Raw genomic sequence first — 127320 nt, forward strand, 5'->3', positions numbered from 1 at the left:
GATAATTTACAGTATTTCTATACACAACAGTTCCCAACAATGTACACTATGTGCAAATTGAAGTATAATTTATTTCTGCTCTTTTTTTTGAAACATGGCTAATATGGAAATATTTTACATGATTTTAGATATACAATTGATATATTGTTCTCTTTCTCAATGAATGGTTGAAGGACTGGAGGGAGTGAGAGAGTTTGGAATTAAAAAAAAAGTTTAAATGAATGTTAAAAGTAAATAAAAATTTTGAAAACTGATAGAATAATTTGAATACTCTAAACATGGTGACATCACAAATGACACCACAAAGATAAAATTGATTACCTTTTAATAGAAAATGATATTACTTTTATGGGAGTCGTTCTGGAATTAGCTATGTGCTGTCAAAAAACTGGTTTATTAAAGCAAAGGTCAGAATTAGTACAAAAGTAAAACAAAGAATAAAAATGAGAAAAGGATGACAAGCAATTAAAACACTCTTGGGGGCAGCTAGGTGGTGCAAGGGGCAGCTAGGTGGCGCAGTGGACAAAGCACTGGCCCTGGAGTCAGGAGTACCTGAGTTCAAATCTGACCTCAGATACTTACTAATTACCTAGCTGTGTGGCCTTGGACAAGCCACTTAACCCCATTTGCCTTGCAAAAAAAAAACCCACTCTTAACATTGAAATAAGTTACTGATGATAAAAATGAGATATGAAGGAAGATATAGTATAAATAATAATTTTACTAAATAGTCCAAAAAGTAAGTTAATCAGCAAATGGTAAACTTGCTGAAATGAGGATGGTAGTCTAGAATAAAACATATTTATATTATAATTTTGTTCACAATATTTTAATGAGGAAGATGATGGAAGTTTAAGAGCAATATTACCTCTTTTTTTTAGGTTTTTGCAAGGTAAATGGGGTTAAGTGGCTTGCCCAAGGTCACACAGCTAGGTAATTAGTAAGTTTCTGAGACCGGATTTGAACCCAGGTACTCCTGACTCCAGGGCCAGTGCTTTGTCCACTGTGCCACCTAGCCACCCCAGCAATATTACCTCTTAAGATGGAGAGAAGTAGGAGAAGATAAAACCAGTTTAAATGGATTTACTAAAAGATCAAATAAGTAAAAGTCATCCCAGATTAAAGAGACAATTCAAGATTTCATGGCCGAACTTAGGTTTCAGTAGTTATTTGAATATTGGAACAAGAATAACTGAACAAATTGGAATATTCTTGGCACAGGACATAACATTTAAAAGTCTCCATAAAGTTTAAGAGGGAAAAAAGAATATATTTAATAAATTTGCCTGAGGGAAGCAGGAGACTAAGAACAGATCAAGAAAGGAAATGAAGTAATTTGGGAAAAACTGAAAATTTTTAACCTGACTCATTGTTATAATGAATAATATTTCTGTGTTTGTGTGTCTGTGTGTGTGTGTGTGTAAAGAAAGAAAGAAAGGACAAGGGAAGAGAGAGAGAGAGAGAGAAGGAGGAGGAGGAGAGAGAGGGGGGAGGAGATAGGAGGGAAGGAAAGGGGAGGGCAGAAGGGAAGAGAAATTGAAGAGAAGGAAAGATAGGGAAGGAGAAGGAAAACAGAAGATGAGAGGGAAGAAGAGAAGAGAAAAGAGAAAAAGAGAAGGGAAGAAAGAGAAGAAAAGAGAAGGCAGTCCAATGACCTTGGAGTCAGGAAGACTTCAGTTCAAGTCCCATCTTTGACAACTACAGGCAATTCATTTAACTTCTGAATGGTTCAGATATTTACATTTCTATAACCTGCAGAGCAAGTATTGATCTATAGAATACTACGGATCACACCTGTATTTTGTAGTTTTAGAGAGATATGTGGAACCCTGAGGAGTTAAGTTAAAACCATGTTCTGATTATTTTCCTAATAGATTAATACACCAACAAGTGGCATTGGTATACACATAGAAGGAAAGACTGTCTTAAAACTGGGACAATGGGAGGTAGAGAGTGACTCTAGGAATGTTTAGCATAGTGATACTGGAATTAGCCTATAGAGACTTTGCCATTATCATCCCTTCATTCTACTGGTGAGTGGATTCTCATTGGTGAATTTTTCCTGGAACCTCTACACTGAGGAAAGCCCCAGACCCACCATCCTTTATTCTCTGAACTTCACTCTCATGATGTCAAATGAATTCATTCCCTTCCTCCCCATTCACCTCCTTTCAACTTTTTTTTAATGTGTTGTTTTCCCTCTTTAGAATATGATACTTGAAGGCAGAAACTGCCTTTCCTTTTAGTTGTATTTGTATCCCCAACATATCATAAAATTCCTGGCCCATATAATGATTATATTAACTCTCATGTTTAAGTACACCATTGCATGTAGCCTTGGAAGAGTATGGCAACACTATTGCATTCTCTTGGTACGATGGCTATACCTTCCCAACCCCATCATTTATCTATCTTACTTACTATAGTGATGACATATAAGGTCCTAATGTGAGCAAGAGAAAAAAAAATTTTTTTAATTCATTTTTAAATTTTTTTTTAGGTTTTTGGTTTTTTTTTACAAGGCAAATGGGGTTAAGTGGCTTGTCCAAGGTCACACAGCTAGGTAATTATTAAGTATCTGAGACCAGATTTGAACTCAGGTACTCCTGACTCCAGGGTTGGTGCTTTATCCACTGCACCACCTAGCTGCCCCCATTTTTAAAAATTTATAGACTTGTGGAAGTCTTCAAATTCTACAAGATAAGATTGTGCTGCCATAGTCTTAGAGATTAGAAATGAGTAAGTTGCTGTAGGCCAGTCTGGAGATGACCATGACTTTAAGTAACTGTAGAGATAAAGACAAAGAGATAAATTCAGGAGATACTATGAATCAACCAATCAATTAGCAAACTTTTATTATATAAATATTTTGTTTTCCAATTATATACAATAGTAGTTTCTACCTATCTTTTTTTGGTAAGGTTTTGAATTTTACACTTTTCCCCCCATCCTCCCTTCCCTCCCCTTCCCCCCCCACAAAAGGCAATCTGATAATCTTTACATTGTTTCCATGGCATGCATTGATCAAAATTGAATGTGTTGAGAGGAAAAAACATATCCTTTTGGAAAAAAATTAGAGATAGCAAAATTATGTAGTACATAAGACAACTTTTTTTTAATTGAAGGAAATAGTCTTTGTTTAAACCCCACAGTTCTGTATCCAGAGAATATTTTCCATAATATTTTCCAGAGAATTATTTTCCATTGCAGATACCTAAAATTGTCCATGATTATTGCACTGATGGAATGAGTAAGTCCATTAAGGCTGATCAACACCTTCATATTGCTATTAGGGTGTACAGTGTTCTTCTGGTTCTACTCATCTTGCTCAGCATCAATTCATGCAAGTGTTTCCAGGCTTCTTTGAAATCCCGTCCCTCCTGGTTTCTAATAGAACAGTAGTGTTCCATAATACATACATACATATATATATATATATATATATATATATATATATATATATATATCAATTTGTTCAGCCATTCCCCAATTGATAGACATCCTCTAGATTTCCAATTCTTTGCCACAACAAACAGAGCTAATTAGCAAACTTTTAAAACCATTTTCTATATTCCTGCACTGTGCTAGATACTGGACAATATAAATATAAAGAATGAAACAATCCCTACTCACAAGAGACTAATGGAGAAAAGGTGTCAGAATTTTATAACAAATAGTGTTAATCATTACTTTAAAGTATACTTAAATTAATATAATTAATGACATGAGGAACCTGAAGATTTTCTTTAGAAGACATATTTAGTCTTTGTTTAATCATTCATTCATTTAGGCTGCTGGTCCAAGAATAATATCCTTTTATATTTGTGATCAAACAAGATGGACTTATTTTGTATAATTAGAATCTTAGAAAAACATAGAAAGACTTGCAGGAAATAATGAATAAGTGAAATGAAGAGATCCAAGAATTATAGACAGTAATGACATTCATTTTAGGAATAACTTTGAGAGAATAAGTAATTTTGACTATTACAAATACCCAAATTAACTACAAAGGAGATATGAAGGACAATACCCAAAGAGAGAAGTGATAAATAGAAATATGGATAGAATGATTTTACATATATACATATTTGTGTGTAATAGTAGCCATTAGGAAAAAATAGAAATTTTTATGATAACTTTAGTATATATATTTAAATGGAATAATAAGTTGTACATATAGACTGGTAGTTTAATACATAATCCTTTTTATTATATTATTATGGAAATGCCTGTTTTATTCCATTAATTAAAAATAAAAAATACAAATTTAAAAATAACATTATCTATTAATATTATTTGGTACTTAAGGTTATTTAGAGAATTTAGCATAACTTAAGGCCCAATTCTCTATTTCCATCTGCCTTCAGAAGAATTCCACTTGAACTCTCTCAATTTACATTCTAAAACTCAATTTCAAATTCTCATCCTAACTAGATCTTTCTAAACTAAATCTAAACTAATCATAGATCTTTGGTTCTTCCTTTGCTGTTTTCTTGGGGTTATTCTCTTTCTCTCCGTTGGCATTGCTATCACCCTATTCAAGACTGAATATTACAGCAGCCTTTTAACTGGTCTCCTTACTTCCACTATCTCCTCCCTCCAACCTTATCTAGAACATTGCTTCCAGATGAGCAATCAGATGATTTAACTATCTCCAGTTTCTTCTTATAATCCATTCTTCCTAGGCTTCCAAAATTATCTTTCTAATGATTACTTAATGACAGGCTTGATGGAGTCACTTCTCCAAAAATCTTCAATATTTTCTCATTGACTGAAAAATAAAATACAAATTCATTAGCATGGTACTCAGGGTTCCAGTGGATTTTCCAGTCTTGGTCCCTTCTGTTCTTCACATCTTCCAAGCTTCAGTCTGAATAGACTATTTACTCTTTCTTGCTTTCTTGTGCCTTTTTTATCATAACACATTATCAACCATACCTCTATCAGCTTCTTCCCTTCTCCCAATCTCTAATTGTTAATGTCTTTCCTCTCCCTTAAAGACTGAGTTATCCATTAATCTTTCTTGATCTTTTCCCCTAGCCAGAAATCCTTCCCTTCTTGAATTGAGCCATTACAATGCACCAAATGCTATGTTAATTGCAAGAGATACCAAAAAAAAGCAAAAAAACCCCCCAAAAAACAAAACACCAGTTACTGATGTCAAAGAGCATTCAATAGAATGTCTGGAGATATGTAAACAACTAGCTACATATGAGATATATAGAGAATAAATGAATGATAAGGAGAAGGGTTTAGTAGCCGGGACAACTGGGAAAGACCTTCAGAAGGTGAGTTTTGAACTGCCAAAAAATCAAGAGTCAGAGATGAGGGGAAAGAATATTTCATGCAGAGGGGAGATGGGGAGATGAAAGACTGTTTTCTTGGAGCTGGAAATAGGCTAGTTCATCTAGATCAGAGAGAATTTGATGGGGAATAAAATCTAAGACTGGAATGGGAGAAAAGGGGCTGAAAAACATTAAATACCAAAGAATTTTGTATTTTATTCTCAAAGTAACAGAGAGTCACTGTAACTCATTTAGCATTACAGTGATATAAACAGAACACTCCCCCCCCCTTCCCTTTTCTTTCTAGGCAAAGGGTCATCCAGCTACTAAGTTTCTGAGATCAGACTTGAACTCAGGTCCAGCTCTCTATCCACTTGGCTATACATCTGCCCCTATAACCTACATTCTAGAAAAATCATCTTGCCAGCTGAGTGGAGAATAGATTGGAATAATGAGAGTATTAAGGCAGGAGGAGAAACAGGTTAGAAAGTTATAGCAGTAGTACAAGCAAGAAATGATGAACCATGTATGAGGTCCGAGAAATATGAAGATGGAAATGACAAGATGGGAAATGCGAGATTAAAGTGAGGGCCTAAGGATGACTCTGATTTTGTAAGCCTGGGTGACTAGGAGGATGGTTGTGCTTGCATTAATAAAAGAGAATCGCAGAATTTCATACAGTAAGATGGGGTTGGACAGGGAAGGAGAGATAATTAATGAGTTTTATTTTGGACATGTTAAGTTCAAGTTATCTATATTATATTCAGTTTGTACTTTGTAAGAGGCAGTAGGAAGTGGGTAACTAGCTTAGGAGAGAGAGAGAGGAGGGCAGAATATGAAAATCTGGGCATCATTTCCATAGAAGTGGGAGCTGAGGAGGTCATCAAGTTAGGTGTGAGGTGGTATAGAAGGAAAAGGGAAGAGGTCCTTGCAATAATGTCAATACTGAACACAGGACTGACCAATGGTAGTCTATAGAGATACCCATACTATGGTATAAAGAAGCCTGGATTTTGTATCAGAGCACCTCTGCTACCTTCAATCTCTGAGAATCTGGGAAAGTCATGGAACCACATGGAGAATTCTCTTTAAACTGAGGGGTCTAGACTAGAAAATCTCGACTGCCTCTTCCAGCTGTAGATTGAATAGAATAACTACAACAACAGATATTTAGTTTATAAAAAGGACTTAGACCTGACACATTTTTCTCTCTCTGGAGATATTTATGACCTCTGAACTAGCAGCTATAGCCCAGTGGAAAGATACGGTCTACAGCTCCGGAGGCAATGGACTCCATCAGCTCCATTAGATGGAGCCTATTTGCAAACCAGAGATTTTTTTTTCTTCTTAAATGACATTCAACAGCCAGGCCAATGTAAAACTTTCAACGAAGTCTAGAGATTAACCCCTTTCCTCTCCAGAGGGGCCATTCATTTGCCTTCCAAAATGATTAACTCCCAATACTGAGGTGGAGAATGATGGAATTCAATGAGAACTCCGGAAAAAATACGGGGAGAAAAAAAAAGTAGAAAATGCACACTAGGAAGGGTCCCCAATTTTTTTTCCTTTAGAACAGCTGCTGGACATGGGGAGGGGTCGGAGGAGTGACCCTTCCTTCCTCCTTCCTATTGGTTCTGCTTCTCTGAGGTTGATTGGATAGATGTCCCTTTCCCCTCCTCTCTCCATGCCCCCTTTGGCTCTCCTCCCTTCCCCCGTTTGGAAGTTTCTAAAGTGGAGGCGCCTAGGGCTTGTTGAGGGGCTTCTGATCCCAGCTCGGCCGCGGGCGTCACCCTTCCTCTCGGCTGCTGGGGACCCTGCTCGGCTTCTAGGGCTCTGAAAAGTGTGGATTTCAAGGGCACTTTCACCGGGACATGTTGTCCCCCAGGGGTTTTGAGGGGAAGGGGGGAGAGATGACTGCATGGACGCGGGTTGCGCTACTGCTGCCCTTGGCGCTCCTTCTGCCCGCTGTGCCCGTGGACTGCCTGAGCCGGCAGGAACTCTTCCCTTTCGGACCCGAGCAGGGGGACCAGGAGCTGGAATCTGGGGACGACTCCATCTCCCCAGCCCTAGAGCTCCGCATGCGGATCCGCTTCTATGACAAATCCGACGTCTCCTCCATCTATGTGAGTACAGTCCTCGTGTGTGTGTGTGTGTGTGTGTGTGTGTGTGTGTGTGTGTGTGTGTGTGTGTGTGTGTGTGTGTGTGTGTGTGTGTGTGTGTGTTTTGGGGTCGGACGGTAAGGGAAGATGGGGAACGAAAGAGGGGGAATAGTCTGGGCAGGGGAGAAGCTCCTTGAAGCGGAGGTGAGACCCGACGTGGGCTCCTGGGGCAGCTTCGGGGCCTCCCGGGAGGGGGGCCCTCTGGGTCCCCTTCCCTGCCCCCGAGCTTGTGTGTTGCGCCGCTCCCATTCACCCCGGCTTTGCCTGCCTCCTCACTTCTTGGGAGCTGCCTTTCAACCGGTTTGCGCCGTCCAGGGAAGAAAGAGACCCGGGGGTCCCACTTTTCTCCCCTTAGTCACCCCTGTCTTCTGCTGCCCTCGAATTCCGGGCTGGAGTTTGCATCTCCTCCCAAAGAAAGGGCCTAATGTGGGGGGAACGTTGCTTGTGATTTTTCCATTGTCTGGAGAAGGGAGCACACGACATTCACTGTACGGTTTGTCCGTTGTTCGAGCCCAGGATTAAATCACCATCACCAGACTTAAACTCTGCCTAGCCAAGAGCTTGAGAACCCAGGGCCATGGTCAAATGCCACATGGTGGCCAGAGCATGGGAGGGCAGGGGCGCCGACACGAAGGGGTTAAGGCTGATTCTCTGCCCCTGGCTAATTAACTTGCAGAAATCTCTGTGGACTTCCTAGGACTGATTTTGGAGGTATTTTGTGCGGCTTTCAAGGTATCTCCTGGCAATGATTCACCTCCCTAAGTAGGTTTATTTTAAGAGCCCAGACAGCAGTATAATGGACTGAGAGAACCCTTGTGATCTAATTTCCTGTTGTATTGTATTGTCACCGTTGTAGGCCCTTAAAGAAGAGTGAAAGCAGGCGACCTTTAGAGTTCTAATGAACTTCAGGTCTGATGATGGAAAATCTGTTCAGGCTTCTATGAAACTCATATATTAGTTGGGTTTCCCCCTGTGAAGTGTTACGGATCCCACTCAGTCTCATCCCTTTCCTCTCCCTCTCCGGTGGATTTTGTATTCACTGCATGTGTTCCAGAAGGGGAGAAAATAAAACAAAACACACATACCATTGTATCCTGCCTGTTAAATGGAAGTGTTTTGTAAGAGGTCTGGTAGAACTCTGCCTTTGACAACGCCCACGTGTAGTTGATCTTTACATAAGAATGCTTAAGTCAAAACTCCCAGAGAGCTGACTCTAAGCAGGCATTTTTAGAGAACCCTCCAAGAGTTCTCTCTATCTATTGTTCTGTTGTCTGATCTCTAAAGGAAGCCTACTCAGGGAGATGAATCATTGCCAAGAGATAACTTGGAACTAGAGCTAGGAAGAGACCTTAGAGGTTGCTACATGGCCCAGGAGATCTAGCGAGATGGGTTTGGAGTCAGGAAAACCTGAGTTCAAATGTGACCTTAGCAGATGAGTAAGTTGCTTTTATCTCTGTTTGCTTCAATTTCCTCAACTTCAAAATGAAGATAATAATAGCACCTTCCTGCTGGGTTGTTGTGAGGATAAAATGAAATAATATTTATAAAATACTTGGCCCTTAATAGATGATTAATGAATACTTATTTCCTTCTATCATAAGAAACACAGTTTTAAATCTATAAGGTTATCCAATACAACTCTTTCATTATATAAATGACAAAAACTAAAGACCAGAGAGGTTATGTGACTTGCCCAAAGGTTACCAGGTTCTCTGGTTCAGTTTTGTCTCACTCTTTCATTTATAGATGAGAAAACTGAGGTTTAGATAGTCTCATAGAGGATCTGATAAAACTTTGTTTGCAAAACACATTGAATACATGATCTCCTTTGATTCTCATCACAACCTTGACCTGCAAGGTCAATAGACATTAGCATCTCCATTTTACAGAAGAGGAAATTTTCAATCAGAGCTTAAGCAGCTTGCCTGTTGTCACAGCTGTCAGAATTTGAACCCAGGCCTTTTTTTATTCCAGGACATTTTTTTTGTATGCCTCTTTCCTGTGGAATTAACCTAAAAAAATCTGAGAATGTTTTGGAAATAAGCCTGAGATTTGATTGTCTCCAAACTAAATTCCTAACATTCAGTTGCCTGAATGATGGTGGTGATGGTGGGAGGGTTTTTTTTTTATTTTTTCTATATATATGTGAGAGAATTCCAAACTCTTTTTTGAATATTGATAGTATATATATACTTATATGAACTAAATCTTTTATGAGCAGTGCTGAAAGTTTTTTGGTAACCTGAGAGGGAAGAGGATGAGGTTGATCACTCATTCTTCTCCAATTTGTTCCTAGGTCTCTTCTGAGTGGTCTACACAAATCTAAGGTATAATGAGGTGTAAGAGAAAGAAAATCTTATTCTCAATAAGTTAACAGTTTGGTTGAGGAGATACAACTAATACACTACTAATTTATAATGGTTCCAAGTACAGGAAAAATTCACTGTGAGTGTTGGTATGGACTGGAGTAGTTAGGGAAGATGTTATCTAGGAAGAAAGACTTAAGAGGGATCTTGAATAAGGCTAGATTCGAAGTAACATGGAAGAAGGAGGAGATTCTGGGCAGGAAGATCAGCATAAGTCTGGAAGCAGAAATAATTAGGTCATGTTATAGGAGACAGTGAAGACTGATTGTGCCTTTGAGGGATGCCAGAGATCATCTAATAGAATCCTTCACCCTGAAATTAAAGAAACTAACACAATCTGTCTAAAATCACACACTTAATAAGTAGCAGAGCCAGATTTGAACCTAGACCTGATTTCTGATCTAAAGTATTTTCTACATGTTGGGGGAATATCAGGATGTAAGATTATCTAGTTAAGATGAAGTCATTTGATAAACCAGTTTGAAAGTTAGGCAGAGGAATTTGGACTTCTGTAAGGGAAGATCTTGGGTCCTTAAAGACAGAATGAAAGCAGTGTTTTTGGAAGTTTAATTTGGAAGGAGTGTCTGAGATGGACTGCAGTAGGAAGAGACAGATGGTAGGGAAGCACTTTGGAGGGTGTTGGAGTAATCCAGGGCTAGAACAGGGGAGTGTTAATGAAGAAGAAAAGGAATGTGTGAATCCTATATACACTTCAAAGAAAGAATGACACAACACAATGACAAGCTAAATTTGAGAAAAGAATCAAAGATGGTCTCATTTTGGGTATGTGAGAAAAGATGGTGGTAACTTCAGAAAGGGAGGAATTGGAAAGGAGCCATGGTTTCAGACAAAAGGTGAATTCTTTTTTAGACTTGAGATTAAGGTCTTGCATGATTGGGCTTTCAAGTGGCGAGGTCAATTAAAAATTGAATTAGCAATTAGAAATATGAACCTACAAGTGAGATCTGTAAAAAAAAATGTGAGTTGAAACACCTGTATATTTAATGTTATTTATAAAATTACATAGTACATGCCACATGTAATGTCTTAAATTTAATATAGTGAAAATTAAAAGCAAGGAATATTTAATTTTTAATGAATTTAGGATTTAGAAAATTTAGATTTGAAGTCATCATTATGGTCTTGTTTTGTTACTTAGAATCTGTGTGACTTTAATAACATTGTTTAACTTTGGGTCTCATTTACTTCTCTTTAAAAATGAGTAGGTTGAAGTAGAAGGCTCCTAAAGTCTCTTTCATCTCCAAATCTATGATCTTCTGAAATAAATTGGAGGGATAAGCCATTCTGACAGAATTTATTCACTAGGCTTCTGCATTTTATTATTCTATATTCTTCACAGTATCCCAATATATGAAAATGGAAGGTCTAAGTTCAATCCCCTTAGACTGTGCTCAGCAGATGTGACTAACTTTTCTTTGGACACAAACCTATGTACTAAGGAAAAGAGGTCATGCATGGATACTGAATCACTGAAAATTCAGATGGGTTCTACCACCTTGATCAATGGCCAGTGATAATAGGTCAGCGAACTTGATTTTGTTTCCTGGGGAAAATTCTAGAATGGATCATTAATCATCAAAGAGATGATTAGTGAACATCTAGAAAATGAAGTGTTGATTACAAAGAGCCAAGATAGCTTTATCCAGAACAGGTCATGACAGACTAACCTTCTTTCCTTTTTTCCCCACAGGGGTATGAAACTGTCAGATGAGGAAATGCTATGAATATAATTTATCTAGATTACAACAGTGTTTTTATACAGTATCTTTTACTACTCTGGTGAAAAAGATGGGGACCAGATGATAGTATACTCTGATAAATTTGGTACTAGTTGAAGTGTCAAATTCAAAGAGTACATATGAATAACCTGAATGATTTAACATTTTTATTGGTGACTTGGTTAAGTCACCTATATTTTGGGTGTGTGTGTGTGTGTGTATATATATATATATATATATATATATATATATATATATATATATATATATATATATATCTTTGTGTTGTTAATCATCTTTCAGTTGCATCTAACTTTGGGACCCCCGTTTGAATTTTCTTGACAAAGATACTAGAGTGGTTTGCCATTTCCTTCTCCAATTCATTTTATAGATGAGGAAACTGAGGCAAGCAAAGTTAAGTGACTCTCTGTCTACCTGTCCATTTGTTTGTCTATCTATCTCTGTCCATCTGTCCATCTATCTATGTCTGTCTGTCTGACCATCTGTCCATCTGTCTATCTATCCATCTATCTATCTATCTATCTATCTATCTATCTACCTACCTACCTACCTACCTATCTTTCTGCTTTACAGATGACATAAAGGTGGGAGTGAGAGCTGTATGTAAGAGTGGAGAATCAAAAAGATTGGGTTGATTCTTACAAGATGAAATTCAATAGGGACATATGCAAATTGTTTGACTTGAATACCATTCTCTAAGTCAGTGATTCTGTGGGATGAATGCTCACAGAATTCATCTTTAAAAAGCTGGAAATCTATTTGTTACCTATTCCTTACCCTCTTTTTTCTACTATATCTGACTATTGTTTCTTCTATATTTCTGACTACTTTATCTTTGAAAAACAGACATTCTGCTCCTCCTAGGTATCAACAGAAGACAGATTGTCTTTATTACTCTGCAAGTCATATTTCTTCTAACTACAGTTTCTTTAGATTTTTATGGGTGATGTTTTTCAGATTGATTACTTTTAAGTCATCACAGTTACTTCCTAAATCTAGGATCTCATTGTATGTTTCTTACTTTGCACATAGCAGTATAACACAATTTAAGATGAAAAGGAAACAGTCTCATTTTTATATCAAATTTTATAGCAAAGGAAACAGGCTCAATGAAATTAAATACTTTGTCCAAGGGGACACAGATCATAAGCACCAGAGTAGAGATTTGAATCTAGGCATACTGTCACTAATATTTTCATCTACTATCTTTGTTTAGTAGCTAGCTTTGAAGTATTGTTTTAAGGTTTTGCAAAATATTTTATATATCTTATCTCATTTGATCCTTACAATAACATTGAGCAGTTGCTAATATTATCTATTTTATTGTTTTTCCTTAGAGGATCATGGTATCATGGAGGTGATACTTTGACATGAAAGTGAATTGTATTTAAGTGAGGAAGGACTGTGTAAAATCACTTGCCTCACTTTCTGCTTTAGAGCCATCTGGATCTGAATGACTGGAGATGGCTCTGAATACGTTGGGAGACCTTGGCTTTTTTAAGCTATGATCTTTAAAAGCTTGCTATTTGACTGACATAATATCCATTTAGTGATTAAGGCTAGATAAAAAAGAAATGAGGCACATAGGTCTCTTGAACCTAGTCAAAAAAAAAAATCAGTCTGGGAGGAGAAACCCCTCAGAATTTCTGGCCAAAACAGAAACAATTGCAATTTACATTCACTTATATCCAACTGGGACTCAAAACAATCACCCTGCCTTTCCTTCTCCTCCTCACCTCTTCTCTCCTCTTTCCTTCTTTCCTTCTCCCTTCCTCTCTCTTCTTGGGGTAATCTGCCCAAAGGAATGTAAATTCTTATTGCCAAAACCTGGCTAGATAGCTTGGGTTTACAGGCTCCTTTCTGGTTCTCATCAGTTGGTCAATAATGGTGCCAAATTGTCCTACTTGGTCATTTCTATTTTTCAGATAAAGAAACTGAGGCTCTTGGGGAGGATTAGAACTAGGTTAGTCAGTTAATAAACATCTCATATTCTATTCACTGTGCTAAGTGTTGAGGATAGGTAAAAAGGCAAAAGAGTCCCTACCTTTAAGAAGTTTATAATCTAATGGGAGAAGACAACAGAAAGGAAGCAGAATAGGGGAGAAAGGTACTGTTTACAGGGAATAATGAAATCCAGAATTGTGTAGCCCAAAATGATACAATAAATGGCTTGTCCTGAGTACCCTCCTTAAGTGGAGAATCTGGGAGGAACTGCCAAATGTCCATCCTTCACTTAAAGGGAGGGAAGGATCAAGGGGCCCCAAGGGTATGGGTACTGACTACAGTCATTCCAAGTCCAGCACTCTTATCTATGATGTTATCAGTTTGCTTCCTAAATAATTTCTCTTCTGTTTTTCACTGCTTCAACCCATCTTCCTACACGGTTACTGGAAACATCCTTCAACTACTTATTACCTCTCAACTAGACTATTGCAATAGTTACCTAATTGGTCTTTCTCCTAGCCTTTTCCGTCTCTGATCCATCCTGTTAAATGTATATTCTTAAAGCACAAATCTGACCATGACTCTCACCTGGTCAAGATTCAGTGGTTCCTTGTTACCTCCCAAACAAAAAACAAGTTCCTTAAGTTGATATTTAAAAAGCTTTTCAGACTTTGGTACTAACCTATCTTTCCAAACTGATTTCATATTATACTCAAATTCTGTGGTGTTTTTTGTTTTTTGTTTTAGGTTTTTTTGCAAGGCAAATGGGGTTAAGTGGCTTGCCCAAGGCCACACAACTAGGTAATTAAGTGTCTGAGACCGGATTTGAACCCAGGTACTCCTGACTCTAGGGCCAGTGCTTTATCCATTACACCACCTAGCCGCCCCCCAAATTCTGTGTTCTAAAGAGTTGATTGATGAACATATAGAAAGGGAAGTGGTGATTACAAAGAACTATCCAGAAAACATTTTGCCGTACTAATCTCATTTCCTTTTTTTTTTTTTTTTTTTGCACAAGGCAATGGGGTTAAGTGGCTTGCCCAAGGCCACACAGCTAGGTAATTAAGTGTCTGAGACCGGATTTGAACCTAGGTACTCCTGACTCCAGGGCAGGTGCTTTATCCCCTAGGCCACCTAGCCGCCCCTGTCATTTCCTTTTTTGACAGGATTACTAAACTAGTAGATGAGGGGAATGCTTGCATGCAGTTTACTTAGATGTTAACAGAGTTTTTGACAAAATATCTCATATTCTTTTTTTTGTGGGGAATATACAACAGTTGAATTCAGAATTAGCTGGATGACTGGATTCAAAAAGTCATTGTTAATGATTCAGTGAGAGTTACAATAGAGTATACCAAGTAATTTGTCCTTGGTCCTATGCTATTTAGTCTTTCTTAATGGCTTGGAAAAAGGCATAGATTGGGTAATGTATGTGTGTGTGTGTCTGTGTGTGTATCTGTGTCTGTGTTCTGTGTGTCTGTGTAGTGTTGAGTTCTTGCATCCTCTTTCTGTTCTAGGGTTTTCATCAAGCTAAATATATGTTTCATTTACAATTATATTGATTTGAAACTGAAGAATACAAAATCTCATTTTAAGAATTCACATGCTTGTATTTAACTTTTTTAAAAGCTTAATTGAAAGAAAAAACTTCAGAATGGAAGTGACTTTTAAAGGGAAAAGACTAGCCTAGTCCCTCATCTGACTTTTTAGTGTGGTCAGTTGGGTTTAAACAATTGTAAAATAAGTGACTCCAGCTGTTAGTCATTAGACAAATTTTCAACTTTTGAATCCTTGACCTATGAAAACAGGGTAAAGAGTAAAGGTTATTTAAAGGTGTTTAGGGTTGTTTATGCAAGTTTTGGAAAATCTCATTAATTTTGATAATTTAGACTACATAAAGCTTAACTTTGTTAAGGAAATACGATTTTGTGGTATAAATTAATAACATGAGTTAGATTTCAGAGTACTTTAAAATTCTAAGAATTATTTTTAAATATGTTGTAACAATTTATTTTTAGGTGACTATTATTTTACATATTTATTCAGTAAAGTAAATCTAAGACCATAACTAGATTGTATTCAGTTTTTTGAGGTGATACCTTAACAGATGCTTAATGTTGCTTGAGATGAATAGTATAGTAGAAAGAACATTAATTTGAGTCAGAAACTGAATTTGGAGTCAATACTTAATACTTAAAAGATGTATAATCCAAGTAAGACACTTTGTCTCTCTCAGAGAAACATTTTCTATTTTCTATTTTTCCCATTTTCTATTAGTGTATCTCACTGAGAGGCAATGGGCTATAGCAGATAGAGCACCAGTCTTGAAATGAAGAAGACCTAGGCTCAAATCCTGTATTTGACAAATATTGATTGTGTGAACCTGGACAAATACTTAACTTATTAGGACTCTAGGTAACTTTAAAGCTATAAATTGCAGAGAAGGGGCCAACGACATTTGGTAGTGGGAATTTCTCCTTCTCAGCTCCTCATACCAATGAAACTACAAGTCCAGTCCCTTTTGATTACCAAATCTAATAGCTTTTTCTTTGCCTTTATCATTATTAACCTTTGATAAATCTCCCTCTTTTCCTTGATATTCCTCTTCTTTTTAGGTTTTTGTGACATCATGTTGTTTCTCCTCTTACTTATAGCTGAACTCTCCTTTTCTATTTCCTTTGCTAAATTTACATCCTAGTCATGCCTGTTTCGGTGATTCCCAAGATCTGTCTTAGGCCCCCTTTTCTTCTCCCTCTATATTATTTTATTTGATAATCTAATCAGTTCCCATAGATTCAATTATTGTCTCTATACTAATGTTTCTCACATCTACCTATCTAGCTAACCTCTTTGACCTCCCATGTCTCATTTCCAACTGACTATTACAAATCTCAAACTGGAAGTGACATAGGAACCTGAAATTCAAAATGATCCAAACTGAACTCATCTTTCCCCTTTCTCCTTCTGAACTTTTTTTTATTATAACTATAGTATATATAGTATGTATAGAAGTATAGTATGATAGTTTCACCATCCTCCTAGATACCCAGAGGTCTCTCCCCATTCCAATCTATCATCCTCACTTAGCTATCAAATTGATCTTCAAAAAATACAGGTCTGACAATAATATTCTCCTATCTAATAAACTCTAGTGGCTTCTCATCACTTCCAGATCAAATATAAAATCCTCTGTTTATCACTCAAAGCCCTTCATAACCTGGATCCTCTCCTACCTTTCAATCTTCTAAGACTTTATTTGTTCCCATAGACTCTTTGAATTAGTGACTGTGATCTCTTTGCTATTCCTTAATAAAACCCTCCATCCCCGACTTCTGGCATTTTCAATGTCTGTTCTCTCTGCCCCCCCATCCCCACCCCACCACCACCCCCTTTAGTATTTCTTTCCTCATTTTCATATCCTGGGTTTGTTCCTTCAAGTCACAACTAAAATCTCATTTTCTGCAAGAAGCCTTTTCCAGTTTGCCATAATGCTATTGCCTTCTCTCTGTTGATTACCTCCAATTTATTCTGTCGAAATTTATTGTTAGCAGTTGCTAGTAACCTTATTTACATGCCATTTGCATGCTTTTCCCCTTTTATGCTTTTGAGATTCTTTAAGAGTGCATACTTAAAAAAAATCCAAAACTTTCATTTTATCTCTAATGCTTAGTACTTGTCACAAAGAAAGTACTTAATAAAGGCTTATTAAGTAGCTGACTAGGAATCATCAGTAATAAGAGAAATACAAATTAAAATATCTTTGAGGGTCCATTTCACATCTATGTGGTTGGTAAACATTTTTTTTTAATGAAAATGGAAATTGTTGAAGAGACTTGGAGAAGATGGACATTGGTAGGGCTGTGAATTTATCCAAGAAACTAATTTAGAACTAAACCCCAAAAGTCACTATTCTGCACATAGCTATTGACCTACCAGGCATATTACTTCCAAAGAGGTCAGAGACAGAGGGGAAAGTATCCATAAGGACAAAATTATTTATAGTAGTACCTTTTAATATGGGAATGATGATGTTGTGTTATCTTGAAGCTCATGACATCAGGGAGGTGATGCCATGACAAACATATGAATTGAATTTGAGTGAGCTCTCCTCCAGAGCTGTCTGAGTCCATGTGAATAAGGGCCATCTCCAGAACCAGGAGAATGAGTTATACAGTGAGTACTACAATATTAAAAAAAAAAAAACACCTTTGAAAGACTTAAGAACTCTGATCAATGTAAAGACCAGTCATGACTTTAGAAGACTGATGATGAAACATATGGCCTACCTCTTGGTAGAGGATGGATGAATTAGTGGTACAGAATGAGATCTATTTTTTAGATAAAATAAACATACAAATTTTTGTGCTTGACTGTCTTATTTGTTACAAGGGAGAGTTTTTCTTTGGGAGGGCTGAAGTATGTGGTTATTAAGAATTCCATCATACCCCCCCCCCCCAAAGGAGAAGAAAATGTCACAGGACCATGGGATCACAGATTTTGAGATAGAATGAAACTTGGAAATCCATCGTTTTTCAGGTGGGAGAATTGAACCCAAAGAGGGGTTTTTCCAGTGTTACACACTCATAAGTGGCAGCAGAATTTGAACCCAGATCTTCAGATTCTATATCTCACTCTTAGAGACATAGCATGGCATAGTGGAAAAGGCTCAAAGCAACAAACGAGAAAAAAATATTCAAGAAACATTAAAAAAATTGAAGAGTAGAAAAGAAAGTTTAGAATAGGACAATAGATCAGTTTTATTAATATGTTCAATTTAACATAAGAATTGGAACTAAGTAATTATATATTATCTCATTTTATTCTTATAACCACCCCATGAATTAGGTAAAGCAGTTATTTTTAAATCCCAGTTTTTTGGATGAGAGAACTGAGACTCAGAAATTTAATATGCACTTAAAATTATGTTATAAAAGTTCATAGTTTCACAGTTTGTTATTTTCTAATCTTAGTCATTGAAATATTCATGTTTGCTGGGTATTTTTTTTAACCCTGAGAAATCAAAAAACAGGGATGAGGAGAGAGAGAATTCCAGGTATGGAGGAAAGCCAGTAAAACTGAGTGGAGTTGGGAAATTGATAGTCTTGTACAAGGAACAGCAGAGAGGCAAATTTCAATGGATGGCAGAACAGAAGGGAAGAGTAGGGGGAGTAAGATGTAAAAAAAAAAACTGGAAAGGGAGGAAAAAACAATTATACTATTGATAACTAGGGAGAGAACAACAGTTCCAGTTGAACTACAATGTCAGAAATCATACTGCAGACAATTAAGAGAGTGAGAGGAAACAAAGTAGGGGTATTTTTATATAGTTGTTGATAGTTTACATTTTACTACTATTTATATCTTTTGGTCATTTTTCAGTTGACAACTGATTCTTATATTTATATATATCTTTTAATACCCTTGGATGTAAGGCCTTTAAATTTTATCTTATTAGTTATGATTACTGTTCCAGTCTGTTGAGATATTCTGTAATCCAACTTTGTATTTCCATATTCCTATGATCTATTTCATATAGTTACTCCTTCAATCATAATCCCTATCTATGCCATTTCTTCCTGTTCTTAAGCACACCCTCTCTTAAAAGTTCATGCAGGAGGTTTTCCTCTGAGTAAAGGTAGGTAAAGCAGTAGGTAAAACACATTTTGTAAGTCCTTATGCATCATAACACCTTCCTCTTATTCCTGTCTTATTACATGATCAGCTGACCTCTTTCTGGCCATACGTTTCCTGGATAATCCTTTTTTTCCTTGTACAAATCCTTGTAGGTGATTCGCAAACTACTCATACTCTACAAAAATTCTCCTTTGCCCTTTCAGTCATTTACAATTTTGATTCCTTGGATGTTATGGTATTCCATCTAGTGTTTGAAATGTGAGTTTTGTATCCAAGAACATCTTGGGATGGTTGAAAGCACTGTGTTATGCCATTTCCCATAGGCAATCCAAGATCTCTTAGATTCAGTTCTGGTCACAACTCATGAGACTTCTGTAGAGCTTGTCCAAAATATATTTATTAATGTATTATCTTGATGGACTGCTCATTCAAGTGTACATTGTAGTCTGAATAACAGGTATTCTTCATCTATTTGGTTCTTCCTATGTGACTTGAGTGACCACATACTTCATTCACTTATTTATACTTTTCAGTCAATTGTGTGACTTAGAGCCAATATGGTTTGTTGTAGAAAATTATATTCAAGAGTCTACTTCCTTTTCATCAAGAATAAAGTTGGTAAACATGTAGATCATTCTCATAGAGAGTTTATAAACTCTATAAAGAGTTTATAGAGCTGTTACATAAGCCAGTGTTATTATGCTCTATCAATCACTATTTGGGGGTAACATTAAATCTGTCTTTTTTTCCTAATCATTCAATATCTACCCTTCTTTGGTCATTTCCAATACAGTTTTATTCTATATGTACTTGGTCTGGTTCAACCATTCTTCATTACTTCAACTTGTCAAATGCTATCTCCAGTTTCTCCATGATTTAATGTTTGTAAAGTGCTTTGTAATTCCCCAAAGTTGATCAACTATTATTTCCTTGATCACATTTGGTAATGAAATGATTTCATTGTCATCAATGAGGAGAATAGAGACTCTGACCTTAGAGTCTCTGACAACTTTTTTCCATTCTCATTTTGGGGGAAAGGAACAAGGGGAAGGGAATAAGCATTTATGTTGCTTCTACCATGTAAGTACTTTGTAAATATTATTATATTTAATCCTCAAAACAACCTTGGAAAGTAGGTATTGTTGTTATCTCATTTTCTTGTCACTTAACAGAGGTTAAGTGACTTGTCCAAGGGACATACAACTATTAAGCAGTAGGGGTCATATTTGAATTCAGAACTTCTTAACTCCAGACCCAGTTGTCATACCATCTAGATCTTACCTAGAGACATTTGATAATCATTGGTTCATCTATGTCACCATCTAAGCCACTGATTATAAATGTTTATCAGAATACTGACAAGAGAAGAATAAATACCTAGGCAATGAACTCGAGATATTCCACTAAACTCTGAGATTCAGTCTCTTCTGAATCAATGGAACTGTTTTCATCTCTTCATTTTTGACAAATTGTGCAAGATTTTTGCCAAAATGCTTTGCTGAAATCTGGGAACATTATATCTGTGTCATTTCCCTTATCTATTAGGTTACTAAACTTCTTTTTTTTTTAGGTTTTTGCAAGGCAATGGGGTTAAGTGGCTTGCCCAAGGCCACACAGCTAGGTAATTAAGTGTCTGAGGTCAAATTTGAACTCAGGTCCTCCTGACTCCAGGGCTGGTGCTCTATCCACTGCACCACCTAGCTGCCCCATTACTAAACTTTTTAAATAAGAAAATGAAATATAAGCTACATGATTGGTGTCAAACTCAAATAGAAGAAGATTCTGGCATCTTTGTACTGACTTACAAAACCACAACTTAACACAGTCTTTGTTGTATTGTGTTTTTATTTATTTTGTTAAACATTTCTCAATTACATTTTAATATGGTTTGGCTGTGCAATTCTCAGGCCCAGCATTTAATTCCTCTGGGATACATGATACTCCTTTTCACAAATGTTAAATCGAGAAGCCAAAACACTTGTCCAGTGGAACATTAAATGAGAGAATATATGTAAAGCTCTTTTCAAACCTTAAAATACTATATAAATGTTAGCTGCTCTTTCTTCTTTTCCTCTTTCTCCTCCTTCTCTCCCTCTTCAATCTTCTCTTTCCTCCTCATTTCCCCTCTCTCTCTCCCTCTCCCCATTCACAACAATCCTATTAAATAGCTCATTTAGTTTTATTCTAATTGTACAGATGAAGAAACTGAAGCTGTCAGCTTAAATGATTCACTTTAGTTTACACAACTGGTATGTGTCAGAGCTATAACTCTAACCAGGACGTCTGTGATTGCACATCTAGTGCTTTGCCCAATATATCACATGCTTCCATATTCTTCTGTCCCCTTTGTGAATAAATATTTGAAAATCAAATTAAACTTCTCAGCACTGCAGTGAGGAAGGTACATTTCAGGGATAATGATTCATGTCCCGAGAGTGCTGTTCCTGCATCTTTGTTTCCTGGAGACCTTAGAAGTATTTTTCAAAGTTGCTGCATTGATTTAAACTCCATTCAGGAATGGTCATTTAAATGAAAACCCATGTGGTCCCCAGAAGCATATGCTACAGTTGCCTACAAGTAGCCTGTAGCTGCCAAAGTCTTGTGCTTTAAGAAAGTGAGTTCCTTTCCCACACTCCCACATGTAACTTTAACTGTAATGTTTGTGCAATACTATATCTCTGGGAGGAAAGAGAGAGGGGAAAATGGGAGAATATTTGTGTGAAATTCCTCTCTTAACTTCCTTCTTCATAATTTGGCCATTTGTATCTGGAAAGTATTTTCTGGACCAGTTAATTCTGGGAAACTGCCACGCAAAGTTTGGTTAGGAGGAGGTTCACCCCCCCTCCTCTTTTTTATAGGTTGCAAAAAAAAAAAGATTTCTTCTTTGGAACAAATTTTGAGATAGCTCAGACAAATCCAACAACTCCAAAAATCTCAAACTTTTCCCTCAGCTTCTGTCCAACCCACCAAACATTTTGTCATCTTTTTCACGCAAATTACAAACTTGCCTTCTTTTAGCTACCCTTCTTTTTCCCTTTCTTCCTTTAGAAGCACAGAAGCCAACAGAAACTAAAGCAATAAGAGATAAAAAGAAAAGAGGAGTCTCTTAAACCTACAAACTTGCCAATCAATCCAGAAACAGTTAAAAAGTTGACTATTTAGATTTATGGTCTTGGTGTTAATGTTGTTGCCTTTTGAAGGATACATGAAATTCTATATGTTGAGGGAGGTCTAGAAAAAATAATCTTAAAAAATTATGGTCCATAGAGATTAAAAGAAAAAGACTATAATAATGTGAGTTCTGTTGCAATAGTGGAATTTGTCACCATCTGTGAATTTGAAAGAACAGTGAGATGTTCGTTTATAAACATAGCACTGGGGACACAAATACTGTGATGGGGGATTGCCAGAGCCTTTTTAGCTACTTTCTTACAAACTCAGGGAAAGTAGTAGTTAGTAGCATAGAAGAGAATGCTGAAATATGCTAACTTATATGAAGAGTTACAGAACTGTTTATACTCATTGACCACCCACGACTGAAATTATTTCTTAGGGCTGTTACTAAAAGGAGGAAGATCTATGTGTACAAAAATATTCATAGCAGCTTTATTATTTAATAGGAAAAATCTGACATTGGTCTATATGTCTAATGATTTGAGAAAAATAGAATAAATTGTGGCATATTAATGGAATAGAGTATAATTGACAGATTGAAATATTAAAGATTTTCAAAAAATGATGCAGAACAAAGAACTTGAACAACATTCACACTAACAACAATGATATTTTTGGGGCAGGTAGGTGGTGTGGTGGATAGAGCACCAGCCCTGGAGTCAGCAGGACCTGAGTTCAAATTCGGCCTCAGACACTTAATAATTAACTAGCTGTGTGACCAGGGGCAAGTCACTTAACCCCATTGCCTTGCAAAAACAAAGCAAAACAAGACAACAATGATATTTTTTAAGGCAATAAAATCAATCAGCCAATAAGCATTTTTGTTAGGCACTTTCTATGTATCAGACATCTCTAGCTGTTAAGGATTCAGAGAGCTAAGAAAAGATTCATAATTCATAGAGCAGATAGTTGTAGCAAACTGCAAATTCTTTGGAGTTTGTGGTATTATATGAGATTTTATTCCTTTTGTTATTGACCTGTTCATTTTTGTTCAATAGTAAATTTATAACCAAAAAGACATTTAGAGGGGAAAAAAAGAAAAGAACTCCAATTTCATTCATCTTACTGTGGATGCAACAATTGGAGAACAAGCTGCTAAAAATCTTTCTTGTTTGGTAATTGCTAATTTCTTTAGTTCTGAAGTAATCTGGTAATAAATCCTCAGACCTTTTACCTTCATATTTGTTTCTTTCTACTAACCCAGCTCTCTCAGATCAGTGGTCAGGGTATCTTAAATACAGGTTCCCCCTCACCCCTCCTCCTCCCAGATTTATGTGGAAGCGGAGAGAATTTGACTCATTAGTGACAGTACATCAGAGTTTTATAATATAAGAGGACTTATATAAAGTCCTCTTCAGCTTCAATAATTAAATTTCCTTGAATGTTATCTGAGTAGGACTCATCTCATTAATTATATCAAATGAGATACTGTATTTAAAATGCTTTGCAAACTATATGTATATATATATATGTACATATATATATATAACTATGCTATATAAATGTCAACTATTATTAGCAACAATAGAAATAGCAATTCAGTGTTAAGTACAAATGATATAGTGAATCCTCTGGAGTGGTTGTCATGAGAACTCATGAATTTTTTTAAAAAGAAGAATATCCTACTTATTTCAAATTACTTTTGGCTCTTTTGTACAGGTCACTACAAATGGTATCATTGCCATGAGTCGGCCTCCTCTTGAAGAAGCTAGCCCTGGTCGATTTCCACCTTCTTTTGGAGCTGTTGCACCCTTCCTGGCAGACCTTGACACGACAAATGGTGGGAAGGTTTATTATCGGGAAGATTCTTCCCCAGCTGTTCTTCAACTTGCTGCCGATTGTGTCCAAAAAGGTTTTCCTGAATTCCCTTTCCAACCCAAGAGTGTGGTGGTGGTCACCTGGGAATCCATGGCTCCTTACCAAGGGTCAGAAAGGGACCCTACCCAGGAAGGCAAGGTAAATATATATTCCTAATATACCAGTCGATTAGTCAACAAGTTTTTCTTAAGTGTTATGCTCCTGATATTGTACTAAATACAGAGAATACAAAGAAGTGTGAAAACATGGTTTCATTAGAATCTCATGTTCTAGTGGCAGATAATATGCGAAAGTCTAGGTAAATACATGTATAGTGCATATGAAGGTAATCTGAAAGGGGGAAAGCATTAGCTGCAGTTACCATAACTAAAGAGAATTTAGTGAGGGGAAATAGAAAGTTTTAGAGAAATATTCCTTTCTTTAGTGAAAAGTTTCTTTTCTTTGTATCATTAGCCTTAGCATAGTGTCAGATACAGAGCAAGTACTTAACAACTATCTGTTGATTGATTGATATCAGCTTGTACTTTAGTTATCAGTGGAAAGAGTGAATACATAAAATATATTTGAATATGATTGTCCATGGTATAGTATTATTTCATCTGTAAAATCATGTGTATTTCCATAAATTAACCTCCAAGAATGGAACCCAAGAACAGATCAACCAATTCTGAATTCAGTGATATTCTTCTTAAGAACTAGTGTCTCTGTCTATATTCACTGTTACTTAAAAAATATAACTACAAATTAGCACTGCTCCCAAATTTTAATTAAAAGTGATCTCAATGCATTGACAAAATGTTTAAACACATGTTGGATTGACTAGTGATCATATTTACTGGTCTGAGTTGTTTTTTGTTCGTTAGTTTTTATACATTATCTTCAAGGCTATACAAATTATATTACTTTTATGGTGACTGTATAGCTATAAACATAATTTATCTTTGATGAACGTTTTATTCAAATAGATTTGTGATCTCATTAACTCCTTCCATGAATGCAAATCACTATCCTCATTCATGTTGGATGTTGAACAGTAAAGATGTGAATGCATTAAAAGCCATCTCCAATCATCCTGATCTAGGATGGCTCTGGAGGAGAGGAGTGAGTCTGGCCACCTAGCATGGCACTCCCCTCACTCAAAGTCAGTTCCTGTGCTTGTCATGGCATCATCTCCATTGATGTCATGGTCTTCTGAGAGAATGAAGGACAAAAATTACACTGGATAGAGCACTGACCTTGGAGTAAGAAGACCTGAGTTCTAATGTGACCTCAGGCATATGACACTAACTAGCTGTGTGACCTTGAGCAAAGCACCTCACTCTGATTGCCTTGACTCTAGAACCATCTCTGATCATCTAGTTTCATATCTGGTTACTGGATCCAGATGGTTCTTAAGGAGAAAGTGAGGGGTGACTTACCACAGCACCCCCTCACTCAGATCCAATTCAGGTACTTGTTTCTTTCTTTCTTCTTTTTTTAGCTTTTTTTTGGTAAGGCAAATGGGGTTAAGTGCTTGCCCAAGGCCACACAGTTAGGTAATCACTAAATGTCTTAGGTCTGATTTGAACTCAGGTCCTCCTGACTCCAGGACCAATGCTCTGTCCACTGTGCCACCTAGCTGCCCCCTAATTCAGGTACTTGTCATGGCATCACCTCCATGATGTCAGTCTTCTTCGAAAACAAAGGACAATCATCATCATCATCATCATCAAAAGCTTAAGTAGTAAACTACCTGCTGAACTTGTGTGTGTATATATATATATATATATATATATATATATATATATATATATATCATCTTTAGTGGATTTCTATTAGAACATTAGATCAGAAAATAAGGTTTAAAATAATAAAGATTTAAGTAAGGAAAGTCTTCAGTCCCAATCTATCCAATTGCTTACTTATAAAGAGAATAATAATTATTTTTGTTTAATTAGCATTAATAAAGTGCTTTTCTACAAAAAATGTGATTATATATAAATAATAGATCTTCAATTCAATTTAACAAACATTTATTATGTTCTTATTATGTGACAAACACTGTGCTAAGGGCTGGATAGACAAATAAGAAAAAAGAGGCAAACTTTGCCCTCATGCAGCTTGCAATCTAATGGGGAAAGATTATGTACAAAAGGAAGCTAAAAGTAGAGAATGGGAAGAGCTATGGGAAATTCTATGCTATTTCAAAGAGTAAAACCAAGCAGTTCTGCTGAAGGAAAAATGGAGTTTTACCTGGAAAGTTCTGAGCCCTCTATAAAGGAAGACTTCAAGAGTATTTATAACATATTTATATATGCAATAATATACTTATTTAACAGGAATTATTATCCCTGTTTCATAGATAAAGAAACTGATACCCAAGGCAGCTAGGTGGCACAGTGGATAGAGCACTCTCCCTGGGGTCAGGAGTACCTGAGTTCAAATCTGGCCTCAGACACTTAATAATTACCTAACTCTGTGATCTTGGGCAAACCACACCCCCATTGCCTTGAAAAAACAAAAAAGAAAAAGAAAAGAAGAGAAACTGACACCCAAAGAGGCTCATCTCAAATACTTAGTAGGGACCTATAGTATTCAGAGTTTAACAGCCAGGAAGTGTTGGAACCAGAATTTGAACCCAAGTCTCCTGATATCAAGTCCAGTATCCTTTCTGTTTTAGCCTATTAATCAGTCAACAAATATTCATTGATCTTTACTGTGGCCAGCACTGTTAGGTACTGAGGAGATACAAAGATGTATAAGACAAGGACCCAGTTTTCCAGAAGCTTATGGTATAATTATAAAAAACAACACATATACAATTTATATAATACAAAGTAGATAAGTGTTGATTGAAGTAAGTGATGCAGACAAATGCTAACAGTAAGAAGGGAGCAAGAAAAATGGAACTGAAGGGTTAGAGAAAGTTTCTTAGAGTAATTGGGATTTGAATTTTACATTCAAAGATCTGGCTAATGTCAATACTAGGTCTGTATCCCAAAGAGTTGGAGGAAAAAGGAAAAGAACCTCTATGTAAAAAGTATTTATAGAAGCTCTTTTTGCAGTGGCAAAGAATTGAAAATTGAAAGGATGCCCAACAATTGGAGAATAGCTGAGCAAATTGTAGTATATGTTTGTGATATACTATTTTATTATAAGAAATATTGAGGGAGATAGTTTCAGAAAAACCTGGGGAAGACTTACATGAACTGATGCAAAGTGGAGTGAGCAGCACCATGAAAATACTTCATGTAGGGACATTTCTATTGTGACAAAGATCAACTATGAAAGACTTCGATATTCTGATTGATACAATGGTCCAAGAAAATTCCAAAGGATGTATGAAAAATGCTATCCACTTCCAGATAAAGAGAACTGATGAACTCTTAAGTGCAGACTGAAGCATGTTATTTTTTACTTTACTTTTCTTGATTTTCTTGCAACATGACTCATATTGAAATTTATTTTAGAAGCCTTCACATATAGATTAGGTGTCATATTGCTTGTCTTCTCAATGGGGAAGGGAAGGACTAGAGAAGGAAGAGAATTTGGAACTCAAAATTAAGATCTAGGTTTTATTTTGTTAAAGTGAGATCTGTGTTTTTGTTGATTCAAGTTCTTAGTAAAGAATTTCTCCACCAACACAAATTGGCATCTTCTCTACAACTGATGGTTTTAGAGGGTATCCCAGGGAGCTAAATGAAGAGGTTAAATGACTTGTTCAGTAGGTGTCAGGAAGGAGCTTGAACCCGGGTCATCCTGACTCTGAGGTCAGCTCTCTATCCTTTTGTAATATTTTCTTTCATGTTTATTATAAATAATAAAATAATTCTGGAGATACAGCTCAGTTATTATTTGAGGAAAAATAACAAAATACATTTCCTACTTGTTAATTTTGTTAGATCATAGATTTAAAAATAATCTCATGAAGGAATCTAGTCTGTCTAGGACTTCATTTATATTTAGAGTGACTGAACCCTTCATGTAAGATGAACCCAATATAGTCATGTTCAATTTTACAAACTTGTTAGTTTTTTGTTGTTACATTGTTGATTGCTTGCTGCTGGAGAACTTAGAGCCAGACAGTCCTTGATAGTACAGTTTTGTGTCACATTTTAGAGATGCAATTATAGGCTAACTTTGTTATCATCAGCTCTGTGTAACTCTCTCTCTCTCTCCTCTTTGACTCTATCTCTCTCTCTCACACACACATGCACACACTCTCATTTAGTCAGAGGAAGCTTAGTGCTGACAGTATACTCTTAGACAAAACTTCAGTTTAGAATATAATAGAAGACTTGTAAATCACTGTCCCATCATTTGGCAAAGATGCTTATGCTGAAGTGAAGTCTCTAAAAAAAGATCTGTGTGCTGTCCTCTCACTGTCTACATGGGGTGTAGCCTGTTGAAGATTACAAGATTAGAGTTGGTCAGTTTAAATATTTTGGGCTATTTTTCCAGATTTTAAACTGAATTTTGAATTTTCTCCACAGAGAAACACATTCCAGGCTGTCTTAGCTTCCTCTGACTCCAGCTCATATGCCATTTTCCTTTACCCAGAAGATGGTTTGCAGTTCTACACCACATACTCCAAGAAGGATGAAAATCGAGTTTCTGCTGTGGTTGCATTTAGTCAAGGCCTAGTGGGTTTCTTATGGCAAAATGATGGTGCCTACAACATATTTGCTAATGACAGAGAATCCATTGAAAATTTGGTCAAGTATGTTTTATTTGTTTTTGAATAGACTTTCCTCTCCCTACTACCCTCTGTCTTCTAATTAATAAATCACCTTGGCTCTTCTTCCCATTTTTCAAAGTGGCAATGTTATATGCAAAAGTGTACCACCTGGACATGTCTGCGTCTACAAATTACTTTTTTTAATACTATGGTTTTAATTTTTTATTGAATTTGTTTATTTTTATATCAGTTTTGTTTCCAGATATATCCCTTTCCTTCCACTATTCAATGACTCATCCCTTGTAAAAAAAGAATAAAAGAAAGTAAAAAGAAGTAAAAAAGGGACAGTTTTAAAAAAACTGACCAACATATAGGATCTTAGATGTATAGCTGGAAGAAACCACAGAGGCCATCTAATTCATTCCTCTCATTTTACATATAAGAAGCTTAAGTGACTCTAGGATCATACAATTAGAAAGTGTCATAGGCAAGAGTTGAACCTAGTTCCTCTTAACTCAAGGGTGAGTATCGTGCTCTTTGCACTGAACCTAATCAAATCTGCCATATCCCACAATCATAGGCTATGACGTTTTAGATTTTTATAGTATCTTTTGGGGGGAAGAGTTCATTCTGCTCTGAATCAAGTAACCATGTATCTATATTTTGCGGATTGTCCTGGTTACTACCAATTTGTATTTGCATCCCAAAAGGTAGAAGCACCAAAACTGTGCTTCTCTTACTGTGAGCTTAGGCTCTGAGGAAAAAAGTGCTCCAAAACTTTCAACCAGGAATGACTTTCAAGGTAGGAATGAACAGAGGCAGCATATTTCCTTGAAAAGAATACTTTATTTGGCATCAAAGGACCTGGATTCAAATTCTGACTCATAACTTTTGGGATCTGGCAAGTCTCTTAATCTCTTGGGGCCCCAGTTTCCTCATCTTTAAAATAAGGAGATTGGGTTAGATAACTTTATGGTCTCTACTACTCAAAAAAAAAATCTGAGGCGGCTAGGTGGCACAGTGGATAGAGCATCATCCCTGGAGTCAGGAGTACCTGAGTTCAAATCCGACCTCAGACACTTAATAATTACCTAGCTGTGTGGCCTTGGGCAAGCCACTTAACCCCATTGCCTTGCAAAAACCTAAAAAAAAATCTATGGTCTTTTATTTTGTTGTGCAGAATAGGGCAAAAGGGGAAGATATTTAGACTGCAGTTTACTGAAACCCAAATTGTCTACCTTTGATTCCCTTCTTTATAATGGATTAGCAAGGGGAAACCACATCAACTTTCTTTCCTTTTTTGATTTTTGCAAGGCAATGGGGTTAAGCCCAAGGTCATACTATCATCTTTCTTGTAGCAAGTTCTGACTTATTCTTCACCTGTCCCAAGGTTACATTACTTGAGCCTAAGACATTTGGATTGATCATACATCTATTCAAAATTAAATTCAGTATTAGCTTTATTTTTCCAACTTTTCTCTCTGAGGCTCTAAACTTTCCATATGGCATGTCTCCTTTTTGAATCTATCTGCCTTATATAAAAATAAAAATTTGTGTTGAACATTTTAAAATATCTATGGTATACGTAAACTAGTAAATTTTGAGGTTGGAACAGAAGTTAAAAAGAAAAAGAAAGTAATAAAAAAGGTAAGTTTAAATGGGAGGAAAGATGGAGTATTTTTAGTAGCTTTGGCATTAGTCAATAAGAATCACATATGCTAAGGATTTTCACCTATATGATGGAAATCAATAGCATTTTAAGACAAAATGGCTTCTCTTAAATCTACCTTCTTAATATCTCAAAGATTTGTTTAAATGGGGAAAACCTCTAGTATTTGGAAGCAAAGAGTTTTCTGTGCTCATTAGCACATCACAGTGGCCCTGGAGAGTCTTATTCCTGTGGCAGGTCAGATAACCTTCCATTTGAACCTGTTCTTCCACTCCTTGCCACTTTTGATAAGAATGCTATTTTGGTACACTACAGAAGATTTCAGTAGGGTGAAGGAGGATCTGTTTTATATCCTCTGTTTCATATATATATATCCTCTATTTGCAATTTGTTTACTAATTTTGGATAGGAATGCTTTATGAGAAATGCTGTTCCATTTTGTCCCTAGGAGCAGCAATGCAGGACGTCAAGGTGTCTGGATTTTTGAGATTGGAAGCCCTTCCACTGCCAGTGGTGTGGTGCCAGCTGATGGCAGCCTTGGATCTGATGGTGCAGAATATGAAGATGAGGAAGATGATGACTATGACTTGGTGAACATATCTGAGAGGACTCTGGGCTTGGACGATGTGGGCACTACAATTGATCCCTATGATGTCCCTAGGAGGGGAGATGAAGACACATATGACTTGTTAAATCCCATCTCCCCACGTCATGCCAGTACGGAGAGACCACCTTTAGAAGAACCCATTGTGGTGGAACAGTACCCAGACCTTTCTACTAGGGGAACCAAGTCACTCCTATACCCAGCTGAGGGATTTCCCCAGCAGCATCCACAGGTTATAGATGTGGATGAAGTAGAGGAAACAGGGATTGGTAAGGTCATTTAATTTTCTATTGGTGTATTATTTGGGGATGTCAGTTTGAAAAGGGGAGAATTAGTGTCTGAATTGCCCAGTGGTATAATATGTATATAATTTTTCTAGTTTTGCAATATGGAGCCCATAGAATTTAGTATTTGGAGAGATATGAGAGATCAAAAATTTGTAATCTCATGTCCAAGGATTTCCCAAGGGATTTGTGGTTAGATTTCAAGGGGTCTATGAATGGGGATGTTTAAAGAAAAAGCACATCTTTATATTAATTAACCTCTAATTGAAATTTAGCATTTCCTTCAATTATTTAAAAGGCAATCTTTGAAAAGGGATCCACAGGCTTTACCAGAATACAAGAGTGGGATATAATAAAAAAAATTTAGAATCCATGCTCTAGTCCCTTCATTTGATTGAGAAGGAAATAGCGTTGGGTAGAGCATCAGTGTGCTAGTGAATGTTTACTGGCTCTCCAAAACAAACAAACAAAAAAAACTCATGTATATACAACATGCTCTCAAGGTTAATCTGCACCATTAACATTTTCTCCATCACCTTTTTTTAATTTTTAATTAAAGTTTTTATTTATTTTGAGTTTTACAACTGTTCCCCCAATCTCACTTCCTTCCTTCCACCCCCCCACAGAAAGCAATTTGTCAGTCTTTACATTGTTTCCATGTTGTACATTGATCCAAATTGAGTGATGAGAGAGAAATCATATCCTTAAGGAAGAAACAAAAAGCATAAGAGCTAACAAGATCAGACAATAAGATAGCAGTTTTTTTCCCCTAAATTAAAGGGAAATAGTCCTTGAACTTTGTTCAAACTCCATGGTTCTGTATCTGGATACAGATGGTATTCTCTCCTGCAGACAGCCCAAAATTGTCCCTGATTGTTGCACTGATGAAATAAGCGTGTCCATCAAGGTTGAACATCACCCCCATGTTGCTGTTAGGGTGTACAGTGTTTTTCTGGTTCTGCTCATTTCACTCAGCATCAGTTCATGCAAATTCCTCCAGGCTTCCCTGAATTTCTGTCCCTGCTGGTTTCTAATAGAACAATAGTGTTCCATGACATACATATACCACAGTTTGCTAAGCCATTCCCCAATTGAAGGACATTTACTTGATTTCCAATTTTTTGCCACTACAAGCAGGGCTGCTATGAATATTTTTGTACAGGTGATGCTTTTACCCTTTTCCATCATCACTTCAGGGTATAGACCCAGTAGTGGTATTGCTGGATCAAAGGGTATGCATATTTTTGTTGCCCTTTGGGTGTAGTTCCAAATTTCTCTCCAGAAAGATTGGATGAGTTCACAGCTCCACCAACAATGTAATAGTGTCCCAGATTTCCCACAACCTTTCCATCCTTTCTTAGTCTAAAGAATTGATGAAACAATAAATCAAGCCCAAATTTGTAGCAATTTGATAAATAAGGTGTAATTGCTCAGACTAAAAATTTAACAATTGATTCTCTTTCATGAGACTATTTGAGGTGGTTCCAGCACACTTTTGTGATGGGACATGGACTTGGAGGAAATGCTGTGTTCTGACAGTTTGTAAAACCTACAGTTAGAGAGAGAGAGTTGTAATGTAGATATCAGGCTATCAGTCAGATTAGACTTTTGGAGTTGGTACTCCAAATAATGTCAAGGTGTTTTCTCATCTCTCCTAAAATCCCAACATACCCATTTAAAGGGATGCTGAGAAAATATGACCTTGAGAATCATATTTTCTTATTCCACTACGCTACCTAGCCGCCCCTTTATTTGTAACTCTTAATATATGAGATAGAACAAAGTCTTGAAAGGGACCTTTGAGTCAATGAAAAAGTTTCTTCCATCTAAGTATTTCTATAGGGGAATAAAAAAGATTGCACACAAAACAGCAAATGTATTGGGTACAACTTGCTATTTTTTTTTAGTTTTTTTTTTTTTGCAAGGCAAATGGGGTTAAGTGGCTTGCCCAAGGCCACACAGCTAGGTAATTAGTAAGTGTCTAAGACCGGATTTGAACTCAGGTACTCCTGACTCCAGGGCTGGTGCTTTATCCACTGCACCACCTAGCCGCGCCGCAACTTGCAATTTTTTAAAAAACAAAATAAAGTTACGTAACTTTATTTTTTATTTCCCTCCTCCTTACCTTAGAGATGGCTGCCATTAGACACCAATCTGTCTATAAATAAGTAAAATCATTCAACATATACTTTTGCTTATCAGTTCTTTCTCTGGATTCAGATAATATCTTCCTTCATAGGTCCTTCATATCTAATTGGATTATTTATAATATTTAAAATGACTTAGCCATTCAATTGGTCTTCAAAACAATATTGCTGCTACTGTATACAATGTTCTCTTAGATCTGCTCATTTCTCTTTTCATTATTTCCTGCATTTTCAATCACCTCCAATTGTTAGAATTGTCTTCCTTATACTGATATGGACCCTGTCTGCTATTCCTAGTTCTTAAACATAAGTAATTTTTCTCCCATATTATAACCTTTTAAATATTCTAAGGTAGCTTGATTTCCCTTCTAAGACTTTTTCTTGTCTAACCATAGCATCCTCAGGCCTTATATTTGTCTATCTGTTAACCTGAAATCATTTCTTAAATTCTGTGTGAGGAATTTGGTTGTTTTCCTTTTATAAATTTCAACATCTATTGCTGATGTCATCTCTTTTTTTAATTTATTTTTTATTCTCATTTTGTACAAATGTTTTTTTTACATTAATAAAATATTCTTGTTTACAAGTAAACAAAATACCCCTCCCCCATGAATATAGATAGACTTGCTTGGGCAAAAAAAGTAAAGGGCAGAGAAAAAAATTAAAATAAAAAAATAATAGTAATAATTGTAGGTATGGCCAGATGGCGCAATGGATGAAGCACCAGCCCTGGAGCCATGAGCACCCGAGCCCACATCCAGCCCCATAGACCCAACAGTCACCCAGCAGTGTGACATGCAAGCCACCCGATCCCCACTGCCCTGCAAAAACCAAAAAGAAGAAAAAAAAAGACCCAAAATAAAATAAAATAGTAATAATAGTAGGGGTGGCTGGGTGGCAGACAGAGCATTGGCCCTTGAGCCAGGAGCACCTGGGTCCGAATCCGGCCCCAGACACCCAAAGATCACCCTGCTACATGGCCCCAGGCAGGCCACCCAGCCCCACTTGCCCTGCACCCTCCCCCAAATAATAATAACAAAAAATGTGCTTCAATCTTTGTTCCAACACCAACAACTCTGTCATGGGTGGATCACATTCTTTATGATAAGTCCATCACAAAAGTTACTTCCATATTTTTCCAATGTTGCCATTGCTGATCACAACTCCCTCCTTTCTTATTTCTCCCCTACCATGTACTATATTTTCTCTCTCTTTTCACTCTGACTCTGCTGTAGGGTCGCTGAGTGGTGCAGCAGACAGATCCCTGGTCCTGGGGCCAAGAAGCCCTGAGCCCCCATACCACCCCTTAGGCCCAGAATCCACCTGACCCTATGGTCCTGGGCAGGCCTTCCAATCCCAGCCCCTTGCAAAAAGTAAAAAAGAAAATGTGTTATATCTGACCACTCTCCCCCCATGGTCCATCCTCTCCTCCTTTATTCACATCCCCACCCCTTCCCCCTGCCCCCCCCTTCTTACTCCAGATGTCTATACCCCATTGAGTATATTTGCTGTTTCCTCTCCTAGCCATCTCTAATGAGAGCAAAGGTTCCCTCATTCCCCCTTGCCTCCCCCCTTCCATATCATTGCAATAGCTCATTGTAATAAAAAAAATCTTATTATGTGAAATATCTTGGACTATTCCCCCTCTCCTTTTTCTTTCTTCCATTCCATTCCCCTTTTTTTCCTATTGACTCCATTTTTACACCATATTTTATCTTCGAATTCAGCTTTCTCCTGTGCTTCAACTATAAAAGCTCCCTCTACCTGCTCTATTAATTGAGAAGGTTCATATGAGTATTATCAGTGTCATTTTTCTATGCAGGAATACATGCAGTTGATCCTCATTAAGTCCCTCATATTTCCCCTCTCTCCTCCAATCTCCATGCTTCACCTGAGTCCTGTATCTGAAGATCAAACCTTCTGTTCAGCTCTGGCCATTCCAAAAGGAACCTTTGAAATCCCCCTGGTTCATTGAAAGCCCATCTTTTTCCCTGGAAGAGGACATTCAGCCTTGCTGGGTAGTTCATTCTTGGCTGCATTCTAAGCTCTTTTGCCTTCTGGTATATTGTATTCCAAGCCCTATGAGCTTCCAGTGTAGTTGCTGCTAAGTCCTATGTGATCCTGACTGCAGCTCCATGATATTTGAACTGTGTCCTTCTGGCTGCTTGTAATATTTTCTTTTTGACTTGGGAGTTCTGGAACTTGGCTATAATATTCCTGGGGGTTGGTTTTTTGGGATCTCTTTCTCGGGGGGATCGGTGGATTCTCTCCATTTCTATTTTGCCCTCTGCTTCTAGAATATCAGGGCAATTTTCCTGTAGTAATTCTTTGAAAATGATGTCAAGGCTCTTTTCCTGATCATGACTTTCAGGTATTCCAATAATTTTTAAATTATCTTTCCTAAGTCTGTTTTCCATATCAGTTGTTTTTTCAATGAGATATTTCACATTTTCTTCTAATTTTTCATTTTTTTGGTTTTGAAGTATTGAGTCCTGATTTCTGGTAAATTCATCAATCTCCCTGAATTCTATTCTTTGTCTGAAGGATTTGTTCTCCTCAGAGAGTTTTCTTATCTCTTTTCCCATCTGGCCAATTTTCCTTTTTAAAGCATTCTTCTCCTCAATAACTTTTTGAACTGCTTTATCCGTTTGACCTAAGCTGGTTTTTAGCATGCTATTTTCTTCAGCATTTTTTTTGGATTTCCTTGACTAAGCTGCTGACTTCATTTTCATGTTTTTCCTGCATCTCTCTCCTTTCTTTTCCCAGTTTTTCTTCCAACTCACTCATTTGATTTTCAAAGTCTTTTTTGAGCTCTGTCATAGCCTGAACCCAATTTTTGTTTTTCTTGGAGTCTTCAGATGCAGGAGCTTGTGCTTTCTCATCTTCAGACTGAGTATTTTGATCCTTCTTGGGCTCATTTGCAAAATATTTCTCAATGGTCTTCCTTTTGTTTCTTTGCTTGCTCATTTTCCCAGCCTAAGCCTGTTTTTTGGGGTGCTTCCTGAGCTTTTGGGACACTCCCACAAGGGTCTCAGTGTGTGAGGCTCTGTCCTCCCTCCTGGTCTGTGAATGACCATAAGCGCCCCCCTCTGCCACTGGGCCAAGGTGGGGGGGGCTGTTGTTCTATGGGGGGGCCTAGACTGGGATCAGGATCTGAATGTGGTCAGAGCCCCAGAGTCCTGTTCCAGAGGCAGAGGACAGAGCTGGGCAGTCTCTCTCTCTCTTCACTCCCCCTCCCTCAGCTCAATGGGCTCATGCCCTGGGGGCTCCTGCTTACCAGCTCCGCCTGCTTCTGTTTCCAGGTCTGGGCTGCTGGCTGTGTGCCCAGAGGGCTGGGTTCCATGTGCTCACTCTGGCAGAGGTCCCCCGCTGTTCCCCCACTTTGTGCCCAGTGCTCCCTGGGGTGCAGCTCAGGAGACTCCCCAGCTGTGAGCCGCGGCTCCCGGCGCCCTGGGGCTGCCTCCAGGAGGCTGAAGTTCTTTCACTCTGGTGGCCACCCCTCTGGTAGGCCGCCCCTCTGACCCTGGGGAGCAGAGCCTTTCTGCTCTTTTCTAGGTTACCTTGAGTAGGAGAACTACCTCACTGGGCCCCTTTGTGGGTTCTGTCTCTCGAAAGTTTAGTTAGAGTCCTTAGCTTATGAGTTTTTATCAGAGAGCTCTTAAGACTGGATCCCTTCATGTCGCCATCTTGGCTCCCCCCCCCCCCCATCTCTAAAAACCACAAACATAATATGACAAAATCCTGTCTTTAAGCTAGTCTTGGGGTATAAGATTTAACACCTGTCAGGATAATGACAGGATTTTTAAGAGGTGGAAAGGACCTTTGAGATCTTCCATTTTATGGATCAGGAAACTGAGGCTCTCAAATGTGAAAAGTTTTGCCCAAAATCACCCAGGCAGCAGTGGACAGAACTAGTATTTGAACTCGTTTCCATTAAACTGATCCCATGTACATTTCTGAGACACAAAATCTGACCTGCAGCAATCTGAATCTGTGTTATAACAAAACTCTAATATTTCTATTAAAAATACTGTTTATTAAAAACATTTTTAATGCTAACATGGTATAATTCAGCAAAATAGATTTAAATGGCATGGAGCAGTGTCTGTTTTGTATGATCTCTTTTATATGATGATAATAACTCATGCTTATAAAGTAGCTTAGTAGAGAGAACACTTGACACAGTATCAGAAAGACCTGGGTTCAAATTCTGATTTAGATAAGAGTAATATGACTCTGTACACATCTCTTAATTGCTCAATGCTCCAGTTTCTTCATCTGTGAAATTAGGAGGTTAGGTTTGATGGTCTTTAAGATCTCATTTAGCAAGAAGTCTAGGATCCTCTGATCTAAATGAATTAAAAATGCTTTATTCAAGACAGACTCATGGAAGGTTTTTAGAGATGAATGGCTCACCTGTGATTACAAAGTCAGTTAGTGTCAGGTCCCACTCCCAGACCAAGGCTCTTTCCACAGTTTTACCCTACCATGGACTTATTCCCCATCTATAAAGATAGTAGGTCAAGACTCTTTCCCCAGTCTCACCCTATAATGGTCAATTATTATTCCCCTTCTATAAAATTATTAGACCAAGACTCTCTACAGTCTCACTCTACCATGGTTTTATCTCCTTCTACATGGCTTTGGAGAAGTTTGATTGTTTCATTTTATGTCCTTATTGTGATTTACTAGATGGTCAATAAAGGCAGTCATAACCTCATTTGAAATTTCTGAAGAAAGTGACAGGCAAGATGTGGAGACCTGGTGATACTGTTTTCATGAAGGAGCTGACAACAGGAAAGTGGTGGTTTAATCCAGGTCACATAACAAATCGGTGGCAAGATGAGGAAAAGATTGCTTTATTTTGCCTCCTAACTGAAAGCTCAAGGCCCCAGTGCCCCTCCTTTAAACATTTCATCATTGGTGTCTTACATGATACTAAAAGTTCTTAGGAACATGGCAATCTGCCTCTTAAAACTATGTTTCCAATTAATCCTCCCCAGATGTTTTGGATGCATTTCCCTCAGATGTACTTATTCACTTGCAGATGTCTAACTTGACTTTCATTCTATTTCTGCCATATTTCCACCCTATCTAGGTATGTTTGAATTTCTTGTTTATGAAATGATTTCCACTTCTCCCAACCTATGTGGGATATTTTATGTTTGTTGAAAAAAGATTTTTGTTTGTGAAAGCCTTGAAAATCAAAATCTGGCTTAAAATCAGGTGTTATTCCCTCTCTTACTTCTTCCCAGCTCTTTCACTATTTTCATTAGTAAGTGAAAAATGACTTCACCCTAGCCTTCAATGTATTTGTGATATTATCCATGGAGGCCCCCACTGACATGCAGGCAACTGGGGAACTACTTGAAAGCTTGGGGCACAGTTGGAGATTGGGTAGTCAATAGCCTTACAAGTGTGTGTGTTCAGTTAAAGGCCCCAATTTCCTTTTTTCCCAGCTCCCTCTTTACACATCCCCTAAAAATGTCTGTTATGTGACTCCATTCCTGGAGGATTAATGGAAATTACATGTGATTAATTTTCTATTGCTTTTGACTTCATTCATGTGTTGACTTCTAATTATGTATGGGATTGTTATCACAGTCAGAAACTCCCTCCCTGTTGTGCTTAGATAGACCACATACAAAATTAATTCGCTTTGAATTGTTCAATTAAATGAACTAGTTTATAATTTTGGTAAGAAGGAATCTAAGAGATGAAATTTTTAAATAGGAAGGTCCCCCCCTTTTTTTTCTTTGATCAAAGGATTTTAAAGCCAGATGTGACTATGTATTGTTGTTTATGAAAAACATTGGGAGTAGCTTACCTAGGTGTATGAATGTTGACTTCTGATTACTGATTATAGTTGTTGATCAATGAGATGTTGTGAGTCTCCCCCACATCTGAATCAACTTCAGATTCAAGGATTTACTGTGGCAGACTGGTAAACCTCATGAAACTTTCTCAGAAAAATATTTTTTACTTACATTCATAGTTGAAAGAAAATGTTAAGTTTCAGTTAGAGATTTAGTGAAATTAAAGATGTAATTCTTTTCTCCTATCCAAGTTCAAAGACTCAAAATTCAATGCTTTTCAGAACCTTTGCTCTAATGAATACTATTGTGCTAAAAGAAATGACAAATAGGATGGTTTCAGAAAAACCTGAGAAGATCTACATGAACTGATGCAGAATGAAGTGAGCAGTGAGATCATTGTACACAGTAACAGCACTACCATAGTGAGATTCAGCTATGAAAGATTTACATGTGCTAATCAAGATAAAGAACTAAAATAATTCCAAAGGACTCATGAGGAAAAATGCTATCCACCTCCAGGAAGAAAAAATGATGAATTCTGAGTTCAGAAGGAAACATGTTATTTTTCACTTTCTTTGTCCTTTTTGTTTTTGGTGATATGGCCTAATAAGTAAATACATTATACATGATTTCACATGCATAATTGTTATTATTTTTCTTGCTTTCTTAATGGTCAGAGGAGGGAGAGCATTTGGAACTTAAAGGTTAAAAAAAGGAATGAAAAAACAAATAAATAATACATTTTTCAAAAAGAAGATCACTTCTATATTCTAGAAGTGATGTGAGGAAAGGTATCCCAAAATACAGTTACAGGTAACACTCACAGAGACCCTAACTAGAGTGTTTTTTTCCTTTTTTAAAACAGTTTTCAGATACAACACTGATTCTCGACAGACTTGTGTCCAGAACAGATACCAATGCTCTATTCATGCACAATGCAGAGATTACCCAACAGGTTTTTGTTGTCATTGTGTTGCTGGGTACACTGGGAATGGTAAACAATGTGTTGCAGAAGGTAAGTAACTCACTTCCTTACAATGGATTTGATAAGGTATTGGGGGGGGGGGATGGTCAGGGCATCTGCCTTCACCCAAGTTCTGTAGACATTTAACACTTTTAGAAGTGAAATGAGGGAATTCTCAATACCAGAAAGACCAGTGGTCACCAAGTGATGGAACTTTTAGTTATGAGGCTTCATGAAGTATATCTCCTAAAGAGTGGAAGAGTTATCATATATACTAGTAGAATGAGTCTCAGGTCACTGAAATCACAAATCCTTAAAGTAAAAAAAAAGTAAAATATGTTAGATGATGAAAGTGATTTTGAATCTCTTATTCCCTGTACTTCCTTTGTACTTTGCTAATAATGATGGGATAGCTTTAAATCTGCTTGTTCTGGTTTGAGGAGTTCTATTCCTTTCCCATACTATTTTTTTTAATCTTAAATGTTTGAGCTTTAGTATAGGTTAGTGTAATGCAAGAATATAGGCAGAAATAGTGAAATTAGTTTGCTGGGGGTTGGAATAATTAATATCTGTTCATTTCCCCTGCTTTCTACTCTTCTTTACCATCCTGCATACTCTGCTAAATTCTATTTGTAGTTGCTAGGAAAACAATATGTTTCACAGATGTAGTTCTGTGAACCTAATAGACTGTTAGATACTGGGCTGTCCTTAATAACATTGTGTATTTAGCAGACTGTTAAAACACACCTCCTCCTCCAGTTCCTTTTGACAGGTGCTCTTGAATCAAATAAGACAAGCTCTAGTATTTTGGAATGCAAGGGGGCAATGGAAAGCATTAGGTCCTGGATCATCCCTGGTGGTCTATGTCCAGTGGCTGAGATCTGTTTTAGCTATATCTTGCCTCAGAAAGATGTGATTTGGTTCTTGATAGACCTGATCATCAGAAAGGTTTCCTATTGGTTGTATTGGTCTCAGTCTCCAGTGATGTCAGTTATCTGAGGTAGCCCTAGGGGGTCTTAGAACCAACTCAGCACACTATGGCAGCCAAAATAGCTTCTGTGAACTGTGAATATTCTGAATTCTGGCAGTAATAGAACCCATCTGTAGAATTTTATCAGTTTTGATAGCAACACTTTAGGAAGGATGTTGAAAAACAAGGACTTTTTCTGCTTGAGGAGGGTTGGAGATCATGCCATGTGAGGATCTGGAAATGTTTAACTGGAGGAGACTAAAGGGGACCAAGCTAGCTGCATTCAGTTATCTGAAGGGTTGTCAAAAAGAAGAGGGATGTAATCAATAATTTCTAAAAGTGGAATGAACTACCTTGGGATGAAATGGATGAAGACTGCATGACTTGTTGGGTTTCTTGTAGAATAGAGATATCTTATAGATTCAGGTTAAACTGGAGAACCTCTGTATGAGGTTCTCATATCATGGAATTCCATGATTTTGCAAGTTTAGCCTAAGGATATCTGAAGGCATTTACCAGGATAAAGAATAATTTTTTTTAAAATTTCTTACTTTTCTTACTTACATTTCTTTCTTTTTTTTAAAAAAAGTTAATCTGATGCCTTTTGTTTTTATGTTACAGTCATTTCTAAATATAACCTCCCTTTTTAACCTTCCATGAGCTTTCTCTTGTAACAAAGAAAAAAATAGTTAAAACAGATCAATTAACACAACAAAGCTGTGAGAATTACTAATAAATCCTAAGGAAAAAAATTAGCCTTATCAATGTTAGAATGAAGAAGACTTTTTATTTTATAGCAAGGTCAGAAATTAAACCCTTCTGTTAAGGGTTTAAGTTGAGCGCACACACAACATACAAAACACACACACACACACACACACACACACACACACACAGACCAAAAACTGGTTTTGTGGTTTAAGTATTTGTTGGCTTTCATCTTATTTATAAAAAATTAATTTTTCAGTTGAAGATTTGACATTTCATTTCCTCACACTCCCTTTATTAGCTTAGTTTGGCTCAACTCTTTATTGTAATTGTTCCTTGGATACATTTTTTTTGATATTAGTCTACAGAATTCATAACATTCTCCAGTGCCATGAAAAATTATGCCAAGTTCAAAAATGCTATACAGTAAATTGTCTAATACTTTAGATTAGCTACTTGTAGATATGTAAAACAGCTAGATATTAATGGAGATATGGGAAATCTACCCAGGTATGAGTTTAATTGTTTTGTGCTCATTCATTCAGTTGTTTCTCTAATAAATTTTCATGGAACACCTAACATATTTAAGAATCTCAAAGTTGGAAGAAAATTCTAAGGTCATTTAATCAATCTCAAGCCTTATAACAAGATGCCTATCAATCTTTCAATTGAAAATCTCTAGCTGTGGAAATCTACTCCCTCTTTGGAAAAAATTGTTATCTGTTGTATTATTTTTATTTCCAAATGTATCCCTCTTCCTCCTTTGGAACAAAGAGTAAAACAAGGAGATAAAACAACAATTCACCAAAACTAATTAACAAGGTATGTGAAAATATGTGATATTCTACTCTCATAGTCTCCAGCTTTTGTAAAGGAGAGAAATAGTGTTTTCTCAATTCTTTTCTGAGACTGACTTTGGTTAATTACACAGATTTCAATTTTATATTTTTTGATACTTTCTATTTACATAATTGTAGTTCCTGAGCATATTGGTTTCTTGGTTCTGGTAATTTCATCTTGTATCAGTTCATATAGATCTCCCCATGTTTCTCTGAATTCTTCACATTTGTCATTTCTCATAGCTTAGCCACCCATTACATTCATGCACTAAAATTTTTTTAACCATTCCTAAATCTGGGCATATGACCAGTATTTCCACAGTGGAAAAGCACTCTGCAAAGTAAATACTACTTAAGTTAAATTTAAATTTCTTTTGCTTGGAGACTTTATTTAAGTCAGGTCACCCCCTTCCCTAAGTGATTAGTTTTTAGTTCTTTTTATAAAATTAAAAATGTTAATAAATTTTTATTTTTGTTTTTTTTTGTTCTAATAGAAGTTCTAATCCATATAGAGTAAAATTCCAGTTTTAGCTGTCACATCTCTAGGAGGTTGGAACATTTATTGGGGAAAATGGAAAGCTTTGGAAGATAAGTCAAACTGTTTAAGGCCATTTAGATATCAACTTCTTCAGATCTCTATATATATTTCAATCAGGTCTATGCTAGAAAAGTAAACTAGGCATATTCTATTGTATCAGACCACAGGAATTCTTTGAATCTAGGACCAAGCCAGAGCAGCAAATGGAATGGAATGAAGAGAAACACTTTTAAGGACTTACTGTGTTCCAAGAAATGCTTCATGTTAGGAATAGAAATAGAAAATTTATACAGTCCTGATCACAAAGACTTCACACTTTAATTGGGACAGTATTTCCTAGGGTGCAGTCACAGGATTGATGGCAAGGCCCAGAGATCTTTAGGATGTACTATCATAGGGAGAGAGAGGGCAGGATTTGGTCTTTCAAAGGGAAGAAGTCTTATAGTGGTTTCAGTGCCAGGGACCTAGGATTATCTCTGAAAGAGTTTAGACTTGATGCTTTGGATGGGCCATCTTAGAATGAACAGATCCTCTTACATTCTGAAATAATGATGGATTAGATAATATTCTTGTCATAGACTTCCCCTTAATTTTCTGGATGGCAGTGTTATATTTTGTTATTTAGAGGCCTATTTTAGATGTGTTCTAAACTACCCAATGTGATGTACACAGAGGAATTTACCTTCTCTAACAATTAAAGACCCAATTGCATAAAGATATTTCATACCATATTTTTCATTTCATTGTTGACCTTTTCTTAAATTGAGTTTTGAAAAAGGACAAATTTTTTAGCTTATCCTAATATAGTACATCCTGGTTCTGTTCTCATGGATTGGCTTCTCCATGAGCAGGATCCTATGATAAGAAGTGTGGTATAACTTGCTCTCATTCCCGCCTCCCTTTTTGGAAGACAGGCTTGAAATTAGAATCTCTGTGGGCTATGGGCTTGTTTTTTAATCTTCTGTTTTCCAAACAGGTTCTCCCCAACGAGTTAATGGTAAAGTTCGAGGAAGGATCTTTGTAGGGAATAGCCAAACTCCAATTGTCTTTGAGAACACTGACCTCCATTCTTATGTTGTGATGAACCATGGGAGATCCTACACAGCCATCAGCACCATTCCTGAGTCTTTGGGTTATTCTCTGGTACCTCTGGCTCCTGTGGGAGGCATCATTGGATGGATGTTTGCTGTGGAACAGGAAGGATTCAAGAATGGATTCAGTATCACTGGTAATTTCCTTATATCATAATCTATGGATCAATTAGTTTTTTCTTAGAATGCCTGTGGAGCCTGGAGCCATGTATTGGGCATCAGCAAGGAACACTATATCTGGGCATAGCTGGTGTAAACATTTTGAGGGTCATTTTGGTCTCTGAAGGCAGACCATACTATTACTTGCATTCTTTTTAGTAGTATGAAGGCAAAAGCTACTGCCAGTTTTCCATGAGGGATGCCAACTGATGATGCCCAGGGCTACATTTTGACCTTGCAGAGATTTTTTTAGTAATTTGAAATTTTTTGACAATGCAAGTGATTGCCATTACTGCAAATATAACAGCATAGTTCCTATAAACTGCTGTATTCTATAGGCTATTAGGTTTCGGGCTCAAAACTTAAGAAGCACTTGACATTTAGCCCTTTTTTTTGAGATGAAAAGAGGGAAAACAAATGTCTGTCCTTTCTGATTATTTTAAATATCTGGGCTCCAGTTTTCTTATCTTCAAAATGAAATTGGCCTAGATGACCTCTGAAGCTTCTTCTAGCTCTAGATGTTATGTTCAAAGAAGGTAACTTAGCAGTAGCTGATTACTTGGTTAATAATTCCTTGAGAATAAGTTTTTTATAACTGTCATTGTCTTTTAAAATCTCCACTAATTATTCAAAGCATAGAAAAAGCTTGTATATAGATTCTCAGATGAATGTAAATGGGTAAATCCTATTCTTTCTCTGAAATTTATCTTCCTCAAGTCTCCCCATTCAAGTTTCCAATGCCCCCCTGTTATTTTTCCCCTTTTCCTTTCTATCAAAATAATAAAGGATCAGAAATCAATCTTTATATGTATCAATTAGTTAATTGTTAAATAAATTATTTTCACTAGGTTACTTCAACCAGAATTTGCATGATAAATTTTCCAACTCTAATGTAGACTAAAAAGCTTTCCTTCTTGCTTCCTTCCCTGAAAAAAAATAATAAAGTCAGCCTCTTCCCCCTTCTCCCTGCTCCCACTAACTAAACCCCAATGATTATCTTTCCTTTCCCTCCCTTTTATTCTGTCCTCAGATTTGAAGTTGCATATATTATGTTTTCTACCAATTCTGGTATTATTTTATTTAATAATTCTTTCCTACTAGAACCTTCAGGTATGCAGCCTTACACTGCCTGGGTTACACTTCCCCCTAATAACAACCTTTCTTATAAAGAAATGTATCACTGAAACTCATTTTCTTTGTCAATGGAGCAATGCTTATGGGCAGAATTAAAAATTCTTTCTATCTCATCTGTTGGGTCTTCACCTCCCACAAACATTTGTTGATTAATTAGGACAATGTCTTGGATATAGTGTATCTTTCCTTAAATATTTTCCTTAGTTATTGTCATCACAGATGTTCATTTAATAAACATTTATTAAGTGCTTGCTGTGTACATAACACATTTCAGGATACAAATGAAACGGAAGTCAGAATTCTTCCCCATAGCTTGTTTATAGTTTAGGAAGAGAGACTTACCAGAAACAACCAAAGAGTATAAACAAATTAATGATAACATATTTCAATACTTCCCTAACTGTAAGGGGCCACCATGTATTTTTAAAAATACAATCTTTAGGATATTCTGGTTTCTAAATGTTAGCATTTTCTCTTCTTGTCTTAGTCATAGCCCAAAGCTATTTCATTTTCATATTAATAATATAACAATAGGAACTGATATTTTCATAGTTTAAGGTTTATGCAGATTTTTTTAATGTACATTATCTCAAAGGAGTTTCATAACAGCCATGTGAAATAATTACTTCAAATTCTATTATCCCCATTTTTCAGATAAGAAAATTAAGGAATAATAGATATTAGAACTGCAAGGGGGAACTTAAAGGTTATCTAATCTAATTCCCTTATTTTATAGATGAGAACCTGAGGTTCAGAGAGATGAACCCACTTATTCAAAGTTGCCCTGGATAGTAAGTAGCAGTCAGACAGAATTTGAACTCAGATCCTCTAATTTAAAAAACAAAGCTTTTTCTTCTCTACTACCCTAATGAGATTCTTGGCATTTAGTGGCACAGGATGAAAATTTGAATTCTTACCTCTCAAGGAAACTAATTACTTTTCTTGGTGATCAGAGTACACCTTTATTTGTTTTCATCACAGCCAGAGGTATACCTTGTCCACCATGACAACCAATCTATATCCCTTCTCAGATGGCTTGATTGTAATTCTGCAGGGGAAACACAGAAATCTGAAATTAAGTCTTGACTTGTATTTTTCCAGCACCACTTTAGAAAATGGTTTAGTTGCCCTGTTTTAAGCCAATCTCCTAGGCTTCTCAACTGTCTTCTTCCAAATAGTGCAAGCTATCAGGAAGATTAAGAAATCATTTCATCTCATTTTTAGTCTCAGCTCAGGGCTTATTCAGATTTTGCCTCTTATGGATTGAATGATAATCATTTTTTATTGGAAATATGCTACTGATTTTTGTTTTTAGATTACTACTTTTTTCTACTAATTATCCCTCTAATAACTCTCCCTTAAAACAGAAAAATACTGTCAAGCAAAGCAAACTGACATGTTGACCATGCCTGACAATGAACAATTTATTCCATGCCAGTTGCTCAGCCCCTCTCTGTGGAGAGGAGGAAAGTATCCAACATCTTCAGCCCCCTAAAGTCAAGATTTCAATCATCCTGTTTCATCTCATTCCTCTTTCTATGCTGATCCATTTGCCTCAAGAAGTTCTGCATTAAATAATTAAAAGGACTACATTCATATGACTTTAGTTTGCATAAATTGAATAAAATTTGCTTTATCTGATGACCTCTTTGGCTACTTCTACAAATTAGTAGTAGAAAAAAAAGGTTATAGGATGCCACATTCTTCTACCCATACTGCTTCCATGCTTTACAATTCCTTTGGTTTTGAGTCAGTGTACAGACAGAATCTGATCTTTTGTATTATTCTATAGTTAACAAATAAGGCACCAAAAAGTTCCATCTAGTCCTGTATATTTAAATGCTCTTAAAAGATGAATCTGAGGCAGAGTTAAGATATGATAGGCAATAATTTTCCTTGGGCTACACTTAAGAAATCAATAGATTTAAAATATACTCCCATTCATGTACTGTTTTGAACAAGCAAATCTATTGGACCAAGAGATATTTTATACTCAATAACAATATTTGCTCATTCTCTATATTTCTCTTCTCATTACTTTTCATCCTTCTCAGTAGCCCCAGAGACCTCAGCCTTAAAGTTGAGATTGGGGTAACCATATAATGAGAATAGACAAATATAGGAATAGGCAAAAAAGTTAGGATTAGAGGAGAAATGCTATTTTATTTTAACCTAATTTTAAATATATTGTTGATGTCTTTACATCACTCTCATTTCTGGGAGGCGACCTTCTTCTCTCCTATCCCATCTCAACCCCAGACTGAATTCTTCTTGAAACAGGGAAGAAACATGGTATACAGCAACCATATCTGTGTTATAATCAGAATTTTAATAGTCCCCCTGCCTCTCTTTTTTTCATGAATGGATGTTTCAAACTCCATCAGGAGAATGTGATGTGCTGAACCACTTTCAGAAAGGAGCACGCCTACTTAAAATTGTTCTGGTAGTGGTGGTGGGTTGAACTGAGCTATTATCTTCATTCATCAACTTCTGCTAGTTATGCAATAGCATGCATTTTGTAAGATCACTAGCTGGCAGGCACCCAATGGCCATGTAGCATAAGGTAAATTGGCCCTAAGAGGATTAAATTCAAGATTCCAGTTGTTTTCACATGTGGTTTCTAATGAAATTAAAGCAAGGATCTAACACAGACTCCTTAAAAAAATTCCACCAACATATAGTAATTAAGCATTAAGGAGTAAGAATGGACAAGATGTAATAATGGCTCACATATCTATAAGGATTTAAGGTTTGCAAAGTGATTACATAAATCCTGACAAAAACTTTTGTATGAGGAAAGTTCAAAACTCCCAGAGGCTCAATATAATTTTTTTTGCTTGTTTAAAGTTAAGCATGAAAGTATTTATTTATAACAGTTGGATCCAGTAAGTGAACTATTCTGTGGTTATCATAATGATTTGACTTTACAGGAGGAGAGTTCACCCGTCAAGCTGAAGTGACTTTTGTTGGGTACCCAGACAAGCTCGTTATAAAACAGAAATTCAATGGCATTGATGAGCACGGTCACCTGACCATCACTACAGAGTTGGATGGACGTGTACCTGAAATCCCATTTGGCTCATCAGTCCAGATAGAACCTTACACTGAGCTCTACCATTATGCCAACTCTGGTAAGTCCAAGTTTCTATTTGAGATGATCTTTGAACCCCAGGCTACCTTAGAATCATACTTAGCCTCAATTCAATACAGATTTATTAAGTATCTACTATGGGGATAAGAAGCTCTGATTTATACCCTAGTAAGGGAGATAAAGTTATCATGCCAATTAGAAGTTGAGAACATAAGCAACAGTATGGTCAGATATTGTGGCAGAACTTAAGAGAGAGATGACTAAAGAGGACTCAGAGAAGGCTTCATAGAAAAAAGGGCAAACCTTAAGCTAGACAAAAGAATTTAATAAGTGGAGATAAGAGACACACATTCAAGATGACACAGCGCTAGGAAAGGGCTAAGTTCAAGAGTATTGGCCTGAGGAGGCAATCCTAAAGGATGATAATAATAATGATAATAAAAATAATAATACCTAACATTCACGTAATCACTTATAATGTTCCAGGGACTATGCTAAGTGCTTCAAAATTATCTCATTTGATTCTTCCAACCATCCTGGCACAAAAGTGCTATTATTATGTCTTTTAAAAAGTGAAGAGACTGAGACAGAGACTCAGTGACTTGCTCAGGGTTATCTAGCTAGTCAATGTCTGAAACTGGATTTGAATCCAGATCTTCGTTATTCCAGGTCCAGTACTTTATTCACTGTACTCACCTAGTTGCCTAAATAATTAAGAAAACTAAGAGGAGACTCCCTATCATCCTCCAAGCCCCATTCAAATAATTACTAAAAAAAATCAACCCCCTGACTATACAAAATCCTGTACATGAATAATTTAGACAGTGCTACAGGGAGGAGATATATACATACATACATACATGCATACATATATATATATATCATTCTATTTGTGTCATTAATTTCTAATTTTATATTTTGGTGAACTATTATGTAGAAACTACAGCGAATCACAAAAATGTAAAGCTTCTGTCTAAAGGTTTATTTTAAAGCAGGAAGTTGAAGGTAACCAATGCATGAGTGAGCAGAGATTGCTTTTCCTTGTAAAGTTTTGCCTCTCATTGCTTTTTCAGGTTTGATTACTGATTTTTTCATAACTTTGCAAAAATTGCCCTCTGACATAGAACTGACTTCTATGTTCTGGGTCAATTTTGAAATTCCATATTTTAAAAAAATCCCTTAATCCTAGAAAGAAACAATGTACTAAAAATAATAGAAGAAAGAAGGAATTTTTAGAGGCAAAAAGATTAGTGCCTAATAAAGAAAAAAATTTCACCCATTCCAGTCTCATTCCATAAACCCCCTCCAAGATTTCCTAACTTCTTGTTGATGACTTATCTCTCTCTCCCTTTTCCAGTTATCACATCCTCTTCCACCCGAGAATATAAAGTGACTGAACCTGATCAAGATGGAATCGCTTCTTCACATACCTACACTTACCAATGGAGACAGACCATTACCTTCCAGGAATGCACACATGAGGACCCTAGACAGCCTCTTCCTCCCACCCAGCAACTTTCTGTGGATAGTGTATTTGTTCTATACAATAAGGATGAGAAGATCTTGAGATATGCTTTGAGCAATTCTATTGGTCCTATTGGGGGTATGTAAAGCAGTAGTTTTGTGGGACTTGAGAGCATGTTTGTGTGTGTGTGTGTGTGTGTGTGTGTGTGTGTGTGTGTGTGTTTAAATTCATGCTTTAACTTTCTGTACTTTTTCTTTGACTCTTGGTGTCTAGCATAATTTTTGAAAAGGTGATGTAAGGAGAGGAAGAATATAAAAATATATCCTTTGGCCCAAAGGAAAGAATAAAAGGGTGCTTAATCTAAAATGTGGGTCATATGTTATCTTATTCCAATTCTCCATCTAAGAAATATTGATGTGCCGTCATATGCAGAAATGAGAAGCTTAATGTTGAGTTTATTGCCCATGGTTTTCAAAGTCAAGAAAAAATCCAGAGGTATTCCACTGAGTGCTTAGATACACTTAGAAAATTAATTTCACAATGTCTCCTTTTTCAGATGGCTCCCCTGACTCCCTTCAGAATCCTTGCTACACGGGTACCCATGGTTGTGACACAAATGCAGCATGCCGCCCAGGTCCAGGGAGTCAATTCATTTGTGAGTGCTCCATTGGCTTCCGAGGAGATGGACAGATTTGCTATGGTATGGCTATTAATCCTGATTTGAGAAGAGTTGAGATAGGAAATTAATTTTTTTTAACTACTCACTAATTATGGTTGTGCTTGAGCTCAGGGTCCATTGGCATTTTCCTACCTATTCTTTCCCAAGAAGAGACCACAAGTTACTCAGAAGGATGTCATCAATTTATTCACATCTTCTAGGGAATGCCATCACAGTTCCTATGTGCTAGTATTTATAGGAACTAGGACTCAGGGTCACAGAATCCCTGAAACCAGTTACAGAGGTTTACTCACTTTGGGAACAGAATTATCTTCAAGGGTTCATAGTCACATGTCCTTTCTCCTTCATAATTACTCCTTAATGCTTTACTCCCAAGAATTCACATTTGGACAACTTGCTTCCCTTTCCCCCTCACACTGATTCCTTAAGTCTTTACTATGTAGCAAGGACTTTGTTAACGTTGGGGATACACATATTGTCAAAAAAGAAAGATAATCCCTACCCTTACACACCAAAAGTGAAAAATAACATCCAAAAGGTAGCTGAAAAGTATGTAGTGAGGTAAAAGTGAGGATAAAAGTCCCTGGTCAGGCAGGGAATGGTTTTAAAAGTTCAGAAAAATCAGGAATATGTCTGACAGGGAAATAAAGACTGGTTGGCTTGAACCCCTCTGCAAGATGGAAACTCCAAGAGGAACTCATCAGTGGGGGTCAAGAGCAAGAATATTACAATGAGAAGGCTTCAGGCAATATCCAAGGAAATTAGATATTACAGAGCAAGGATACCCTAAGGGAATCCTTCCTCTTCTCCCTCTCTGTTCTCTCTCTCTCTCTCTCTCTCTCTCTCTCTCTCTCTCTCTCTCTCTCTCTCTCTCTCTCTCTCTCTCTCTCTCCCCCCCCTCCCTCCCTCCCTCCCTCCCTTTCTTTCCCTTTCTCTCCCTTTCTCTCCCTTTCTCTCTCTCTTCTCTTCTCTCCCCATTTCTTCTACCCCATCTCTCTCTCTCTCTTTCTCTCTCTCAGCCTTGCTGCCCTACCATCCACCAGTGTTCTTAATTTAACATGAGTGGGAAAAATACTTCAAGAATCTCTAAACCTGAGTGATTCAAAATTTGATAGTTATCTATCATATTGGAACTAGCGCAGTATTTGTAGAAAGCAGAAAATGCTTGAAGATGATTGCAGTTGACATTGATAATATAAGTGAATTAATTAACAAAATGTATATGAGAGGGACAAGTTAGGACGCTGTAGCCCAGGGATGTTAATTGATTTGACCCAGGTCACAGAGGGAGTAAATACCAGAGATACATTCAGTTCTTCCCACTCTACCATGCTGTCTCATGTTAGATTTTGTTGGCTAGCGTTCATTAGATGTTAACACCAAGTAGGATGAATAGAAGTTGTTGTGTGGCTGATAGAAGGATAGCCATCCAACATGAATAACTCAAAAAGGTAAAGGAATATGGAAGTTGCTGACCTCTCTTCTAGGGGTACATTTCCTCCAAAAAATCAAGCCCCCATTTATTTTCCCCAAACTAAATTCAGATGTGTTTTGCCTTTCTGCCAGATGATTTCATCTCCAAGAAGTCAAATTATAAGTTAATATCACATGACAAACTCATGCTGCAGTTCCTAGACTACAGTCTTTGGAGTTTCATCTATTTGTGATGCCTTAGCTTATAGATGATTTGATTTTTCAACTCAAAAAGTCTCTGTCCTGTAAAATCAATATGCAGGGGAGGCTAGGTGACATAGTGCATAAAGCACCGGCCCTGGAGTCAGGAGTACCTGGGTTCAAATCCGGCCTCAGACACTTAATAATTACCTAGCTGTGTGGCCTTGGGCAAGCCACTTAACCCCATTTGCCTTGCAAAAACCTAAAAAAAAATCAATATGCAGGTAACATCCAATTATCGTAATATTTAATTTTTTTTTTGTTTTTTTTAGGTTTTTGCAAGGCAAATGGGGTTAAGTGGCTTGCCCAAGGCCACACAGCTAGGTAATTATTAAGTGTCTGAGGCCGGATTTGAACCCAGGTACTCCTGACTCCAGGGCCGGTGCTTTATCCACTACGTCACCTAGCCTCCCCATAATATTTAATTTTTTTAAAAAAATCTTATTTTCCCCATTTACCATCTTGGAAAAAAATTTTTGAACTTATTATCTAGGAAGGCATGAACATAGTTTGCTTTTTGTCCTATCATTTTTTCATCCTGGCTTATTAACATCATGGAATGTTGGCATTTTCTTATTCAAGCTGCTCATTGTTCTAGGCTACTAAATTATGCTTCTAAGTGTCAGTGACCTATGTCAATGCCCTTTAATCTGAAATTGCATTAAGCAGATCACTTCATGTATTATTCCAACGTGGGAAGTATCCGGGGAGAATGAAAGTGAATTAAGCCCTTCCTTTCCAACTGTATGAGCCTGTTGAATTCCATGCCTGTAACTGTGCTCTAATACAATAAAATCTGAGGAGCAAAGTGGGGCTACCTTTGATCAGTCATCAAATAGGCATGGTATGATCTGATTTTTCTAACGATTTTAATTGTGCCAATGGAAGGAGTTTTGCTACTTGATAGAATGCATCCATTTCTTGAGAGGTTAGAAATTTCTTAAAATGGATTACTTAGAAAATAAAAAGTGCTCATAGAATGTATGATTTTGAACAAGGCTGTTGGTATGTGTGTTTTATAAGATTGAATCCCAGCACTAAAGCAGTTTATAATTTCTTAGGAGGACAAAAATGGATAAGCATATAATGAATAAAAGATGGAAAAAGCAAACATGCCAAAGTAGAAATAAAAACAGGAATGATAATAAATAAAATTTATTTAGTTAAAGTTTGCAAAATGCTTTACAAATATTATTGCATTTTATTCTCGAAGCAGTTCAAATAACAGACAGTTCAAATAAAAGACAGTTCAAATAACTTGCCCCAAATCAAACAACTAATAACTGTATAAGGTCAGATTTGAATTCAGATCTTCCTAATTCTAGGTTTAGTGCCCTGTCCATTGCACTATTTAGTTACCTATAATAATAAAAGTAAATATATCGATCAAGGAATTTACTCCAGATTGGACAGTGATGACTATGACAAAGAAGTGCTTACTTTTTTATTAAGTGCTTAGTATTGTCAGCCACTGTGCTAAGCACCAAGGATTCAAAGACAAATAAAAAGAAAGACAGTCCATGTCCTCAAAAAACTTTCATTTTAAAAGAGAACAGAAAAGTTGGAGGGAGTGGATATAGACTGGTGGGAAAAGCAAGTACATTTCTTATATGAGGGCATGGTTTTGAAGTCCAGAAAATCAATAACAGGGCTAGGAAGGAATGAAGGCCTCTAACCTGTGTACCTTCACACACACACAAAAATCAACCAATGGGGGAAGGGAGGTGGGTCCTGAAGAGGGACCTTCCAGGTGAGTAGGACTCTGTTAATTGGATGTTACAGGGTGAGGAGGTTTTATGTAGTGAAGTAAGTTCAACAGTGAAACAGTAGTAAAGGGTTAATTTTCAGTTAAAAAAAGAGGGGAATGAAGGCAGGTTGACCTGACCTGGGTTGAAGTGGGGGGATTTTTCCTGGTTTGTAAGTATGTATAATAATATATGAGAAACATTTATTTCTTCTGTCCATTCACTGAGGTAAAAATAAAACATGCTGACTCAAACAGGAAATTCAAATTTTAATTAGTTCTTTTCCCATACCTCATGGTATTGGGCTTCTTAAAGTCTGTACTAAATGGAGCATAAATTCTATAAACAGACTATGTTTACTTTTCGAAGATCAGTCTAGGAAAGTACTGAGAAGTTCATAGCTGGTAGGCTGACCACTTGATGATGAATTTTTTAGAAAATAAGAAATGATGTTTAGTTCTGTGCGACTTTTTTTCTGTTTCTATAATGTCAGTTGAAGAATGGTAGAAAAGGGAACAAAGGATGCTGACTCACATAGTTTCTGCATCCTCCATAAACATTAACTTGTTAATATGCCAAAAGTAGGATTCTTGTCCCCTGACTAGTGAGTGAACATATTCATGGAAAGAATGGGAACATATCAATCTTCATGTTCTTGCTGTAAATGAAATCAGAAGATAACAGGAAGTTACAGCTAAACAGAAAGATGGTTCAGCTTATACTTGAAGAGGTGAATGAAGAAATAGATAGAACTGGTCTTAACATGCTTCCAAATGCAACAATAGACAACATTTTGTGATATATTTGTTCTAGAATAATAAAGCTCAAGACAAGTATTTTCTTTTTTTTTAAGACAAGTATTTTCAAAAATGATCTTTAAAGTAACAATAGCTTGGGGTGGCTAGGTGGTGCAGTGGATAGAGCACCGGCCCTGGAGTCAGGAGTACCTGAGTTCAAATCCAGTGTCAGACACTTAATAATTACCTAGCTGTGTGGCCTTGGGCAAGCTACTTAACCCCATTGCCTTGCAAAAACCTAAAAACAATAACACTAGCTTATGCATCAATATTTATGGCAAAAGGTAAAATGCTAGAAAATTTTAAGAATAATTCAATAAGTATCTCTATGAAATTAAGATTTGAAGGTAAGAAATGAGAGCAGCCAAAGATTCAAACTATATAGAAGGGGTGACTAGATGATGTAGTGGATAGAGTCAGGAGTCAGGAGGACCTGAGTTCAAATTCAGACTCAAACACTTAATAATTACTTAGTTGTGTGACCTTGGGCAAGTCACTTAACCCCATTTGCCTTGCTAAAAAACAAAAATAAAAAAGTAAACTACACAGAAACCTCATGCCTTTATCATGAATTTTTTTCTAAGAACAAGCATTAGACATGTTGACTACCAAAAATATTACAAAGAATGAACTTGATTATATTTTAACATAGGAAATAACTAGTTATGCAGATGGAAATGATTTCTGAATGTTAGAACATGTAAAACCATCAATACAAAATTAGAAGAAAGAATACATGGTATGAGACTGAGGCAAATTCAACCTGTCCTATTTGAATACAGTCTTGATGGTAAAAAGTGGGAAGTGGGCAAAAGAATTTTAAGGATATTAAAACAAACTATCACTAGTTACTAACGGGGCAGCTAGGCAGCTTTATGTGGGGGACAGAACACCAGCCCTGCAGTCTGGAGGACCTGCTAATTGGATGTTACAGGGTGAGGAGATTCACTGTTTCACTGTTGAACCAGTAGTAGAAGTTTATTTTTGAGTTAAAAAAAAGAGGGGAATGAAGGCAGGTTGGGATGAAGGGGGGATTTTTCCTGATTTGTAAACATATATATATATATATATGAGAAACAGTTACTTCTTCTGTCTATTCACTGAGGTAAAAATAAAACATGCTGACTTAATTACCCAACTGTGTGACTTTGGACAAGGCACTTAATCCCATTGCCTTGAAAAAAAATAAAAAACATAAAAATAAACCCCAAAGAACTAGAAATTACATCAGATAGCAAACCAAAGGTATATATCCAAATTCTATCCATGGTGTGTGTTTGTTCATTTTTAAAAATTCATTGAGCATGGTAGAGAGAAAAATGATGCCTTAAAACAAGAGTTCTTAATATTTCATTAGAGCACCAGACTGAGTAGTACAGAAATCTGAGAGAAAACATAATATATCATTTTTTTTCTAGCCCAGAAGCAGGAACCAAAGTCAGAAAGCTGCTGTGTCTCTCTGATCCCTGAAACAGACTGTGTATCAAGCATGATCTTTGGAGTAGATTTGTAGCTGAGCACAGGGCTGACCTGTAGTTGTGTTCCAAGGCGAGAAGTAGCTGTGAATACAGCAAAGGAGCAAGAATAAGAGCCAGCTTGCATTTATGTAGTACTAAACCAGTCAGAATTACGAGGAAATCTATGTCTTGGTATGAGGTTGGTCTGCTGTATTTCAGGGTCAGGAGCATTCACTGCTTTAGAGGATCTACTTCAGACTGATCTGCCCAGAATCTATGTACTGCTTCAGAAGCAGTGATAGAAATAAATAGTAGTTATGTGGCACTGATCTTGGAGTGAAGTTGCAGATTTAGCCCCAACCCTGATTGAGGACTGCAGCTATATGACTCGGGCAAGGACCAAAGACCAAGGGCTTCTGTCACTCTGAATTTGCAGAGCTTTCTTGCTAGCTGACAGGGACTGGATCCAGTAGTAGTTTACTGGATTTCTAATGAGGGGCAAACCTATATTACACAGATTTAAAATGGGGTCAGGAGCTTGAAAAGTTCAGATCAAGAGAATACCAGGTCAGAACATCAAGTACACCTCCAGCATAAGCTGCTCCTGAGATCTTTGAAAAACATAGCACTAAATATCTAAAAATAGAGTAACAAGATTCCAAAGAATACAAAACAGGACCTAATAAGCCCCTGGTATTCTCTTCAAAATGTTCAGAATCTAGATTTAATACAAAGCCCCATTTTAGGAACCAAGGTGAGAGAGAGAGAGAGAGAGAGAGAGAGAGAGAGAGAGAGAGAGAGATGAACGAATCCTATGATGAAGAACTATGATGCCAGTAATGCTCAAGACTCAAACTCAAAAGAAAGCAAAATACCAATAAGCAGTGCCTCAAAGGAAAATACAGCCTGACTACAAGGTCAACTAAGATTTATGGAAGAAATGAAGCAAATTTTAAAATATATGTATTACAAATTAAGTAAAGAACTAGAGGAAGGAATTGAAAAACAAGTGAGAATTATGGAGAAAACTCTTAGAGACTTAACAAATTAATACAGAGGCACAAAACCTTACTCAAACCTCTCTAAAAATTGGAATGAACTAAATAGTAATTAATAACTCCTCAAGACAAAAGAAATATTTTTTTAAAAATCAAAAGCCAAAAAAAAAGAAGAAATTGTAAGAAATAATAAATTAAAAACAACCAAGCCAGAAAAGAGATCAGGGAGATAATTTTAAAATCACTGGGTAACCTGAAATTCCTGGAGGGAAAAAAAGAATCTATTTTCCATGGTTTTAGAAATTGCAAGAGAAAATGACTCAGATCCATTAGAATCAGTAGATAGAGTGAAAATAGAAAGAATTCACTCCAAATCAGAATCCCCAGGTCTGTCATAGCCACAATCCAGAGCTTCCAAGATAAAGAAAATATTGTAAACATCCAGTAAGAAAGAATTCAAACATTAAGGAGCCACAGTCAAGAACGTACAAGATTTACCAGCTACAACATAAAAGGAATGTAAAGCTTGGAATATGATGTCCCAAAAGACATATAACCAAGAATATTTTACCCAGTAAAACTGAGTATAATTCTACAGAGTAAAAAATAGTGTATGAAATAAAAGAATTCCAAGCATGCTTGCTGAAAAGACCAGAACTGTTTGAAACTTTGAAATACAAACACAGGAGTCAGGAGAAACATAGATAAATGATGTTGTTGTTGGGCATTTTCAATCATGCCTAAATACTTTGTGACCCAATTTAAGATTTTCATCAAAAAAATACTAAAATGATTTGCCATTTCCTTCTCCAGTTCATTTTTACATATAAGGAAACTGAGACAAATAGGATTAAGTGAATCACCCAGGGTCACACTGCTAGTAAGTGTCTGAGACCAGATCTGAACTCATGAAGATGAGTCTTTTTGTTTCCAAGCTCAGTGCTATCCTCTGGACCACCTAGCTGTTGCCAAATAAAATAAATACAAGTGAGCAATCAGCCAGGACTATATAATAATGAATATTTATATTCTAATGGGGAAACTCATATGAGTACTCCCCAAGGTCTAATTTTTATCAGGGGATATAAAGGGATCTAAAATAAACATGTTTTGTTCTGGATATTAAAAGGTAATACAGCACAGCCAGGTGGCACAGTGGATAGAGTGCCAGGCTTGAAATCAGGAACACTAGCCCCCAGCATTTACTAGCTGTGAGACCCTGGGCAAGTCACTTAACCCTTTTTGCTTCAGTTCTTCTAAAAAATAAGCTGGAGAAGAAAATGGCAAACCACTCTTATTATTGCCAAGAAAATTCCAAACAGGGTCATAAAGAATTGGATATGACTGAACAGCAAATTAAACACTGCTTCAGAACACTGAAAACACACTTAATCTCAATATTACATAAACTGTTTATAAAAGTAGGAAAAAAGAGATACTATCAAATTCCTTCTCTGATACATTCTTGAAACCTAAACCAGAAGAATAAATTTTAGACCAATATCCCTAATGAATGTTGATAGAAAAAACCTTTAAATAAAACAATAGCAAAGAAATTATAGCAATGTATCATAAAGAATATATGCTATGACCAAGTTGAATTTATATTAGGAATTCAGGGTTGGTTTAATAATATGAAAATTCTAAGCATAATATGCCATATTAGTAAGAAAAATGTGATTATGTAAATAAATGCAGTTTTTGCCAAAATATACCCATTTCTATTAAATATTAAAAATGTAGAATTAAATGAATCTTTCTTTAACATGATATATTTTATTTAAAACCAAGAGCCAGAAATATATAGAATGGCATTGAATTTAAGGCCTTTTCAAAAAGATCAGAGTAAAACAAGGATGGCTGCACTACAAATTGATCAGCATTAGAAATGCTAGTTATATTAATTAGAAAAAATGAAGCAAAAGAAATAAATATAGGAAAAAAGGATACAAAATTATTATGTTTTGCAAACAGATGGCTTATTTAGAAAACCTTGGAGAGTCAACTAAAATTTAATTTAAAGAATAATTTCATAGGATATAAGGTAAATACACATAAATTATCAGAATTTTTGTTAATTACCAATAGAACTTAGCGGAAAGTTATAGGAAGAAATTCCTTTTAAAATAACTACAGAAGGTAAAGAATATGTTATAATAGTAGGGGTGCCCATCAATTGGAGAATGCTTAAAAAAATCATGTTAGTTGAAAGGAATGAAACTATTATGCCATAAGAAATGAGGAAATGATGGTTTCAGAGAAAGCTGGGAAAATTTGAATAAACTGATTCATAGTGAAGTAAATAGAAGTAGAATAATTTATAAAGTGACAATATTGTAAAGACAAATAACTTTGAAGGATTAAAAACCCTATCAATTTAACTAGTATGAGAATCAATGATGTATCATGCTACTTACTCTTCACAAATAGGATGGACTCAAGATTTAGATTTGTTTTGCTTGATTATGTATATTTATTACAAGACTTTTACCTTTCTTTTATATCTGGTGAGGTGGGAGAAAGAAAAAATGCTTGCTAATTAAAAAACAAAATTAAATTTTAAAGAATTATAGTGTAGAAGTTGAAAGGAAATATCCCATTATGCTTGATTGGTATTCATGGACACTCCAGGACTCCTATAGGATAAGGAGAGATTGATAGGTAATGAACTGTAGTAGGGGAAGAAGTACCCATGGAGATGAAATTATGTGGCTGCATAAATACTGAAACATTTGAAGAACTTACAGAATTAGACTACTAAGAGCACTGTACCTTGTTCAGTTTAATTCAACAAATATTGATTAAGTACTGAGTACATGAAAAATATTCTATTAGGTGCACAGGAAAATATAAAGATAAGATATGCAAAATGAATTGGTAAGTGAGGTTCAAGTAAGGATCAGATGAGTTGTAATTTAATAGGCAAACACGAAGAGATAAGACATTTCAGGAATGGGGAGAAGTTTGAGCAAAATGATGAAAATGGGAGAGTATAGGACATGTTCACCTACCCAGTGAAGTAGATAGGACAAATAATGGGCACCATTTGTACAGTGCTTTAAGATTTGCACACACTTTACAAATATTATCTCATTTTGTCCTCACAAGAATCCTGGGAAGTAGAATTATTATTATTCTCCCCGGTTTACAGATGACAAAACTGAGGTAGGCAGCAGTTAAATGACTTGCCTGGGTCCACACAGCTAGTAAGCATCTGAATTTGGATTTGAATTTGGGTGGTTATTGACTACAATTCTCTATCCTTTGTATAACCAACAGTCTCATTTTAATCTCATTTTTTTTAAAAGGAGGGTAAACTAAGACTAGAGATTGAATGATTTATCTAAATTTATATAGTTAGTAGGTGGCAAGGCCAGGATTTGAACTCGTTTTTTTTTTTGTTTGTTTCTGTATTCTATTCAGAGAAATATCTGGGTCTGGAATTTCCTCCAAGCTTTAGTGGCATAGAAAGTAGAAGTCCAAAATGAATTTCAGTCCTTTTGTCTAGCAACAGAGTCAGCAGCTGGTGTCCTAGACTTGGTTATGAAATCCACATTTGCAGAACATCTTTGTTGGGATACAGCTTGTAATTAGGATTATTATGTTTTTTGGAGCAGCTTTGTTTAGTGACTTCCCAACTATGTACAACACATTCCTTTTGTCTGAGATGGTGTATTTTAAGTATTTCACAGGATTCTGGTTCTCAGTATGTACTTTACAGAGTAAAACAATTTGGCTTGGGCTTTTGCCTCAATGTGAAATACTTTATAGGGCTGATGCTGCAAAAAAAAAAAAAAACAAAAAAAAACCCTACTGCAAACAGATTTGTGTGAGTTCTTTTCCTTGGCTTGTGCATCATCTATTAGACCCACCCAACAATATAACACCCACCAGACAATTAATACAACTGATTAAATTAGCTATCTATGTTAGTCAGAGGAGATATTATTTTCCCCAAACACTAAAGCTTACTTTAAGGTATTTCAGAAGACAGAGTTTAGACAGACAGCCAATAAGCAGATTTCAGATTGTTAGAAATATCTGAACCCTAAGAAATTGTCTGACAAAGGAAATTACAGGGGTTCTTTTACTGGATTTGGGGATAGTACTGTTGCATTACTCATATACAGATCTGGGTTATAGACCTGGATTGCAGTCCCAGGATAAGAGGAACATTAATAGACCAGAGCTTATGACCAAAGGGGGAGGGGGCACCAAATTCACAATTCAGGATGGAAAAGAGTGTTTGTGCACTCACAGACCAAAGCACAATCCAGGAGAGATTCTTAGATCTCACCTTGGACAAACTAAAAACTTCTAACCTCCCAGAGCTAGCTCTAACAGAAGCAGAATGAGAAGCTTGAACCTTGGGACAGTAGCCTACCTACCATAGTGGTAGAACCCTCTTTAGCACAGAGTTAATTGCCTGGAAAAATGAGCAAACAACAAAAAAGAACCTGACGATATGGAAAGGAAGATCAACATAAAAATTCAGATGAAAACAACAAAATCAAAACTGCTACTGCATCTGAAGCCTCAAAGGAAAATGTGAATTGGTTTTAGGTCCAAAAAAGAATTTCTGGAAGAGTTCAAAAGGTATTTTTAAAATTAAATGAGAGAGGTAGAGGGAAATTAGAAAAAGATATGAGAGTGATGCAAGAAAATCATGAAAAAAGAAGTCAACAGTTTAGTAAATGAGGCACAAAAAATCATGAAGAAAAACACAATTTGAAAAAATATGCTAAATGGTCAAAAGAGGCACAAAATCTATTGAAGAAAAGAACTTAAAATATTATTGGACAAATGGAAAGGAAGCACAAAAGCTCACTGAAGAAAACAATTCCTTAAAAATTAGAAGTGAAGTTATTTATTCCATGAGACATGAAGAAACAAACAAAATCAAAAGAATGAAAAAATAGAAGAAAATGTGAAATCTCTCTCTTTTTAAATAAATATCTCACTAGAACAAAAAAAAAACCTGGAAAATAGATCCAGGAGAGATGATTTAAGAATTACTGGGGGCAGCTAGGTGGCGCATGGGGTGGCTAGGTGGCGCAGTGGATAGAGTACCGGCCGTGGAGTCAGGAGTACCTGGGTTCAAATCCGGTCTCAGACACTTAATAATTACCTAGCTGTGTGGCCTTGGGCAAGCTACTTAACCCCGTTTGCTTGCAAAAACCTAAAAAAAAAAAAAATTACTGGACTGACTATCTGAATGATAAAAAAAAAAGTTTAGAAATCATCTTTTAAGAAACTATCAGGGAAAATTGCCCTGATTTTCTAGAACCAGAGAATAAATTAGAACCAGAAAGAATTCACTAATAACCTGCTAAAAGAGATCCCCAAATGAAATTTGGAATAGGAATATTATAACCAAATTCCAAAGATCCCAGGTTAAGGAGAAAATATTGTAAATAGCCAGCAAATAGCCACCAATAAAAAATTCAAATATCATGGAGCCAAAGTCAGTATAATACAAGGTTTAGCAGCTTCTATATATTTTTTAGGTTTTTTTGCAAGGCAAACGGGGTTAAATGGCTTGCCCAAGGCCACACAGCTAGGTAATTATTAAGTGTCTATGACCGGATTTGAACTCAGGTACTTTTGGACTCCAGGACTGGTGCTCTATCCACTGAGCCACCTAGCTACCCCTAGCAGCTTCTATATTAAAGGATCAGAGGGTATGGAATATGATATTTCAGAGGGCAAAGGAGCCAGGATTACATCCAAGAATACCTACCCAGAAAAGCTGAATATAATCAGTTACTTCAGGGGGCAAAATGAAATTCAATGAAGTAGGTAATTTTTAAGCATTCCTAAGAACTGAATAGAACTGAATGGAAAACTTGACTTTCAAATACCAGAATCAAGAGGAGTATAAAAAGGGTAAACATGAAAGAGAAACCATAAGAAATTCATAAACTATTTATATTCCTTCATGGGTAGATGATACTCAACTCCCAGGAACTTTCTCATTATTAGAGCAGTTAGTAGGAGTATACCCAGAGAGATAATATGGGTATGAGTTGAATATGATAGAATTATAACTAAAAAATAAAACTGGGGGGGGGAATGCAAGGGGAGAAGTAGAATGGGGTAAATTATCTTACATAAAAGAGGCCTGAAAAAGCTTTTACAGTGGAGGGAAAGATGAGCAAGGTAGAGGGAAGGGTAGATTCTTATTCTCTTTGAAATTGGTTCAAAGATGGAATACTGTACACATTCAATTGGGTATAAGAATCTATCTTAACCTGCAAGAAAGTAGAAGGGGGTGAGCTGATAGAAGGGAGGGCAAACTGGGGGAAGTGGTAGTCAAAAGTAAAACACTTTTGAGGAAAGATAGAGTAAAAGGGGAGAAAAGAAGGTTAAAGAGGATAGAGGGAAATATACAGAAATAACTATTACAGTTGAGAAAACTGAGATGGAAGTCAAGTGACTTGCCCAAGGTCACACAGCTAGCAAATTTAGCTAGGCCATATTTAAACTTTGTTCTTCTGACTCTACACCTTGTGCTTTATCCACTGTGTCACCTAGCTGCCATTTGGCATAATTGGGTCTAATTTAGGTGACCCATAAAGTCAGACTGGACTTGATACTTAAAAAAGAATAATAAAATTTTCTACTTTCCATTTACAAATGAAGCTACTTTTCTCCAATTGATAAATTGAAGGCTAAGAAACACTGGTTTCATGGATTTAAGTTTATGCTGGAATTATATAGGAAAAATATTTATAGCAGCTCTTTATTTTGATTTATTTTTTAAAACGTTTTTAAAATGATCACTTACATTTTTAAATAATATCTTATTTTTCCCAATTATAGTATAGTTTTCAACAATCATTTTTATAAGATTTTGAGTTTCATTTTTTCTCCCTCCCTCCTCTCCCCTCCCATCCCCTCAAGATAGCAAGCCATCTGATAAAGATTATATATGTGCAATCATATCAAACATATTTCCACATTAATCACATTGTAAAAGAAGAAATAGATAAAAAGAAACCACATAAAAAAGGCAAAAATAGTATGCTTCAATTTGCATTCAGAGTGCATAGTTCTTTCTTCATTTTCCATCAAGAATGTTTTGGAATATTCTTGGATCATTGTATTGCTGAGTCAATCATAATTGATCATCAAACAATATTGCTGCTACTATGTACAATGTTCTCTTGGTTCAATCACTTCATTCAGCATAAGTTCATGTAAGTTTTTCCAGTTTTTCTGAAATCTTCCTATTCATCATTTCTTATAATAGTATTCTTTTACATTCATATACCACAACTTGTTTAGCCATTCCTCATTTTATAGTCACATTTCCTCAATTTTTATTTCTATGGGGGCATCTAGATGACAATGCAGATCAGAACATGACCTGCACACACACCTCAATTGTAAAATGGGGACAATAACAAATGGCAACTACATCAGGATTGTTGTGAGGATATTATACTGAAAACCAGTTAGTATGATGACTGTTATATATAACAGCTTGCCTCCACCTCTTCAAAAAAGATACATTTTCCAAGTGGGTAATTTTAAGACACTTAAGACACTATGCTCTTTTTTTTCAGTTTTACCCATTTATTTATTATTTTTATTTTTATTGAATTTTATAATTTTTCCCCTAATCTGTTCCCCTCCCAGAAGGCAGTCTAATAATCTTTACATTGTTTCCATGCTATTCATTGATCAAAATTGAATGTGTTGAGAGAAAAAACATTCTAAAGGAAAAAATAAAATATAAGAGATAGCAAAATTATATGATAAGATAACTTTTTAAAAATTAAAGCTAATAGTCTTTGGTCTTTGCTTAAACTTCACAATTCTTTCTTTGGATACAGATGGTATTCTCCATCACAGATGGTATTCTTTATCACAGATACCCTAAAATTGTCCCTGATTGTTGCACTGATGAAATGAGCAAATCCATTAAGAGTGATCATCAACCCCATGTTGCTTTTAGGGTATACAGTGTTCTTCTGGTTCTGCTCATCTCACTCAGCATCAGTTCATGTAAATCCTTCCAGGCTTCTCTGAATTCCCACCCTTCCTGTTTTCTAATAGAACAATAATGTACATAATGTACATATACCACAATTTGTTCAGCCATTCCCCAATTGATGGACATTCACTCAATTTCCAATTCTCTGATGCCACAGAGCTGCTATAAATATTTTTATTTGAGTGACATTTTTATCCTTTTTCATGATCTCTTCAGAGTATAAACCCAGTGACACTATACTTCTTCTAAGAGTACCTTACACAAAGGTTTGTTGAAATGAATCTGACTGAACTCACTCAAAAAGCTTTGACAATAATACAGGTAAGAAATGATGAGGGTTGCAAAAAAAGGAAGTGTCTATTTGACTAGAGAGGAGGAGAGAGCTATGGGAGAGTTATAAAAGTAGGAATGTCAAGATTTGGCAACAAATTAGATATATGGGGTAAGTGTGAGTGAGAAGTTGAAAATGGCACTGAGATTCCAATTCACTTATTCTTTTCAATTCTCTTTTCTGTTAAATGAGCATAGTAATATTGTGTTACCTATTTTCCAAGGTTGTTGTGAAGACATGCTATGAATAATAGAAAACTTATAAATGATAAACATGATATGAATATAAACTGATTTTATTAGAAATTAAATGATCGCTCTTTCATCACATTCAGCTTAGATCAATGTATACCATGGAAACAAAGTAAAGACTAACAGACTTTACCCCTGTGGGGGTGGGGGGAGGGAAGCGAGATTGGGGGGGGAAATTGTAAAATTCAAAATAAATAAATTTATAAAAAAAGAAATCAAATGATCTTTCACTTCCCCTATTTGGGTAATTCCTCTTCTGTAGGTCACGATCTTTCTGTGCTTAGGATTTGTGGATAAGAAATTCATCAGCTGGTAGCTAAACTTCTGTGAGTTTAGGTGAGAACCTAGCCATACTGGTTTTTGGATAGCATATGAAGTCTGTCACTAGGCCGAGACTTACTGACATGCTCAGACATAGCTTTTCTGCCAAGGCCTTTATAAATGTCCCTCATACCATAAAGTTGCATCAGAGGAGGTCTTTGGTGGAAGAGGAAGTCTGGGGGTCAATGAAGGATTGCTTGGGTTGAAATCTTCCCTTTGCTGCTTACTATCCAAAATGAATTGGACAAATCATTTGCCCTACCTTGGCTTAAGTTTTACATCTATAAAATAAGGGAATGAAGTAAACGTTCATCTAAAGTCATCCCTTCTAGCTCTAATGCTGTGCTGTTTTTATTGTCATTATTGTATAACGAAAAGCAATAATAATAGTAATATAAAAAGAGAAGAAGAAGAATTGGTAGCTAAAGGCCACACTCAAGAAAATCTTGAATTAAGTCTTACCTCTGATCCCACTAGTCAAGTAGCCAAGGGTAGTTTTCTTACTTTTTTATGTGAAGATTTTTATATTTCTTTCTAATTACATGTAAAAACAATTCTTTTTTTTTAATTTTGAATTCCCATTTCTCTCACTCTCTACTTTCCTTACTCTCTCCTTGAGGCAGAAAACAGATATATATTATATATATGCAAAATGTATTTTGATATTAGCCATGTTGCAAAAAAAAACACAACACAGATATAGACAAATAAAAAGTATGCTTTGATCTGCATTCAGACTCCATCAGTTCTTTCTCTGGAGGGGGAGAGTATTTTCCAGCATAAGTTCTTCAGAATTGTCTTGAATTATTATACTGCTGAAAATAGCTAAATCATTCACAGTTGACCATTATAGAATATTGATGTTCTGGTTCTGTTTACTTTACTTTGTTTCAGTTCATGCAAGTCTTCCTGTTTTTCTAAAATCATCCTACTCATCATTTTTTATAACACAGTAGTGTTCCATCACAATCATATACCACAACTTATTCAACTATTCCTCAATTGATGAATATTCTCTCAGTTTCTATTTCTTTCGGAGTGGCCATGTAGTGCAGTAAATAGAGCATTGAATTCTGGAGTCGGGAGGACCCGAGTTCTAATCCGGCCTTGGACACTAACTACCTGTATGACTCTGGGCAAGCCAATTGATTGCTGCCCCCCCCCCCAATGTAGTTCTTTGCATAGGTAACTTTCTTAACTTCTACCTGACCCAGACAAATCTTTAAGATTAGATTTCAGATGAATTACAGATTTTGATTGGTAGAGAAATTGTACTGGAGAGTTACTTAGTCTGATACAGGTACAGGACTGAATAAAAAAAATGAAATCTTCTACATTCTTGTCTATTCTAGATATTGATGAATGCACAGAGCAGCCAACAGTCTGCGGAAGCAATGCCATCTGCAATAATCATCCAGGAACCTTCCGTTGCGAGTGTATCGAGGGCTACCAGTTTTCTGATGAAGGCGTGTGTGTATGTAAGTTATTAGTGTAAGATCTAAGATTCTCAAGTATCTCTTTGTTTTATGGTTTCTCTCTTGTTTTAAGACTATCAAAGTCTTTATAATGTCACTGAGGGAGGTGAGGTGGGTGCTAGTTATATGTTAGTTGTTTAATTATGTTTTTAGATGGTGATGATGAAGGGGAGAGACATGGAGGAAGGCCCAGATTGGTTCAGGATTTCTACTTTATTCCTATGGGTATACTTTGTCTCACTGGTTCCAAGAATTTTTAGTTCAAAGATTGTTGGAACTCTCCAGGTCTGAAGGGGGAAGGGCACTGGACATGATATCTGAGCTCAGCACTTCTTCCCAAATTTAAAACAGTTCTGCCTTTTATGCTGTCCATGAACTCTCTCTTTGTCCTTTCTCCACTGTTTGGCAAACCCGGATATGCTTGATGTTTGTTCTGTCTTGGAGCCCTGGATGAGGCTTTGCAGAGGTCCAGAGGTGAGATGGTTTCACAGGGGCGGGAAGGAACAGGCAGTTCTCATTTTGAGCAAGACCCAAACATCTGTGCTTTGAGGCCCTTCCCTTTTCTCTTCTCTGGATCCTTTCAGAAAATTGAGATTTTTCAGCTCCGGTGAATTTTATTTTTGTATTTAAATCTTGATTTATTCTTCTTGATTTCCTCCTCCAGAGTTTCATTAAACTTCAACTTAAAAGGGTGAGAAAATTCCCTTTGTCTGGTGATACTCTGTGACCAGAGCCATACCATAGCTATATGCTCTGAGGTTATATACTATCTGTATATAAGTTACATATTGTGGCCAGGCTTACACTGAATATATAGAAAGAGACCTCAAAGAATTTGTTGATTTCTAGATATGATCCTATCCTTGATTCATTTAAGACACTTGGAACAATACTTGGTTTTCTTGAGTCTAATAATGACAATAATAACTACATCAACAATTTATATACAGCACTTTAAGGTTTGCAAGATGCTTTGTTTTCTTTATCTTATTTGAGCTTCGTAACATCCCTGGGAATTATATGCTATTATTATGTCTATACTATAGATTATAAAGCAGCAGTTCTGAAAGGTTAAAGAACTCTCAGGGTCCTAAGTTAAATGACATTCCTATGGAACTGCAGCTGGTGAATAAATTGAAACCCATGTCTTTCCTGACTGCAAGACTAGCATTCTATCTGCTACATCACGTATCATAAATAAAGATCAGTGTTGAGATGCTGTATGTCATCTTTTTTTTTTTTAAGTCCATGAATAAAAGACATACTGAGCAACTCAGTAATCCAATGATTTGGGCACTGATTCTAACTACTCCATTAATTAAAGAAAACTAGCAGAAATAATTATAACCCCCAACCTCTCCTCTTCCAAACTCCTAGCAAATCATCCTTTTTTTTTTAAATCCCTTTTGTGGGTCCATAAGAAAAAAAGTTAACAGCTTAAAGTTCTTTTAAGATAACTAATTTATCAGCAAATTTTACTTCTCCTTCACTTAACTGGTGCAATTGTTCTTGCTAGGTTGCAAACCTAGATAGGAACTCTCTAGCCTGAGATCAGATAAGATATGTTTGAGGAGGGGAAGCTGAAGAGGTGAGCTTGCAAAGCTGAGGAAGTCAGAAATGCTTCCTGTTCATTGCAAAGGGGCCTGGGTTTAACTTGTCAGGATTTGGGATGTGTATGTGTTCTTATGTGGACATATACAATATACACATACAAATACACACATATTTTTTATCTCTATATATTTACATTTATGTATTGTTATTTTGGAAGTAGCTGCTTTTGAGTGTTGTCTTCCTTTGAATTTTCTATCTGTTTTCCTCTTTCTCTTTTCACTGATGGCAAAGCTCAGAACTATTACAGTTTATTTGAAAATATCAGTTGCATAACATGATTGGTGGGAGGGAGGGTAGGAATTAAGCCAACCTTAGCTTCAGTTGTGATGTAGACCAAAGTTTATCTCTTGTGCTTCCCACCCTATTCTCTTGCGACATCATTATCCACATACTCTCACTCTTTGACCCTAAAAAAGTTTCATTAAGTAAAGAGTCATGTTTAAAATAACCACTTTTTCTATCCAAATAAAAGCCTACCTCCCTGCCTAAGTTATATGTGATTTTAATTTCAACATTTTAACTTGTTAGGACATATGGTATATATGCTCTTAATTTTATTTCTACAGTTTAAAAAGTAGGTTTATTTTTCTTGATTCTCCCTTCCCTCTTAGTGATCACCATCCTTCATGTCCCTTCTTTTTTCTTCTGTATTTCCTCTCTTTCTCCTCCCAGTTTTGGTTCCTTCCTTTTTTTCCCTCCCTTTTCACTTCCATCTTCCTGCCTTTTTTAGTGTTCTATTCCACCCTTTCTCTGTCATATCGCTTCCTTTTCTTTCTCAATTTTTTTCCTTTCTCCATATTCCCTTGCCATTTAACTTGAAAGGAAAGAAAGAAGGGAGAAATAGTGAGAATTTGGGACAGCAATAAAAGTTGAGATAGATTTGATAGAATCACTGGGAGAAATAAGTTCATTCATTCAACAACTTTTTTTTAAAGCCCATTGTATTCAGAGCACTACATTATTTATTATGTTTATTTATATATTATATTTATAATATTTATTTATATTTATATATTATATATTTAACCCTGTCCTCATGAAGTTACAGGTTAACAGAACCTGGCTTAGATTTCTCCAAGTCAGAGCATATTCCTTTTTCAAGACTTCTCATAGAAATGCAAAGAAAGAGAAAAGTCAAACCTTCCAAAACATGAGTGTTGTGTTAAGTTCTCAGCTATAAAGTATCCATAGGAGGGAAATTCAAGGTGGGGAATGGTCATCAGTCTACATCAGTGAAGATCAGTTGATAGAACTAGGAATATTTAATTGTGAAAAAGGAATAGCTCTCTTCAGGTATTTGAAGGTCTATTTACTTGTCCTATTTGTCCAAAGAATAGAACCAAGAGCAATCAGCAGTGGTTGCAAAGAGGTTTGATTAATTTAGACTTGATATCAGGAAAATTTAGCTATAAATTAATCCTGACCAAAAGTATAATAGACTGCCTCGAGAGGTGGTAGCTTCCTTTTCTTTGGAGGTCTCTTAACAGAAACTAGATAGGCTTGTTACGTGTTATAGTAGGCATTTTTTTCAATAAAGTGTTGAACTAATTTTCAATAAAGTATTGAACTAATTAGTATTCTGTGAAGATTTTTTTCCAAGCCTTGCTTCTGCCATATCCTGGCTTTCCCCCATCTTTGTTTGGCCCATCTACTTTAGATTGCAGAGAAGCTACCATATTTGTCTTCATTCTGTATGTGATGGACTTCTGATGATCATCTCACTGGATAATTCCTTGACTGTAAAAAATGTCTATCTTTCAATGCTCTTAGAATCGATTTACACAATAATCACTGTCTAGGTCTATGTAAAAGAGACCAGATGTCCCTGGAGGCAAGAACTGGGCTCCTAAGTCACTTTTGACCAATAATGACTAACAAATCAGTGTTTTAGGTAGTAAACAGTTAAGACTATCAGTTGCAGAGAAGATGTTGACTTCCATTGCTATGGGTTCTATCTCAGTGAAATCACATCTCTGGTCCTAAATCCCTAAATGTATGTGTTTATTTTATCTAAGCATTCCCCTCCCCAGTTCTTCCAGAGCGTTCCCTTAATTTTGCTGAGCTAACCTAAAAAAGAATGAATGGTAGAGATAAAAGGATAAGAAGGAGGAAGGAGGATATAAAGAAAGTCTCTGCCTTCCCTCTAGAGCCTAGGTTGACTAGGTAAAGTCCTTTTGCCTTGAATATCACTAGCCAGGTGCTAGGCCTGAAGTCAGAAGGAACTGGGTTCAAATCCCTCATGAGACTCTGACCAAGTCACTTAATTGTTGCTTCCTTCCATTGTTCAACTGTAAAATAGAGAACTTGTGTCAATCAAAAGAAGTAGTATTTGTTAAACACAACACAGAGCCTGCTAAATAGTAAACTTTATATAAATGCTTATTCTGTTCCTCTCCCTGTTCCTTTTCAACAAGATTCATAATCCCTTTGTAGATTCACTATATACATAAAGTTGATTTATTTTAGAGGAAGAACCTGAACAAAATTCCTGACCATCCCTAGGAATTTTAAAGCCTGTAATTTTGTGGGCCATTGTATTTTTCTAGTTCCTAGTTCTCACTTTGAAGACTCAACATTACAGGTTGGCTCTTGGTTCTCAAATTCTTTGGTAACCCTCTTGTTTGGTAAAGAATTTTGATCTAAGAGTCCATTTGTTTATATACTGTAATGCTCCCAAAGGAAGAGAAGTATATCTAATCTTTGTTTATCTTGTTTCAAGTGAGTTGACCCAATTCATTGAAGAGGAGGATTAAGGGTCCTGCTTTAGGAGTCACAAAAATAGTTTTAGTACTAATCCTAGTTTTCTTTTTTCCTTTTTCTTTTTATGCCTGCATTCTCTCTCCTGGCTATTTTCTACCCCACATATACATTGAGAAACCAGGAAGGGAAAAACATAAATATGTATAGTTAAGGCAAAACAAATTCCCCATTGACTATATTTTTAAAAATTCTTCCAATTTGCACTCTGGCTTCATCACTTTTCTTTCTGGGAGTGGGCAGCATGTTTCATCATGAATCTTCTGGAATTGTCACTGCTCGTTGTATCGAATCAGAGTTCTAAGTCTTTCTAAGTTTTCTTTACAATATTGTACAAATTGTTCTCCTTCTGCTTACTTCATTTTGCATCGTTCATACAAGTCTTCCCAAATTTCTTTTAAACCATCATATTCATCATTTCTCACTGCACTAAAGTTAGCCCCAAAGTTCCCATACTCTTTTCTTTATTCCACATCTTACCTAGTACTTACTATGTTTCTTGGAATGTAATGGGGATAACAGAGACAAATTTACTTGCAGAATTGGTGACTGGAGCTGCAAGGCATCCCAGAAATCTGAGCTGAGGGACCTTTGCTTTCATCTTTAAATTCCTAGTTTTATGTCAAATCCAAAAGATAACCTATAATTTACACCTCCTTATCACTGGGCAAAAGTTTTAGAGCTGACATAGGTTGGAGGTCATCTAATAGAACATTGTCAGTTTATAAATGAGAAAACCAAGACCTGGAAATTTAGATGACTTATCCAAGTCTTACAAGTGGTAAGTAGCAGAATTGATTGGATTTTCAGCCCAAGTTGAATCCAAATTCTTTTACTTCAGATCCAGTAAGCTCTCTCCTTGATAGCATACTGCTTCTTCTGATCTTCCTCTGTCTTCCTCCATCTTCCCTGGCTTCCAGCAAGGGAAGCAAGCTGGTTAAATGATACAACAGATAGATCTGGACTCAAGAAGATCCAAGTTCAAATCTGATCTCAAACACTTTCTCTGTAATCCTAGGAAAGATATTTACCCTCTTGTCTGTCTCAGTTTCCTCCTAGTTATAAGGATAAAATGAGATCATACCTGGAAAGTGGTTTGAAAACCTCAAAGGTTATATAAATGCTATTACTATTTATTATTATGATATTTCTTTCTCCATGTGAGCATCCCACATAGTTTTCTTTGGTGAATTTTGAATGAATCTTCACAACAGAAGCCCCAAATTCTGTATATGGGCTAGAAAATGTCATTGTAGAAAATGTCATTCTTCTTAAATTCTTTTTTTAAGGCTGCTGAATATAATTTTATTGAATTATATTTAATAAAAAAGGCATTTAACATTTCTGCTTTTCTCCATTTTCCACAAGATTTTCCATACTCTAGTAAATCATTATTTTCTGTGAAAGTGCCATGCACTCATAAGAAATAGATATACTCATTTCCATTCCTCTGCAGTATTCTCAGAGAGTTATCTAGATTTTCTAATTTCTTTTCAGATACTTTAATATTCTTGTTTATTTTTTATTCTATTTTATTTGGGTCTCTTCTTAAATTCTTGACATTGAACAAACATCTTTAGCAAGTGGGTAACCATAGGAAATAGAGTTATTTGTTGTTTAAATGGAAATTTGATTTAGAACCTTCTGTAAATCTGTCTTGTAGCTATTATTGATGATCGCCCTATCAACTATTGTGCAACTGGACTCCACAATTGTGACATACCTCAGAGGGCACAGTGCATATACACTGGAGGTTCCTCTTACCACTGTTCCTGTTTGCCTGGTTTCTTAGGAGATGGGCATGCCTGCCAAGGTACATGAAGCTTCTTTTTCTTTCCTCAATTGGCGCATAAAAATGAATACAAAGCAACATATCTTAGCCTAGGTTTCTGTGGGAAAGTTCCGTGTTGATAGTAAATTCTTTGCCCACCCCAATAATCCTTTATAGGGTCAAAAACAATTATTATTTTAACTGTATAGGATAAGAAATGTGTTTGTTCTATGTATTTGCCTTCCTTGAATATAACAAACAAGAATCCACCTATCCTCTTGCAATTAATATTAATAAGTGAATAAATAGCAATTGTGTTATCTTTTTTTGGTAGCTGTTGTTTTTATTTTTTTTAAGATTTTGCAAGGCAATGGGGTTAAGTGGCTTGCCCAAGGCCACACAGCTAGGTAATTATTAAGTGTCTGAGACCGGATTTGAACCCAGGTACTCCTGACTCCAAGGCTGGTGCTTTATCCACTATGCCACCTAGTCGCCCCTTAGCTGTTATTTTTAAAGTGGAAGCATAAGATAAATTTTAAAGTTAAATGAATGAAAGCTAGAATTTTCAAGGCTGGCACTCAGATGAATTCAAGGTCCCTTTTAGAACTATGCTTCTGTATTTTGCTCTATCCAAAAACCTTCACAAATTCTTTTAAAAGTTACCTTCAGTAAAATGAGCTATGAGCACAGTGCCCCAAGTCTCTTGATATACAATACAAAGTATTGTATTTCTGGTAAATGAATTTTTAAAAAATTGATCCTGAGATACATTCAGATCTGAACTTTTTGCTACAGAGTCTGTTTATCTGTTTTACTTTGTTTCTCAAAAGATTTAAATTCAAGAAATAAACAGATTCAAGGTGGAAGTATAACAATCAAAGAATTCCTTTTATAAAGTGAAAAATCTTTGAGAGGAAAAAAATCATCTCCTCATTCTCCCTTTATTATTGTGGTTCAGGGAATAGAGCATTGGCCTTGGAGTCGAGAGGATAGGAATTCAAATCCAACCTTAGACACTTGCCACTTAATTGCTGTGTGACCTTGGGCAAGTCACTTAACCCTGATTGCCTCACATCCAGGGTCATCAACAGTTGTCCTGCTCCATTTCTGGCCACTGGACCTAAATGGCTCTGGAAGACAAAGTGAGACTGGTGACTTAGCACAGTACTCCTTTCACTCAAATCCAATTTACTTGTTTGTCATGGCATCACTTCCCTGATATCATGGTCTTCTTCTTCTTCAAGAATGAAGGACAAACTAGGTTTAGAAGTTTCCTCAAAGAAAGTCATCCTTGTTTATATCTTTGTTAGAAGGAAATCAGAGAGATTTTATATGCTGAGGATTAAGATAGTGAGTACTAGTACTTGTTCAGGAACTACCTCCCCTCTACTGTAATGAATGATTTCACTCAGGCTGCAATGATAAGGGGGTGGACTATGGGGGAAAAGAAAGAAGAGAAGCATTTGTTAAGGCTTCTATGTCAAACACTTTACAAATATTGCTTCATTTGGTCTTTACAACATCCTGAGAGATTGGTGCCATTATTACCTCCATTTTACAGATGAGGAAACTCAGGCAAATAGAGGTTAAGTAATTTACCCCAGGATTTGAATTTGGGTTGCATTTGAACTCAGATCTTCCTGACTCCAGGCTTAGTTCTCTATGCAGCATATCACCTAACTGCATAACTGATGAAGAGAAATCAGATTAACCTATGATCTCATATTTTTTTTTTTTTTTGCAGATGTAGATGAATGCCAACAAAATCGTTGTCATCCAGATGCTTTCTGTTACAATTCTCCAGGGTCCTTTGTTTGCCAATGTAAGCCTGGATATCAGGGCAATGGTTTCCAATGCACTCCAGGAGGTAAGACTTAGAGTTGCAATATAAATCTAACTCTTCCTATTTTGATGCTGGGCATTCAGGAAAGGAAATGAAATGAATGGCAGCTTGAATTTTTGCCCCAAAAATATAGAGCATGGGATGCATGATCTTTTCCTCCTCCCCAAAAAAGAGGTATAATATCATCACTTTTTTTTAGGGTGTTTTTTTTTTGCAAGGCAAATAGAATTAAGTGGCTTGCCCAAGACCACACAGCTAGGTAATTATTAAGTGTCTGAGGCCGGATTTGAACTCAGGTACTCCTGACTCCAGGGCTGGTGCTCTATCCACTGCGTCACCTAGCTACCCCATATCATCACCTTTTAATCAATATTTATCAAATTCCCACTGTGATTGGACACTATTCTAGATACTGCTATTAAGTCATTTTCCTAAAATTAGAGGTTGGCTCTCAAGTCTTGGTATTGGCAAAAAAGTTCCAAGGATATCAGGGAAACAGGAGCTAAGGGATTTCAATTAGCTTCTAAGTGATGGAAATCTTGAACAGAGTTTTTCCAAGTTCCACTGACTATGTTTTGAATACTAGAGTGATTTTAACATGTTAATATCATCCCTTTTCTCTGCTTTTGCCTATGAATTTGCATTATACTCAGTAATAGTAGAGTTGGCTTTATAGAAAGATAGAATTTGATATTAGCTAATTTAGGTAATTCTACTAGGAGAGAGATCTTTTTTGATAATAGTCTTTATATTCTGTTAAAATTCAAAATATCCTTGGTCATGCCACATCTTAAGCTTCATAAATTAATTATATCTTAATATAAGTGAGTTTTTCAGAACTTTTTTTCTGTTGATGATTTTACATTTTATTTCAACTTATTAAATTTAATTTAATTCTATGACCATGCATTTATTTTCTCTCCCTCCTATGTCCCTACCTCTATTTGAAAAAAAACACATCAAAACCTTCATAGCAAATATATTTATGAAGGTTTTGGTTTTTTCATAATTGGTTATACATTGATTAGAGTTCTTAAAGTTGTTCATCTTTTAAAGATGTTGCTATTCTCCAAATTATTCTCCCAGATCTGCTTACTTTTTTGCAGCACTTCATACAAGTTGTCTCAGTTTTCTTTGAAATTATTTCATCTTCATTTTTAAAGCAGAATAGTACTCTATTACATCAGATGCTACAATTAGATTAATCAATCTCCAATTTACACCAAAAAGAGCTGCTATCTCTATTTTTATACATAAAAATATTTTTTCTCTTTGATTTCTTTTTTTATTGTTTTTTTATTAAAGGTATTATTTGAGTTTTACAATTTTCCCCCCAATCTTACTTCCCTCCCTCCACACACCCCCCCCCCCCCCCCACGGAAAGCAATCTGTCAGTCTTTACTTTGTTTCCTTGTTGTACATTGATCCAAATTGAGTGTGATGAGAGAGAAATCATAACCTTAAGGAACAGACAAGAAGTCTAAGAGGTAACAAGATCCGGCAATAAGATATCTGTTTTTTTCTAAATTAAAGGGAATAGTCCTTGAACTTTGTTCAAACTCCATGGCTCTTTATCTGGATACAGATGGCACTCTCCTTTGCAGACAGCCCAGAATTGTTCCTGATTGTTGCACTGATGGAATGAGTGAGTCCATCAAGGTTGATCATCACCCCCATGTTGTTGTTAGGGTGTACAGTGTTTTTCTGGTTCTGCTCATCTCACTCAGCATCAGTTCATGCAAATCCCTTCAGGCTTCCCTGAAATCCAATCCCTCCTGGTTTCTAATAGAACAATAGTGTTCCATGACATACATATACCACAGTTTGCTAAGCCATTCCCCATTTGAAGGACATTTACTTGATTTCCAGTTCTTTGCCACCACAAACAGGGCTGCTATAAATATTTTTGTACAAGTAATGTTTTTACCCTTTTTCATCATCTCTTCAGGGTATAGACCCAGTAGTGGTATTGCTGGGTCAAAGGGTATGCACATTTTTGTTGCCCTTTGGGTGTAGTTCCAAATAGCTCTCCAGAAAGGTTGGATGAGTTCATAGCTCCACCAACAATGTAATAGTGTCCCAGATGTCCCACAACCCTTCCAACAATGATCATTATCCTTTCTGGTCATATTGGCCACTCTGAGAGGTGTGAGGTGATACCTCAGTTTCTCTTTGATTTCTTTGGGGTCTAAGTCTAGAAGTGGTATCTATGCACAGTATACTGATTTTGGGGGCAATGGTTCCAAATTACTTTGCAAAATATCTGGTCTAAATTATAGCTTTACTAATAAGGCATTAGAGTGACTGTTTTTACACAACCCTTCCCTCATTTGACATTTTCTTCAAGCTGATCTACATGAGGCAGATGTGCTTTAATTAGCATGTCTCTAACTCTTGGAACTTTTTTTTTCATGGCTATTGTTTGGAGTTCTTCCTTTGAAAGCTGCCTACCCATAATCTTTGACCATTTATCAATAGGGGAATGGATCTTATTCTTACAAATTTTAATTATTTCCATATATCTTGGAAATGCGATTTTTATCAAAATAACTGGCTGCAGGATGATATCCCCAGGTAACTGTTTTGCCTCCCATTTTAACTCTTTTGGTGCTGAAATTTTTTTCTTTTTGTCCCATTGCTGAATATTTTGGGCCATCAATTATAGTTGCAGTTTATGCTAGTTCCTATCTAACTACCCTTTAAATGAACTTAAAACAACTAAATAACAAATAAAACTTGCAGAAAAACATGTATTTTTCAACAAATATGATCCCACATCAAAAGAGTTAAATACTTTCATTTATGCAAAAACTTTAATTTTACATAATCAAAATGTTCATTTCATCTTCAATTACTACACTTTTTTTAAATGGGAAAGGAAGCTTTCAGCTTTGTATAGCAGTTTGCTGGCACAGTGGATAAAGTGTCAAGCCATGAGTCAGAAGATTCATCTTCCTGAGTTCAGATCTCGCCTAAATGACAATTACTAGCTATATAACCCTGAGTAAGTCATATAACTCTTTGACTCAGTTTCCTCATTTGTAAAATGATCTGGAAAAGGAAATGGTGAACCACTCCGAAGAATCAGATGCAATTGAAATGACTAAACAACAACTAAGCTACAGTTTTAAGAAAGTGAAGGGAAAAAGGAAAAAAAGGAAGACAAAGGATCTCAAAGTTGTTTCCTTTACAGTTTTGTACCTTGCAAATTATGGAGGCTAGCTAAATGGTGTAGTTGATAGGAAGTCCCGAGTTTAAAGGTGACCTCAGATATTTAGCTCTGGATAAGTCACTTAATCGCTATCTGCCTCAGTTTCTTTGATTGTAAAATGGGAATAATTAATAGCACAATGTTATTATGAGGATCAAATTTGATAATATTTATAAAGTGCTTAGTATATTGCCTGGTGTATAGAGGGCAATTAATTAATGTTTGCTGTCTAGAGACATTTGTTACATCTTTAGATATCCTGGTACAAGTATAAACCGGATGAGATGCTACAAGTTTCTTATGGAGATTCTATGATTAGTTGACAGGATTTCTCTTTGTTGTTACTGTTGGTCAGATATATCTTTGCCACTTTGAACGACTTAACTGTGAAGAGAAAATCTTCTCAGTCCATGTTCTTATTAAGGTCAATAACCATAACTAACTATTGCATGAAAAACTTAATTGAGGGTTTAACTATGTATTTTTTCTTTCTTTCTTTTTTGTTTGGGTCTGTTTTCTTTGGCCCTAAGGAAATTCTAGGTTAATTGAAACCAAATTTATTTCTGATAGACTTTCATGGAAAAATATGCGAGAGGACAAAAAGTGACCTCTAACATCCTTCCTTAGCTCTAGTGCTGAGTTATCTCCTCATGTTAACTCTTGCCTTCATTCTGATTTTTTTTTAAGTTAACAAAATAGGTGTTGTCTTGGTAGCATTTTTTAAATTTATTTTTATATATTTATAAATTTTTGTTATATTTTAAGTTCCAAACTGCCCCCTTCCTTGTACTAGAGAAAAATCATCATTTGACGGAGATAGAAATATGTAAAATAATACTATGCATACTTCTGTTTACTGATTCTTTGAGATGGATACTTCTTTCTTCATAGGTCCTTTGTAGTTGATTTAAGTATTTACAATACTCAGAATAAGTTAGTTGTTTAGTTATTTTATAGACATTATTATTACTATATACAATGTCCTCTTGATTCTGCTTGTTTCCCTATTCATTATTTCATTCAAATCTTTCCACGTTTTTCTAAAATCAACCAGTTCATAATTTCTTATATCACAGTGGTATTCCATTACAATCCTAATGTACCACAATGTATTAGTTATTTGCAATTGATGGGCATACCCTCAATTTCCAGTTCTTTGCCACCAAAAAGTAAGCTAATATAACTATTCTATAACATAAAGGTTTTTTTTTTTTCCTTTTACCCTAGTCATCTTTGGAAACAGACCTAATTGTGGTATTTCTGGGTCAAACTCTTTGGGTAAAATTACAGATTGTTCTACAAAATGGTTAGTTCAGTTCACAATTCCATCAATGCTGTATTGACAGTCCAAATTTTTCATATCCCCTCCAACATTTGTCATTTTCCCCTTCTATCTATTTTGGTCACATGGTAGCATTTTTAAAAAATTCATTTTATTTTATTTTAGGCAATGGGATTAAGTAATTTGCCCAATTTACCTACAGCTAGGTAATTATTAAGTGTATGAGGCTGGATTTGAACTCAGGTCTTCCCAACTCCAAGGCTGATGCTTTATCCACTGCGCCACCTAGCTGCCCCCACATGGTAGCATTTTTAATAAAATTCCTCCCTGAGGAAATTCTGAGAATTCATGACTCTTAACTCCCCAGTTTTATGTACTAGGTAACTCATCTGTAATTTAATAAATAAATCTTAGAGAGTTATTTGAAGTTCAGCAATTCACCAGTGGTCACATAGGTAGTACATGCCAGATGGATTTTTTTTTTTTAGGATTTTGCAAGGCAAATAGGGTTAAGTGGCTTGCTGTCAAGACCACACAGCTAGGTAATTATTAAGTGTCTGAGGTCAGATTTGAACTCAGGTACTCCTGACTACAGGGCCAGTGCTCTATCCACTATGCCACCTAGCTGCCCCATGTCAGATGGATTTGACCCTAAATCCTCCTAACTCAAGGTCCATTACTTCTATTCCAGAGGTTTGTAAACATTTTGGTCTCAGGACCCTTTTACGATATTAAAAACAAAGAACTTTTCTTTTACGTATTTAAAACTTGCATAAATAAATTTTTAAAATATTTAATTCACTTTAATGTAACAATAAGTTAATTATAATTTACATAAATAACATTTTTAATGAAAAGTAACTGTTTATTAAAAATTATTGAAGGAGTGTCATTATTTGATATATTTTTACAAGCCTCTTTAATGTCTGGCTTAATAGAAAACAGCTGGATTCTGTATCTGCCTCTACATTTAATCTGTTATTATATGTTTTGTTTAAAGTATATGAAGGAAATCTGACCTCACTTAGAAATGTAGTTAGTAAAAGGAAGAGTATTTTAGTAGTCAAGTAACATTTTAGTATTATTATGAAAATAGTTTTGACCTCAGGAACCCCCTAAAAAAAATCTTGGAAACTCCTAAGAGTTCTCAGATTTCTCTTCAAGGATTGCTATGGCTTTAATATAAAAAAAAATCTCACCCTGTCTCTGTCTCTCCCCTCTCCTCTTTCCCTGTCTCACTCTCCTTTCTTTTTTTTCCCTCTATGCCTTTCTGTTCTTGTCTCTCTGTCTTTCACTGTTTTTGTTTCCGCATCTGTTCGTCTCTCTCACTTCTTTCATAACTAGACAGTACTGCATTTATTATTGAAAACAATCAGACACTTCTCAGACTAGTAAAAAATAGTCAGTTTGATATAATGTATAGACTTGGGTTCAAATGATGCTCCAGGTGACACAGTGGATAGAGCACCAGCCCTGGAGTCAGGAGGACCTGAGTTCAAATGCAGACTCAGACACCTAATAATTACCTGTGTGACCTTGGGCAAGTCACTTAACCCCATTGCCTTGCAAAAACTAAAAAAAAAATGGTAATGCTCTAATATCTACTATTTGACCTAAGCACCTATCAAATATTATCAGAAACTATTTTGGGCCCCAAATTTGACATTATAGGCTTTTAAATTCAGCTGCTTTTTGTGGAAAGAAAAAGTTTCAAAATCAGTTTGTAGGCATTAGTCCCTCAATTTTGATCTCCTCTTCTGTTAAATGAGAGAAAATTATACTTGGAGTACCTATGTTAAAGATTGTTGTAGGGCTCAAATGAAATAATGCAAGCAAAAAACACCTTGTAAAATTTAAAGCACCACATAAATAGTAGTTAATACTACCAGGTCCCATTCTATGTTATGTATTATTCTCTAAACCAGTCATATTACTTAATATCCTTACCCTCAATAGCTCTTATTAATCAAAACAAAATGTTAGATAAGTGCCTATCTAGGAAAATAAGTACTCACAAATTTTACATTTTTATTATCATGACCAGTGCTTTTAAAATAAAAGTTTAAGTTTAAATACTTTCCATTCAGATACAAGCTATCTGAAATCTTTTGGTTTTGCACAGGAGAATTTATCTGGGACAAACTTTTCATTTCCTAAATTGCACTGGAGATTTGCGAGCCTGCTGGTGCATTCTGGAAGTAGTCAGCTTTTTAATAATGTAAAATTTCATCAGAGTTTGAGCCATAATGTTCTAGCAGCTCTTCAGAATGACTGGAGTTCATTATTTCTTTTATGCACGCTTCACTTAAGCAGTTCAAAACAAAACAGATGTTTGATTTTTGCTTCTCTCCTTGCACCCCCTGAAGACTTTGTTTACCAAACAGAAATGAATCCAGGCATATGGGCATGTGAACTATAGTGGGAGAATGAGGAAATGTAGTGACCAATCTACAGAATCATTGGTGGATTTACCCCTTCCCACCTGACAAATTGCATCTCTGTCATCTTGCTTCTCATTTGCCATGCTTCACTGCCCGGTGTTGTCCAGTGTGTGTGTAAACCCATCCATTTCTTCCAGGGGAAATTCTATGGTCAAGAATTTTCCTAGAACCTCAAAGCTAACTATAGTCTTTGAAGTGGGAGTGGGGGTGCAGTGTTTGGGCTGCAGGGGGAAGGATAGACCCTGGGAAACCCTAGGAGGGTTAATCATGAACATTCCTAGCGAATGGATGGTTAGAGAGCTCTGTTGTCAGAAAAGGAATCTTTAAAAAAAAAAGACAGATGTCAGTGACACTGACATCTCATGTGGATTCTCCCCTCAAGGAGAGAACCAGTTTAATTTACACTAGAAGTATATGAAGTAAATCCATGGACTCTCAAATACTGATGACGATCAATGATAAGAAAAAAAAGTTGTTTATATAAATGACTACTTCCTGACCTTCTTTATATTATTTTGCTCCTGAACTACAACCTCCACCTCTGACCTGACCCTCCAAGCTCCCCCTCTAAGTCCTTCTGGCTTCTGATGGCTAAGTAATCATCATAGGTAGCCTGGACCCAGAATTGAGCAAACTACTCCCCTTCCTGCAGAGCTGCTCCACCTCCCCCCCCTTTCTTGATCTGAGAACTGAACACAAATCAGTGCTACCAGAGCTTAACTCTGTGGCCATCATTTTTCTATAGACGTTGCTTCTGTTGGAATGTATTATTATATTATAGGGTATGTATTATCTTATGGGGTATATATCCTCCAATGCAAATCTCCAATGTAATTTAGGAAATGAAAAATTTGTCCCAGATAAATTCTCCTGTGCAGAACCAAAACATTTTAGATAGCATGTATCTGAATAGATAGTATTAAAACTTAAATTTTTATTTTTGAAAGCATTGGTCATGATAATAAAAATGTAAAATTTGTGAATGATGTGTTACCTAGATAGATAGATACTCATCTAACATTTTGTTTTGGTTAATAAGAGTTAATAAGGGTAAGGATAATAAGTAATAAGACTGGTTAGAGAATAATACCCTATAGATTATAATATACATTATTATATTATAGAGAATATAAATAGCCTTTGAGGGCAAGGTCTCTCTTGCTTACTTATTTCATCTCTATTGCTCAATGCTGAGTATCTGGCATATAGAAAATATTTAATAAATACTTTTCCATTCCATAGAGCAATTTATAATTCTTTCTTTGGGTATACCATGAGGTCAACACTAGTGCATAAAACCCTTGATCATCTTATGAGTAAAGTTGAAAATTGAAGAAAGAACAAAGTACAGGAAGTATTTGCTATCACTTAACACTGAGTATTTTTAGTTCTCAACCCTAAAGCTTAGCGACCTGGAAATTATAAATCTTTAAATTTGGCTTATATACTTGGGTTTGGGAGGTAGGGAGAGAGTCAATGCAAAAACAATGTGTAGGTACTTAGGGGACAAACTAATAGACTACATGAATTTATAAAGAACAAGTTTAATCCTATTAACTTTAGCATCTATGATAGAGTGATTGAGGTTGACTTAAGGGATTCAGTAGTTATCCTGACTCTAGTCATGCTTGATTAGAGTAATCTAGGATGAACTCAACTTCTGGGAGTCATACAACTAGAATGAGGGTTGTGCCTTAGAAGAGATTATCTGTGGTTCAGTGATAGGAAAGATCATGGGATAGCTTACCCTCCTCATTTAAACCCCAGTTTTTGGGAATCCAAGTCTACTGATTCTGGCTCTCTCTACAATGCCATCTCCAGAAGGACATTTAAATATCTAATTTTCTACTAAAAATATCCTTGAATATTTTTATTTTGAATACTTCTAGGGAACTATAATAATAGCAATCTATATATTCCTTCTTGTAGTTCAAATGGCAATTTATCTCTACTTTTTTTTTTTAATACTAATGCCATTCATTTCTATCCCCTATAAATTGTCCACAGGAAGACATGTATACTATGTAACATTTAGACTGTCCATCTCTTATTCCTTATTTCTTAATGCATGACCCAACTCACTTCCTTTGCTGGTCATATATCTATTTTAATGGTATCTTTCTTACCCTATTTTTTTTTGTCATTGGTACTATTTTTCAGCCTTATTATGTTGTCATTTGGGACTTAGAGTTTTTTCTGCATGGGAAGGTCCTCCAGCTTGAATTTCATGGTCTTCTTCCAAACCACACAAATTATGGGTCAACAATTTTCCTAAAAATTGTGTTGGGTCCCTTTCTGATTTAATGTATTTTGCCATGATGGGAAAGCTCCAGTTTGAGAGGTTGTGCCCTTTAATGGTCTTTAATGCTATTCAATGCTCATTAAATCTTAATGGGAAAAGTCTTCCTTGCTATTTCCCAAGCTATTTAATGAAGAAGATACAGTGTACTAGGAGAGCTGAACTGAACTGAAGTAATGCAAAAATATTATTTATAATGAAAAGAAATAGGAAGAAACAATGTATTCCTACATGGTTATGTAGAAACTTTTAAAAAGCCATTGATCCCTTGCTGATTACCCTAAATATATGTCATTCTCCTGATTCAAACTACCTGAAAAGAAAATGAAATTATTCTGCTATAAGCTGTTCTATATGAACCCCATACTGACTCTAAATTGATCACTTAACTTTCTAAGATTTCACAAACCATTCCTTCAATAGTATGTTTTTAAAATTCTGTTAGAAAACAGAAGGACAAATATAATGGTCTTATCTTTTTGGAAGATTGAGATATTTGTCCCACTTCAACCCTACAACTCCTTTTCTTTCTTTTGAAGTCTCATGACCTTTCCTTTGGTTTCAAGACCTAGGTACCATTTTATTTGTACCCTTCCTAGTCCCAAAGACTACTCTTTGTTGGAGAAAAACAAAAACAAAATCAACACTGAATAGTTCTATCTTTTTTTTCATCATTTGTTTATCATTAGTCCAATCATCCATATCATTAGTCCAAAGCTATATCTCCTCCTTTGAAGTTTTTTTTTGATCTCCAACTTAGTTTTTCTTTAAAAGTCCTATTTGTGGGGTTGCTAGGTGGTTGCAGTGGATAAAGCACCAGCCCTGGAGTCAGAAGTACCTGGGTTCAAATCTGGTCTCAGACATTTAATAATTACCTAGCTGTGTGGCTGTGGGCAAACCACCTTAACCCTGTTTGCCTTGAAAAAAACCTAAAAAAAAATGAACTAAAAAGTCCTATTTGTGACCACAAGTTTTATCACACAATTCATTCTGGAGTATTGGCATTTCTGACATTCTTATATTGACTACATTGTCCTTTAATTTCATTCTAAGTGATCTATTTCTGCCTCAATCTTTCTTCTGTCATTTTAAAAATCCAAGTTGGTTGATGAGTTTCTCATATAATTATATCAGTGGTATTAGATAGTTCAAACTACACTACTCCCTTATTCAAATCTATTATGTTCTTTAAAATTTTGTTCTAAAAAAATAACTGATTCTATTTGGTTTGATTTCTTTAGCAAGCAATTTAGATTTATACAATCCTTCCTATTTGTTCCCTGTCCGTTTTTTTGAAACTTTCTCCAAAACCGTAGAGCTCATAAGATTATGCTTGCTTTTCCTATCTTATCTATCTTGAACTCAAAAATCATGTAATTATTGCCTCCCTAAGTTCCCATAATTTCAGACTTAATAACCAGTTCCTCCCTTTTAGTCATTATCAAGTTTACAATCATCCTTTCTTATCTCCTTTTGATTAATTCAATTATTAAGATAAGCCAAGAATTTTAGTAGAAAGAAAAACATCAGTTAATATTGAGTTAATGTAACTCATCACTATTATACCATATTTCTATTCCAGGTTTATCAGTGTTTTATTTTTTTTAACTCCTTTTACATTACTTCCTTCTGTCCAACTGATCTGCAGTACAATTTCACTATAATATCACTTCTTTTTTGTCCCAAAATTATGTCTAACTCAAAAAATTGTTTATCATACTTTCTCATTCTAGATTATGGATTTTCCTCACTTAATACATATTCTTGTACTTACAATACAGTGTTACTTCCACTATCCTTTTAATCTATTATTTTTCATCATATATATTATATATATATATATATATACTCCTTTTATCAGATTCTAGTCATGGAATCATGACTTCTCAAGGAAACTTTTGAGATCATATTCAAAGTGAAATATTTAGTTTTTAAATTTTCAGAAAATTGCATAACCTAGAGGTTAGACTTTCCCTGGAGTTATCTTAGGGCCAAGTTAATGCCTTAGGACATCTTTCTTTGAAATTCAAATGCAGCAGTCTCTGCATCAGTTTTTACATGGTCTAATAGCAAAGATCCTTGTTGATGACAATGTAGTTATTGTTCTGATGTTTATTAAATACTATTTTCCCAAAGTTTCTTAATTTTTAAATAAAATCAAAAGACATTTTCTAGACATAATTAAGTTATTGCTACTGTTACCCTCCAGGGATTTAATATAATGGTCTCACATCTTTATTTAATAGAAATAGAATCTGTGGCCCCCAAATCAGATTACACTCTTTTGATGAGTTCACAAATATTCATTTCAACAATTAGGAATGAACCCTGGAATTTTTAGTAAGCATCCCTAAGAGGTTCTTAGACAATTCACTTAACAACTGAGCCTTATCTATAAAATGAGAGAGTGTTAGACAAAGTCATCTCTGATGTTCCTTCTGGCTATAAATATGATTCTTGTGAATGTAAAAACAAACATAATTCTAGGAACATAAAGAATCTATGATTTCATCAGCATAGGAACTTTTGATCTGCATGGAAACAGATGCAAATTAAAATCCAACTATGACTCAGAAGGAAAGACCTAGGAAGTTACCTGAGATGCTTAGCATTTAAGTGATTTGTTCAAGGTCCCACACAGAATTGATATTCTCAGTGATCATGTACAAGCAGAAGCCATACTAATGCTAGCAACTTTAAGGAAGGCAAAAATTGTTAATAGGGAAGAAAAGAGAGGACTATACATACATACATACATATATATATATATAATATATATATAATAATGTGTGTATATATATATATATAATGTGTGTATATATATATATATATATATATATATATATATGTAATATAAAAACATATATTAGTTTGGGGGAAGGTGATTTATATCCCATCTACTCAGAGTGACATTAGTAGCCATATTCACTCAAATTGCTGAATTAAATTAGGCAATAAGGGTCACTCCAAGAACCATCCTATAAGACAAATCGCTACAGTGGAACTATGCATTGTTTATTAATTTATTTACTACCATGAAGAACCCAATCAATATGTTTCTCATAAGGGTAGCACAGACTAGTGGTTAGAATACAGAAACTGAAAATAAGGAAGTTTCATTTTCCTGGGTTTTTCAATCCTGCCTCTGGACCTTTATTTATTGTGTTTGACCCCTGTGTAAGTCACTTAGCTGCAGTCACCTAAGGCAGCTCCCTAAGATTCTAATCAAATTCATTAGAGTATACCTAGAAAGACCAGGCATGTCAACTGATATAAAAATATTAGAATATTTATTTTTGAAATAAAATATTTATATCCTATGTTCTCGATTTTATTTACCTTATAGATTAAAAAAAATTGAAACAACATCAATTGATGCTGTTTTGCCCATCAAGGCATTCTTAAATTCCAGAGCTTCAATTTCTAAAGAAATAGATGTGCTAAGCAAAGCTGATCATAGATCAGATATCTGCAGATATTCTCTGACTTTTACTATAAAATCACAAATATATTCCCAGAAGTTAAAACAGAACAACAAAACACAACAGATATTTGAAAACTTCTGAAAAAGTTTGACTTTTTTTTTCCCCTATTGATTGTATTTCTCAGAAAATGGGATACTTCTATTTGCAAAAGTTTGCAAGTTCTTATTGGGAATTATTTAATCATGTAAATAAAAGCCATTCCCCCTTGCCTGGGATTTATGCATTTCAGAAAGAGACTTTGTGTCTGACTGTCTCTATTTTATTCAAACACCACTCTCTTCAAAATGGATACTTTTTGAAAGCTACTTATTGTGGTTTCATGAAACCACTAATTTTATCCATCTGGGACAGTATAAAGGCTAGGGAAACCTAATCTGATGGGATTTCAGAAAGTTTGTTTTTACTGAAGTAAAACATTGCCAGATTGGAAACCAATAAACAGTGATAAGATAATTCCCCAAAATTCTCTGGGAAGGACATTCTCAAGCTGAAAATTTTCCATTTTATGTCTGACTTTCATCAGAGTTTATCTCTTATAACCATCAGCTCATGTTTGACATGCACATTAGTTTATTTATCTATATCTCATTTATGACTTCCTCTTCTGTTTCTTTTACCAGATGGGTAGGTTTCCACTCCTATCATAGGGGGATAACAGGTTTTCTTCTCTACCTATGAAATCACTCTTAAGACAAATGAGAGAACAGATCTAATCAATTTGTTCTTTCGTTCAATAACATTTATTAAGAGCTTACTGAATGCTAGTAGTATGCTCTGAAAGTATTTTGCTCTCTGGAAGTAATTTATTGTTGTGTTTCAGTTGCATCCAACTATTTGCGACATCATTTGGAGTTTTCTTAGAATGGTTTGCCATTTCCTTCTCCAGTTCATTTTACAGATGAATAATTTGAAGCAAACAGGGTTAAGTGATTTGCCCAGGGTCACACAGCTAATAAGTGTGTCTGGTCAGATTTGAACTCTGGTCTTGACTTCAGGCCTGGCATTCTATCCACTGTGCCACCTAGCTTAGTTTATTTCTAGTGCCTAGCAGAGAGGTTTGTTTGTAGTAAATAATTAATATTTGTTGATTAATTATGTTAGGTACTGTCCTACAAAGTGAAATGACAAATACAAAAATCTCAAGAAGCTTTACATCTAGGCCCATACCCTTATTTGCCTCAGTTTCCTCATCTGAAAATGGACAGAGTAACAGCACCTGCTCTTCACAGGTTTATTGTGAAGATCAATTGAAATAATAAAATTTAAAACACACAGTGCTTGGACCATAGTAAGTGCTGTGTAATTATTAACTATCATTGTTGTTATTAATTTCTCTGGGAGAGAGCTAGAAACTGGAAAGGGTTAGGGTAGGCTTCCAGTAGGATAGAACATAAGCTCAGCTTTGAAGGATACTGTGGAATCTGTGAGGCAAAGTTGAAGAAAGAATAGATTCTAAGCTATAAGACTATAATTCATAGAAATGTTACTAATTTGTACTGAGAAGAGGAATTTCCTCATCAAGGAATTCACTATACAAATGAAATTTTATGTTTCCTTCTTATCTCTAACATACTAGGAGAGTAGAAAAGTAAGCTAGGTTAGTCAGAAAATGATTTAACAGTGTAGAGACATCAGATTTGGGGACAGAAAAGATCTGGTCCAAAACCAGATTAAACTATAATTGGGAAATATTTAACAAAATAAGTAAAACTATAATACAATAAGGGGCGGCTAGGTGGCATAGTGGATAAAGCACCGGCCTTGGAGTCAGGAGTACCTGGGTTCAAATCCGGTCTCAGACACTGAATAATTACCTAGCTGTGTGGCCTTGGGCAAGCCACTTAACCCCGTTTGCCTTGTAAAAACTTATATGTGTGTATATATATATATATATATATATATATATGTATATATATATATATATATATATATATATATATATAATGTTATTTTGTGCTTTTCTAAATCAATATATGGACAGTAGATGGTGCAATGGTGAGAGCACAGGACCCGAGTCAGGAAGACTCATTTTCCTGAGTTTAAATGTGGACACAGAGACTTACTAGCTGTGTGACCATGGGCAAGTCACTTAACCCTGTTTACTTCAGTTTCCTCATCTCTATAATGATCTGGGGAAGGAAATGGCAAACTATTCCAATATCTACAAAAATCCCATGTAAAGTCACAAAGAGTTAGAAATAACAATAACAGCAATAACAAAGTTAATATATACCCCAGAATTCATTTCTATTTGAGATTGACATCACTGACGTAAAGAACAATACTGAATTTTGGTCCAGAGGACCTGGATTTATAATCTTAGCTCTGATATTTGGTGTAATCTGTAAGATGTTGGGCAATCTGCATTTCCTCCTTCTAATTTGTATAATGAAGTGGTTTGACTTGACCTGTGAAATAACATAAATATTATCACATAATTTAAGCTAGATTTTGAAGGATCAATGGGGGTTTAGACAGGGAGAGAAGAGATACTGATGGGGAGCATCATATTTATATTTGTAGGACATATATAATGGACAATTGTCTACCAATGTAGAATGAAGAGACACTGTAGTTGGCAAACAAAAATGGCATTGTAAAACTTCTCCTCCCCCTGCTTCCATTCTTTCCAGGCTCTTGATCTTTTTGAGCTAGGATTGACTCATGCATCCCTACCTGTAACCCATCCTGGAAAGTCAGGGGTTCCCCCAGAAGGATGACTAAAACTTCCCCCTGGTATGAGGCAAAATACCTGACTATACTCATAATTATGGCATTTGAACCCTTTCTGGTTTGCTTACCATTCACATAAACTAGTCACAATGACACTATTGTGATATTTTATTTTATTTATCCAATTATATGCATCCATTTGCAAATTCATAAGTTACACATTTTTCTACCATCTTCTCTTCCCTACCATTTTCTCTTGACAGTGAACAGTCTGGTAAAAAATTGTACATGTACATTTGTGTTTAACATATGATCGTGTTAGTCACTTTGTGTAAGAAGAATTAGGACTATGGAAAAAGAAAGAAAACCATGAGATAAGAAGGAAAAACATAAGAGAAGTTTTAAAAGTGAAAATAGTGACATTAAATATTAAATTTGAAAGGTTAAATGAAAGCCCAAAGTGCAGGAATAATCAAAGGAAACAGTCCATCCATTAACCAATACACAAAGGACTTAAAGAAACATAGCTGAAAGGCATATGAATAAGAAATAGTATGCTTATGACTACTACATGTCTGCATTTCAAGACTAGATTTCTGTGGTCTCTTTAGGGATTAATTTGCAGTATCCTTTTTGAACTTTTCTTTTGCAAGATGAAGCTCTCATTCACATAGTACAGGATACTGTTTTCTCCAAACAACTCCCAGCACCAAAGTTTTCTTCAATCAGATCAGCTCCCTGCATCATCTGCAAAGCCCATCTGTCTCTAGTTAATTGTGTGCAACTCACATCAGCTTCTCATCTCTATGGCTTTTGCTGTTCTATAAAAAGTTTCTTTTGTTAGCTTCTCTTATTGGTTACTCTCCCAACTGCAACCAGGACCTCTTCACATGAAGTTATCCACTTTTCAGGTTGGGAAACTCTAGATCTACATTTCTATCAGATAGATCCAATAGGAAATTGTTTTCCAGTTCCACAAATAGTTCATTGACTTAATTTCCTAGCAACAACCTTCAAAAACCCAGAAAATAGTCATATTCATATAGTTGCTATGAAACAATGCACTACAGCTACCTCTTCCATCAGTTTAGTACCTTTCCTTCTGAGGAGCACATTTTGCTTCTTACTCAAAATCTTATATATATCTCAAGCACTTTTATCTGGAGGGCAGCTTTTCTCTTAGGTTTCCTCAGTGTTGTTTGTTTCTCCTCCAGATATTTTTCTATATGTTTCAGACAAAATATCCTTTATGTCCCGTTCTTTTGAATAAATAAAATGTCCATGGGAGGAAAACACTAGTCTGGCTCTGGTGTGTACTCAAAGAGATTGTTCAAAATATCTTGCTGCCTTTATGATTAAGCAGGCACAAATGATTTCATGAACTGTGGAGTATTTTATGCTATATGAATCTCTTTTCAATATCCTTATTTTACAGATGAGGAACCCAAATATTTGAGTGATCAGATGATTTGCCTATGGTCCTATAGCTAAAATCTCTGAGATGAGATTCAAACTCCAATCTCTTACATCCTAATTTCAATATTCTTCTCTTCCTCAAGGCCACGTGAATAAGTCAAATATTATCTTGCCTTTGTTATCATCTTATCACTAAGACCTGAGGGACTCATGTTTCTCCAGTCCTCAGTGGAAAATCCCCCATGGAGTGATGGTGACCCTCAGTTCAAATGAAAGGAAAGCCTCATTTTCATTATCAACCTTCAACTCTTATCTCTATGCTTCTTCCCATGCCCTGTACTCTAGACAAAGAGAGGTTAGCCCAGTAAAACTGATGATATGATGTCCCATAATCACACTTTAAATTCCATTTCTCACAATTGAGAGGAATTTTTTTGTAAGTAAATATAAGACACAACATTTAGCAGCATGGCTCCCTAAATTATAATAATAATTCCAGATTTTATATGGTGGCTGACAGAGACATGCAATGAGGGGAGGCTGAGATGTGCCTCATCTATGCCTCATTGAAAATGCCTGATTGAAAAGGGTTGAGTACCCCTAGCATACTCTTATTGTGTGTGGGTGTATGGGTCAACCCTCCTCAATCAGAAGTGAGACTCAGCTCTGCCCACTCTGTCTCCTCCTCCTCATTGCAGGTCCATGGTGACTGACTATCTCATAAACTCTAAACTTTTTATCAACTTTCAACCATTTTAAAAAAATCACATTCCTTTGAAAACTTAGTTCTAATTAACCTATCATATGTAGAAAGTCTCACTTTTTGGTCAGGAGTCTATCTAGTCTAATCCTCTTTTTAAATTTTTTAAATAATATTTTATTGATGTCTTTGTATTTTTAATGTAGTTATTTCATCCCTCCTCTTCCTTCACATTGAACCTTCCCTTGTGACAAAGAAAAACAAACAACACATCAAAATGAACAAATCTGCCAATGTGTAAATTCTCTTTCTGAGTGTAGTAATCCAGTGTTATCATAAACAATACTGATTGAGCTCCCACTATGTTTGAGCATCATGCCAAGCACTCCTAATAGAAAAAGGCTGTAAGACATAGAAATAATAACAATCAGGTTGTGTTCATCAATAATTAACAGTTAAAGAGATTAAGGGAAGCTCTCTTTTAATTATTTGTTCTCAATGACGATCATGTTTTTTAAGTTACTAAGAATTCACACACACACACACACACACACACACATACACACACACACACACCCCTTATAGTGATATACCCTCTCATTCTATAGAGGTAAAAGTTGAACCTCAAAAAGATGAAATGACTTGCTGGTATTACACAGGTAGCAAGCAGGAGAGTCATAATCCGAACTCGTCTTCTTCCTCAAGTCCCAGGGCGCTTTTTTCATGAAACTATGTTGTTTCTATGCATTGAGAGTTCTAAAAATGACAGGCAGGAAAATGGGGATGTATAAATGAAGGTGCAAATAAACTGAATATGTTACATGGGGTAGATATATGTGTGTATCATCAGTATCATCACCTTATTGCCTTCCTCCTCCATTTAAGTGTTTAAATGCTTCATCATGTCATGGTTGGTGACTCTAAAGCTGTGTTACCCTTGATATAATTAGTTTCATGGAGATGATCTCTCTTTGTCTTACAAATCCGGAAAGACTTTTGACATAGAGTCAGTGATGTTCACTGACAACCAGTCAGATTAAATTCAGAGAAATTCATCAGTAAATCACCAACGGGGTGATCCATTTTTCTCCCATAACAACTCTGTAAATACAATTTATAAATCAGAGAAATTGTACTCTATGTCTTGAAAGATTGGTCCATATATATTCCTTTCCCTGATGGGTGAGAGTTGACACCATACCATTGTCATCATCAGCAACATTGATTGAGCTCCTGCTATGTGTTTGAGCATCATGCCAAGTACATACTTGACAAATTCACCAACAACAGTCATACTAAATAGATCAAGAGCAGAAGTATTTAATCAAACTCAATAGGATCATATTTTTGGAGCTGGAAGGGACCTTAAAGTTCATCAAGAACATCGCCTTTATTTTACAGATGAGGAAACTCCAGGGAGATTAGCAGTTCAGTAATTTTTTCAAATATGACTGACTCTTTATGATCTCATTTGGGGCTTTCCTGGAAAAGACATTGGAGTAGTTTGCCAGTTCCTTCTCTAGGGCAGTGAGGCATAGAGTTAAGTGACTTGCTCAGGGTCACATAGCTAGTAAGTGTTTGAACTTAACAAGATGAATCTTCCTGCCTTTAGATCCACTCCTCCATCCATTGTGCAAGCTAATTGTCCTTCCAAACAGCAGGACCAAGATTCAAAGCCTAAACCTCTGATGTTAAGCCAATGATTTTTATCAAATATGTCAGTTCTCAAATGGATTACAGGATCTGTTAAATCTGGATGTTCATTCCAACTATGTAATTAGTGAATGACTAATAGTAGAATTCACACCCAGATCTTTCTTATTCCAAGTCCAGTACTCCATTACATCAGTTGGCTCTAAAACAAATATGTAGAATAGGATTAACCAGTTATTAATCAATGTTGATTTATATAAAGAAATATATGTATGTGTAATTACATACATATAATTCAGTACTTCAAAGATTTTTTTTTTATTGCCTTGCTATGGGTATTGCCCACATCTATTCAGATCACCCACTATCCCTTTCATAACTTAGTAGATTTTGTGAGAGTTGTTGAGGGTGAAAATTGCAAAACCCTGGTGATTTAAGTCTTCAAGCTTTATTACCCTGGTTTGAGGATGAAAACAAACAATTTGTCACTGAGCCCATACTCAAGGACTTTCCAGAGCTTTCATTATCTGATGTAGCCTTCAAGAACTCGGACAACTCATGAAAATCTTATTCCAACACTTCATAATCTCATGAAAGCAACTCCAGCTTCCTAAAAACTGTGCCAACTAAGTCTAAACTGCCAGATACAAACTGGAAAGGACTTGAATAGAAACTTAGTGACTGATTATTATCTGAGGAATTTAATGTTTAAGTCATTCAGTAGATGCATGATCTCATAGATATAAGGGGGAGGTCTTCCCCACCACAGCACTGGTTACTTATCTATGCCTTCTAATTCTGGGGAACTTTTGCTTGTCTTCTCCCCTAAACCCTCTAGAGGATTGACCCAATAGGTTAGGTGCTTTTTTGTCTGGAATTTTTGCTTTTTGTGGGTATCAGTCCTTAGGTTGTTCATCTTTTGTTGCCCCTAATTCTTGTTATGCTAACTTTGAGTGACCCACCTTCTGTTCTAACTCTATGTTTCTATGCAACATCCTTGTGTATAGTCATGACTAGAAATAGACTGCAGTCTATGTGAAGCTGCTAAAAATCTAAATATCCACAGAGGTAAATTTAAAAAAAAAATCACCAGAAGGTTGACAACTAGGTGACATTACCTAACTCTCAAATACTTTTCCCCAAGATATGAAGGGGAGCTGTGCTGGAGAAGTCTTACCCACATGCTGAAAATTATGAAATTTTGAATGATTGAAGCATATAATTTACAATTATTTTCCATCCATTGTATGCTAATACTAAAGCTATATAAAACACAAATTTCAAGTCTTTGTAAAAAGTCTTTCCATTTTTATTCCTATGCTGCACATAGTGAAAATCAACTTGTATATATAAAACAGGAAATTGTTGTTTCTCTATGAATCAATCTGAGAATATTTCATGGAAAAAGACTTAGGGTGCAATTTGAATGACAGAAGTGGGGAACAGCGCAGATAACTAGACCTAGGTTGCCGCTTAGGAGGGAAAAGATCTGATGAAAGAAGTGCAAGTGTAAGTGCGGTTCTTCTGGCTATAGAGGATTTGATACAGATGGTTGAGGACTTTAAGCAGAATTGATGCTTACTTCAAGGAATAACCATCACAGGGACTTGAAAAGAAGCACAATTTATTCAAAATAAAGGTCTGAGAAATCAACTTTGACAGCAAGGATCAGTTGGAAAAAGTAAGAAGGAAGAAGATATAAGTCCAGTTAAGAAATGACCAAAGAATGATCATCCTACTAGGTCTTAAACTCCTATACTAAAACAGCAACAACTTCCTATTATAATAGACACTCCGCAAGGGCAAAGATCATATCCCATCTCGATTTTGCATCTTTTTAAGGGCCTAGCACAGTACTTTGGACACAGTTTCTTGGATTTTGTTGAATTGAATGATCTACAATTTTTAAAGTAGAGAGGAGGATGCTCATCATTTGGGTAGTGGCTGAACAGTATATAAATGTGATAGAATGCTATTGTGAAGTAAAAGTTGTTGAAGGAGATGGTTTCAGAGAAATCTGTAAAGACATGTATGAACTGATGAAGAGTGAGATGAACAGAATTAGAGTAATTTATACAATAACAATATTGTAAAAATAAACAAATCTGAAAGACTTGGGAGCTTTGGTCAACATTATGATTTCAGAGGACTCAAGATGAAACATACTGACCACCTCCCAAAAGGGGAGACATTTTTTTGGGCATGTTTGGTCAATATAAGAATTTGTTTAGTCTGACTACATATGTTTATAGGAATTTTCTTTTTCTCGCTTACTCATTGGAGTAAGGAGATAGGAGGGGGAGAAAGCAAAATAAAGTAAAATTTAATTCTAATTATATTCAAATAATAACTATCAGAGAAAAAGGGAGAGCTAAAGAAAATGTATGAAAGAAGCATTGCAATGGAATAACAAAAAAGAATATTCGACAGAAAGTCTTAGATTCACATCCCATCTCTAATATTTGCTAGACATTTAACACAGGGCAACATTTAACACAGCTCTTAGTCTCAGTTTTTTTCATCTGTAATTTGAGTATAATACTATATGTAGCTTCTACCATACAGTTTGTTGTGAGGGTCAAATACATAAGAAAATTTTTTTAATTATAAACACATATAAATTTCAACCTCTGTGTACTTTTTAAACCTTGAAATGACATGTAAGTGTGAGTTGCCTATTATTGTTTTGTTTTCAGCAGCAGCAGCAGCAGCAAAATAAAATTGCCTTTTTCAAGGTGGTAGGGGAGAATTTGGAACTTGGAATTTTAAACAATTTTTATTACATGTAATTAGGAAATAGCCAATGAATAAAAATAATCTTTAAAAAAATCCATTATATGTGCTTTAATAAAAGAGTTAACTCTAATATCAGAGAGGAAACCCAGTCAGATAGGGTAGTTAGGAGCTAGGACCAGGTGAATTGCTTTTTCTGTATCCGTTTTAGCTTTAATGTGTAAAAGTCAGGTCAAGATATCTTGTGAACTTAAGACATAGAATATGCATCTCTCTCTCTTGTATTTCCCTTGACTGTCAAGCGGTAGGGTTTGTATATGTACATGTTTACATCTGTTTTAATTATCAACCCTATTTCATAATTAATCATTTCTGCCAGATGTTACAACCCTACAGTGGCCAAGTCCAATCTTCCCACCACTTTATCTTTCCTTTATAGATTTAGTAAGCATGTTGACATGAAAATCATTACTTAATAATCAGGAAAATACTTGAGAGTTCACTAGCACCACAGCCGATGTCATTTAAAACACAGTGTGAGGCACAGATGCTTAGCCACAGGGCTCTGACCATCAGACTTAACATAGTAAGAATGCCAGTCAAATTTTTTTTTGCAAGGGTTAAGTAACTTGCCCAAGGTCACACAACTAAGTAATTATTAAGTGTCTGAGTCTGAATTTGAGCTCAGGTCCTCCTGACTCCAGGGCCAGTGCTCTATCCCCTGTGCCACCTAGCTGCCCCCCCAGCCAACTTTTAGTAATTTTATGTCGCACAAAGATACAAAGAAAAAAATGAAATCATCTTTTCCCTCAAGGAAAAAGATATATCCATATAATTATTGTGGAAAGAAAACATTTACAAAGTAAATACAAAGTTATAGGAAGGGAGGCTAGCATTACTAGCAAGTGGTGATATGAAAAAAAAAAAAATCTTATCTCTTCTTCCAGAAAATTAAAGTATGCAATTCTCTATTTTGGTATCTTAGTCATGCCATAAATTCTCTATCCAATTTTTTAAATTGGTATCCCAGTCATGTAACTGAGGAGTACCTTGGATAAAATGTCAGGTACCTTGATTCGATAAAGGAAGAATATACAAATGTCAGTAAAAATCATTTCACATTTTGTCACTAATATGTTCAATTTTGGGTTAAGGCAATAAATTCTTGTTGAATTAAATTGATTTATACAATCAAGAGCTTGTGATAATACAAGGCAAAAGTTAAAAGAAAATTTTTGAACCTTTTATATATATAATCAATCTATAATCAATAATATTGGCAATAATCAAGCTATAACTATAATGCTATAATGGTTCAATTTGGAAGTAAGGGAAACTTTTTTTCTGTGTGCAATAACAATAGATTGGTTATTACTAACTGCCACTTTTTCTTTTTAACTCTTTAACAGAAGTAGAGAAAACCAGATGTCAGCGTCAAAGAGAACATATTCTTGGATCAGTGGGTGCCACTGACTCACAATGGCCCAGACCTGTGGGCCAGTTTGTTCCTGAATGTGATGAACATGGGCACTATGTACCAATGCAGTGCCATCACTCCAGTGGGTACTGTTGGTGTGTGGATCGAGATGGCAATGAGATTGATGGCACTAGGACTGGACCTGGAATGAGACCACCATGTAAGTTGTTCACTTCAATCTCAGGGTTACTTTTCAATGAAAGATTTTATTTATTTAGAGTTTTACAAATTTACCCCTATTCTTGCTTCCCTCCCCCCACCCCCCACAGAAGGCAATCTGGTAATCTTTACATTGTTTCCATGGTATACATTGATCTAAGTTGAATGTGATGAGAAAGAAATCATATCCTCAAGGAAGAAAAATAAAGCATAAGAGATAGCAAAATTACATAATAAGATAATGAGTTTTTTTTTTCCTAAATTGGAGGTAATAGTCTTTGGTCTTTGTTTAAACTCTACAATTCTTTCTCTGGATACAGATGGTATTCTAAATTACAGATAGCCCAAAATTATCCCTGATTGTTGCACTGATGGAATGAGCAAGTCCATCAAGGATGATGATCACCCCCCTGTTGCTGTTAGGGTGTATAATGTTTTTCTGGTTCTGCTCATCTCACTCACCATCAGTTCATACAAATCCTTCCATGCTTCCCTGAATTCCCATCCTTGGTGGTTTCTTTTTTTGTGTGGTTAATATGACTTTATTTATACTTTGCTAAAATATTCTTGTTTAAGAGTAAACATAATACCCCCTCCCCCACAAAAAATATAGAACCTCATGAAAAATAAAGTACAAGAAAGAGGAAAAATATGTGTTTCAGTCTGTGTTCTGATACCATCAGCTCTGTCTCGGGTGGATCACATTCTTTATCATAAGTCCAACACAGAAGTTCCTTCCATATTTTGCTGATTGTAATTCTCTCTATCCATTCCTCCCCGCTACCATATATTATATTTTCTCTCTTCTTTCACTCTGTCCCTCTTCTAAAATGTGCTGTAGGGTAGCTGAGTGCTGCAGCAGACAGAGCACCAGCCCTGGGGCCAAGAAGCCCCAAGCCTACATACCAACCCCAGAGATTTAGCAACTACCTGGCGCCATGGTCCCAGACAGGCCATCCAATCCCAGCACCTTGCAAAAAGTAAAAAAAGAAAATGTATTATATCTGACTATTCTCTCCTATGATCTACCCTCTCCTCTATCACCTCCATCCCCCCTCTCCTTTATACTCTAGATGTCTATACCCTATTGAGTGTGTATGCTGTTTCCTCTCTAAGCCATTTCTGATGAGAGTGAAGGTTCCCTCATTTCCCCTTGCCTTCCCCCCTTCCATATTATGATGGAATGCTATTCTGCTATAAAAAATGATGAACAGGATGTTCTCAGAAAAACCTGGAAGGACTTACATGAGCTGAAGTAAAGTGAAATGTACTGTGTGCATAGTAACAGCAAGATTGTAGGATGATCAGCTGTTGAGTGACTTAATTTTTCTCCGCAATGCAATGATCCAAGACAACTCTGAAGGACTTTTGATGAAGAATGCTATCCACCCCCAGAAAAAAGAGCAAATTGGTTTTCAAAAGATTGAACCATAATTTTCTTTATTTTTTTGAGATTTCTTTTTTGGAAGAGAAGGAGAACTGTGTTTTTTCTCACAACATGACTATTATGGAAATGTTTTGCATGACTACACATTTATTACCTATATCAAATTGCTTGCATTCTCAGTGGGGGAGGGGCAATGGGCAAGGAGGAAGGGAAAGAATTTGGAATTCAAAGTTTTAAAAATGAACATTAAAAATTGTTTTTACATATATCTGGGGAAAAATAAAAAGCTAAATAAATAATTTTTTAAAAAAGAATTACTGCTCTGCATAAATATATCAATCCTCATTCTGTCTCAAAAAAATTTCAAACATAAAATGATCTAAAATTTTAAGTGTTCCTGTCCTCAGTATGCCATTTAGCTAATGGATTAAAGGATTTTAGTCCCTGTTTTTAGTTGTTCAACTCTCTGACCCTTTTTCTTCATTGTAATAGGGATTAGTGACTGTATTCATGCTAGGGGCTCCCTGGTGTGAACTTTCAGAAACTAAAGGCTCTTGGTTTTCAAATTTTCTTCTACTACTGGCTTATCAACAACTCTGATCTCAGTAAACTCTGATCAGAATTTGTGGATCTTTAGAGCCTGGTTGAGACCTTCACCTGATGCCTTGCTTGCTCAGATGAATGAGAATTAGCAGTTGTAGAATCTTAGGAGGTGATTTGGGGTCATTTGTTTCGTTTTTATTTGTGTCCTAAGACCTTTAAGAAGCTAGGTAGATTTTCCAAGGATAAAGTAAAGATATAAAAGTTCCCAATGAGCTTGAATTCATAATACAATGGTGAAGTGTCATTAAGTACCTGTGATCATGAGACCTGCATTGAGTCCCAACTGTGCCACTGTGATGTTGAACTGAAGTCTAGACTCTTAAACTTAAGCCAGACTTTTTTTACTTTCTAAGTTAAGGGAAATGGAAATTTAGAACCATTTTAGCTCTCAGCTACCTTGATTCTGTCATAAATGAAATTCCAATTACTGAAAGCCAGTAAAGTTGATCTTTAGTTATCTGTAATAACATAAAAAAATACATAGTATGTCCTGACAATCCAGAACTTCTCATGAAGTACTATTCTCATCCTGGTCCCACACCAAACACTTTACCAAAAGTCTTAAGTAATAAACACCAATTTAATTTTTCTTTTTCTTTCTGTTAAATGCTTTCATGACATTACCAAGTTGAGTAGTAGTTGGAAAGAGTAAAAAACCTTGGAGACCTAGCTATCTTGAAAACTGGATGATCAGCTCCTGACTATATAGTTTACTTGTTCTTGCTTGGAGTTGAATCTTTTAATGCAGAAAAAAGTTATTCTGATGTTGCCAGCCCTAGTACTATAACTTCCATAAATCATACTTTTCATGGAAATCATAGGATCATAGGTCTAAAACTATAAGTGATCCTAGATTCAGCCCCTTCTTTTTACAGTTGGGAAACAAACAGCTAGGTAGGTTAAGTGAGTTGTCTAAGGTCACCCTTATTATCAGAGTCAAGATTTGAATCCAGATCCTCTAAATCCAATTCTCATTGATCCCACTGATATTCTTTATCGATTCATATTCCTTTATAACTCAACCAGAAGCAAACCAGGTCATCTTTTCCAATTTTCCTTTTATGTTCAGCTCATACATTGCTATATCTTTTTTTTTTAGGTTTGTTGTTTTTTTTTTTTTTTTGTAAGGCAAATGGGGTTAAGTGGCTTGCCCAAGGCCACACAGCTAGGTAATTATTAAGTGTCTGAGACCGGATTTGAACCCAGGTACTCCTGACTCCAGGGCTGGTGCTTTATCCACTGTGCCACCTAGCCACCCCTATATCTTCTTAATAAATAAATTTCTACTGTTAACTGTAGACTTTTTTCTTTTTTTGCTATCTTCTGCCTTTGTCATTCTTCTAAGATGGTCTATTTGCTTGAACTCTCTAATTGGAACTAATTATTACCTTCTTTCACCTAGGTTTGAGCACAGTTGCTCCTCCAGTTCACCCTGGACCTTCGGTTCCTCCAGCTGTAATTCCTCTTCCCCCTGGGACTCACTTACTCTTTGCCCAGACTGGGAAAATAGAGCGTCTCCCACTAGAAGGAAATAATATGAAGAAATCTGAGGCCAAGGCTTTACTTCATGTCCCTGTAAGTACATAACTGTTGCATCTGATCATAACATCTGCTTTGGAATAGACTTGGAGAAACAGTGTGGTCTAGTTAGATAAAGACCAGAATTCTTTCCAAGGCTCTAATGCAATTTTCACTGCATGCGATCTTTAGGAAGTTGCTCTGATTCAGTTTCCTGTTGCTAGAATGAGGATAAGTAGTATGTGGCCTTTACCCAACTTTTAAGGCTGGTTATAAGGCTCCCCTCTGAGACAGTTTTGGGCTTCTTCTATTGTCCATTTGAAAAAAATAATTATTTTTAATTTATGGAATAAAACAAAAATAATATAATACAATAAAAAAGATGATTACATATGAACTTCTAAATCTGCTATGCACAACTTGCTAATCCTTTCAAATATACAACAAAATTATCATGTAAATTTTTTTCTTCCCTACTTCCCCCTCCTCTCTTCCCCCACCATAGAGATGGCTACTACTAGAAACAAGTAAGTTGATAGAATAATATGAACCAGATCCTGAAAAAAATATCCTTTTATAGTACATTCAGCTTGGGCTCTGAGTTTATGTGACCTTATTTCCATGTTTCTATTGCATTTGCTTTTTTCCTTCCCAAATATTAAGTGATTCATTTTATAATATCAACTTGACTTTGTGTGCTCACACTTTTCAGAGGCATAAAAACTAATTTTTTTGTTTTAGATTTTTTTTATGTTTCAGGAATAAATACTGGTTATTAACTTTCTTTTTTTTAGAAAGAATCAAATATTGAGTGATATCTAGAAGACCAAATTTTCTGTCTTCCTTCCCAATATACTAGCCAAAAAACCTGACATAATATCTATGGATTATTCATATGTCTAAGTTAGAAAAGTATGCTTCACCTAAAAGTAGAGGATATTCCCTGCTTCTTCTTCCTCATTACTCCTCAACCTTTGGGCAGCTGATTTTTGTTTCCATTATTCTGCTCAAATTATTCACATGAAGTTTAACTATTAACAAAGAATTTTTTTCAATATGAACCCACCTTGTCCACAAGGAGAGACTTTGTCAGTACTTTGCTAAAATGCCAGTATATTATTATAGCATCAACCCAATCTAATCTATTTAGTAACCCTGTTAAAAAAAAAAAACAATGAGATGCCTACTATAAAGATCTTGAAGAAGGTATTATTGATGGTAATGAAATATTAAAGGGTGATGGTAATTGGGAGCAAAGAGAAAGGGACAAGGTGAGATATGTAGCATAGAATTGAGATACTTGGTCACTCATTGAATATGAAAGATGAGGAGAAGAAAAAACAAAACAAAGATAATATGTTGCCCAGCACATTAGTAAGTGATTAATAAATGCTGATTGGTGTGATTCATTATTTTTTGAATAAAGGAGACCAAGTGTGTGGTGGTGTTAGATTAATGGGGTCTGAATATGGAATATTTCTCAGGGGAAAGACAATAAGGAAGATAGAGATGTGTCAATTTTGTAAATGTTGAGTTTTAGGATGCTGGAGGTATGTCCTGTAAATGATGTCCTATAGATAGTCATTGATGTATGACTTCATAGTAGGTACTAAATCAATGCTTTTGGACTGTTTGATGTGATGTTGGAATAGAGAAAAGAGATCAAATCTTGTGACTTGACTCTTATCTACATAGGTGTCTCCATAATCTCTAAAATAAGGAAGTTGGGATCACAGATCATCTGAGATGGTTTTTTAGCTCTAGATCATTATGTACTATCAACAAAAAAAAAAGGTAGCTGAAAACATTGAAGGAATGAGCTTATCATGGGAGAGAATGTGAGGCATAGAGCTCTGGGAAACACCCAATATGAGTGTTTAGAAAGAGAACACAAAGTCATGAAGGAGACAGAGAAGGAAGTATCAGGAGTTATCAGAGAATATTGTCTCTGAAGCAAAGGGAAGAAAAGTATATGTAGTGGGAAGTAGTGATCACCAGGGAAGGATGGGAGAGAGGATAGAAGGGGAGTAGGCAAGCAAACATTTTGGTTGTATTTAGCTCAGAAAAACATGAACAGTTAACTTTCATTAGAATACTTCTTTTGCTTGTTTATAACTAATCCATTTATTTCACATGAATATAATCATATTCTTCTTGTTTCCCCCTCATTCTTTCTTCTTTTCTCCTCTTTTACTGATCTTATGTAGCTACACAGTTACTTCTCTTTACTATAATTATTCTTCCATTCTTTCTTTTTTATTGCAAAAGAAAAATGAGAGAGAATCCAAAAATAGCTGCAATTTTTTTACAGTTTTACAATTAATAGTTAGATATGAGTTTCTATTTATATTTGTTGTCTTTTTTAAAATATAAATTCCTCAAAAGAAGGTACTCTCTTCCTCTTCATTGTTTTGTTTGTTTTGGCAAGGCAATGGAGGTAAGTGACTTGCCCAAGTTCACATAGCTAGGTAATTATTAAGTATCTGAGACAGGATTTGAACTCAGGTTCTCCTGATTACAGGGCCATTGCTGTATTCACTGTGCCATCTATATTCCCCCTCATTTTTTTTATCATCTGTCATACAAGAAGTAGTTGATATCAGAACATGACAATTTGGAAAATTCCCTTTGATGAATAAAAAGTTCTTCCAGCTAGAGTCATGGAGGCAGAAACTGGAAAGAAGTCACAAGGGGCAGAGATTGAAATGAAGGTATATGAGTGAGGAACCCAAGCCCCATTAAATTCTATGTGGCCATTTTTGGGGTTAATTTACTCCTCCTACCACCCCAGTGCTTCCTTACAGAATATAAATGCTCAGCAGCTTCTGTGTGTATGTGTGTGTGTGTGTGTGTGTGTGTGTGTTATGTATTCGGCAAAGCTGACCTTTTCATATGCCTACGTTTCTAAATGAGTTAAGCCTTTCACTGACTTACCAGAAATAGCATCAGGTGTCTAATGAAACAATATTAGATTTTCTTCTGAGTCATTGACACAAGTATCTCTAAAGAGATTAACATTCCTTAATGTCTGGTCAAGTAGAAAATTGATAACTACAGAACTCAAAGGGGTTTGTTTAGTTGGGACTTCATGTAGAATAGACAAACCTGATCAAGAGTAGAGTTCTTTTATATGAGGAGGGATGTTTGTTTTAGGATAATATGAAGAAAATTCTTTTCCATGGCAATTAATGGAATCTTGCCCCTTACCAGATGATAAAACTCTCTTGATGGAAAGGACCATGTCATTCATTTTTCATTCCCCTACAACCTTAAACAGACTATAATATTATCCCCAATTTATAGAGATGACTGAGACTCAGAAAAGTTAAATGACTTGCTCCAAGAGGTTCTTACTAGCAGAGCTGACATTTGAATTCAGGACTTCTAACTCTAAGATCAAATAAAGAATTCCTCTACAAAGTGTTGCCTAATGTTGCATAGAAAATTTATGGTGAATTAAATGGGAGTAAATATTTGTATTTTCTTACTATGGAGAAATGATAAGGAAATTATGAAATGGATACATCTGAGTGGGACCAATAAAAATTTGACTGGTGGGGAGGATTTTTTTAAAAACATCAGCATTACTGGTATGATGAACATGAGCTGTACCACAGAAGACTACAAATGAAGGAAGTATTCGAGATCCTTCCAAAGGCTGCCTAGTAATTGACTGACTGTGTTAAGTGTCACATTAGGGATTTCATCAGAGCTTCTTGTGGGGTTAGACTCCATTACTTTTTTTTTTTTAGGTTTTGCAAGGCAATGGGGTTAAGTGGCTTGTCCAAGGCCACACGGCTAGGTAATTATTAAGTGTCTGAGGCCAGATTTGAACTCAGGTACTCCTGACTCCAGGGCCGGTGCTCTATCCACTGCACCACCTAGCTGCCCCTACTTCATTATTTTTTGGTGCAAACTTTACCCTTCAAGAAAATGTGCTTATAGCTCTATAACAGCTTGTGTTCACTTACAGGATAAAGTTATTATTGCACTTGCTTTTGACTGTGTGGATAAGGTGGTTTATTGGACAGATATAAGTGAGCCTGCCATTGGGAAAGCCAGCCTTTATGGTGGGGAGCCAACAACCATCATCAAACAAGGTGGGAAATGCTTTCTTTTATTCATTCGTTTCGTTTCTATGGTTTCTAGGAAACAGGACAGATCTGTCTCTACCTCCATGGTGTGGTATAAGTGGAGATAGCTTCTCACAATCAAATGCATTAGGTCCATGGTCTCAACTATCATTCTATAGCCAATTTGCTTCAGGAGTTCCCTTTGAAAATGCACCTGATCCTAGGCAGTTCATAGGAACATAGAGTTGGAACTGGATGGCATTTCAGAGACCATGGAGGATAATTTCTTTATTGGGCTGGTTAATTAACTTTATTAACTGGTTCAGTTTCCATATCACACCATGCAAAAATCTACTATTCTATAGTGTCTTTGAAGTCTCCCTTCCTCTTCCTAATCTTCCACTTCACAGATGAGAAAACCAAGGTGCAAAGAGAAAGGTTAAGTAACTTGCCCAAGGTCACACAGGTCAGGTAGCTGATCGAGACAGATTTGAAACACAAGCCTTCCCACTCTATATCCAATATACTTTTCACTAAACCAGGACAGATTCTATCACAGTGCAATCTATAGGTCTGTGTAAATCTTGTCATTGCTAACAAGTTTTCATGTCTAGACTATTGCATGAAATAAATGGGACATTAGCTGGACTTAGAGGCATTTTCATCCAAAAGAGAAGAATTGAAATGGAATTGGTTTTGAGATTTGATCTATAATCTGAAGTATAATATGATAGAAAATCATTTTGCTTCCAACATGAACTCCTAAATTACAATAGCATGCCTTAAAAAATGGGCTCCTGGTTATTGTTTCTCCTATCATGATATAGAGCATAGCTCTCCAGTTTCCAATTTGACATTTTGCTGACCATTCCTATTATGAAAAGGTCCCAGCACTTTTTAAGTAGACCCCTGGGCTTTTTCCCTTTGGTTGACTTTGCCAGAGGTTAATGTGGCCGGAATTAAAGTTGAATTAAATGAGTTTGGCTGTGGATATAGTCACTGAGTTCTTTTCTATAAAACTCTGTTGTCAAAAAGACTATTGCTGTTCCCCCCCCCACCATGATTAGGTTGATGAGTAGAAGCTTTCCAGATGCCATTTTGCATTTATCCAGTCGTTCTTTTTCCCAAAGTGCTGTGACTATTATCTTCATTTTGAGATCAAAACTCAGTGAGTTAGGCTAGGCTAGGCTAGGCTAGTAGGTCAGTGTCAGCTATTTCCTGTTGCTCTTGGATCTGATAATCATCCAAGACAATTCTGCACAGTCAGAAACATTCCCAGCAAAAGCCTACTTACTGCCAAAACACTGAATGAAAGAAACCCAATTCCATCTGATTTTTGGAGAAGAAAAATCACTAAGTAAGCTATTATTCAAAAGTAAAGAAACTTCAACATTTACAGGTTGATGCTTGATATAGGTTGAAGGCTTTTTTTGCCTTTTCCCTTTGCCTAATTATTATACTCTGATTTTCTTCAAGTCCCAGATAAAATTCCACTTTCTACAAGAAGCTTTTTTTTTCCTGTCCCTCTAATTCTTGTGCCCTCCCTCTATTGATTATTTCCAATTTATCCTGTAGAAACCTTGTTTGTACTTAGTTGTTTATGTGGTGATTCCCCCATTAACCTGTAAACTACTCCTGAGCAAGGACTGTCTTTTGTTTTTCTTTGTATCTCCAGGACCTGGCATCTAGTAGGTACTTAAATATTGCTGTTTTTGTTGTTGGGTTCACTCATATTCAGCATTCTTTATTTAAAGTTCCAACCAGATCATTCTAAACATCATTATTGCTATTATTTTTTTTTAATTTAAACATGCACAAGTAATACAAAATTTGCAGCCTTGCTGCCATTCTATCCAACTTGCATGCTGGTTGACATTTTCCAGATCTCAGCACCATAGTGCTTTTCCCTAGGGGGCCTGAATTTTCTTGGAGTTTGAATTAGGACCAAGATTTTCACTGATGAGATAATGAGATGTGAAGCTCCCTCTGGGACTTCATCAAGCAGCCTATAAAAATATTAAGCTCTTAAGAGTCCCTCCTCTCCCCACCCCAACAATGTGAGCATATATATACTCTGAGTATCTCACATAGCCCACGCAGGATGGACTCATTCCAAATTTACCCCACAGTGATTTATTCTGATCCTGTCTCATGGAATCAAAGGGTGGGACATGACCTCAAAAGGTCAGCCTCCCCTTCGCTTTGCCTCCAGGGACATGTGAAATATTTTAATACTTTACAAATCCGTACTTTCCTTTGAATTAAAAAGACTTTGCCCCCACTGAAGTTTTTCATTCCTAATGAACTTCCTCTGGGAGGGGGTCTGAGGTGGCTTTGATGTCTCCCAACATGTAATGGCATGATTCCCATTAGAAATCTGAGGGGAGAAAGGCTGGGGGCAGCAGCCTTAATGTTTGGATTCTTTAAAATTTAATGAAAGTTAATACTTACTGAATTAAGCATTGTGCTGACTACTTCACTTCCCCAGATCACCCAGGTAGGAGACCTGAATAAAAGGAAAAAACACCATAGGGGACATTAGAGAACAAATTCTTATTATGGTAGTGGGGGGTTTTCCCCCCTCAGCTATACTTTCTTTTTTAAATTATTTTTGTAAGGTAGTGGGGTTAAGTGATTTGGCCAGGTCACACAGCTAGGTAATTGTACTTTTTTTTTTTTTAAAGATTGTGTTACTGACTTGTTCCCTACATAACTGTTATTTCACAATATACTCCTGATTGAACCCTACCTTATAACAAACAAAAACAGTGAAGCAAAGTCAACTTAAAAGGCATTTGTTAGTTTAATTCTCTCTTTTGGTATCTGAAGACTCTGATTTTCCAAATGATTAAATGACTTAATAGCTAGTAAATCAGAAAGATAGATTTTGAACCCAGATCTTCCTGACCCTAAACTTGGCAGTCTATACTGTCATACCCTCTAGGAAAATAGCTATCATTTGTATATTGCTTAAATGTTTGCAAAGAATATTATTTCATTTGATATCTATAAAAATCCAGGGATGTAGAGCCTATTATTATCCTCATTTTACAGATAAGGAGAATGAGACAAGTAGAAGCTAAGTGACTTGCCTAGGGTCATACAGTTAGTAAATATCTGAGACCAGATTGGAATTCAGATCTTTCAGAATTTAGTTCAGCTCTTATCTGCTATGTTACCTACCTGCCTCTTAATCTGCAATCAATTTAAATAGAGCTGCCTCTTGGCACTTTTATCATTTATATTATTGCAGTCATTGTTTATTGTTTTCATCTTATAGATTCTTCTCCCTGAGTAAGTTCATGAATGTTTTCCCATGTTTCTCTTAATTCCTCATATTCATTGAATTCAAATCATCAAATGAAAAGAAAGGATGATAGCCTCAATTTCAAGTGGAGTGTTTCTATATAGCATTGAAATATCATAACATAAGATTTGGCGATTGGCTTAGCATCAAAAATGAATTTGAAAATAGACAAGCTAGAGGTTGGTAAAGACCAATGGGCTTAACATATGCATTTCTCTTAATAAATATGGACTGGTATATACAATTATAAATGCTGAAGATACTGCTTACATCAAATTTTGCTTCTTTGTGTTAATTTAAAGTGTTTTCCAGGGATAAATGAATGAACTCTAGATATGATGTTATAGATTAGAACTGGTCTTAGAGTCAGACAGATTACCTCTGATACAACTGACTGTATTCCTGGGAAACTCACTTAACATCTCAGTGTGTCCTCCTAAATTATAAGCAAATTGCTGATCTGTAGAGTTTCCACATTGGGAGTTTTATTTTTACCAATAAAATCACTGGTCGAGATTTGCTTCCCTTTGCTCCCCTCTCACAGTCTAAAATAAATGAACTTGTTATTTGGGGTTTTCTGAAAGACTGTATGAGTCCCCCCTTGTACTGTTAGGCGAGAGACAATTGTTAAATTTTCAGTGTGCTCATTTAAACCTCAGAAATAGGCAAACACTATAAATCAGAGCTTTATTATTTTATTGGTTGTCTAAACTTAGATTAAACTTAAAAGAATATCATGTATATATTTAAAAGTTTATCAACATACTTCTCATAAGCAACCAAGATTTTACTTTCAAACTGTGAGCTTATGGAAGTGGTAAAATTGTTAACTGCATGTGTTATTATTAAGTGGACATAATCTTACCTATTTTGTCCAATAAATCTATTTTATGAAGGTCATATGTGATTTCTCTATGTTTGATTCTAGATCTTGGAAGTCCAGAAGGACTTGCTCTTGATCATCTAGGTCGCAATATTTTTTGGACTGATTCTCAACTGGATCGAATAGAAGTAGCAAAAATTGATGGCAGCCAACGCCGAGTTCTCTTTGAGACAGATCTCGTGAACCCCAGAGGCATCATAACAGATTCTGTTAGAGGGTATTTTTTGTTTGTATAAATGTGTATGTCTCTCTCGGATATTTTCAGATAGAAAACTCTTATTTCCCTTCCTAAATATAAGACTCATGGAAATACTTGATACTCTTAAGAAAATTTGTTTTTCTCCTAGAATTTTCCATTTTTGCAGAAACTCTATTTAGTAGACTAAACCCTAGTAAGTAGAAACCCTATGTATCATGACTCAGATGTAATATGTCCACACTGCATAGTTCTGCTGAAATCCCATGCACTAGCTATCTTTATAAGTTTACAAGTTGGAAGTATCATATTCCTCACTTGTATTGAATATGAATAATATTAGAAGAGAGATTAAGATGGACAGCTCCAGAACTTTTACATGGGGTTCCCATTCATCACTAGTGATGGTCATTGTTGTTGTTATCGTTATTGCTCTTTTGAATATTAAACAGTACAACATTCTCAAACAGTATTTTATCTTCATTTATTGTATAATTTGGACTTTATGGATCTCACTAGAGTCAGTTTTCTTTCCCCTAAAATATAGTGGACCTCTTTGTAAGTATCATTGCCCCCTAGCCCTGTTTGAGCCCATATTTATACCTTCATTTTCTCACTGCCTTTCCCAAAAAAACTTGCATTGCATTCTGGGTTATTGTACTATATATTGATTATATGTAATGAATGATTTTGAAATTAGCTCTACTGGTAATATATCAGCTCAGATTATGGAATAAGTTTGTTCTTAAATTAACTGGTCCAAATAGCATGAGGGAGAAAATATAAACTTTGAAAAGTTGAAGTTATCCCTTCCCCATTTTCTTATTCCCAACCTGTTCATTTTATCCCATGATTTATTTAATATCTACTGATATTTTTTTAACCTTAGTCTCCTTTTAAAAAATTCTTTCATTATTACTTCAATATTCCTTTGTTTTCTTCTTTCCTCTTTCCCATTGACTTCTTTCCTTTTCTAGAAACCTTTATTGGACAGATTGGAACAGAGAAAGTCCTAAGATAGAAACTTCCTACATGGATGGAACCAATAGAAGGATCCTTGTGAAAGATGACCTGGGATTGCCCAATGGATTGACTTTTGATACTTACAGTTCACTATTATGCTGGGTAGATGCAGGTAACTTGAATCCCTTTAGAAACACAGTCCAGTGCTGGTCCTTGGTTTGGATGGTGTACTTCAGGAGAATCTACAAACAAAGAGAGGGACTAGGAACTTCAAACATGCAATCATTCAAGAACCTTTACAAACACATCACCAGAAGAGACTAAACTTTTTTAAACAGGCATTTCTAAAGCATTTTAAGGTTTGCAAAATTATAGGCATATCTATATCACACATATATACATATTATCTTATTTGATCCTCACAACAAGGTTGTTATGTCTGAATCTAGTAAGTGTCTGAATTGAGATTCAAACTCAGATCTTCCTGACTACAAGTCCAGTTCTCTATCCACTGTACTATCTAGTTTCCTGACCAAGAATATGTCAGAGTTTATTATTCTTTTTAAAAGATTCCTAGCAGCAACCTAATTCTCAAACTACTATAAACAGAGACAGGTAAGGATCTCATCACCAATTAAGTTGAGTTTTTTTTTGCTTGGTTTTTATTCTCAGTCATGTTCTAGAGAACAAATTAGCCAGGAAGGGGAGAAGGAGTCCATCACTCCCATTCCTCAAATAGGAGGTAGATCTGAGTCCACCAAGAAAATCCAAGGCTGGATCTCCTCTGATTTAAAAAAAAAAAAAGATGTCTTTATAAATGGTACCAGTTTTACACATTGATCTAGGAGATCACTTTTTCAAAATCCTATTAGTTGGTAGTTATCAACTGCTATTGACTTTTACACCACCTGTTGCATAGGATTATAGTACCTGATAAACAGCAAATTGCTACAAAAATATGAATTGCTGCTGTGATTGCTAGCAATTACTGGAAATTAAAATGGCCTACTCCAGAAAAGGCATGTGTATATGAAAGAAAAAGAAAACTGTGTCAGAGAAAGCTGAGAAAAATACATTTTTTTAAAAGTTGAATTTAATCACCAAGTCATGTCATTTATAACACTGACTCTTTCTCACCCATGCTCTGTTTTTGACACAAAAGGGCCATTTTTCATGTACAAAGAACAAATTGTTTTCTTTCTACACAGGCACCAATCGGGTGGAATGCATGAACCCTAGTCATCCCAGCCAGCGCAAGATCCTTGAAGGGCCCCAGTATCCTTTTGCCGTTACAAGCTATGGGAAGAATTTGTATTACACAGACTGGAAGACGTACGTCAGCTGTTACAGTCTTGAAGCCCTTGCTGTGTTTGCAGCCAAAGACCTTCCCATCTGTCCATTTGGCCCAGAGTTGGGTCTTCTGAGAAACTTTTCCCCTACTCTCTGGGTTGTCAGTGACTAAGGCAGGAGGAGGGGGAAGGATAGGAAGAGAGAGAAAGGAGGAAATGCCTTGAGGGTGAAAATGAAGCAACTTTTTTCATCAAAATACTTTTAGTTAGCAGAATTTCCCCATATTTTCAAAAATAGGCTTCCTTAGGCTATTGATCTACTCTATGGGGGTCCTGCACCATTTGGAATGAATGATGTCACTTTTCTTTACCATAGTACTTTAATTAGCTGTATTTCCTCAAGCCCCTTGCTAAACTTACTAACCCCATCTCCCAAAGGTAGTGCAGGGAGATGGCTGCCCAAAGAATTTAGAGAACCTTTATTTTAAGCCAGAGAGGAATGGTGAGAATTGTAGTTTGAACCTTTCTTACCTCCAAGAAGTTGTCACCAGGCTTGAAACTCCAGGCCCTCACCCCCCCCCCCCCACCTGGAGGAATATGTGCTCGCCTCAGAAGAGAGCCCATAACCTTTAGTTACTAATATCCTTCTGACAACTAACATATCTGCAAAAAAGGTTTCCCTGCAGAACAAACACAATATTTTGTTTTGTTTCCTTTCTGGTAGGAATTCTGTAGTGGCAGTGGATCTCGCTATTTCCAAAGAGACAGACAGCTTCCATCCTCACAAACAGACACGGCTGTATGGCATAACAACAGCCTTTTCTCAATGTCCCCAAGGTAACTACCACCGACACTGTTGGAATCTAGGTTTGTCAAATCTTTTGAATCTGAAGGTAAAACTGAAGCAGGAATGAGGGAGAAAGTGGGATTGGATGGGTACATGGCAGGGTTGATGTGCCCATGATGTGCCCTTCCTCAGTGATGAGGAAGAGCTTTTCAGATCTTTGGGAGGTCCATGATTTTGAGCAACCTAAGTCAATCACTACAAATATAGTGCTCAGTTTGTATCCTTCCTCAGAAAAAAACAATGCTCAGTTCAAATCCTATCTTAGACATTTAATAGCTGTGTGTTCTTGGGCAAGGCACTTACCCCTGTTTGCCTTAGTTTTTCATGAGTTGAAGAAAATTTGTAAAGAAAATCAGTATTTCTGTCAAGAAAATTGCAACTGGGGTCATGAAGAGTTGGACACAACAAGGAGTAGCCTTCCAGCCGAGTTCTGAAGACTTGGGGGAGATGAGCTTTGTTCATCTGAACAGCTTGCAAACCAGATCATTATATTTTGTTTTCTGGCTTGGGATTTGGTTTATATGCAAGAAAGAAATGAGGAAGGAGAGTTCCAATGAAAAGACTTAGGCAGTTCTGAACATCCTGAACAGCTTCATGTCTTAATATCCTTTTTCTAAAAATCAGAACCTGTGATTTAATTAATGGAGTGAGCTCCCTGGTATGGAATCTCTCTTTTACTGAAGTGAGTTAGGAACGCAGATGTATCTTCTTTGAGAGTTTCCTGAAACATTGAACAGTTTAGTGACTTAAACAAGCTCACATAGATTTAGAGCTGGAAGAAGCCATAAAATCCATTTTTTCTGATGACAAAACAGAAGTTAAGTGATTTTCCCAGGGTCACACAGCTTTTGTCTTGAGGTATGATTTGAACCGAGTTCTCTCTCTTCGGCGACTGCTCAGTCCACACTAAGATGAGGACTGTAAAGTTGAAAGAGAGGGATCACTCTGCACTAGTGCTCTATCTATGCCACTTATAGCTGCGTCAATGAGCAGGATTTGAACCCAATTTTTCATAACTTCAATGTTAGCCTTCTGTCTACTTTACTCATTGCATCATGAAGTTCATAGAGGCCAAAAAAAATGACTCAATAGAGAGGCTATCTTGTTAACATCATAGCTAACATTTTTCTTTGTCAACTCAGGTGACTTCCCTTGATACTAAAATGAATATATTTTTGTCTTACAACAGGCCACAACTATTGCACGGTGAATAATGGAGGCTGCACTCATCTTTGCTTGGCAACCCCAGGAAGCAGGTCCTGTCGGTGTCCTGACAACACCCTGGGGGTTGACTGCATAGAGAGGAAATAATGCACTGGAAACCAAAAAAAGAAAGGAATGCCACTGACACCACATTTTCAACTGCAGCACCCTACCTTGATGTGGGCCAGATTGAAACCCATTTTTCAGAGTCAAGTTGTAATTGACCCTGCGACCAACACAACCTGGGGACCCTCAGTGTTCCCTTTACCACTTAAATATATATATATATCGTGTGCCCTCTATAATAGGAAAGCCTTAATCCATATACTAGAACCTTAAGGACACTCTTGGTGGAGGCTTGGAGAAATGTGAGTAGCCTCACAGCTGTGTTGTCTGGATTCTTGAGTCTCACTTAGCCCCTTGAAACACAACCAGCCTGAGCCAATTTGGGAAGAATTGTGAGGTAGGCTAGGTTTCTCTGCCGTGGCCTCCCACCTCCCTTTCAGGTGCTCTCTTTCCCTGTTTCATTGACCTCCCCCTCTAATATACCTCTTCCAACATATTCAGTTCTCTCATGCTGCCAAAGGCTTCCCACTATAATGTCTTATCTAGGCCTCTTTGGTCTACTCTTTAATCCTGGAAAAAGAAAACATTGGCTATGCTCCTTCCCATTTCCTTGGGAAATGTCTGCAGAGAAATTTATGTCACCCATGCCAGTAAAATATTAGCATTTTAACAGTGACATGCAGACCTTAACCCAAATGACTGAATCTAAAAGTAGATATTTTAGGCCAATAGCAGAGCTATTTAGGTGTTAAGAGGAGTCTTTGGAATCCCTCAAGCTGCACCAACCACCTCCTCTAATGCACCCACCCACATGTACCTTTGCCATTAATAATCCAATATGCCAAGACCATGGAATGTTAGAGCTGGAAAGATTAACTTGGGTCCAACTTTCTCACTTTTCAGATTAGGAAACTGTATCCTAGAGAGACTACATAGGCATCAATTCATCCCTTGTCTCAACATTTTATATAAGTGCTCTATTCCTGGGTTCCAAGGCCAGGAAATGAATTCTATGGAGATAATTTTCTTCTCCTATACCTTATCCATTTAGCAAACTAACATTCCTCATAATTAAAAAAAATTCTCCTTAGATCTGCTTCTCCTCCTTATTTGATTACTATGATTTCAAGTGCCTTATACAGTATCCTCACTCACCATGTGAATAATCCTTATTGGCCTTCCATCTTCTAAGTGGAGAAAAACTGTAGAGTTGATGCCTCAGAGGGAGGGAGATGTGAATGATCTCTCTCTCTCTCTCTCTCTCTCTCTCTCTCTCTCTCTCTCCTTTAGCATATGATGGTATGATGGTAGGTACATTGCAGTGGTTTAGATATTCCAGGAAATATATAGTCATAATACTTCAATTCAACATTTATTTAGCACCTACTATATGCAAATCTCTGTTATCATTGTGCAATGCAGATAGTAGGTACTTTGTAAATATAAACTAAATTAAGGAAACTAATTCTTTTTTTAAATTTTTTTATTTTTTTTTTAATCTTACAATTTTTTCCCCCAATCTTGCTTCCCCCCCCCCCCCAGAAGGCACATCTGATAGTTTTTATATTCTAGGGACCTAATTCTTAACTGGTTGTTATTGGAAGACTTATTAAACAGGCCCTTGCCTCTTTTTTATCCCTAGAACTTAGCACAGTGCTCAACAGTTCTTAATAAATGTTTATTGATTGATTTGCCCCATTTATTTTTCTAGGTATTTTCTGTGATTGATTAAAAGATGCTTTTTTTTTAGGTATTTGAGTAGTTTGAATGGGTTTCTTATATCATCTACTTTTAAGAAGCTGTGGTTAATAAAGAATCACAATAGAAATATGGATCCAAAGCTAAATTTCTAAAGTTGAGGGATTTGATGGCATAAAGACAAGGGATTGCTTATGTAGTAATTGATTAAATAGCTTTAGACAAAGAAACTGGAGAGGGGAAAAAGAATGTGTTAACATAACCAACAGATAAAACTCACTAAATTCTGAGGTCAAGGCACCCATGTGCCAAAGAATGAGCTCTCTGTTTCCCTCTGTTTCTCTCTGTCTCTCTCTCTCTGTCTCTCTCTCTCTGTCTCTCTCTCTCTGTCTCTCTCTGTCTCTCTCTCTGTCTCTCTCTCTCTCTCTGTCTCTCTCTCTCTCTCTCTCTCTCTCTCTCTCTCTCTCTCTCTCTCTCTCTCTCTCTCTCTCTAAAAAGGCAAAAGAGTCCCTACCTTTAAGAAGTTTATAATCTAATGGGAGAAGACAACAGAAAGGAAGCAGAATAGGGGAGAAAGGTACTGTTTACAGGGAATAATGAAATCCAGAATTGTGTAGCCCAAAATGATACAATAAATGGCTTGTCCTGAGTACCCTCCTTAAGTGGAGAATCTGGGAGGAACTGCCAAATGTCCATCCTTCACTTAAAGGGAGGGAAGGATCAAGGGGCCCCAAGGGTATGGGTACTGACTACAGTCATTCCAAGTCCAGCACTCTTATCTATGATGTTATCAGTTTGCTTCCTAAATAATTTCTCTTCTGTTTTTCACTGCTTCAACCCATCTTCCTACACGGTTACTGGAAACATCCTTCAACTACTTATTACCTCTCAACTAGACTATTGCAATAGTTACCTAATTGGTCTTTCTCCTAGCCTTTTCCGTCTCTGATCCATCCTGTTAAATGTATATTCTTAAAGCACAAATCTGACCATGACTCTCACCTGGTCAAGATTCAGTGGTTCCTTGTTACCTCCCAAACAAAAAAACAAGTTCCTTAAGTTGATATTTAAAAAGCTTTTCAGACTTTGGTACTAACCTATCTTTCCAAACTGATTTCATATTATACTCAAATTCTGTGGTGTTTTTTGTTTTTTGTTTTAGGTTTTTTTGCAAGGCAAATGGGGTTAAGTGGCTTGCCCAAGGCCACACAACTAGGTAATTAAGTGTCTGAGACCGGATTTGAACCCAGTACTCCTGACTCTAGGGCCCAGTGCTTTATCCATTACACCACCTAGCCGCCCCCCAAATTCTGTGTTCTAAAGAGTTGATTGATGAACATATAGAAAGGGAAGTGGTGATTACAAAGAACTATCCAGAAAACATTTTGCCGTACTATTCTCATTTCCTTTTTTTTTTTTTTTTTTTTGCACAAGGCAATGGGGTTAAGTGGCTTGCCCAAGGCCACACAGCTAGGTAATTAAGTGTCTGAGACCGGATTTGAACCTAGGTACTCCTGACTCCAGGGCAGGTGCTTTATCCCCTAGGCCACCTAGCCGCCCCTGTCATTTCCTTTTTTGACAGGATTACTAAACTAGTAGATGAGGGGAATGCTTGCATGCAGTTTACTTAGATGTTAACAGAGTTTTTGACAAAATATCTCATATTCTTTTTTTTGTGGGGAATATACAACAGTTGAATTCAGAATTAGCTGGATGACTGGATTCAAAAAGTCATTGTTAATGATTCAGTGAGAGTTACAATAGAGTATACCAAGTAATTTGTCCTTGGTCCTATGCTATTTAGTCTTTCTTAATGGCTTGGAAAAAGGCATAGATTGGGTAATGTATGTGTGTGTGTGTCTGTGTGTGTATCTGTGTCTGTGTTCTGTGTGTCTGTGTAGTGTTGAGTTCTTGCATCCTCTTTCTGTTCTAGGGTTTTCATCAAGCTAAATATATGTTTCATTTACAATTATATTGATTTGAAACTGAAGAATACAAAATCTCATTTTAAGAATTCACATGCTTGTATTTAACTTTTTTAAAAGCTTAATTGAAAGAAAAAACTTCAGAATGGAAGTGACTTTTAAAGGGAAAAGACTAGCCTAGTCCCTCATCTGACTTTTTAGTGTGGTCAGTTGGGTTTAAACAATTGTAAAATAAGTGACTCCAGCTGTTAGTCATTAGACAAATTTTCAACTTTTGAATCCTTGACCTATGAAAACAGGGTAAAGAGTAAAGGTTATTTAAAGGTGTTTAGGGTTGTTTATGCAAGTTTTGGAAAATCTCATTAATTTTGATAATTTAGACTACATAAAGCTTAACTTTGTTAAGGAAATACGATTTTGTGGTATAAATTAATAACATGAGTTAGATTTCAGAGTACTTTAAAATTCTAAGAATTATTTTTAAATATGTTGTAACAATTTATTTTTAGGTGACTATTATTTTACATATTTATTCAGTAAAGTAAATCTAAGACCATAACTAGATTGTATTCAGTTTTTTGAGGTGATACCTTAACAGATGCTTAATGTTGCTTGAGATGAATAGTATAGTAGAAAGAACATTAATTTGAGTCAGAAACTGAATTTGGAGTCAATACTTAATACTTAAAAGATGTATAATCCAAGTAAGACACTTTGTCTCTCTCAGAGAAACATTTTCTATTTTCTATTTTTCCCATTTTCTATTAGTGTATCTCACTGAGAGGCAATGGGCTATAGCAGATAGAGCACCAGTCTTGAAATGAAGAAGACCTAGGCTCAAATCCTGTATTTGACAAATATTGATTGTGTGAACCTGGACAAATACTTAACTTATTAGGACTCTAGGTAACTTTAAAGCTATAAATTGCAGAGAAGGGGCCAACGACATTTGGTAGTGGGAATTTCTCCTTCTCAGCTCCTCATACCAATGAAACTACAAGTCCAGTCCCTTTTGATTACCAAATCTAATAGCTTTTTCTTTGCCTTTATCATTATTAACCTTTGATAAATCTCCCTCTTTTTCCTTGATATTCCTCTTCTTTTTAGGTTTTTGTGACATCATGTTGTTTCTCCTCTTACTTATAGCTGAACTCTCCTTTTCTATTTCCTTTGCTAAATTTACATCCTAGTCATGCCTGTTTCGGTGATTCCCAAGATCTGTCTTAGGCCCCCTTTTCTTCTCCCTCTATATTATTTTATTTGATAATCTAATCAGTTCCCATAGATTCAATTATTGTCTCTATACTAATGTTTCTCACATCTACCTATCTAGCTAACCTCTTTGACCTCCCATGTCTCATTTCCAACTGACTATTACAAATCTCAAACTGGAAGTGACATAGGAACCTGAAATTCAAAATGATCCAAACTGAACTCATCTTTCCCCTTTCTCCTTCTGAACTTTTTTTTATTATAACTATAGTATATATAGTATGTATAGAAGTATAGTATGATAGTTTCACCATCCTCCTAGATACCCAGAGGTCTCTCCCCATTCCAATCTATCATCCTCACTTAGCTATCAAATTGATCTTCAAAAAATACAGGTCTGACAATAATATTCTCCTATCTAATAAACTCTAGTGGCTTCTCATCACTTCCAGATCAAATATAAAATCCTCTGTTTATCACTCAAAGCCCTTCATAACCTGGATCCTCTCCTACCTTTCAATCTTCTAAGACTTTATTTGTTCCCATAGACTCTTTGAATTAGTGACTGTGATCTCTTTGCTATTCCTTAATAAAACCCTCCATCCCCGACTTCTGGCATTTTCAATGTCTGTTCTCTCTGCCCCCCCATCCCCACCCCACCACCACCCCCTTTAGTATTTCTTTCCTCATTTTCATATCCTGGGTTTGTTCCTTCAAGTCACAACTAAAATCTCATTTTCTGCAAGAAGCCTTTTCCAGTTTGCCATAATGCTATTGCCTTCTCTCTGTTGATTACCTCCAATTTATTCTGTCGAAATTTATTGTTAGCAGTTGCTAGTAACCTTATTTACATGCCATTTGCATGCTTTTCCCCTTTTATGCTTTTGAGATTCTTTAAGAGTGCATACTTAAAAAAAAATCCAAAACTTTCATTTTATCTCTAATGCTTAGTACTTGTCACAAAGAAAGTACTTAATAAAGGCTTATTAAGTAGCTGACTAGGAATCATCAGTAATAAGAGAAATACAAATTAAAATATCTTTGAGGGTCCATTTCACATCTATGTGGTTGGTAAACATTTTTTTTTAATGAAAATGGAAATTGTTGAAGAGACTTGGAGAAGATGGACATTGGTAGGGCTGTGAATTTATCCAAGAAACTAATTTAGAACTAAACCCCAAAAGTCACTATTCTGCACATAGCTATTGACCTACCAGGCATATTACTTCCAAAGAGGTCAGAGACAGAGGGGAAAGTATCCATAAGGACAAAATTATTTATAGTAGTACCTTTTAATATGGGAATGATGATGTTGTGTTATCTTGAAGCTCATGACATCAGGGAGGTGATGCCATGACAAACATATGAATTGAATTTGAGTGAGCTCTCCTCCAGAGCTGTCTGAGTCCATGTGAAATAAGGGCCATCTCCAGAACCAGGAGAATGAGTTATACAGTGAGTACTACAATATTAAAAAAAAAAAAACACCTTTGAAAGACTTAAGAACTCTGATCAATGTAAAGACCAGTCATGACTTTAGAAGACTGATGATGAAACATATGGCCTACCTCTTGGTAGAGGATGGATGAATTAGTGGTACAGAATGAGATCTATTTTTTAGATAAAATAAACATACAATTTTTGTGCTTGACTGTCTTATTTGTTACAAGGGAGAGTTTTTCTTTGGGAGGGCTGAAGTATGTGGTTATTAAGAATTCCATCATACCCCCCCCCCCAAAGGAGAAGAAAATGTCACAGGACCATGGGATCACAGATTTTGAGATAGAATGAAACTTGGAAATCCATCGTTTTTCAGGTGGGAGAATTGAACCCAAAGAGGGGTTTTTCCAGTGTTACACACTCATAAGTGGCAGCAGAATTTGAACCCAGATCTTCAGATTCTATATCTCACTCTTAGAGACATAGCATGGCATAGTGGAAAAGGCTCAAAGCAACAAACGAGAAAAAAATATTCAAGAAACATTAAAAAAATTGAAGAGTAGAAAAGAAAGTTTAGAATAGGACAATAGATCAGTTTTATTAATATGTTCAATTTAACATAAGAATTGGGAACTAAGTAATTATATATTATCTCATTTTATTCTTATAACCACCCCATGAATTAGGTAAAGCAGTTATTTTTAAATCCCAGTTTTTTGGATGAGAGAACTGAGACTCAGAAATTTAATATGCACTTAAAATTATGTTATAAAAGTTCATAGTTTCACAGTTTGTTATTTTCTAATCTTAGTCATTGAAATATTCATGTTTGCTGGGTATTTTTTTTAACCCTGAGAAATCAAAAAACAGGGATGAGGAGAGAGAGAATTCCAGGTATGGAGGAAAGCCAGTAAAACTGAGTGGAGTTGGGAAATTGATAGTCTTGTACAAGGAACAGCAGAGAGGCAAATTTCAATGGATGGCAGAACAGAAGGGAAGAGTAGGGGGAGTAAGATGTAAAAAAAAAAACTGGAAAGGGAGGAAAAAACAATTATACTATTGATAACTAGGGAGAGAACAACAGTTCCAGTTGAACTACAATGTCAGAAATCATACTGCAGACAATTAAGAGAGTGAGAGGAAACAAAGTAGGGGTATTTTTATATAGTTGTTGATAGTTTACATTTTACTACTATTTATATCTTTTGGTCATTTTTCAGTTGACAACTGATTCTTATATTTATATATATCTTTTAATACCCTTGGATGTAAGGCCTTTAAATTTTATCTTATTAGTTATGATTACTGTTCCAGTCTGTTGAGATATTCTGTAATCCAACTTTGTATTTCCATATTCCTATGATCTATTTCATATAGTTACTCCTTCAATCATAATCCCTATCTATGCCATTTCTTCCTGTTCTTAAGCACACCCTCTCTTAAAAGTTCATGCAGGAGGTTTTCCTCTGAGTAAAGGTAGGTAAAGCAGTAGGTAAAACACATTTTGTAAGTCCTTATGCATCATAACACCTTCCTCTTATTCCTGTCTTATTACATGATCAGCTGACCTCTTTCTGGCCATACGTTTCCTGGATAATCCTTTTTTTCCTTGTACAAATCCTTGTAGGTGATTCGCAAACTACTCATACTCTACAAAAATTCTCCTTTGCCCTTTCAGTCATTTACAATTTTGATTCCTTGGATGTTATGGTATTCCATCTAGTGTTTGAAATGTGAGTTTTGTATCCAAGAACATCTTGGGATGGTTGAAAGCACTGTGTTATGCCATTTCCCATAGGCAATCCAAGATCTCTTAGATTCAGTTCTGGTCACAACTCATGAGACTTCTGTAGAGCTTGTCCAAAATATATTTATTAATGTATTATCTTGATGGACTGCTCATTCAAGTGTACATTGTAGTCTGAATAACAGGTATTCTTCATCTATTTGGTTCTTCCTATGTGACTTGAGTGACCACATACTTCATTCACTTATTTATACTTTTCAGTCAATTGTGTGACTTAGAGCCAATATGGTTTGTTGTAGAAAATTATATTCAAGAGTCTACTTCCTTTTCATCAAGAATAAAGTTGGTAAACATGTAGATCATTCTCATAGAGAGTTTATAAACTCTATAAAGAGTTTATAGAGCTGTTACATAAGCCAGTGTTATTATGCTCTATCAATCACTATTTGGGGGTAACATTAAATCTGTCTTTTTTTCCTAATCATTCAATATCTACCCTTCTTTGGTCATTTCCAATACAGTTTTATTCTATATGTACTTGGTCTGGTTCAACCATTCTTCATTACTTCAACTTGTCAAATGCTATCTCCAGTTTCTCCATGATTTAATGTTTGTAAAGTGCTTTGTAATTCCCCAAAGTTGATCAACTATTATTTCCTTGATCACATTTGGTAATGAAATGATTTCATTGTCATCAATGAGGAGAATAGAGACTCTGACCTTAGAGTCTCTGACAACTTTTTTTCCATTCTCATTTTGGGGGAAAGGAACAAGGGGAAGGAATAAGCATTTATGTTGCTTCTACCATGTAAGTACTTTGTAAATATTATTATATTTAATCCTCAAAACAACCTTGGAAAGTAGGTATTGTTGTTATCTCATTTTCTTGTCACTTAACAGAGGTTAAGTGACTTGTCCAAGGGACATACAACTATTAAGCAGTAGGGGTCATATTTGAATTCAGAACTTCTTAACTCCAGACCCAGTTGTCATACCATCTAGATCTTACCTAGAGACATTTGATAATCATTGGTTCATCTATGTCACCATCTAAGCCACTGATTATAAATGTTTATCAGAATACTGACAAGAGAAGAATAAATACCTAGGCAATGAACTCGAGATATTCCACTAAACTCTGAGATTCAGTCTCTTCTGAATCAATGGAACTGTTTCATCTCTTCATTTTGACAAATTGTGCAAGATTTTTGCCAAAAATGCTTTGCTGAAATCTGGGAACATTATATCTGTGTCATTTCCCTTATCTATTAGGTTACTAAACTTCTTTTTTTTTTAGGTTTTTGCAAGGCAATGGGGTTAAGTGGCTTGCCCAAGGCCACACAGCTAGGTAATTAAGTGTCTGAGGTCAAATTTGAACTCAGGTCCTCCTGACTCCAGGGCTGGTGCTCTATCCACTGCACCACCTAGCTGCCCCATTACTAAACTTTTTAAATAAGAAAATGAAATATAAGCTACATGATTGGTGTCAAACTCAAATAGAAGAAGATTCTGGCATCTTTGTACTGACTTACAAAACCACAACTTAACACAGTCTTTGTTGTATTGTGTTTTTATTTATTTTGTTAAACATTTCTCAATTACATTTTAATATGGTTTGGCTGTGCAATTCTCAGGCCCAGCATTTAATTCCTCTGGGATACATGATACTCCTTTTCACAAATGTTAAATCGAGAAGCCAAAACACTTGTCCAGTGGAACATTAAATGAGAGAATATATGTAAAGCTCTTTTCAAACCTTAAAATACTATATAAATGTTAGCTGCTCTTTCTTCTTTTCCTCTTTCTCCTCCTTCTCTCCCTCTTCAATCTTCTCTTTCCTCCTCATTTCCCCTCTCTCTCTCCCTCTCCCCATTCACAACAATCCTATTAAATAGCTCATTTAGTTTTATTCTAATTGTACAGATGAAGAAACTGAAGCTGTCAGCTTAAATGATTCACTTTAGTTTACACAACTGGTATGTGTCAGAGCTATAACTCTAACCAGGACGTCTGTGATTGCACATCTAGTGCTTTGCCCAATATATCACATGCTTCCATATTCTTCTGTCCCCTTTGTGAATAAATATTTGAAAATCAAATTAAACTTCTCAGCACTGCAGTGAGGAAGGTACATTTCAGGGATAATGATTCATGTCCCGAGAGTGCTGTTCCTGCATCTTTGTTTCCTGGAGACCTTAGAAGTATTTTTCAAAGTTGCTGCATTGATTTAAACTCCATTCAGGAATGGTCATTTAAATGAAAACCCATGTGGTCCCCAGAAGCATATGCTACAGTTGCCTACAAGTAGCCTGTAGCTGCCAAAGTCTTGTGCTTTAAGAAAGTGAGTTCCTTTCCCACACTCCCACATGTAACTTTAACTGTAATGTTTGTGCAATACTATATCTCTGGGAGGAAAGAGAGAGGGGAAAATGGGAGAATATTTGTGTGAAATTCCTCTCTTAACTTCCTTCTTCATAATTTGGCCATTTGTATCTGGAAAGTATTTTCTGGACCAGTTAATTCTGGGAAACTGCCACGCAAAGTTTGGTTAGGAGGAGGTTCACCCCCCCTCCTCTTTTTTATAGGTTGCAAAAAAAAAAGATTTCTTCTTTGGAACAAATTTTGAGATAGCTCAGACAAATCCAACAACTCCAAAAATCTCAAACTTTTCCCTCAGCTTCTGTCCAACCCACCAAACATTTTGTCATCTTTTTCACGCAAATTACAAACTTGCCTTCTTTTAGCTACCCTTCTTTTTCCCTTTCTTCCTTTAGAAGCACAGAAGCCAACAGAAACTAAAGCAATAAGAGATAAAAAGAAAAGAGGAGTCTCTTAAACCTACAAACTTGCCAATCAATCCAGAAACAGTTAAAAAGTTGACTATTTAGATTTATGGTCTTGGTGTTAATGTTGTTGCCTTTTGAAGGATACATGAAATTCTATATGTTGAGGGAGGTCTAGAAAAAATAATCTTAAAAAATTATGGTCCATAGAGATTAAAAGAAAAAGACTATAATAATGTGAGTTCTGTTGCAATAGTGGAATTTGTCACCATCTGTGAATTTGAAAGAACAGTGAGATGTTCGTTTATAAACATAGCACTGGGGACACAAATACTGTGATGGGGGATTGCCAGAGCCTTTTTAGCTACTTTCTTACAAACTCAGGGAAAGTAGTAGTTAGTAGCATAGAAGAGAATGCTGAAATATGCTAACTTATATGAAGAGTTACAGAACTGTTTATACTCATTGACCACCCACGACTGAAATTATTTCTTAGGGCTGTTACTAAAAGGAGGAAGATCTATGTGTACAAAAATATTCATAGCAGCTTTATTATTTAATAGGAAAAATCTGACATTGGTCTATATGTCTAATGATTTGAGAAAAATAGAATAAATTGTGGCATATTAATGGAATAGAGTATAATTGACAGATTGAAAT

The 127320-nt window shown here is 36.0% G+C and overlaps 1 protein-coding gene across 1 annotated transcript; it reads left to right on the forward strand.

The window, feature by feature from the left end:
* The first annotated feature begins 6999 nt into the window (after positions 1-6999).
* NID1 (nidogen 1) lies at positions 7000-118050 on the forward strand. Its single transcript, XM_074222961.1, has 20 exons — positions 7000-7411; positions 23985-24281; positions 28616-28842; positions 30918-31342; positions 40186-40335; positions 44316-44567; positions 48654-48854; positions 50172-50417; positions 50836-50979; positions 67884-68009; positions 74041-74190; positions 75893-76015; positions 99294-99521; positions 102913-103085; positions 107002-107128; positions 111337-111508; positions 112465-112622; positions 113659-113782; positions 114464-114576; positions 115776-118050. The coding sequence occupies exons 1-20, from the start codon at positions 7160-7162 to the stop codon at positions 115895-115897; spliced, it is 3810 nt and encodes a 1269-aa protein (XP_074079062.1). The 5' UTR covers positions 7000-7159; the 3' UTR covers positions 115898-118050.
* Positions 118051-127320: the final 9270 nt, after the last annotated feature.

This window comes from Macrotis lagotis, chromosome 2 (assembly GCF_037893015.1).
Source record: "Macrotis lagotis isolate mMagLag1 chromosome 2, bilby.v1.9.chrom.fasta, whole genome shotgun sequence".
Classification (NCBI taxonomy): domain Eukaryota; kingdom Metazoa; phylum Chordata; class Mammalia; order Peramelemorphia; family Peramelidae; genus Macrotis; species Macrotis lagotis.

Coding starts and splice junctions, on each gene's coding strand:
- NID1 (XM_074222961.1), top strand. CDS start 7,160: ATGTTGTCCCCCAGGGGTTTTGAGGGGAAGGGGGGAGAGATGACTGCA. Junction 44,568..48,653: donor GAATGGATTCAGTATCACTG/GTAATTTCCTTA, acceptor TTGACTTTACAG/GAGGAGAGTTCACCCGTCAA. Junction 48,855..50,171: donor CTACCATTATGCCAACTCTG/GTAAGTCCAAGT, acceptor TCCCTTTTCCAG/TTATCACATCCTCTTCCACC.